The following is a 143,599-nucleotide window of genomic DNA, read 5'->3' on the forward strand; positions in this document are numbered from 1 at the left end:
TGTTTACTTTATGAAACCGATTTGAACAAGGCCGTACGTTTACTAAAGTAAGATGCAAATTCTATCCAAATAGTCAGCCAGCAGAATAGGTCACAGCTCGGTTATGTTTGCAACTCCACATTTTATTACACAAGAGGATGGGATGTTGTCAAGTTAGATAAGTAAACAGAACACCCTTCAATTCGCCACTGTGTTTTCTTGACTTTTTCTATTTTTGTTTGGCTTGCAGCCAGGTATATTCACGCTCCACAGTGTGTAGACGTTGCTTTTCTTGGAGCCCACTTTAATGCCGTCCAAGATTGCCCCGAGTGACCCGCCCGGGCTACAGCTGGGAATATCCTTTAAGCCCCCGAGTATGTGCACCATGCTGTGCCAGCCATAACAAAACCATTGTTCTCCATTGAGTGGAAATGATTGCATCTGATAGTTCACAGCACATAATCGTAACTTATTACTGTACTTTTGAAATTGTTCACAACTTTTCTCACAGGTAAACTAAAAACATTCTAGAAGGAGAAGTAGCAGCCGGATTCAAATAATAATAAAAAGATGTTTATATCTGAATGGAACAATACTGTGGCACTTTCAGCTTTATTTACATTACAGCATCTGAGTTTGACAAGGCATGAATGGGGGAAGCCTAATTACTGGTCACTAATTTGCCTTACTAAGTATTTTTAAAGACTTTCCTAAGAAATGTGAATGCATCTTTCATGAAGTTAGCCCAGATTCTCTAAGTAAAACATCATTATGTAACCTTTGCCGGTGATAAGTTATCTTCAATGTGCAGCCAGGCAGACAGTTCAAGTCCTTTTCTGGTGGATTAATGGCTAATCTCCTTCAATGAGGATTTTAAGTGGATCCTGCAGAGAGAACGCACAGTAACCAGTACAAGAGTGACTAATGTTTAGCACTTCAGAGACAAACGGGACAGGCAAGTTCTTATGTAGACCTTAGAAGCATGCATATTATTTTAATCTTAAGAGTTATGTTTGAGGCACAGAGAAGTGCTCACTATTGCCCAATATTTCTGTCTGTATTTCCCGTCTACTCACAATGCCTCCCCCGTCCGAGCAATTATTTCCACCCCATTCACTCACACAGTCACACAGGCAAAGAGGCAAAGTGGAGTGTGAACCTGCTGAAAAACCACAGACTTCTGGATATGGACGAACTCTCTTCACACATGTACTTTTCAAAAACAATAAGAAAATAGCACTATGTTTATTTCTACTTGTACTTTCAAAATAATCCAAGGAATGACATGGAATTTAAAGGAATAGGCCACCGTTCTTCCATCCTGAGATGTTCTTACCTGAGCTTAGACGAGTTGATGTGTACCTGTTTGCTCTTTGTGCATGCGCTTAGTCCCACAAAAAGACCAAAGATGTTGTTAGCCTTTAGCCTCTCCTCTATGGACCCAAACGGGGGTGAAGTTAGAAGCGGCCAAGCTCTTACACGTTTTCCCTATTTAAATACGGTTACGTGACTGGTTACACGAGATCCAAGTGTAGTCACTCAAAATTAAACATGTCGATTTTCTCAGCGGATAAAAGGGGTACTATATTGTAAGGCGTAATAACACCCTAGGAGCACTTTGACGTTTAATAATTTCGTATTAATATTTCCGATTAATGGATTGAGCGAGGTTTTAATTAATGGGTTTATTTTGTTGATATATTTGTCACAAAGACAATTTCAGTTGTACAATGACAATTAAAGCACAAATAAAGCACTTACTTTGTCAGGGGGGATTTTGGATATCTCGGTTAGGAGAAAAATATGTAAAGTAAAAAAATAATATATATGTATTCATAAGGGAATCAATCAGGTTAGGAATTTAATATTTAAAATAATTCCTCTGAAAATAAAAACATCAAAAATATTGGAAATCTGTAGGTCTGAAAGATAGAGATAATGTCACCACAATCTGAAAAAAATGCATTTGAAATTAAGATTTCCCATACATATCTATGGTAAAAATAAATAAATAAATATGAACATGAAAATACATTTTTTGTTTGTTTGTTTCCAGGTGAAAGTTTATATGTCAGATCAAATTAGTCCAAAGCCTGAAAACTGAAAATATGGGTGTGGTGCAAAGGAGCAATATAACAAAGTGGCTGTAACAGGATGGTTTATATCACTAACTTTTCTTTTTAACTACACAAGAGAACATTATTGAGAGCTCTTCGATATAGAATTTACAGTATATGTGAATATCAGTGTAAAATAAATGCTATATGTTTGCACTATAAGGTTGTGAAAGAGCACACACGGCTACACATAATTTGTAAACTATGATGGATAAACGCTGAATGTGCAATGAAGCAATGACAAGTTGACATCCATCCATTTATTGCTAAGCTGCTTACTCTCCATGGTCAAAGAGGTCCACAGCAGCGTGTCCCATGTAATGTAGTCACAGCAGGTTCACATCGGGAAGATAAACAATCCAAAGTCAAACCATTTTACACAGGAAATCATTTTAAAATTTAAAAAGCACTTTTTTTTTCTTCTTGTAACTGCGCCTGCAAACCTTTGGTGACCATTCTTACTGCCCTCTCTTATTTTTTGCAAGCTCTTAAGTCAACGAGGAGTTTTCCATTGCAGTTTAGGTTTACAAAGTAATCAACTGGACTTAGATCACAATCACATGAGCAAGAAAAGGCCTCTGAGAAGAGAATTGAAACGAACAAGTTGATTTTCAAAAGTACTACGATTTTTGGGGGGTAATTATTTTAATGTATTATCTACGTCAGCAAACAATTTTCGTTTCTCTGTAAAAGCGAATTCTGAATTGTGTGTGTGTGTGTGCCTTTAAGAGGTGTTTTGACTCCGCACGTGCTTTCCTTATATGGAGCGCCAACAAAGGGATGACCGCTAGTTACCTCTGCCTCTCTTCTCTGCTCGCTCCGCGCTGAGGCGCACTATAAAACCCTGGCCAAGGAAAAAAAGACCGTTTTACCAGACGCTGAGACGTAAAACTTATCAGGACCACAACAGGAGATATTTTACCATTAACGCATTGGGTTTTTGTTTATTAATGAAAACAGGAGTGGAAATTACAGGGCGATCTGGAACAAGCTCGGTGAGTTTAGACTGTTTTTCTAATTTTTTGCGAAGATTTGTTTGTTTCTTTGTTGATAGATAAAAAAAAAAAAAAGCCGTTTCTTTCTGCGGCGGGATGTTATGATGAAAGATACTTGGTACAGAGCTTCTTTTGCACATCTTTGCTTTGGATAATCTTCTTAAAGTCGTATCAAAATATTTCTTTCTCATATCCTTTGTGTGACTTGGGGGTCGTGAAGTTTGACTTGTCAAGTTGTGCCCTGAATGGGAAAGGTGTGTTGAAGATCAGTTTAATTGTTAGACAAAACGTTTGTAACATTTTCTGTTGATATTTGTCTGATTTGCCGTGTTTTTATTCTCCCGTTGACCGTATGCTTTTTGTAAATAAAACTAGCTATACCCGTTGCAGTTAAGAGCAACTTCCTGTTTGAGCATTACAAAGTAAAAGCCTAGTATTGCGTACACTTAATTCTTACTACAAGGTTTGTTGTTTAATGCTTTAAACATTGTTGCATATGAGTTATTTATATTCATAATGCCTTGTTTTGAATATTCCCAAGTATCAAAAGCAGCATATTGACAGTGACATACTTTCTTTCGATGTGCATTTTCTAGACAGATTCTGGTACTTTTATATTGAAGGCATGGTTGTTTTCCGGTTGCAACGTAGCTTCGTGTGCTTTGACGTGGCTTCGGTTGAGCGTCGAAAAACTCGATGACCGACAGTGGTTCTAGGGAACAATGAACACAAGAGTAGAAGTCATTGGAAAGATGAAGATCTTGGTTTTGTTGTCTGGCAAAAGCGTTGTTCCATCCCCCTACATGGCATAGTATTTGGGGGATAAGAATCGATATAGTAAGATGCGCCACGGCTCTCAATCGCTCTAAAAAACAAACAAAGAAACAAGTCTACAAAAGTGTGCGATTGAGACATTTAGACAATTTGGCTCTTTTCTTAGAGTCTTCAATGGCGTAATGATTTCATTGTTTTCTGCAAGCATTCTCTCGTTTCGAAGGAAAAGGGGGGGGGGGGGGGGGGAATAGGCAGATGTGATCTAACACGTGATTCAGAAATGATGGTAAACAAGTATAAAATGATGGTGTTTCTGTCGGCCGCTAGAGGCGCACTGGCTCTGCACCATTCGCCACAGAAAACATTCAACCTGAGAGCTGCTTTTATCTCTGGAGATCTTAAAGCCATGATAAAGAAGCTGTATTTTCCCAGCGATGATTAAATTATTTGACACGTGTGAAAACACACATCGCGCGAAAAGGGAGAATCTGGTCAAACATCTGGTTCTGAACGGAACATGTTAAAGCAAAACGAGCTGTTGACTCAAAATGGAGGCGCTGGTGGCAACTTGTTTGTGTTCATGAATAATACGGAGAAAAGCTTGGGAAATGAAGGGGAAAAGCCAAGAAAATGAAGGAGAAAAAGACAAGAAAATGAAGGGAAGGAAGTCCGCACAAGCAAGCCGTTCTGTGACTTTCTGGTGTGGAGTTACAGAGAACAGTGATAAGCGTTTTATTTACTTTCAGGCTACTTTTTGTTTTTTCGTGGTGAGAATACACGTTATCGAATTCACACCAGGAATTTTGTTTTAACTTTTATTGCCTGAAATAAATGTGAATGTTGTGGCAGTGACAGTAGAACAAACATTGACATTTGTTCAGAAAAACAACCACAACGGAGGGTCAGTTTGTTGATCTCAAAGTATCTGCTAATGCCATTGCACCATTTTTTATCAATCCCAGTGTGCTTACTAATGTTACACAGTGCAGATAAACTGTGTGGACAAGGTCGTTCTCCCAAATAGAGAGTTGGCAACAATATAGGAATATTTTTGAAACAATAGTGTAGAATGTATGCAGCTTGTGTCCTTGATAAAGATGCTGTCATGTCCTCAAGGAGCCAAAGGTGCTAAAGCGCTACAAATGTTAAGTTCTGTTCTGTAAGTTCCTATTAAATGTATGAACTATTTGTCTTTACCTGGAGGATTAAAAGAATTGCAAAAAAACAACAACCTGCAACTCAAAAACCTCTTGCCTCATTCACAAACTTACCACTGACCACTCAGCCGTCATCATGGTCAGATGACCTTTGGACTGATGGGTACATATTAAGTAAATCTCAGGCAGACCCCTCACTTCGCTTTAGCGGGGGTGCAGGCTGCTGTTTTAATACTGCTGTTTGTCAGGTGGGTCCTGATGCTACATTATTCTGTTAAACTCACTTTCTCATTGGTAGTTTGATCATGTGGTTTTACTTGAACTACATTAATAGCCTAAAACTTGGCTTGCTATTTTTAGGGCTATTTGAGCACAGTTTTAGCAGCTATATAATATACTTTTATTTTGAAAAGTCCACATATTTCTGTAGTTTTATTTGACAGTAGATCTTTGCTAAGGTTGAAAGACTGTAAGTTTGCAAAAGTAACAACGTCACTGTCCCACTATCTAACGGTTAGATAGTGGCACTACACTTACTGGGAATTTGGTTTAAGTTAGCAGAAGTCAAAGTTATTTGAATAATTAACTTCTACGAACATCCAGTCCTCACATTTTGTTTCCTTATTATTATTTCTACTACATTTTGTACTTTAGTCCGCACCGCTACCCTCACTGTTTGCGCTGACTGACATTTTCGTCTGTCTTCTGTAGTGAGGAGCTGGAGTGGGCTCAGTGAGGAGGACAGCACGATGGCCGTCTCCACTCAGCTGGGCTTACTGCTATGGAAAAACTTCACTTATCGACGGAGACAGACGGTAAGCACGGGGCCATTACTGTTCACCTGTGACTCAGTGCATTCCAGCGTCTCGGTGGTTTATTGGAGTGTTTTAAAATACGTCTGTAGCCCTTAGAATTGTTACGTTAAATTCAAGTACTATAATCAAGGGTTATTCTCTGAGCACACGAAGCGATTGGTCGAGAGTCAAGCCGTTTCAGGAAAGCTTGTCCGGCTACACATTAGCTGGACATGCTTTGTACAGGAGGCAATATGAGTGCTAAAATGTTCAAAACTAGTCCGGTGAAGCTTTCTGGTTGCTACACCAGGCGCAGCAGGAATAGCTAAAAAGTAGTTCTCATAAATAGGGCCCTTCAATGCGCTGACTATGGAGATCATAATGTTGTGGCTTCTCTCCACTGTATCATTATTTATGTATTCCGTGTGTAGGAAGGGGAACAGTGGACTTTGAGCTAAACACTGAAAAGAGAGTAGTTTGACTCAAAGACATGGTGGTGACACATTTCCTTGCGAGTTTTATTACCAAGCACCCATTTTGTTCTGGCTGATGCCCACACAGTCACAGAAATGTAAGTCAAAACCACTTCTGGGCTCTGACATACCGCTCCTTTCTGCTTGAGTGGCCCATCTTATCTACATACAATTAGGTCATTTGTCCATCAGATGAAGACGGTGGCTGTGGTAATGTGACTTCCAGGCCACTTGTTCGCAACAAAGACATGCGGGACATGAGACACTGTCCTTATTCTTTATCCTCGCCGCGCTGCAGTTAATTCTCTGAGCAGGCACAGAGACCATATGGAGCAGATGGAGTGGCCCATACAGTCTTGTAAAGCCCGGACTCCTCTGTATGTCTCCCCTTATTAACCCATATACTCTCCCAGATCCGGGGTGGGATTACTGTTTACACAGGCAAACAGCAAACAGGCCCTAACACACACACAAATGCAAACACAAGTTAACATCAACTGAAGTTAAACTGACCTCAAATGACCTCAATACAAACTTACTCTGTCCTGATTAACTCAAGTGTCTTTGATTGAACTTTCCGTGTCTTCCCACAGGTCCAGCTCTTGATTGAGATCATCTGGCCACTGTTTATCTTCTTCATCTTGATTTCGGTTAGAATACATTACCCCCCCTACGAGCAACATCAATGTAAGTATTGCTCAAGTGACATTACCACATTTCTGATAATTTCATCATATTGTACTTTATGTCCTCTTGGAACATCCAAGCTGTTAAAGATTTCCCTGTAGTGCCCCAGAAAACGCTGTGGGAATTGCGTCAATATTTGTTTTAGTGGTGAATGTTGCTGTGGACAGAAAATAAAGAAAATGACATTAATGATAAAGCTAGATTTATTCGCATCTTTACAGCTTCAACTCAATGCATACATAGTTTTCTTAAGCTATGTCAAATGCACACTTGTATCTTCTATTTTGTGAATACAGTAAATAAAATCAGTCAAAATCTTATCTTATGGTAGGGGTTATTGTAATCTTGTTAACCTCAATGATTTACAGCAGTAGCAAACATATCAGCTGATAAGAGTTCATCATAAAGTGAAGACCGAAATATGACAGGCTGTAAGATCAATTGTGTATGTCTGTAGTTTACATAGTCTCTCAAAAGACATTGGCCTTGTGTTGTCCTAAAGTCTTATTGAAATAAATAATAATAATAAAATAATAATAATAATAAAAAGTTGATTTTTCTCCCTCCCCTTTAACATTTCAGGTCATTTTCCAAACAAGGCCATGCCCTCAGCTGGTACCCTGCCGTGGGTACAGGGCATCATTTGCAACGCCAACAACCCCTGCTTCCGCTCCCCTACACCTGGAGAGAGTCCCGGGATGGTCGGAAACTTCAACGATTCTATGTAAGTCCAAATACTGATTTTTCGATGTGTTTAAAATACAAAAAAATCAAACTAATTTTGAGATAACTAAACGTTTCAGTTAAATGTATTCAGAAAAGAGAGCACTTTATGGTTTTAATATTTGCTGTGGTGCACATCCTCAGAATTTCCCGCCTCATCACTGACGCCAAGAAGATCCTGCTGTACAGCCAGAACGACAAGAGCTACGAGGGCTACAAGGGTCTGGTCCGAGCACTCAGGAAGCTGCAGAAGAACACAGCCCGTAAGACCCTCTTATATCTTCTCTTAATTAAACTCCCAGCATTTTTACATTTTGACAAAAACCAAGTGAAATCCTCCTAGACACGTGCTGATATAACTTTCACATGTAATACACTATTAAATCCATTTTGCCTCAGTTTTGGGATGTTCACCATGTTAAATGTTAATAGTTTATTCAAAATGTAGGTTTTGTTCACATACTCATCATCATAGGCTTCTTGGTGGAACACTGTAATGTAGTGTAAGTGAGGACTGGGGCGCATACCCTCTGCTTCTCTTATCAGTGCCCGCCAGCCGCATGATCTTCCAAAAGTTAAGACAGTTTGCTCCTCCTAGAAGGGCCCCCTTGGAGAACTGTGGAGGAATAAATGCTATGTGGTCCTTTATGAGTTCATGTTACATTAAAAATGTTCTGTACAGTTAAGAACGTAATTTAAACTTTTTCAACCATCCCAAAGTTGCATTTCATCCATAACAATAACAGTACATTACTTAAACACACTACCACCTCACTTAGCACATCTAATTTGGACAAAGGAAGCATAAAATCCTCATTGAATAAACCCAGATTTTTTGAATTACGGTTTTGTTCTGCATTAGTTACGTTGTCCTGGCCCCTTCTCAGCACATTGCTCTTGGGCTTTTGTCAAATATAAGGGTCTTGTTGTTTCGGTTTCCAATATGCTCGCCGAGAGGTACATCTATTCATGTAATAGACGTTCACGTGCCTTCAAATGGCTGGAGACAACCCATTAGCAAACGATGAAAAGAAAATATTGACACTTATCATAAATCCCCGTGGCCTACGCATGAAGTGGAGTCATTCATCATGACTTCGTGGTCAGTCAGTTTTGTTTTCCTTGGCTGGAAACACGTTTGCTTCAGCTGTGTTCTTTATCATAATAATAATGAAATGTACAGGCGTGTTTTGTTTTGAGGCCACGTGAGACACTGTTCGATACAGGCGACAGTGATGGAGGGATACATAAGGGAGGGCAGCGCTATAGCGGGCTGCAGAGGGAGGAGACTCACGTGCAGCTTAATAATTCAGCCAGAGGTCAGGGAAGAGATTTGTACTGATAAAGCGTTAAGGGGTCACCCAGAGAGGTCAGCATTTTTACTGTATAGACCGCGACAGCTGGTTTAGTCCCATAAGACACAATGTTTCATGTCGAATTTTGCCTTTGCTAAACAGTGGCTTATTTGGGGGTATGACGTAGAGATAGTTAAAAAAAAATCTTTGTCAGTGTTCATAATGTCTTTCAGGGCTAAGGCCACAGCTGTGACACTGGTCCTATCTGGCTATTTATTGTCCGGACTTGGGGGTTTTTCTAAGCACCAAAAGGCCTTCAAACTCTTTCACAAAAAATATTCTAAAACTAATTTATGAAGTGAAAATAAAAAGTCTGTCATCCTTATCTCAAAGAGATAAATAGTTCTTACAACACACCTGTTTTTACACCAAAAGGAATGATTTGTTCTGGCACATTGCTGACATTTCCGGAAATTTTGTGACAGCATTTTTATTTTTTTTCACACTTGAAGCGTTTGCACAGAGGATCCAAAATGCAGCAGAAGTTGATTGTACGTAGGCCGTTGTGAATATGTCCATCTAAACCTGCATGTTAGCTAATGGTAAGGCCTTTAAGGGCTCGTTTGGCCACGGAGGGAACTATCTAAGTTTGTCTTGTGTTTGAATTCGTGTTTGCTTTGAAAAGAGACACGCAACACCCAGAGCATGTATGCACTTGAATCCGATGAAAGAGGGATTGCCCTTGTTTAAAATCCTGCTTAAGCCCAAGTCCAAACAATGACAGATAATAACTGTTACTTGTGTTGCTTGTACTACACAGTCTCTATGTCTCTGGATAATATGTAAAGATCGAGCGCACTCAGTTGTCCAAACAAAGATATTTCAAATGGCTACATGTGTCTTTGCTGACTCTGTTTTTCTACCAAAGTGAATCAGCACGGTCGGTCCCCAAAGCCACTGCCACACACGGGAGTGTTTCTGCTGGGACTCTAATTAGACCTTATTAGCACTCCCTTACCGTTTGCCCTTGAGATTTGTGGTTGAAAAGTTAGCTCAAAAAAGCTTTCATGGAGGTTGTGCCTTGTCTCTCATCGTCAATGAAAAGGAATCAGTTGCTATTTGTTAGTAATAGTTAGGACATTCATTATGAATGCTCAACAATAGCACGACTTTTAGAGCAATGGATCTGCCCTTGTTGTATAGGACAGGAGTTCTCAAAGATTATTGCAAGGAATTATTTTTTTGCAAAAGCCTATTTAAGTAAATTGCATCAAATAAAAAAACACAGCTGCGATAACTTTAGTGTCACAAACTAAACAAGAGCGGACTGAGAGCTTTCTAAACTCACCGCAAATGGACACAAGACATGCTGACTTCCTTACTCACACTGATAGGCAAATGCATGAGAAAAATAAAATTTGTGCAAGCTCAACAGAGACTGTTCTCTTTCATTTCCTCTCCTGGGAGCGCAAAGTGGTTCCTGCTTGCCTGTGTCTTGCGAAATTTTAAGAACGCAAAAGATAAAAGATTTACTGGAGATGAGCTAATCTGTAAGGAAAAAGCTGACTCTGGCATTTGAAGATTTGGCATGACCTATTTCATTATGCGACGTGATTAGCAGGATGCAAAAGGCATAACATAAAAGCTACACTTATATAACAAACAGAGACTGCTTTGTTTGTTATCATAATAACAGGCAGTACACCAGTCGCCTGTGGGCCCATTTCGTCTGGGTGAGCTTTTTCTTAACCTACTTTCATTTGGGCTTTTGTTGGAATAAGTAAATCTGTTCCCAGATTTGTTAAAAGATGGAGGGAAAAGTTAGTGCTATTTAGAGCGTTGTAGAATGACCGGGAGTAACCTCCTCTGCGTGAGGGCCGGAGTCTTGAGCTCATAAACTGACTCCAGCCAGTTTCATAAATGCTTTGACGTCTGAGAAATGCAGCAAAGGAACAAAACGTCCTCACACAGGCAGCATCTTCAGTAAAGCCCACTTATTAAGTAAGACCTCAGCTGGTGTTGTTCGAGATGAAAAGTGAAGACAATTAACCAGCATTGTCTCACCATGAAAGTATACAAGAAATGCAATTGTCCAGATGAAAAGTGGAAAACAGTATGAGTCACTCCGTCACTGTTTACAGTAACAGTGCTGAAGTGATAGTTATTCATCAGAGCTGGATTTTTCGAAGTAAAAAAACTACAGGCCTAGCGCACTTAAGTTATGATTAACACTGCCCTTTTTTCATTCTACTCTTGATTTTTTACAGGGTTCAAATTGAAGGACTTTTTGAAGGATAATGAGACACTATCCCATTTCCTCCATCACAACGCCTCTCTTCCTCGTCACGCTCTGAAGCAGATTGTGGAGGCTGATGTCAACCTGGAAAAGGTGAGATATCTTAAGACATTTGAATAAAACATACACCTCGCATGCTGTGTGTTATAAAAAGCAACACGACGTCGTACAGCATTCAGCATTGTAGGGACCTTGTCTTTGACGGCGCCTGTTGTGGCACAGCTAAGCCTTTAATACCGAGCTGAAATTCACCCTTGGTGGGGGCATCGTTGAGCTGATGGGCATCCCTTGCTTTTGAACACTTGCCCTCTTCAAGTCCTGCTTTTTTACATTGTTCGAGTGCAAATCACCGTCTTAGCCTCCAAAGATCCCCAACAGAGCACACCTCCGCTACAGTATGTGCCATAAGAGACACACATGGCAGGCACACGGTTTTACTTTGAGCTTGATGCATTTTCATCGTCGTCTATCACATTGTTGCGGCAGCTCTATGGATAACAACATCCCCTCTGCGCAGTTGGTGGGCTGCAGTCACATGACCTGCTCCTCCCCCGCTCCTCTTCTCAGAAGCACGTGCACGCTCTGTCCAAATGTCTGGCACATTTCATCTCTGCCAAAGACGCCCATTGATCAGAGAAAGTCATTAGGTCTGCAGTGGTCGCAGGATTTCACGTTCGATTGTTTCCTTTGAAGAATTCATTAAGCAGTGTGGAAAAGGATGCTGCTCACTATGATCTGTCGTCATCTATATAGGATGAATGTTGATTGATAATAATGCACAGTATATTGTTCTAAGCTCCTATGTTATTCAGTATAAAGGGATTAGTTGCTCGGTGTGCATGTATGTAGCTAGATAAACATGATACGACGGCACACACTGGTCAAGGACGTTTGGTTGTTTTCTGACTCCTACACAAGTGCGCAACATCTTGCCCCGTTGTGGGAACAAACACAGAAATCCTGCTTTGTCTAGTTCTTTCTCATATCACCGAAACAAACATTTTGTAACCACTGACATCGGTGTTTACTCATCACTCAACTTTGGATCTAAAATCCGGTATCGTTTTCAACTGGCATCGAAATTTCAATGATAACAAACACAAAGTCAACACAAAATCGGGACAAATGTGCGATACCCATTTGCTCACTTTACCAACTAAAAGTCAAAATTTTAAAACAATTCCAACTTTTTTGTCTTCTTTTTAGGTGCTCACAAAGGGTTTCGGATTCCACCTCAGAGATCTCTGCAACACGACACCCATCGAAGAGTTTGTTCACATTGCCGACCACAACGTCTCCCGTTTGACGCAAGAAATCATCTGCAATTCGCCCAGTGAATGGCTGAACAAAGCACAGAGCCACTTCCTCTCCAATCTAGACTTCCTCAAACCGATTCGAGTAAGTTATGCAGAAATGTTTAAGGTTTATTTTAGTCAGGTGTAACACAAAACTCCATTTTTCAGTTAGGAGCTCTGACAGCTTTCCCCCTTTCTCTTTCACCTTTTCCTCACTTTCCTTACGCCCACCTCCTCTTCCTGGCATTGAGTAAAAGGCCACAGACCGTACTTTGTTTCCCAATCCCTGCTTGTTCTATTGCAATACTAAAAACACCATTGGGTAAAGCCTTCCTGTTTTCTCCCCTATTGACAAATATGGTAAAGTTTATATCCAGCGCTGGTATGTCCTCGCGACACCTGTGCTTTATCTAATGTCACACGTTCCTGCAGCTGATACTTGAGAGCCACAGCACTGACTGCAGTCCACGTCCACACAGGAAGAGGGACAGACAAACAGCCGCAAAACACAAGTGGTCAGACTGAGGGGAACACGTGAGGGTCAAACATCACATGGAGGGGTTATTCTGTCGTGGTCATTCTGAACTTTGACCTATAGAACTTCTTCTTTCAGTGTGCTAATGAGAAATGAGCTCAATTTCAGTGATTAAAGACCACCCCTGAATTATAACACCGAACCTCTTTTCTGTGTTAGTCAAAGCCATATTATTTTTGTGCTGATTCACAATTATTATACTCCATTAAAACAATTACTGAATCACTGATTAATAAAGCTTTTTTGTTCCGCTTTGCTTTATTAGTCAGTGAAACAATTTTGACTTCATTAGTGTTTAATAATGGGGAGCTGTTTCATACTTTTTTCATAGCATCTTTTCACAGGGAAATCAATCACCTTATCCTCAATACTTAATCTTGTAATAACAATGGCCTCTTTCTGATTTCCCCCGTAACAGAAAGATGTAAAGACGGATCCCAAAGTGGTTCAGGAAGTCTCCGCTGCGACGGACGGTCTCTTGGAAAGTCTGGGAGCTCTGGCCGTGGAGGTAAATACAAAACCCACCTCATGTTTCAACATACATCGGACCACCAGGAGACAATGTTTGATGCCGAAGTTCAAGTTCAATTGTAATATTTGCCCGCTCGATCAATGGCTTCTAAGAATACATCAGTGTTTACAATTGAATGGACCCAAAGTGTTTCAAAGTAGGAAACACAAATAGTGCTTATTTTTTAAATTTGTTGCATGTTACATTTTTTGGACTTGTGTAGCAGTTATTGCACTTTTGACACATGGTAAAATAGTTTAGGTTGTGATATTGTGCGCAAACATAATACATACAGATTCTCAAACTGCCACTGGTGCTCAGGGTCATCTGCAATTTTAGACTTAATTTCATTTAGTAATGTATTTAATGTGGGTGTTTTATGGTTTAGACATGTTTTACTCCCAGTTTAGAGATCATTCAAACCACTTTAGACCGAGTTAATCCTGGTTTGATCTTGATCTAGGCCTGGTGATACTCGGAAAGTCAAACATTTTATGAGGTGATACTTTGTGTGAAAGGTTTGAGAATCTCCGGTGTATCGGCAGCTGGGCTTTACCCTCATACAAAACTTTAGGCCCTGTTTAGTTTTCATATCAATGTACACATTTCGTGATATGCAGTTTGAGGATTATCTGTAATGTCTTTGTTCTACATTTAAGGATTTTAGTCAAAACTGTAAAATCGATGAATAGCTTGCAAATTACTGTAGTGCACTGTTTGTGTGAACTTTATTTGACAATTAAGCGTTTCAAGAGCCTGGTGCTGTTTCACCATAATGAATACTAGCGCATTGGGAGCTTATTTTTTAAAGAGATTATCAGCGTTTGCTTCACATTCATTACAGGAAAATATCAGGCTGAGTGCAGAAATACACTCAGGTAATCTTAGGTAATGGATGGGTCTGTAAGTGAGGACATTGTTTAAAAAGAAAAAAAACTGTAGGATGTCCTTGCTGAAATTGTTCTTCAGTTTTGCAGATGCTTTCTCTTCATTGATCCACCAAATCCTGAGATCGCCAAATCAGTTTAATTTAAATTCTTCAAATCTGCCTTTTCTTTCAAAAGACAAATATGAGAGACTTCTATATAGACTCTTTTGTTACCTGGTGTTTTCGAGCAACTGTTTCATTAAATAGCTAGAAAAAATGTAGAAAATCCTTTTGCGGTAGTCTAGAGTTCACCAAATTGATTAATTCCAGACATATTCCCATAACATCTATTTGTTATCAGTGCTAGAGACCTGACAGTGAGTTTACTTCAATGCATATCCCTATGCATTGGACACACTATGGTCTCTATAAAAGCTGGTCTGGCCTAAAAGGCTGAATGAACTCTAGTAACCTCTCACAGCCTGCTCTATGAGGTTACACAAGGGTGTTCTTAAGCTTTCCTGTCAGCTATTTACTGGTGTCTCTACGGATGTATGTGCGAGTGACTGTGTTCGTCACCTCGATCCTCTTGTTAGCGCTGACATCGTTTCATCAGCTCATGGCTCATATCCATCGGAATAGCCTTTAGCACTAGCAGATGACACACCACACACCTGACGCACAGTCTTCATCACACTTAAAATGTAAAATATAGATTGAGTAAATGCTATATAACAGGTTTAAGCAGTCATCTATTATGTGTGCCTTCTTTCCAAAGATTTACATTTGCCTTAACATGCAGCACTTATCCTCTTTAGACACGAAGCATGTGATTACTGAGTTGACACTGCCAGGTAACCACAGTGTGGTTTTTCTGTGTGCAGCTGGTGATCTGAGAAGTCTCACTTTCTCTTTGTGAGAAACCAGACCTAAGTTAACGCTATTTGACAGGTACGAATTACAGGCAGAATAGTGTGAGATGCCTGTTTGGAGCAGTCGACGGGAATGTGATTTATTCTGAGCGCCCCCTGTTTTGGCTCCATCAGCGTAAATATTTCCCTTTGTTTGGAAATGATCGGCTTCAGTTTTTGAATATAATAGGGCTGTACTTGTGGAGGCTGCTTATTAGGAGAATGGCCGTTAGTAACCTCTCTTTGTTCTGGAAGCTTCTGGTAGCACCTCTTTCTCTCTCTCTCTCTCTCTCTGTGTGTGAGTGTGTGTTCTGCATCCTGTCTCTCAACACAGAGTGGTTTTCTTTTTTTAAATCGTATGTATCTTTATATAAAAGGAACATACTTGATTTCAAAAGCCTATCCCAGTCCAAACCCATCTTATTTATACAGATGTATTTCTGTCACATGATATTTTTCTGGGTGCCATTTTGAGGAAAAAGGTACATAGAAATAAAATAGCCTTGGTGAATGTAATAGATATAAAAACATGTATACGACAATAGGGTTGATAAAAACAAAGAAATTAACAAACTAAATCCCTTCGTCAGATCTTCCTCTTCTGTGTGCTGGCAACATACAATCCTTTCATTTTCATTTCCATTAAATTCGGGATCATGAGTTCGTGACATGACTCTCGGCCAGTTTTGAGACATTATTGGGGACTTGTACGGACTTGTTTGATGACCGATGTTAACCTCCTTATGATTCACAGTGAACTCCCTCAGCTGCAACACAATGTCACCAAACGATTACAATCAACAGTACTTTGTCTGTTTGAGAATAAATTGCCCCACTGTGTATGTTAACTTTATGTAACGCTCCTATTAATAATTCTTATGCAACAATAACACATTCGCAACACAAGGTTATCGTGACCTAAAATAAAATTCACACTTCGTATTCATGGCAAGTTGAGATAGCATTCTGGCACAACCTAAACTGATCACTTGAAAAGTATCACCCCAGACCTAGCCGATGTCGGACTCGGCGAATAGGACTGTGAAACTCAAACCCCTCGCCATGTCCACTTCCACATAGTTTAAATATCCTGTCTGTGTTGTGATAGGTGATACCCACACAAATTAAAGTGTAGCTTGCATTTTGTGTAACTTAAGCTTGTTCGACGGTATATCCGTCATAGCTATGTTAGGTACAGTACAGTGATATCTTACTCTGGAAGTCTGTGTCTCTCCCTTATTCAGCAGAATGCCCTTATTTTTAATATATTGAACCGTCACCATTCTGGGCAAATTATATAACTCAATGTTGACAGTCATTATTTGTGTGCGTGTATGTGTGTGTGTGTGTGTGTGTGTGTGTGTGTCTGCGTGTGAGTGCAGTGATTCACTCATTTTCCTGCATAATACACCTGATGCTTTTCCCTGACACATGAAATTTGTTGCTGTAGGATCTGACTCTGACTGGTTACCGAGTTGAAAGCAATTTTGGGCCTACTTGATTTGACAATTTCACGAGAAGAAGTGAAATGCTAATCCAGCTTGTTTAAAAATACCCGTAACATTTTCTTGTCCTCGTCTTTCCCCTCAGCTCGCCAGCCTCGACAGTTGGAAGGACATGCGGAGAGAGATCCTGTATCTGACTGGAAACGCCACAGGCTCACCGAACCAGATGTACCAGGCCGTGTCCCGGATCGTGTGTGGGCACCCTGAAGGCGGCGGCCTCAAGATCAAGTCCCTGAACTGGTATGAGGACAACAACTACAAGGCCCTGTTTGGAAACCATGGCAACGACAGTGACCTTGAAACTGCCTCTGTGTACGACAACTCTTCAAGTGAGTAAACCTGGAACATATTTTAATGTTATTTTGTATCCATATCATAACTGTTAGAGTTGCACAATTCATAAGATATAATAAATGTTTTGAACTATGTGTTCAAAATATGCCCTACAGGTATTAGCACTCATATAATAATTGAAAGATTCCCTTTAGGATCAGGATTTTAGTGGTTCCTCTACTCTTTCTGGCCACTGGAGATTGGAAAACATGTCAAAATGGAACATTGAAAATCCGCTATGTTGGAAGTGACATCCTTAATAAGACTATAAATAGACAATGTCATTTGTATTGATTTTTCAGCTCCCTATTGCAACAACCTTATGCGGAGCCTGGAGTCCAGTCCGATTTCCCGTATGATCTGGAGAGCCTTGAAGCCGCTGCTGATGGGCAAAATCCTGTATACACCAGACACTCCGGCGACGCAAAGAATTATCCATGAGGTACAATTGGAACATGTTTAAATAAAAAAAATCAAACTAAATTAAAAATGTTCAATTGTGATCATAAATAAACTTCAATCATGTCGTCACTTTGCAGGTTAATAAGACCTTCCAGGAGTTCGGCGTATTCCGGGACCTCGGCGGTATGTGGGAGGAAATGCGCCCGAAAATCTGGAGCTTCATGGAAAGCAGCGACGAGATGGACTTAGTCAGGGTGGGTCCACTGAACTGACATTATACGCAGTAGCGGCTTGTCTAATTTGTTTTCCTGTTTACTGTTATCATCGTATCTATAACGTCTGAACTATAATCGGGCCTTTCAAGTGACCGTCAAAGAAAAGTGACCGCCCAAAATGCCCCATGGATTTTACTCACAGTTCACCCGTGTCTTGAGATCAACCTTAATCTCAGAAGAGTAGACTGTGTGGAGCCTCTATTTAGCATAAACATGTATCAGACCAGCGTTAGATACTTAGTATATTGACAGCAAAGCACGAAAAGTAATAGAAAGTTATAGTTTGTACCAAAATTTGTAACGAACTTGATACAACATGTTTATGCAGTATACAAACACAAGGTTGAGTGTGACAAACAGAACAATAGCAAGTCACTACTTCCATAATCTAGACTTCCACCTAGTGGCCAAAGCAGGTATTGTTTCTCGACGTCCAAAAACATGTTGAGACAAGTTTAAGAACAAAGCCAAACCATTGCTACATTTCTTGTATATTATTAATACTGACATGAATCTTTTTTGTCATATTTTCAGACTCTGCTGCAGAACAACGCCAGTGCCTCTTTCTTCAGCTCGTATCTCAGCGACACAGAGTGGAAAGTGTCCGATGTGGTGCGGTTTTTGTCCAAAGCTTCGGAGAGCATGCAGTCTGTTGGGGCAGCGTACACCTGGAGAGAGGTTTTCAATGAGACCGACCAGGCCATACAGACCATCTCTCGCTTCATGGAGGTCAGTTACCAGGTTTAAATAACGTGCAAAATCTGATTCAAATCTGTGCGTGAAAATGTGAAAGGTTTGACAGAAAATAAGAAATATAGGGCATAGTTTATGGTTTGACTCCATGTATGCTTTGGTTGCACAAGAGTTTAGGTCACGGTGTCACAGAGACACCACATGATGACCCAGGCTAAATGCAAATTGGCTCTTTAGGTCAGGACATTACAACATTTCATCAGGCTTTAATACATGCTTTTTTTTTACCCAATAAATGTATTAACTGGCAGAACGGCGATTACTGTAAATGCCCTCAAGTCACATGTTCCTTTGTAGAGATCCCCCGTCATATTGAATCAATGAAGTGACCAGCGTATCACAGTTAAGTCTTTGTGGGTCAGTGTGCTAGCAACAAGCTCTACCCACAAACACCTGACAGCTATTTAAGGCCTGCCAAGTGCTAATCAATTATCTTGCTCACTTGAGTAAAGGATTTAAGTGACCTATATTTAAAGAATGGATGAAAAAAAAAGTCTATGTCATGATGTTGCATAATCGCATCTATTATTAATAATGCCCTTTTTACAGTATTGGATTAATTATAATAGAGTTAAAGATGCAGTACATACTAATATACCTTGACTGTCTCTGAAAAGCAACCTACTGACCTACTCATGGTTATCTCCTATAAATGTGCTAAAGGTTTCTCCCTCCAGAAACTATGTCAGGACCATATAGAGCCATAAAAGTCACGCTTGTTGAGTCACTGGTGTGTTTATTGTGAATTCCTTGAGCAATAACACTGCAGGGTCATCTCATGCCAACTAAGATTGTGCACTTTAGCCATTGATGCAAAAACTTTTTTTTTCTTCTTGAAAATATGTCAAATTATATTCATAATTATACATTATATTCCTGAAATACTGTTCTTTGTCCATTAGTGTGTGAATCTGGACAAGCTCGAGCCGGTTGCCAACGAGGAGCGGCTGGTGAACAAGTCCATGGGTCTTCTTGACAACCAAAAGTTCTGGGCAGGAATTGTGTTTCCGGACATCTCCCATAGCAGCAGCAGCGCCGACCTGCCTCCCAATGTTAACTACAAAATCCGAATGGACATCGACAACGTGGAGAGAACAAACAAGATCAAAGACGCGTAAGAAGCCCTTATGCAGCCTACGAATATTCCAGTTTATTTGTGGTTGTTGCATAAAGTGATGGATTTTTTATTTGTTTTTTTATGGCAGATATTGGGATCCAGGCCCCAGAGCAGATCCCTTTGAGGATCTGAGGTATGTTTGGGGTGGATTTACCTACTTGCAAGACGTCATCGAGCATGGAATAATCCGCGCTATCACCGGAACCAAGGAGAGGACTGGAATCTACATTCAGCAGATGCCCTACCCGTGTTACGTTGATGACATGTAAGATTAACGTTTTTGTATCGACCATTTATCAGGCCTGCAGAATCCACTGACAAACAAACCAAAGGTGCAATTTTAAGGGTTACAATTAGCAAATAGATTTTTTTTAAAGGGACTAGATGCAAGTTGGTCATTTTTACACTCACTACTGCCACCTCAGTTTGTATGTGTAACTGCAGTTTCTATATTAAGCTCACGCATGACGGCACTTAGGACGCGAATGAACACCTTTTTGAATGACAGTGCAGCATTTTAGAGGTTGTTGTGGTGAATAGGTCTGGGCTCATTCTACACATTAGGACATTGCTGGATCATTTAGGGGGAGGAAAATACATCATTTTAACATTTTTAAACTCTGCAGTCCCTTTAAGGCGGAACAATATGAGATGTTCTGAAAAACATCTAATTCTTTTACTAGTTTAGAAGATGCTAATGCTTTCAAAATGCTTCTGTCATGTGAATGTGAGAATATTCCAATTTTATGCATCCCATCAGTTATAATTTGCTGCTGTATAATTTTCTTATGCTCTTTTTCAGTTTCCTTCGTGTCATGAGCCGCTCCATGCCCCTCTTCATGACCTTGGCGTGGATGTACTCTGTTTCCATCATTATCAAAGGAGTGGTTTATGAGAAGGAGGCCCGGCTGAAGGAGACCATGCGGATCATGGGACTGAACAACGGCATCCTGTGGCTGAGTTGGTTCATCAGCAGCCTTATACCTCTGCTCATCAGCGCTGGCCTGCTGGTGATGTTGCTCAAGGTTTGTGTTGGAAACATGCTGCTCAAACATTAGTTCAGTGCTTAAGAATGTTGTGCTAAAGCTACTGAATTAGGCTTGTTATTAAGTTCGCTGTCACGCATCATTGTCTGACCATTTTATTTGCAAACAAAGGATGTCACCATATTGCTCTTACCAGAAAAATATTCAACAACTCTTCTTTGTTTTTTTAGATGGGAAACCTGCTGCCCTACAGTGACTCAGGCGTGGTGTTCTTATTTTTGGGGTCCTTTGGCGTGGTCACAATAATGCAATGTTTCCTGATCAGCACACTGTTTTCACGGGCTAACCTGGCTGCAGCGTGTGGCGGCATTATCTATTTCACCCTGTACCTTCCATACGTGCTTTGCGTGGCCTGGCAAGACTATGTGGGATTCGGAGCCAAAATTGTTGTGGTATGTTCACGTTTTGTTCACAAAAACAGTACTTTGATCAAGAGGGAGTGATATGTCCATTATAAACATTGTTCGACATATGGAAAACTATAAAGCATGTTAGGCACTTTTTTGTTTTTGCAAATGATATCCTATTTAGTCTAAAACAGGCTTTTCATTAATTTCCTTTCAGAGTCTGCTGTCTCCCGTGGCTTTTGGTTTTGGCTGTGAGTACTTCGCCCTATTCGAAGAGCAAGGCGTGGGGATCCAGTGGTCCAACTTGCTGGCCAGTCCCCTGGAGGGGGACAGCTACAACCTGACAACGTCCATCTGCCTCATGTTGTTCGATGCCGTGCTGTACGGAATAATGACCTGGTACATTGAGTCTGTGTTCCCGGGACAGTACGGCATTCCTAGACCGTGGTACTTTCCCTTCACGCGGACATATTGGTGCGGAGAGAAGGAAAACAAAAATCTCTCAAGTGCCCAGTCGAAGAAAGGCAATGCTGAAGGTACTTACTGTAGTGACAACCAAGTTATAACTTCCATCAGCGCTTACGACATAACTAACTTTTCCCTTTTATAGCTCTGTGCACCGAGGAGGAGCCCAGCCACATCGAACCTGGTGTATACATTGAAAATCTGGTGAAAGTGTACAGCCATGGGAACAAACTGGCCGTTGATGGACTGAGTTTAAGATTTTACGAAGGACAGATCACCTCTTTCCTTGGTCACAACGGAGCTGGCAAGACTACAACTATGTAAGCCTCATGATAGATTTGGCATTATGAATATACAGCATAGAACGTTTCAATATGTTTTGTCCTGTGTTGTCACTGATAGGTCCATCCTGACTGGGTTGTTCCCCCCAACCTCTGGTACAGCCTATATCCTCGGAAAAGACATCCGGAATGAACTGAGCACCATCCGGCAAAATCTAGGAGTGTGCCCTCAACACAATGTACTTTTTAGCATGTAAGTATCAGTCTTCCCAAGCTTTTTAAAAAAAAATATTTTAGATCAAATCAGGACATCTTGCTAACTTAACGGTTTTCTCTATCTCAGGCTGACAGTGGAGGAGCACATCTGGTTCTACGGTCGCCTCAAAGGTTTGCCCGAGGAGAAGGTGAAGGCAGAAATGGAGCAGATTGTTAATGATGTCGGGCTTCCCCACAAACGAGCATCCCGGACGAACACTCTGTCCGGTCAGTTATATAAGCGTGCTTTGTTCATAACTAACTAGTTGAAGTTGGCGTGTTTTAAACTTTTGTCGCGTTATAATCTCAGGAGGCATGCAGAGGAAGCTGTCTGTCGCCCTTGCCTTTGTCGGGGGCTCAAAGGTTGTGATCTTGGATGAGCCCACTGCCGGTGTCGATCCGTACGCTCGCAGAGGCATTTGGGATCTCCTGCTCAAATACAGACAAGGTAAAGATCAACACATTCAAGTTCTGCACGAGAAACAGGCCTGGCCCCGACATCCATAATAGTTGGTTCTAGCTATGTCACATGATGAACACAACCCTCAGTATAATATTATTTCTTTCTTATGTTACATTGCTTAGGTCGAACGGTGATCCTGTCCACCCACCACATGGACGAGGCGGATATCCTGGGCGACCGTATTGCTATTATTTCTCATGGAAAGCTGTGCTGCGTCGGCTCTTCCCTCTTCCTCAAAACTCAGCTGGGAACCGGTTACTACCTGACCCTGGTCAAACGAGACTACGACTTGACCCTTCAGTCCTGCAGGAATTCAGCCAGCACCGTGTCCTATACCAAGAAAACAGAAAAGGTGCTGTACTCGTGAATCGTGTGCCTTAAAATTGTGATGTGAAATTGCGACGTATTTTCCTCAATTCTGGTCTTTTTTTTCTTATTCTTCAGGAGGACAGTGTGTCAGAGAGCAGTTCGGACGCAGGATTGGGCAGTGAACCGGAGAGCGAAACGACCACTATTGGTGAGAAAAGGACATTTTAAAGCAAATAGCAATGTCATAAATAAAAGGAATAAAAGAAAAGAACAGAAGGTGCTGTTGATCTGCTTGTAAAGGGGCAGATGTATCTTAACCTTCTTTTTCCTCTTGGCCCCACAGATGTGTCCCTGATTTCCAATGTGATTTTCAAGCATGTCCCTGACGCCCGGATGGTGGAGGATCTCGGACATGAACTGACCTATGTGCTGCCCTACCAATCGGCCAAAGATGGAGCTTTTGTTGAGCTTTTCCATGAGCTGGATGACCGTCTGACGGATCTGGGTATCTCAAGCTACGGAATATCCGACACAACACTGGAAGAGGTAAGGATTGTGAACATGAATATTCATTTCACCCTTCATGAATATGTATTTAGGTCTTCTAAGTCTGTGTGCTTTCCACTTCAGATCTTCTTAAAAGTGGCTGAAGATAGTGGCGTGGATGCTGTTGAGCTTTCAGGTGAGTGGTTTATGTATTTGAATTTGTATGCACAGTTTCATGCCATGTCCCACATAAAGAGGAACTGACTGCAAGGATTGTTTATTGACAGTTTATTGTTTTCCTACAGATGGAGTTGTGCCGACCAGGACCCGGCGCCGCCATGCTTTCGGAGACCACCAGAGCTGCCTGAAACCCTTTACTGAGGATGACTTTGATTTCAACGACTCTGAAGGTGAGCCAGATAGAACTGCACTACCCAATCTGCAGTGCAATGATAGCTAACCTGTTATTAGCTAGCATTAATCATTTCGCTCACATGTCCCTAACCTCTGTCCCTCTTCCCAGAATCTCGTGAGACGGACTGGCTCAGTGGAACAGATGGTAAAGGCTCATTCCAGGTCAAAGGCTGGAGCCTGAAGAGACAGCAGTTTGTGGCTTTGCTGTGGAAACGCTTTCTCTACGCCCGCCGCTCCAGGAAGGGATTTTTTGCTCAGGTATATTCAAAGCCATGGTACATTTTTGCAGTGCTACGTTCAAATGAGCATACCTGAATGTGTGTTGCTTTTATTAACTTATTTTTATTTATCCCCTCCAGATTGTTCTTCCAGCAGTTTTTGTTTGCATCGCCCTAGTGTTTAGTCTGATTGTGCCACCTTTTGGAAAGTACCCCAGCCTTGCTCTGCACCCCAGCATGTATGGAGAACAGTTCTCCTTCATCAGGTAAGATTCATTTTAATCTCTTTTACGATTAAGCGGCAAAAGAACCCAAAAAAAAATCATTTGTCAACTTATGCCTGATCATTGTAGCAATGACATGCCAGAGGATCCACATATCAACAAGCTACAGCGAGCGCTGACAGAGAAACCGGGATTTGGGTCGCAATGTATGGAAGGAGAGCCCATACCGTGAGTCCTCTTTCTTCATTGTAATATGAAAAGTGAAGTCGAGACCATTTGATCAAGTGTTTATCTGTTGGCTTATTAGGAACACTCCTTGTACTGCCGTTGAAGACGAGTGGTCAGCCCCTGAAGTGCCACGGAGTGTGACCGAGATGTTTGACAGGGGAAACTGGTCAATGGAGAACCCCTCTCCTTTGTGTGAGTGCAGCTGCGGGGGGCGCAAAAGGATGTTGCCGGAATGTCCTGCAGGTGCCGGGGGTCTTCCTCCTCCACAGGTTAGAGGACGTCAAAAATTAACACGATTTTAAAACTCGCTTTGTATTAAAAAATAATGATTGTTTTTTTTTCTAGACAAAGATCAGTGACACAGACACGCTTATGAATTTGACTGGCAGAAACGTTTCAGACTATCTGGTGAAAACCTACGCCCAAATCATTGGAAAGAGGTAAACTACTGCTCCTAGTAAATAGAAATTTTTTTTTTTCCTTTTACATTATTATGGTGATTTATTATGATTATGGCATTCATCACATTTGTTTGTGTTACAGCCTGAAGAACAAGATTTGGGTGAATGAGTTCAGGTACATTATCCTCCATCTCCCTTTGAAACTTGCTTGTATATAGATTTACTTAGGTAGTGAAATCTAATGCGTCCTTCATTGCTATTTTTACAGATACGGCGGATTTTCATTGGGTGCCAGGAATTCTCATCTTCTGTCACAAGGAGATGAAATCGATGTAGCTATTGCTCAGCTAAGGAGGCGCTTCCGTCTGGAGAGGGTAAGAAAAACAATATAATTACATTATCCAACACATTTGCGATAGATTTTACTCCAGCTCACTGCTCTGTTCTGCTGTAGCCTCAGATTACCAAGACTGGATGAATTTGCACTGGATAATCAGCTTGTCCTCAAATGTTCTCTTGTTCCCACTTCTCTCTCCAGGGAACAGCAGCAGACCGCTTCTTTCACAGTCTCTCCACTTTTATCGGAGGTTTGGACACCAAGAATAACGTCAAGGTTAGCGCGCTGTAATTTACTATCAGGATGCTTCCCTGCTTAATGGAGCCACAAATGATTAAATTAAAAAACATACTCTTAAATTTGTTAATTAATGTAATAACATTTGAACATGTTTCTTTTTGTCTCTCTGTAGATCTGGTTCAACAACAAGGGATGGCACAGCATTGCTTCATTTCTGAACGTGATGAACAATGGCGTCCTCAGGGCAAGTCTGCCAGCTGGCAAAGATCCCACTAAGTTTGGCATGACCGCCCACAATCACCCCCTCAATCTCACCAAAGAGCAGCTGTCCCAAGTTGCACTGTGAGTGTAGTGAGAAAAGTAAAAGGACAATACGAATATGTTTTTTTTATTTCACACCATTTTTCACTTTTTCCTGCAGCATGACAACTTCAGTGGATGTGCTGGTGTCCATCTGCGTCATATTCGCCATGTCCTTCGTCCCGGCTAGTTTTGTGGTCTTCCTCATCCAGGAGCGAGTCAACAAAGCCAAACACCTGCAGTTTATCAGCGGAGTACAGCCCTTGCTCTACTGGCTGGCCAACTTTGTGTGGGATATGGTGAGGAAAAAACTCAGTGTACAGTCGTATATCAATGAAATATCTATTTATATGTATAGACAATATCCGGAATAATCATGAGTCAGTTTATGTTGACACTGATAATGAGACACTTTTTGTCTTTTCTATTTTCACAGTGCAACTACATCGTCCCAGCCACTCTGGTTATCATCATTTTTGTGTGTTTCCAACAAGACGCTTATGTCTCCTCCACCAATCTCCCTGTGCTGGCTCTTCTGCTGCTGCTCTATGGGTCAGTGCGTGTGGCCAAACATGCTTAACCTCTTACCCCCCAGCCTGAACTGAGCACATTTTCTCCAGTTCGGCTTCACCCAAATCTAAAACCTGACTGGAGCTAAAACTGACTAAACTGATTGTGACTTTTTGCTGCCTTGTTACTGCGTTTTTGTCACACTTTTGAAGCATTTTTGTCGTGTTTTCGTCTCTTTTCCCTTGATTACTTTTCATTAGCATTAGCTTCCGCTAGCTTTAGCATACTGATGTTAACCACGGTATTTTGCGTGGCGTTTAAGGCGTTAAGAGCCAAAACTGGTATCGGTTCAGTAGCCGATACCCAATATCATATTTTTTCCAGTATCGGATCAGTGCTCCTAGTTTTTGTCTTGTTTGTCACGTTTCGAGTCATTTTTGTCGTGTTTTTGTCTCTTTATTGTCGTGTTTTCATAGTTTTTTGTCTTGTTTCTGTAGATTTTTGTTGCTTTCTTCATCGCTTTTTACCCTTGCTTTTTGACTCTTGTGCTTTTGTCATGTTTTTGTCACTTTCACATTGTGTTATTGTTGCTTTTTGGGCATATTTTTGTCACCCTTTGGTGCCTTTTCATCACTTTCTTATTGTGTTTTTGTTGCTTATTGATTGTGTTTTTGAAGCTATTTTGTTACATTTTGTATTTTCATCTTCGTTTTTGTTGTCGCTATAAGATTTTAAATTTGGGTAATGACAAACAGGAGAAAATGTGCTCAGTTCAGGTGGGGGTTATGAGGTTAATGTGTTTTATTTATTTAGTTAAATGATCTTTGTTCAGTCTAAAGCGAATGGTTGGCTTTCATGCAGGTGGTCGATCACACCTCTGATGTACCCAGCCTCATTCTTCTTCAAGATCCCGAGCACAGCCTATGTGGTTCTGACGAGTGTCAACATACTCATCGGAATCAACGGCAGCGTCTCCACTTTTGTCTTGGAGCTATTTGGAAGCAACGTAAATAATAATTAGAATTGCTTCACATCTTCACAGTTTATACGGGCTTGAATTAAACTAAATAATGTGTTTTCTTCTTGCAGGAAATTGGAGGCATTAATGACATCCTGAAGAATGTTTTCCTCATCTTCCCTCACTTCTGTTTGGGGAGAGGATTGATCGACATGGTGAAGAATCAGGCGATGGCTGATGCTTTGGAGCGCTTTGGTGAGAACAGCTCTTTTGGCAGTAATAGTAATAGTAATAATAGTAATAATTCAGTATTTAATTGACTTTCTTTTAACACCAACAGGAGAAAACCGTTTCCGCTCCCCTCTGGCCTGGGACATGGTGGGAAAGAACCTGTTTGCGATGGCTATAGAGGGTGTTATTTTCTTCGTTATTACTGTCCTGATTCAGTACCGCTTCTGCATCAAAGCAAGGTACCCGGCACTGCCATCTATTTCAACATTTTGCACACTTTTTTTTTTCATTTTTTCACTTTTATGACCAGTATTTCGCTTTTCAGATAATATACATTTTCTAAAATAAATCTTTTCATTTCCTTAACCATTTCCTTTCTATTAAAAAAGGTCATCTACTAGTCACCTGAAGCCCATTGGGGAGGAGGATGAGGATGTTGCCAGAGAGCGCCAGAGGATCCTGGGTGGAGGCGGACAGACAGACATCCTTGAACTCCGGCAACTCACAAAGATTTACAAGAGAAAACAGAAGCCTGCGGTGGACAGGCTGTGTGTCGGGATCCCACCGGGAGAGGTACTGCTCTGGCTATTTTGATTAACTTTCCCACTTTTAATAATGACACACAATGGTTTTAAGAAAGAGTATTGCTAACTCCCTGTCTTTTCCACAGTGCTTTGGTTTGCTGGGCGTGAATGGAGCAGGAAAGACGAGTACATTTAAAATGCTCACAGGAGACTCAGTGGTCACCGGGGGAGAGGCCTACCTGGCTGGAAAGAGGTAAGAAATGATTATGTACTGTGTGTGTGTGTCAGGTTGTGCTTACAGTATCACTGTATTTGAGTTGTATCCAAACTAATGAAATGTTTGTTTCTGTATCTCAGTGTCACATCAGAAATAGACGAGGTGCACCAGAACATGGGCTACTGTCCTCAGTTCGATGCCATAAACGATCTCTTGACTGGCAGAGAGCACCTTGAGTTTTATGCCATCCTGAGAGGAGTGCCAGAGAAGGAAGTTTGTGAGGTGAGCATTATAACATGGGAAACAGCAAGACAGCACAAATATAATATTGACACTAAAAGTTATCGCTTCATGTAAAGGTTGCAGAATGGGGCATTCGGAAGTTGGGCTTAGTCAAATATGTGGATAAAGCCGCCGGCAGCTACAGCGGAGGAAATATGAGAAAACTTTCAACAGCCATTGCTCTGATTGGAGGACCTCCTGTTGTGTTTCTGGTAAATGATTAGTCTTTGAATGAAGCAGTATTACTGCCTCGACTTCACACACTTTTGGACAATGAGGTTCAGTAGTAATAACAAAAATGTTCTTTCATAGGATGAACCAACAACAGGGATGGACCCTAAAGCCCGTCGGGCTCTGTGGAATGCCATTCTTAGTATCATCAAAGAAGGACGATCAGTCGTCCTGACCTCACATAGGTAAGACATTTATTGTTTGTTATAAACGACGACAACAACAATGATGATGATGATAGCGATGGTAACAATGATAACAACACTTTTGTTTTTGACAGTATGGAAGAGTGTGAAGCACTTTGCACCAGAATGGCCATCATGGTCAACGGCAGGTTCCGCTGTCTGGGCAGTGTGCAACACCTTAAAAATAAGTAAGCAAAATCTAATTCTGACTTGTTATACTGTCTTCATGTGTGCAGAAGAGAAAACTTCATGTTGCTGTATCTGTTTTAGATTTGGTGACGGTTACACCATTATCCTACGTGTGGCGGGGCCGGACCCCGACCTGAGGCCAGTGATGGAGTTCATTGAGCGAGAACTTCCAGGAAGTAATTTGAAGGAGAAGCACCGCAACATGCTGCAATACCAGCTCCCCACCTCCCTCACCTCGCTCGCTCGCATCTTTTCCTTGCTCTCTGAGAACAAGGAGACACTCAGCATCGAGGACTACTCTGTGTCCCAGACAACATTAGACCAAGTAAGGCATCATGGTCCTACTGCTTACTCAGTTTCCCTGTAGTTTACTTGAATTATGCTAATTCTTCCTCTCGTCTCTCCTGAAGGTTTTTGTTAATTTTGCCAAGGACCAAAGTGAGGAGGACCATGTTCACCTGAGTAAGCGAGATGCTGTGGTAGTAGACATTTCACCGCTAAACTCCTTCCTCATGGACAGTAAGACGAGGGAGAGCTGTGTGTGAAGCTCCCAGCACTACAGACAGTGTGGGCCTCGGACTGAGGAGGAAACCAACTATGTTCCTTTTATATTTTTAGTCTTTTTTAATTGTAATTTCTCAGTGGACCTGCACAAGGGCACGACCTCTCGATACATGTGAGGCAAAGACTGCAGGTGCTTTGACTGACACTGAAACAATGCAAATCAATGCAAGAATATATTTAAATAAGAAGATGTGTGAAAGCAGAAGACTGGTGCTTCTTCTTCACAAGAAAAAAAAAGAGAAAGAAGAATGGAGTTACTAAAAGAAACAGCAGACCTGAATTCTGCTTTGAATGGAAAGTTTGGAGCACCCACTGATTGAAAAACGAAACTGGGATTGATTTGAAGGAAGATTTTGATATTTCAGAAGCTTTTGTCAGTGGGACTTTGTTTGTGCTAATTAATATCAAAAGAGACAAGGTTCAGATAATTCACTGCCAACTTTACATTACAGACAATTCAAGATCAAACCTCTCTTTTTACATTACATACTCAACAATCTATTATACAATCCATCAGATTTCTGACAGCATAGCTTTTTGTTCAGATTTTTTTTTTAGATTGTTAAATTCTTCTCTTAAGAGTTGTGGTTTTCCTTTTATTATAAGAAATTAAGTATTTTTATTAGTTCTGTCTTCTGCCCATTTTCAGCACAGTGCCTATACTGACATGGAGAGATTAGTTTCCAGCACTCCATAAAACAACAATGTATGTACGCTGCCAAGGAATGTATTTACACCAACCTGTGTCCAACCACACAACGCTTTTGGTAAACAATTTGTACTCTTGATGTCCAGATCTTTTTGTTATTGTGAATAAGAAGAAATAGGGCTTGTGCTGCTCCTCTGGCCACACCACAGCCGCCTGGACAAAATGAAAGACACGTTTTTGGATGCATTTTGGGAATATATTGCATGCACCCAATGGGCACACACAGACTTGCCCGAACGTGACCTGTGTGTTTGAAAGAGGACGAGAGTGGGCTGATTTCTGGATTTGTTACCCAGCTTGTTACGCGTAAGAGCACGTTGAGAAAAGAGCAAACCTTCTTTCGTGAATAAATGTTGCTGTAGGTAAAGCTTTTCTCTCCCTTTACCACAATAATGCAACATTGATGTCCAGGCAAATGCTCTGTATAGCTCACCATCATGTCAGGAGCATTGTGACCTGAGCCAGATGTTGGATGTTATAGTATCGTAGCAAATTTGTGTTGTCAATTATATAAAAAATTGAACCAGTGGAGTGAACAAATAGTACCTGTGCCAAATGAAGCTCACCGTGTATCTACCAGCATTTTCATGAGGAGGTGTTTTATAAATACAATTAATGCTTTCATTCTGTTTTCACTAACAGATGATCTAGCCTCCTAGTTTAATTTTGAATATTTAAAAAAAAAAAAAAAAAAGCACAACATTGTCAATTTGTGTTACATTTTCTTATCCTTCATTTAAATTTACATGTTTTATTAATTCGCAGCGGTTTTGTTGGTAAAAGCTGAACATTTCCAGGGCTAACCAAGACTAACTTCCTTAGGGACCACATGAGAGTTGCTTGTACCACTTTATATTTAAAAACAAAAATCCTTTCAGGTTTAAAACGAATGACTAATTGATGTCATTTCAGGTGCTCGTATCTTTAAATATCTGTTGAGCATTTCCGTTCTATCTGCTGTGAGGTTTTGACTTGGCTCAGTTTGGCATCTGTAAGAGCCATGACCACAGTCTCTCAACCTCATCTGCTAAATTTGAGCACTTTATAGGCCTATGCCTTGTTGGAGTAGATATTTAAGTTTAGTGTCAAACTCTGCACTGGAACACAGTCAATCAGATCTGTCGGAAACTTGAAACTGACGAATTCAACGTGGCCAAAACCTGAAACGCAGAGACAATAGTGGCAAAAAGAGAGTTCAGGCGTGGTGTTCTTTTTCCTCATGCTCTGTTTTTTAAATGTCATTTTCATTGTTTGTTTACATTGATAAGTATTAAACAGCTGTTAAAGTCTGTTACCAATTCTGTACAGTTTCTCTTTACTTTAATAAATAAAAGTTCAGACGTTTTGTGATTAATGTTCTCATCTGACTTCTTCTTCCGATAAAACACGTAAACTCTAACAAATACTTTGGCTTGTACAAACAGGCTATTCACCTGAAAAGGACAAATAAAGTTAAATTAGTGGAGAAAATGAGTTGAGATTAAAACTAAAAGCTGAAAGTGCAGTGGTATGGATAAATATTGGCCTCCCTTTCACTTTTTGACATTTTGCCATGTTATGGACCATAAACATAAATAAATTTAATTAAAATTTTATGTGGAAGACACTCACTAAGTGAGACAATCATGAAGTGAAATGAAATGTATACATGAGTTTTTGTTTTTTATAAATAAAAAACTGAAAAGTGGGTATTTGTGCAGTCATACACTGCATGTAATGTATATAATATAGAAACACATTTTTTGTATCTGTTTTTCAAATTCAGTTTTATCTACTGCAATTTACGGCATTGAAGTGGTCATTTTATGAATCAAGGTTGACAAAGTTGTAATTTATGTTCAAGAACATTATTGACTGAATAAGAAAAGATTGCACTGAACTCTGACTCACTTAGGGCCTGTTGGTACAGGATGGTTGGAGGATAACAGGTGTGAAAGTTGTTCTTCTGCCCAAGAATCAACAATAAACAACACTGGAATAAAATGTCCGTCGACTCTGACATCTACAACGTTATGAGCTAAACATTGCCCTCTGGCGGTAAAACCTGTACTGCAGATGGAAAAACTGCAACAACAACAAAAAGAGTTCCTTCCCCTGCATTGTGATTGGCTGTGAGGAACAAACGATAAACTTAACGGATGTATGATTAAGAGTCACTTGTCAAATGTGATGCATATTTTTTTACGGTCTATGGATGCAACAGAGAGTGTAAGTTTAAGTTTGACGTGTTCTTATGTTTGTAGATTAAGCATTAAAGCCATGGCCGTATCTACCATTGAGGTCACCGAGGTCCGGACCTCGGTAAAATTTTAGCTTTTTTTTTTTTTTTTTTTACACATTGAATCCTGCGCAAATGAATGCTGTAAACACGCGCTAATACAGGCGGAAGAGCCTCTAGTTCAGACGTGGATGAGCTTGTTCTGAACCTAAATGTGTCCAGTGTCCACTCTAAAACCGAACCTCATGAGCTGCTTTGGACCCGAGTGCGTAAAACTCCGCGGGGGCGCGGCTGTGCGTCAGCCTCACTACAACAGCAGCGCATGAACCGCGCCAAAGTTTGATTGAGATGCAATTTCTTTGCTCTCTGTCATAAAGAGAGAGGAGCCAGTGCGCGCGCCGTCACGGTGACCTCGATTTACAACAGGAGTTTTCCTCTTTCTGATCTGAGGAGCGAGAGGAGGAGAAGCGTCCGTGCCTCATCATCGCTCCTCCTCTGCTGCTCACTTTGTTTCTGTCTCATGCAAAGATTGTCCTGCGTATAAATGATCTTCGCTTTAATGAGAGCTTAAACCAGCGCATTCACCTTTGGAACTACCAGTGGTTTGAGTGAGGGCGACGCAGAGGGGGCGGGGCCAGAGCGCAGAGTCTGATGTTCAGAACGAGCCAAAGCAAAACCCTCAGCTTTACCCATTCACACCCACAGCCTCGTTTTCAAAACAATTAAAAACGGACATTTTAATTTAATATTATTAGTACTTACTTTGGTCAAGACATTCTTATTGCCTCTCACTCAGGCGAGCAAAACTGTTTGGAAAACCTGCTTCACAGTAATAATGGATGAAATAGATGTTAAATAGATATTTTGTTTTGTGATATTCATCATGTCAAAGTAGGGGGTTCGTGACTCGTGCACGGCTTAACCCACTGCCCTGGGGCAGACTGATGGAGCGAGGCCAGTCTGCACCATCTGCATGTCCGACCACCATCCACTCACTCACTACATTCACTCAGGTTCCTGGGCCCAAACGGTGCAACAAAAAGCAATTTTTGAAAACAGCTCAAGGATGAGACAAAAGTGTTTTTGATCACTTAAAATACAGGAAATTACATCTGAATCTTTAAAAAATTCCTGGGGGAGGACCCCCAGACCCCCCGGTTTAAAGAATTATCCGGACCTCACTGTTTTTTACATCCTGGCTACGGCCCTGATTAAAGCTAAATAAAAACAACAACAAAAAACACCTTCGGGTGAAATGGTTATATTCGCCTACGTTGGTAAAATATAAATATAAACAGTGACTATCAAAAGAAATATCTCTCACGCCTCTGGCCTTTGATTTAACATTCTGAATTATTGCTTGTCAATAACATCCATCAACTTAAAATGTAGGCCTATTTCAAAATACATGTGGTAAGTCAGGTGGTGGTGCTTATTTAGCACGAAGTGAATCTTTTATTCATCTTTTCTAACTGGCTTAAAAACGCACTGAATTATGTCTAAACTAGGATACAATCATTTTGTTTTTATTTTTTTATTTAAAAAAACAAAACCGTTTTTATCTCTCTGTGAAGCACTTCTTGGTGTCCTTGTAAAGTGCTATACGAACTTTGATTGATTGATTGATTGATTGATTGATTGATTGATTGATTGATTGATTGATTGATTGATTGATTGATTGATTGATTGATTGATTGATTGATTGATTGATTGATTGAGCCCATAATACCTCTCAAGCCTAGAGGAAACTGTGCCAGGATTCGAGGAAAAAGGGTCTAGCGCACACAAGCAATAATCTACTTCCTCTAAAAGTCGCTTATGCGTCACTGATGTTGAGAAGCCGATTTCTCAAACTTACAGGAATTTGAGCATTTGAAAAAATGACCAACTTATGGGGTTACAGGAAATAGATTGGAGCAGCCTCCCATTAAAAAAAAAAACAAAAAGAAGAAGCTCCATCATTATAAAACAGTGTAGAGAAGCACAGTAATTTATTATTTTTTATTTTTTATTTATTTTCAACACAGGTGACCAGGATTTAAGCAGCCCCTTGAAAAATGGACTTCATGCCAGATGTGTAAGTACTGAGCCTGCATGTGGTAGGTAGGTTTTGGTTTGCAAATGTAAATAAGAAAATCTAGTGATCATTTGCAGGCAAGGCATTCTGCCATGGGAAAATCTCATGATAGAAAGATTGTAACATGGGATCTTTGTACATTTATGTATTATAAAAAATGATCAACCATGTTCCAACAGGCATAAATCAAGCTGATGCTCAGGGCGGGGCAAAACCTAGAACAATGCAACAGATTTGATCCATTCCATTAGGTCACTGCCCTCGTACCGTTCCCAGAAGTAGACCTGAGGAAGCTCAGAAAGGAAACTCAGCTTGTGCAACTATACCCTTGCTGCCCCCTCCCACCCAACTGACGAAAAATACAGAAATAGGAACTTGCAAAATAAAGAAACAAAACATGTTACGGAAACATTAATTCTATCTTAGTAACTGAACTCTTACTTGAGTAAAGCAGTCAGTTAATCTTTCCACTGACAGAGTAAATCTGTAAGTGATAAAAGCATCACAGATAGAAATGGGTCAAAGTGTAATTAATCTTATCTTGTAATTATGTTGACAGTTAATTTTCATCTCATTGTTTTACTTTTACAGGGAATCCAATGTCACTGTTCCGAGTTGTGACAATGCAGTCTCAATGGACATTTGTCTGCACTTTTCTCTCATACCTGCTGTAAGTCTTGGCCATTCATGGTGCATGAGATAACTTTTAAAGTGTCTTTACATGTTGGCCGTGTTGTTTAATGTTTTCAAACTTATAATGTAATGTATATGTGTGGAAAACAGATCATAAATTGAGGCACAGCCCTATGAGCATATAAAGGGCCTTAACTCACCATTATGATGAGTCTGATGAAGATGTCGCCTCACCTAATGACATCAGTTTGTGAAGTGCAAGTGTTTAGAGGTCTTGAGGAGGTGGAATGTGCAAAAGAAACATTGGCTGTCTTCCAGGTGCTCATTGTGGGAGTGCTTTCATTCCTTCAAAGAAGAAAGATGCAGCACACGATTGAACAGAGATTCCCTTTACTACAAGGACGTTTTGCCATTGTTATGTGAGAGTTCTGTATATGAGAAGACTTTTACAATGTTCTATGACAATTTGTGCTTGTTGATTTTACATGAGACTATGTGTTTGCCAACAGTCCTATGGATGCTATGAGCTTCAGTAATCGCTGGTCATATGGTTTTGCATTTGGGGCAATTTCCTACAGTGTGTTGGAGCTCTTCCGTAAACAGTATATCCCAAAAGTGTTTCCTTCTTGGGCAAAGGGTGGGTTGTAAATTTACATCACAAACTGCAATTCAACAAGCATCACATGGTTAAGCTTTTGCAGTAGCATCAGTAATTTCATCATACTCTTTATATTTGTTTCTCAGCTATAGCATACTTGATTGGATCCTTCGAGGTGGGCCTGGCATACTTCCCTTTCTTTGCCTGTCTGTCAACACCATTTAGGGCAGCTGGTGCTGTGATGGGAATACTCTACTCCATATGCTGGTAAATATACAGTGTTTAACACGTTTCAAGTGCAAAGCTGTCAGAAAATGGTACAGTAATGGCAGTTTAATATTGAATTGTAAATTACACAATGTATGAAAAATTAGAAGATATATATAGAAGATGATTTTGGTATCTTAGCATAGCATAAAAAGGCTCTATATTATTTAATGGCTATTTTGTTGTTTTCTTTTTCTATTAAAAAATGCTATATATTGCTCTACCAGTTTCGTGTATTTCTTTGTGTGTGTGTAATTCTGCTGTGAGGGAGGTTAATTCCTGTATCTTCATTGTTGCAGGATTATCATCATTGCTTGGGATTGGTTTTCCTGTCCTGGTGGTGAGGTACGATAACACGTTTTTACTTATTTTTGAATCATCCAGGAATTGTCTCCCTATGTCATAATGTACTTCTTGATAATTTATTGCAATTCTGGCTCTCCTCAACAATCAGCGCTCCATCGCTGCTTATCAGAGCTCAGTCACCTGACACTTTGAACGCCGCATCAGAGACCTTCATAAACGCTACATGTTCTCCGTACACTCAGTGCTCTCCATGTTGTCCCTCATCTTCTGCTGCTGCATCATTCAATCCATTCTGCTGTACTGCTCCCCCTGTTTTACAACATGCTGTCAGTCTCCCATAAAAAAAACAAGCAAATTCACTCACAGCATTACCGCCACCTCCCGGAATGGAGTTTGGGTCGGGAGCGCCCCCCTGAACTCAGTCTTCCCACACTAAATGAGCTTTATTCTAGTTCAGGACAATGACTAAATCTACTATCTGTATTGTTATTGTTTTGACTTACAGGTTTTGTAATAGTCCGGCTTGTACAGTTTATGGCTGCCCTAATACTTGCATTTGGAGTACTTGCAATGAAGCATGAAGACGGCTGGGTCCTATTCGAAGAACTGGCAACACTATTGTAAGACTGTTTGCATCTGTTCGGTATTTTGATGCTGTAACAGAAAATATAAATGAAACTAACATTTGTTTGCTCTTTTGTTAATCAGTGTTGATACTGTTGTATCAGTCTTTCTTCCTCCAGAATAGAATGTCTGACAATGACAAGGAAAAACCTCTCGCCTTAAACAACAGGTCGGTGTCCTCGAATACACTTCTCTGCAATTTAGCTCAAAGATAAGGAAGGCAACGAGCAAAAGCAGTTGTGATTGTCTAATTGTGGCACCTTATGTTTTGACCTCACTGAGGTCATTGTAAAATACATTTTGCTTAATCTGATTCATGCTATGTTAATGTTACAGGAATGCATTTAACTGCTTCAACTACTTCTTCTTCTTCTACAATGTGGTGATGGGAGTGACAGGCTGTGTCATTCGAATGATGATCAGCTTCATGTTGGGAACGTGGCTGGTGTCTCGCATCGACCGAACCATAATGCAGAAAGGATATGCAGCATTGGATAGAGGTATGTTGTGCTAGCAGATGTACTGGGACATACTGTAACTGTACCACATTAATTGTTAACATCACTGAAGTATTCCTGCATTTTGTCTTTATTTTAAAGTAATATTGCCTGCATGTTTTGCTTTTTCTTGTACCTAATTCAGGTTATCGTACATGGATTGGAATGATCTTTACTGACCATTACCACAACAACCCAGTGATGGTGTGCTTCTGTCAGCTGCTGCTTTCTCACTCCTGGCAGAAACAAAATGGCTTTGATTACTCTCTACTCAACAACACACCCTGCGGTAAGTGCTGTGATGCAATTCATAATATATTTACTGGGCTTCGTATGGACTCCCTTTGTTGTATCTTGTCCTATGTTTAAAGTAGACTTTTCCCTATGAAGACACTTTGTGCTTAAGCTTAAGAAAGACTTTGGTTCTAATCTTCTGCCTACTGCAACAACAGTGTTCGTGCAGACGAGAGTGGCATCTTGCGTGCAAACAAAAAGTGCGTCAGTGCTTGCAGAGGGGGAAATCATGGCAGATTTACAGACTCGCACCATTAGCTCTAATGCTAACGGCCTGTCAATCAATGTCCGGCCCTCATTAATATACGAGGTTTCTAAAATCTTCTCACGAAAGCCAGCCTGGTTTCTTTTATTGAAACTAACTCAGCATTTTCACAGGAGGAATATATAGCTGTAGAAAGTTTAGAACAATTTGAAACCAGGCTTTAAAGTAGTTTCTAACATGTCTAAAGTGCAATGCTTTCTGATGGGAGACTAGCGGCTATATGGCGGTACAACAGTAGTGGCGGACCAATGGCGGCCTCTAGTGTCGCGGTAAAGAAGCAGAGCAGCCAGCAGCCATTGGTGGAAGCTTTTTTCTCTTGTAAGGAACAGGCTTTGTAGGAGGAGATTGAGCAGCCATGTTAACTTCACAGACCACTAGGGACCATTACAATGAATGTGGCGCTGAATAGATAATCATCAACCTATTGTATAACTATGGGGTGGTGTGCTGCAACCATAGACTGTAAAATTAGGAATGGACCAATTGTGGCCTACTTTTTTCTGAAACTGTAACTGGTCGCTGGCTCCATAGGTAGATAACATCATCATTCGCCTTTGGTGTCTGTGTTTTAGAAACACAAGATTGGGCCGTTTGTGGGGGTTTTTTGCTTTTGTATTTGCTTTTCCACATATACATTTCTGAGACACTTGCTTTGACTTTGTACTTTGATTTGGTGTCTCTCACCCCATGCTGGCAATTTGATGAATAGTGCTAGTTGAAATATCTAAGATTTAGCTGCATGGCTCTTTGTAACATCAAATTGAACTGTGCTGAAGTTCGATGGGGTTGATGTCATTCTGTCTCATTGTATTTTTTTTGGAGTAAACCTATGGAATTTATTGATTAAGCTTTTAGCTAATAATAATAGATAGTTTAAGGTAATTCATATTTAATTCATATTTAAGTCAATCACACCTTCCTTTCCTGAGGTGAGTACATTCCTCACAAAGTTTTGCCATGTAGTCGGTGCTCTCTGCTGTGTAAAAGAAAAACTGAAAAAAAAAAGAAATTTAAAAAGTGGTTAGAAAGTTTTCAGTTGAAGACCAAGTATAATTTAATGTATAAAGAGTATAATGAAATCAATGGTTTTGTGTAGCCCAATATCACAACATGAGTTTCCTCGCAGGGCTGCACCAAACATTAAGGCAATAAAGCAGAACAGAAAATAAGACAATGTAAAGTTCAGGCAAATTAAGTATCCAGGCAAACGTAGTCCTAATAAGTGTCAGCAGCAGGTGGTAATGAGCTGCGTGGGTGGGCAAGGAGAATCTCAAAAACCCAGTGGGAGAAAAGAGAAACCTTGGGGAGAACCATAGAAGGAGAGATCCACGCCCATAGACGGACAGGCTATAAAGTATGTTCCATATTATTATTCTAATTGTATTTCACTGTCAAGGTAAAAAAAAAGAAAAGCTTTTTCAATGAAGATGGAAGATGGTATTGTGTTTCAGGGTTCTTTGAATCACCGACATCAATCTCAGATGTCTGGGATGATTAGTTGTCAGGTTAAATCCAGTTAAGGAAAAAACTACTGAAGAAGGACGTTCCACATTGTTAAGCAGACCTCCATTTTCAAGCAATATGGGAAAGAAAAAAGTTTTTTTTATTTCAAGAAAGATTAAACGTAATCTGTTAAGAGATTTGTGGCAGATTCAGAGCACACATGGGTTTATACAGTGCAGATAAAGGCACGATGTGGTTGGTTTCTGCCAGACAAATATATCAGATTAAGAGAACAGCTGCTACAAAGCAGCAAACATGTATTAGAAGCTGCTGGTGCCTCTGGAGTCTCCCGAACATCAAGGTGTAGGACCCTCCAGAGGCTTGCAGTTGTGTATAAACCTTCTATCCGGCCTCCCCTAAAATGTTTATTGAATATATCAGAAACACATGAGGACTCATTTTCAAACAGCAGCTCTGGGAGGCTATTCTGACATCCTGCAAAGAAACCCAAGCAGAAACTATCCAAAAACTCACAAGTTTAATGGATGCAAGAATTTTGAAAGTGCTATCAAATAAGAGGTCCTATGTTAAAATGTAACTTGATGTTTTTGATTGAAATAGCTTTTAATTTCAGAAAACATGACCTCCTAATGCTGCAAATTCAATAAATGACCATTTTCAGTTCTTAACAACCTATACATTGTATTATTATGCTGGAACAGTACATTTTGAGTTGTTTATTCTATTTATTAAAATATATATATATCATTAGGAGTTTTTTTCCAATCACAATTAATGATCCTCTAACAGTTCAAGACTTGAAAATTATGCTGACTATCATTTGAGTTGACAATTTAGAAAATCTGAGAAAAATATCATTTACATAATAATTTGGAACATACTTTAGAGACCCAGGGCTGATGGGAGGCCCTCAGCAGACGGGCCAAGATCATCCAGTCCTTGTTGGAGCTTCAGTTGTTCTTGTCCAATCCCTGAAGGCGGGTTTCCTCCGTTCGATCTAAAATGTAAAATACAATTACCATATAGTACGAATACAGATCCATTCCATTGCTAATTGTTGTTTTTGATATTTGTAGTTTAGGTAGGTGAAACCATGTAAATCCTCAACAACTCATTCAACATGATAGCATTGGAATAGAGTGACATGAAAACTTTCTGAACGCTAACATGAGCACAAGAAATCCATTTGGCTGCATTGTGCATTGTGGCCCTTGACTTAAGTCTATTTTTTTTAACAACAACTGTATTTTACTGTATTTGTCTTAATTCCAGTCTCTACAAGCCGTCGGGTCAGGAAGCGCTGGAGGCTGTTCTACACTTGACTGAAGAACCCTCATCTGATCCCACTCAGAAAGCAAAACCTCTGTGCCAAAGTGCCTATGACGGTATCGCCGTCTCCTCAGGTGGACATTGTGGTGCGGGCCTGGCTGATGCGCTCTCAAGCTGCAACGGACATGATGACCACAGAGCAATGCAAACAACTAGGTAACCCCTAAAACCTGGTTTACGAAGAAATTTTACTGTAAAAAAGAGGGGAAACAGTCACGAACAAATCAAGCCACGAGTCAACTTAAAAACCCAGAATACTGTTCTGCACATTATTTTAGGAGTTTCATGTTTGTGCTCATCTTCTTGCTGGTGGAAATCTGAGCACTTTAAAGTTATTGGGGAAACGGTGCGTGTTGATGGTGCCATAGTGATATTACAATCTGTGTGTGTTTATAAGGGAATTGCATTTGATCATTTTATGCAAAAACATGATTTTGTACACATTTATTTTGAAACTACTGCTAAGAAGAACGTTGTTTTTTATTCTAGTGCAAATTCCCTGAATGTTGTTTTTCACTAACGATAGACCTACATGGGCTAAGAAAATGTTAGACCCTAAAGACACACAAAGACTCACTTTAGGTTGAGGAAAATTAAATTATAGAAATTGTTGTAAAATTCAGGAATAAAAGGCCAACTGATTGTTTTAACATTGATATGATGATAATAAAAGAAATTATTCATTATGTGGTAAAACCATTGACATACATTTGCAATCAGTCCTTTCTCAATTTTATTAACAAATACAATTTGTTAGTGAACACATCTGTTTCTGTAGTGTGCTTGATTAAACAAGACAGTCACTAAAAACATGTACAATAGGCCAGGATGAATGAGAGTGTGTTTGAAAGTGCGAATTGGAGACGACGGATGGAAATAAGCCCAAGGTTAAAATCCGGTGTGGCGTGCTTACATGCATGAGACCCATGTAATGTAGTAAATAAAAACATGATACATGTCTGCGTTTATAAATGGAAAATGTGTTGACATGTATTCATAATTTCTTTATACAATATTACGATGTACAATATTTACAAATCATTTAGTATGGAAATGTTTTGTTATGAAGTCGTGTCCTAGACTGGTCTTAATGTGGTGTAGTGGTAAAGAATGGAATTACTGAAAGAAACAGCAGACCTGAATTCTGCTTTGAATGGAAAGTTTGGAGCACCCACTGATTGAAAAACGAAACTGGGATTGATTTGAAGGAAGATTTTGATATTTCAGAGGCTTTTGTCAGTGGGACTTTGTGCTAATTAATATCAAAAGAGACAAGGTTCAGATAATTCACTGCCAACTTTACATTACAGACAATTCAAGATCAAACCTCTCTTTTTACATTACATACTCACCAATCTATCCATCAGATTTCTGACAGCATAGCTTTTTGTTCATCTTTTTTTTAGATTGTTAAATTCTTCTCTTAAGAGTTGTGGTTTTCCTTTTATTATAAGAAATTAAGTATATTTTTATTAGTTCTGTCTTCTGCCCATTTTCAGCACAGTGCCTATACTGACATGGAGAGATTAGCTTCCAGCACATATAAACTTCGTAATGTTCATTGTGTACTCGTGTTACAGTATCACTTTTTGGGTTCATTTTGTCAGACACTAGGGTTAGAGATGTTGAAATCTTTTTAACTTTACATGTTTCAGCCGCCATCTGCAGGCCGTCATCATAAGTATCACCGGCGTGCGGTGACAGGGGGCGTAATCATTGGATGAGAGTGTCCCAGGTGTGGGACAGGAGGAACGCTCCCTCATCACGGTTGATGGTGTCGGTGCTCCGTTTCCTGATTTCTATAGCTTCTTTTATTCAGCGCTTGAATTAGTTTGTTTCAGATCCAATTACCCGTGCCTCGTCCCAGTCCATGATGTGATTGTTTCTTTTGCAGTGGTCTGAGATAGCTGGTTTTGAAGTCTCCTGTTCTGCCTTTTCTTATTTTGTTCGTGTGAGTCGTGCCCTTGTTTCTTTTTCACATTCTGTTTGATGTTTGTGGATGTTGTGGCTAACAAAAATGCTAAGAAAAATGCTAAAAGCAAAGCAGTTCTTAGGGCCTTTATTAGCACAAGATGACAGCGTGGTGACAGTCGCAGAGAGTCTGCAGGTTTAACAAAACACCAAGCTTTTATACCAAAGGGGCTGATTTACCACAAAGCATTCTTTACCAGGACACTAAAATAGATGTCTTCAAACAGATGTCGTAAATACAACTGTAACAACAATTGAACAACTGCAATCTAACTTTATTGCATGGTCAGCAGGAAGGCCAACTTAGGTCAACAGGAGGTCACAGGAGATACCAGAGAAACAACTGTTATCTCACTTTAAGCTAAGAACAATTTATATTTAGAAAACTGCAAACAAGAAGACACATATTTCCACAATTCCTCCCTTTGATCACATTTAAACACATGTGATCACACAAAGCAAAACATTATCAAAACACAGAACAACTTATTTAGGGACAAAGATAGAACCCCAAACCATTGAATATGACACCATTGTGACACCGTTGGACACTTTTTGTAATCCAGCACAGAACACAGAACAAGCTAAAGCCACAATATTCAGATGTAATCTACACTCAACCCATGAGTGATATTCATGTCTTAGACCTAAATTACACCATTTAACTTTTGTTTTCTTATCATTTCATTATTTTGATCAAAAAGAGTCATCATTATTTCTATAGAGAACATGAACTCTCATTTTTTGGCCTCTCCTTTTCAACAATTGCAAACAATTCCGTGTGCACCCAGAATGGCAGCAATTGTCGAAAATTGGGAAATATAAATTTATTTGCATCTATACAAGTGGGCAAGTTTAACCATTAATTGGTGCATGTTAACATTATATCTGTTCCACCGTACGATACATATGAAAATGGCAGTGGTGTGATAACTTAGACTTAATTTTTTAGGGAGTGTCTAAAATTCCACTCAAGGAGTTCCATGTGAATTAACCAACTTTAAAGTATCACTATCAAATATTTTTAGATTTTCTAGAGTATTCATTACAGAGTCACTACAGAGTCAAAACTATGACTTGAGGTCTGTTTAACAATGATGATAGATAATCAAATTTACTTTATTACAGTAGGTATTTTGTTTCTCAGTTGAGTACAAACCTATATACTTCTTCTTGCTCTGTGTTCCAAACCTGTTACATTATTTGAGCTTCAAGAAAAGCAAGGACAGTAGCATTTTGTGAGCTTGGTTCGGAGTCCTTTCTTGGCAGTTAATGGTGTCCAATGGGTCCAATGAATTTCAAAATTCCATAGGGCTAAAAACACAAAATGGAACATATTGTGAGTACATATAGACTTAACAAAATTTGAAAAAATAATTGACCAAAATGAACATTACTCCCCCTTTTTCTTTTGGGTCCTCCCTTTGGAGTCACAGATGTAGGACCAGCCTCCTTCATCAGAGTGAGGGTGGGGGAAGAGCCATATGAGTTAGGTCAGGGAGTTCACCTTCCCAATGGCCTTGTGTATGAAACTGTTCTTCAGTCAGCTGGACCTGAACCGTAGATTCCTTAGTCTCCTCCCTTAGGGCATTACCTTGAAGAGACTGCATGATGGTTGCTTATGGTCCCTGACAATTTTTACAGCTTTACGGGTGAGACACATGGAGTACATATCCTAATTATAGGGGTGAGGGGCTCTGCAGATCTTCTTCGCTGCTTTTGTGATGCACTTGAGGCTCCTTCGGCAAGAGGTAGTACTAGCGCCGATAGTTCTTTGTTTCAATGTGAATAAGGGCTGTATGAAGCACAGTGGAGATGGCATCTTCAGTTGAGAGATTGGACCGATAAGCAGACTGGTTTGGGTCCAGTGTGTCAGGGAGATCAGACTTAATGTGGTCCATGACGAGCCGCTCAAAGCACTTCATAAGAACTGGAGTGAGTGCTACTGTGCGGTAGTCCTTAAAACATAAGGGTGGTGACTTCTTTGGCACTGGAATCATGGTTGTTGCTTTAAGACCCCTTGGAACCACAACCTGCTGCAGATATGTGTTAAGAATGTCTGTGAAGACTTCAGTGAGTTTGTTGACTACTCACATAGGCATGGTTGTCGTGGTGCCATTTCTGAGTCTCCATCTACAAGTAATTCCTTTGAGACACAGAATTGAACTTCTTGACAGCTGATCTCGATGACTGGACAACCTCAATAAGTTGTCTGCTCAGTTCTTCATGCTTGATTGAAGATCTATCTCCAAGTTTAAAGTCATTTCTATTCCAGCCGGCGATGACCAGTATACCAGCATTATGCTGAATCAGAGTGGCTTCATAAAGTTGTAAAGCAGCTGTTATTACAGTAAACTGAGCCGATACATGAGTCAGTTGTTGAGCTTCCAGCACTTGAAGTTGATCAAGAAATAACTGTTGAACCACTGCATATGAGGATATTATGGTATGTCCATCTTGTGCTCAGTAAGAGCAGCCATCACAGTATAAAGTCAAATTTGGATTTGTAAAGAGCGTTGTCTGCAAGTCTGTTCTCACATTTAGTTTCAGTCTTCTGTTGTAATAGTAAGACTTCCCAAGAACTCCACTTCCTCAAGAGTGAATGGCTGGTATGCCATTTGATGATTTTACGTCATTCTCCATGGGCAAACAGCTGCAGTGCTTAGTCCTTGTTGCTCTTACTCTCCCCCATCTTGGAGTGTGACTTTATTGTTGTTACTGCCGCTTTGGGTGTCATCTGAGATGCCGAGGATGGTCTAGGAGAGGATACTCAAGATACAGGAACTCCCTGATATTGAGGAGATTTGTCAGGGATGTCATCAAGGCTTTGTCATTTGCATATGGTTCCTTTCAAGCAACTGTGCAACTAGTACAACGGACATGTTCACATTCTCCAATTATTTAGGCTAGTTTTTATTTTCTTCCAGTCAGAACAGAGGTTTTGTACATGATCTGCCCTTAGTGATAGTCCATATCTTTCTTCCATTGTTTCTTTAGATGTAGGTACAGATTTTCTACAAAAACTCTCTTCTATATTTTAGCGTGGTGAATAGGGACATTGTTGTCGTTTGTCCTGCAGTTTATCTAAAATGCATTTGGTTAGTTTTTTTCTCTTCATCTCATCCAGTTGAGTCGGACAGTTACTAAACTCAAAAATAAAAAGGTTAATGCACAACACAATTATCAGGTGAATCAATATTACAATACAGTCTATGTTTATGCTGACTATATAGGCTTATGTCAAAACATGAGCAACATGTTTAATTTCAGTGGGATTTTCCAAATTAAAAGATCAAAAAGTTTCTTATTAATTAGTACTAATTTCTTGTAATTTTTTACATTTCTTCTTTTTAGATCTTACATGTAATTAGTAACCAATAGTTTAACATAAAAATTCAATACAAGTTTTCCATGGTCAAAAAAGTGAAAAGAAAAATAGTAACAAAGTATCAAATTAAAGATGGCCCAGATGCGCCAGCCAAAATCAACAAAAAGACATGTTCACTGGCCAACTGCTATGCAGTCGTAGAAGCAGATCCCACGTCCAAACTAATGGCCAAAAAATTCCACAACTAAACCCAAAACAAAAGAAAAGCGAAAATGAGACAACCAGTCACACCTGGGCAAAACTTTAACTAATGGTTATCAAAAAGCTACTACAGAGAATGGTGTGGCCTACACCTTCTCAAATGACAACTTATACAAACTGACATTGCCTTGTAACATTTCATACACCTGACATATCAATGGTGAAAATGGGACTAATCATGCAAATGGAAGATATAAGCAGCACTAGCTCAAGTTTTTTCTTTTACTATTTTAACCAAAATCACTAATTTGTTTGTTTTTGCTTTTTATCCATCTATGCATTTATGACTAAAAAATGAGAACAGTAAAAAGTCATATTTAGGTATTTAACAATTTGGGTAAAATGATTATGCAAGCTGAACAAAGTAGACGGTAAAAGTTAATCTATTTTTATGAATTCTAAAGGCTAAAGGGTCATAAACTACAGATTCAAGACATACTTCAAACAATTGTAATTCTTTTTAGCGACATTTAAGACCTTAATTTTAGGACAATTCTTTCAGTGAATCAAACAAGTAGTGGATAATTTGTCATCCTCTACATAAAACGAACTTTAAAAATGGGACATTTATCAAAATATGCAGCACAGACAGACAAAGGTCTAAACAGCTGTGGTCTCCAGGAACAAGTGGTCACTCTAACAGCCAGTCATACAAAACACTTCTTCAGAATTACATTTTTTGTCACTTAGATATGGGTAGACAAAAACAATTTCCCATTCATTTAAATTTTAGGCTTGTTTGCTTAACATTTGACACTTAATATCAACATTATCATTTCATCAAGTCCAAATGCAAGACATTGTGGCACATTTACAATTGTTGCCAAATTTAAATTTACAAATAATGTGTAATTCCAAAAGCAACTAAAAGAAAGAAGATCCAGTATCCAATCATTTCTCTATCATCTTTTCCCATTTTCTTTTTTACTCCTTTATTTCAGTTGCTGGTAAATTTAGGTATCACACTTAATGATAATTTGGTAAGGGGAAAACGGCCAATCTTTTTGGTTTAAGAATAGATAAACTTTACTTTGTTTTATACTAAAAGTCAATATACTATTATTTAAGCCAAACACATGCACACATTATGTCAATAGGAAATACATTTCAGGTAGAAATGGATCATCATATTTACATACTATATACTGTGCTTTCTGTGCCACTGCCTGAGATAAATAAAACATGAAAAAATAAATGAATAGGACTATGTGATTTGACCAAAAATAAAATCTCAATTTCGTTTAGATGAATGATTTGTATGAACAATACCAGTGAAGCTAATTTCTTTGACGATAGACTTACAAGAGGTTGCTGATCTTAAAACTACTCAGAGTACATTTATTTTTTAGATACATTACTCAATTATCTAGAATTGTTGTTTCTGTTTTTAAATATGCCTTATCTACTCTTACAAACTTGATTGTAAGCTAGGAAGTTTTCAACAGTGTTTTACAGGCTCACACTCTGCTGTGATTGACGACCATCAACAAAGGGAAAGGGGCGGAGTTAAGCATATCTCTCAGCTCAAGGGGAGAAGAAAGAGAATCGGGCCAGAGTAAAAACAAACGTAGCACAACACACAGCCCTAATAAAATAGGAGATACTCAGGAAATTGCTGATTCTCTATTGTTTTTTTTGTTTTTTTCAGATTTTCTGCCAATTTTACAGCCTTAATATAATTTCAGTAATTTATGCAAGTTATAGGTTATAGGCTACTTACACAAGTTATCAGTTATGCGTATGTTATAGGACTAATAGAATAGGACTTAATCCATTTCTGCAGCTTCTGCAATTTCAGCAGTTCAGCAAGTAAATCATTTTCAACATTTACACTGTGAATTCCACAGTCATTCGCAATGGCTTCGTGATTACAACAGTTTCCAGTTTATTTTTGTATTTTCCCACTTTTTCTAGCTAGCTTTCCTTATATCACTAATACATATACAGTTTTTACACACTTCTAAATCTTTTATACTTTCTCTATTCTACTTTTTTCAGAACGCATAAAACTAACTAAACATAAAATTCCATTAATTCACCTCAAACACCGACACAGTCACAGTAGATATTGAATAAAACAAAACAAAACAATACAAAAAGCAACAATAGCTCAAGACTAAAACAAGACAGGACAAGACAAAGACAAATAGACAATGAGACAAGACATACAAGTCCTTGTACTAAAATATCAATTTCCCCACATTTTAGAAAACCCTTCTTAGTGTCCTTATAACTCCCACTTTTTTTTCTTTCGTAAAAAGGATAAAAACGTGCCCTACTTACATTTTTCTGTTGTTTTCTTATTTTCTTATTTTTGTTATTCCAGAAACTTATAAAACAAGTTTATACTATCTGGTTGTCATTGTGGGCAAACCAATTCCCCCACATAATATAAAATATCATAGTTTAGTTCACTAAATATAAATTAAAGTACCGTCATAACGTCGGATTTTCTAAGTGTCTACTTTATTTTGACAAAAAAAGCGTAAAAAACGTGAAATGGCTACTTTTTTACTAAAAAAGCGTAAAAAGTGTTTGTCTACTTTTTTTCCTAAAAAAGCGTAAAAACGTGAAATGTCTACCTTGTTTTACCAAAAAAAGCGCGACAAAAAAAATGAATGCCCACAAAATTTAAAGGAAATAGTGTGGTTGTCTGTAATGTCCAGTTCGTGTGAGAGAAAGACCCTAACAACATTTTTTTTTAAAATGTCTACTTTATTTTTAATGAAAAAGCGTAAAAAACATCTACTTTATTTTGACGAAAAAGCGTAAAAAACGAGAAAGTCTACTTTATTTTTAATGAAAAAGCGTAAAAAACATCTACTTTATTTTTAATGAAAAAGCGTAAAAAACATCTCAACACAATCAAAACACCTGTAGGCCTACCATAACTTAACATGAGCAGCATTTCATATGCCCTCTGGATCCTTATTTCAACACATCACTTATTTCACTGCGCATATAACTTATTTCCTTTAAAATATACTGTTTCCATAAATAAACAAACAAAAACAAAACAAACACAAAACACAAAAACATAGAGCACGGCCAATCATTCAAAAACTATTTTAGATTAATCCAATTTGCAGATATTCTATAAAAAAGGTTTCTGCATTACCTGTTAGAGGAGAGCTCTCTCTTTTGAATGAAGGTCGAAAAGGCTCTATGGAGACTCCCTGCGATGGTGTCACTTGTCAGGCCTGAAATCAATCGTCGATGGTTTTCTCAAAAAAGATTTCATTTTGCTGTTTTTTCCCGGCCAATGCACCAAATTGTGGATGTTGTGGCTAACAAAAATGCTAAGAAAAATGCTAAAAGCAAAGCAGTTCTTAGGGCCTTTATTAGCACAAGATGACAGCGTGGTGACAGTCGCAGAGAGTCTGCAGGTTTAACAAAACACCAAGCTTTTATACCAAAGGGGCTGATTTACCACAAAGCATTCTTTACCAGGACACTAAAATAGATGTCTTCAAACAGATGTCGTAAATACAACTGTAACAACAATTGAACAACTGCAATCTAACTTTATTGCATGGTCAGCAGGAAGGCCAACTTAGGTCAACAGGAGGTCACAGGAGATACCAGAGAAACAACTGTTATCTCACTTTAAGCTAAGAACAATTTATATTTAGAAAACTGCAAACAAGAAGACACATATTTCCACATGTTCCTTTTTCCTTATGTGAAAAGGTCGCCCTGTTTCGCCTATGTATGATTTTTTGCATGATTTGCAGGGACTCTCATAAATTGCGTCGCATTTCTCCTCCTGTAGTATTCTGTCTTTTGGATGTACTAAAAGCGGCCTCAGTTTGGTGTGTGAAACATGTAAAGGTAAAAAGATTTCAACATCTCTAACCCTAGTGTCTGACAAAATGAGCCCAAAAAGTGATGGTTTCCAGCACTCCATAAAACAACAATGTATGTACGCTGCCAAGGAATGTATTTACACCAACCTGTGTCCAACCACACAACGCTTTTGCTAAACAATTTGTACTCTTGATGTCCAGATCTTTTTGTTACTGTGAATAAGAAGAAATAGGGCTTGTGCTGCCCCTCTGGCCACACCACAGCCGCCTGGACAAAATGAAAGACACGGTTTTTGGATGCATTTTGGGAATATATTGCATGCACCCAATGGGCACACACAGACTTGCCTGAATGTGTCTGTGTGTTTGAAAGTGGACGAGAGTGGGCTGATTTCTGGGTTTGTCATTTGATTGAACAAGAAAAGATTGCACTGAACTCTGACTTGGTACAGTATGGTTGGAGGATAACAGGTGTGGAAGTTGTCCTTGTGCCCAAGGATTAATTATAAACGACACTGGAATAAAATGTCTGTACTCTGACATCTAGAAAGTTACGTGCCAAACATTGCCCTCTGGTGGTGGTTAAAACCTGTACTACACATGGAAAAACTACACAAAAAAGTATGATCAAGTCACATTTGTCAAACGCGATGAAACAGAAAGGGTAAGTTACTTTTGTTTGACGTGCATTAAACCCAATTCATGCACAATTTGTATATTTCTTATGTTTGTAGGTTACGCATTAAAGCTTAACAACAACAACAAAAACCTCGGGGGAAATTTTATATTCGCATATGTTGGTAAAATAGGTAGTAAAAGGCGTATTTTACTCTCTGAATTATATTTGCCAATAACAACCATCAATTTATAGCGTATTTTAAAATGTATAAGTCAGTTTTGTCGGTGACTTCATTTTAGTTGTGGTTATTATTTTTTTTCGAAATTACAGGTACGTAGTCGTTACAGTCTATGGAATAAGCCCTTAATAGCGCCCCCTCACGTGGTGCGTAATGCTCAAGCCCAGAGGCAACTGTGCAAAGATTTGGGGAAGAAGGGGCGCGCGGCACAAGCAACAAAATCTACTTCCTCTCTTCCAATGATGAGAAGCAGATTTCTTTAAGTGTGTTTAAACCACTTCCAGGAATTCGAGCAATTGAGAAAGTGATTGTTGGGCTACTGTACAAAACAACAGGGGCAAATGGGGTTACAGGAAATAGATTGTTGCAGCCTCCCATTCAAGGGAGGAAGAGGGAGGTCTAAACTAAAAACGAGACGGAAAACAGTGTAGAGACCATATCTTGCTGGCACTGTAATTCTTTTTTATTTTCAACACAGATAACCAGGATTTAAGCAGCCCCTTGAAAAATGGACTTCATGCCAGATGCGTAAGTACTGCTCCTGTGAACGTGGTTTGAAAGTATGTTTTGATGAGGCTCTTTCAGACTGTCAATATAAGTTTGGATGATTTTAGTCTCTTCTTTTCATTTTTATTTAGTCTTATTTTAGTCGACTATTAACACTGTTATAAAGGTTGAGTACATGTTGTATTTATTCCCATGAATCACAAAATTACATTCTGCCATGGGAAAATCTTATGAAAGTTTATAACCTGGAATCTTTGTACATTTAGGTATTGTAAAAAGTGCTCAACCGTGTTCCAACAGGCAGAAATCAAGCTGATGCTCAGGGCGGGGCAAAACCTTGGACAATGCTGCACATTTGATCCACACTTACATTCCATTAAGTACCTGCCCTCGGACCGTTTCATGCCTCAGAAACGAAACTTAGCGAGCTTGTGTATCTATGCTCTTGCTGCCCTCTCCCACCCAGCTGGTTATGAAATACAACAATAGGAAGGTGCAAAATATAGAAACAAAACATGTTACGGAAAACGGCTAATTCTATTTTAATAACTGAACTCTTACTTGAGTAAAGCAGTCAGTTACTCTTTCCACTGACTGAGTAAATCTGTAAGTGATAAAAGCTTCACAGATAGAAATGGATCAAAGTGTAATTAATTCAAGGTTTGACTAATCTTCTTGTGATTATCTTAAATTTACATTGACAGTTCATTTTCATGTCACTGTTTTTCGTTTTCAGGGAACCCACTGTCACTGTTCCGAGTTGTAACGATGCAGTCTCAATGGACATTTGTCTGCACTTTTCCCTCATACCTGCTGTAAGTCTTGGCCATTCATGGTGTATGAGATAACTTTTAAAGTGTCTTTACATGTTGGCAGTGTTGTTCAATGTTTTAAAACTTATAATGTATACAGCGGGAACCACATGTTTACATACACTTTATAAAAAGACACATTTCCGAATGTCGAACCATCATACAGATAAGAAAGAAGGCGGGTTCTGTGTCCCAGAGATAAACATGCTGTGGTCTGAAATGTGAATATCAACCCAAGAACAAATGCAAAAGTCCTGGGGAAGATACTGAAACTGGTCAGAGTTTGTCATTATCTAGAGTGTTCCCGTTGCATGTGTGGAAAACTGATTATAAGTTGAGGCACAGCCCTATGTGCATATAAAACACCTTAACTCACTATTATGATGAGTCTGATGAAGATGTCGCTTCACCTAATGACATCAGTTAGTGAAGAGCAAGTGTTAAGAGGTCATGAGGAGTTGGAATATGCAAAAGAAACATTGATGAATAAAACCAGACACAGTTTCACATAACTGAAACACAATGTCATTATTTAAAGGGGGGGTATTATGCAAAATCGACTTTTTCAAGCTTTACATCATGTCATTAAAAACATGCCTGAAGTGTTGCCTTGGCACATTCACGTATTTTTGAGTAATCTGTAAAAACTCTGATGGCAGCCATTTTAGGGATAGGTTTGCCTGAGTCCTCCTAGGAACGCCCCCCCCCCTCCTGGAGACGCCTCCGAGCTTTCGTCACCAGCCGAGTAACCAACCACTGCTCCTCAGCAGAACCCCCTCCCCACTGAAGCCACAGACAGCGTGTGGAGGGGGCGTGTCTGAAAGGGTCAGAGGTTCTTAAAGAGACAGAGGCCTATTTCAAGACATTCGCTACAGCCATTTTGAGAGAGCAATTTTATACAAGGCAGTTATTCTAATTTACTGCATTTACAGACCAACAGAAGGTTTGGTCATCATTGTAGTGTGTTATAGACTGGTGCTATGTGATTGAAAAAAGCATAATAGCTCCTCTTTAAGTAAAAAAAAAAATAGCTCAAATGTCTGTTTAATGTAATATGAGCTCTTTAACAGTAGCACTTCTTAAACTCAACAAAGTGCACTTCAGCCTTTCTTATGTCTGGTGTATCGGTTTTCCATTATGTTCATTTGCAAACCATTGGCTGTCTTCCAGGTGCTCATTGTGGGAGTGCTTTCATTCCTCCAAAGAAGAAAGATACAGTACACGATTGAACAGAGATTCCCTTTACTACAAGGACGTTTCGCCATTGTTATGTGAGAGTTCTGTATTTGAGAAGACTTTTACAATGTTCTATGACAATTTGTGTTCCTTGATTGTTGAAAATATCTTACATGAGACTGTGTGTTTGCCAACAGTCCTATGGATGCTATGAGCTTCAGTAATCGCTGGTCATATGGTTTTGCGTTTGGGGCAATTTCCTACAGTGTGTTGGAGCTCTTCCATGAACAGCATGTGCCAAAAGGGTTTCCTTCTTGGGCAAAGGGTGGGTTGTAAATGTACATCACAAACTGCAATTCAACAAGCATCACATGGTTGAGCTTTTGCAGTAGCATCAGTAATTTCATCATACTCTTTATATTTGCTTCTCAGCTATAGCATACTTGATTGGATCCTTCGAGGTGGGCCTGGCATACTTCCCTTTCTTTGCCTGTCTGTCAACACCATTTAGGGCAGCTGGTGGTGTGATGGGAACACTCTACTCCATATGCTGGTAAATATACAGTGTTTAACACGTTTCAAGGGCAAAGCTGTCAGAAAATGCTACAGTAACGGCAGTTTAATATTGAATTGTAATTTCCAAAATGTATTAAAAATGATCAATATACAGGATGATTTTGGTATCTTAGCAGAGAATAAAACGGCTCTATATTATTTAATGGCTTTGTTTTAGTTTTTTTCTATTCATAAAATCTGCTTGCTATACCAGTTTCGTGTATTTCTTTTTTGTGTGTAATTTTGCTGTGAGGGAGGTTAATTTCTGTATCTTCATTGTTGCAGGATTATCATCGTCGCTTGGGATTGTTTTTCCTGTCCTGATGGTGAGGTACGATAACACATTTGTTGTTGTTGTTTTTTTTACTGATTTTTGAATAATCCAGGCATTGTCTCCCTCAAACGGTTGTCATGTACTTAATTAATTAATAATTTACTGCAATTCTGGCTCTCCTCAACAATCAGCGCTCCATCGATGCTTATCAGAGCTCAGTCACCTGACACTTTGAACGCCGCATCAGAGACCTTCATAAACACTATATGTTCTCCATACACTCAGTGCTCTCCATCATTCAATCCATTCTGCTGTACTGCTCCCCCTGTTTTACACCATGCTGTCAGTCTCCCATAAAAAAAACAAGCAAATTCACTCACACAGCATCCAATATCATCCGCTCCCCCGCACCCAACATCTTAAAGCTCAATAGAGGTTGCTCAACACTGAGCACCCTCCATAACCCCTTTCAGCTCCTCCACTCTGGACACCTCAATACAGCCTGTTTTAATTTGTCATACCTTGCTTAATATTATTTTTGTTGTCTGTTGTGCACTTTTTATGTTGCACATGATGGTCTGTAGAAACAAATTTCACACATGGGACAATAAAGAATCCAATCTTGTTCTGTCAGGAGTGGGGCCACTACCAGAAGCTGATTTACCAGTGGCCTTGGATGCTCTCTCTCATCTTCCTCTTGGGGCGTTTCATTTTCCTGCTGGTCAAAGCTGTGCTCCAACAGAGCAAAGCTGAGCACGAGGTAAACTACTGCCCCCTATGCTACGATTGTGCTCAAAATATTACATACCCTCAGAATTTTTCATTCTTTTTTTCAAGGAATATGAAAGATAACACAAAAGTTTTTTTTTCACTCATAGTTGTGTGAAGCCACTGAAACAACTGAGTTTGCTATTTTTAAATCATTATGAAAAAAGAGTGGTTCAATGATATTGAGGTCAGGAGACTGAGATGGCCATGATAGTCAGGGACCCAAACTCTCAAAAGCTCTTTAAATTGGGTTGAACCTGACACCGTCTGATATATGCTTTATTTGTGTTTTTTCGGTTAACTTTGACCCTAAGGACCAATAATTGGAGGGTCTGCTCTGCTGGAAATATCGCGAAAAAAAATTGTGGCCATTTTAGTGTATGTACCCTGTATTTTTATCAGAAAAATGTGAAAAACGACTTTTTTCCCTCAAATCCTCAGTGGGTTGAGTAGGCTGTCAATAAATGCATTCCAGATACACAGAACACATGTGCTGAGAACATCCACTGAAAAAATCGCTCTAAAAACACATTTCTACACATTTTTGCATCAATTTAATACAAAAAAATGTGGCGTTTTCTCACTTTTTTTTCCAATATTTGTATCTTTACTTCATTGGCAATCAACTATTCCACCCAGTTATGGCATCAGTCAATATGCCATTATTTTAAACAGACTGTAGACACATTCCACAGAAAAAATGATCAAAATCCAACAAACATTATTGGATCTGTGATGATTTAAAGACCAATAAGTGACCGACAGACTCAGAACCTCGGAACTGTCAAAAGTCACTTTTGACACTGGTCCATATTTTGGTTTAGGCCATTTCCAGCCCATTAGATAATGATTTACACCAAAGTATTTGGTATCATTGGAAAGAAGACATTGTCATGTTTCATTTGAGCCCAAAGGTACTACTCTGTAACAATTGCCGTGGTAACCATAGCTCCTCAGACTCAAATGTGAGAACATTTTTTCACAATTTTCACAAAAAAATGTTTTACTACATTTAATGCTGTTTCTTCCAGGAACATCACAGACACACATCTCTGATACTGGGCAACTCTCTAGACTCTGAGGATTCAGGAAATGTATAACATGTCAGAACTTTCTCAGCTTAAGGCCTCACTGTGAGCCATGAAGTAAAAGAATGTCCACCTCATATGAGCCTCTCCCATAGAAATAAGCCTATATCTGCCAGGTTGGAACAGCTGGTGGGACTTTCTGACCAGGACAGGCCCAACGTAACTTGAAATTACATTTATTAAAATTATAATTATTCTGTATCATATAAGCTGTATCTTAAATTGTAAAAGAAAAAATATATATCCGTATTCTGTAGCCTTTAACAGTACAGGTGAAACTCGGAAAATTAGAATATCGTTCAAAAGTTCATTTATTTCTGTAATTCAAGTTAAAATGTGAAACTAATATATGATATAGACTCATGACAAAGTTGCATATGTCAAGCTTTTGTTTGTTATCATGATTATGGCATTTTCAAAATATTCTAATTTTAGGATTTTTAATTTGTGTTTTTTACAAGCTGGGCCATAATCATCCAAAGTATAATGAATAAAGGCCATACATGTCTCACTTTGCATGTAATGAGTCTATCATATATTAGTTTCACAGTTTACCGTGTGTTTCGCCCCATTAGGCGCACCTGATTATAAGGCGCGTTATCACTGATAATGGTTATTTTCATAAATAAGGCGCACCGGAATACAAGGCACACTAATTAATGCTGGTTTACCTGTAAACCTGTAGGTGTGTAAACACAGCCAGAAGTTGATACAAAGAGCGCACCAGGACATAAGGCGCACTGTTAAAATTAAAGGCTTTCATGTGCGCCTTATAGTGCGAAAAATACAGTAAGTTGAATAGCAGAAATGAATGCACTTTTTAACGTTGTTCTAAAAGAAGCTACACTCCACAGGATATAAGTATAAGTAAGTGCTTTGTCAGTGTATAATTGTACACAGTCAGTGTATAATTGTACACTGACATTGTGTTCAGGTGTTGGGTTAGCCCTGAGTCGCTGCGACTGAGCGTGCTGCCTGACCAGCATGTTTTTGGAGATCAGGAGTACCCAGAGGAAACCTGGCAGCCTGCTCTCAGTGCTGTTCTGAAAACAGTGCATCGCCTCCTGGGTTTGTCCCTGTGTCAGAGCATGGTGTCCTGCACTGGTCAGCTCCTCTTCCTCCTGTATTAATATATTCAGGCCAGTGCTAACAAACTTGGTGCAACTCAGAAACATCCACAGTGACCTTCCTGGAGTCATTGTGCACTTTGGGTCTTTCTACATCATACTCTCATATCCAGACGACCCAGTCGAGGTGATCAAGTCCTGCCTTGTGTGGTTCAAATTTTCAGCCTCACTTGATCCACAACTTTTTACAATGTCTGAAATGTTCTTGATGGCATTTGTCTTTATATTAATAATATTTAATAATAATATTTTCAATGCTCTTTGGAGTCCAGTTTAGTATTTAATGTATTCATAGACTCCCAAATTTACCCTCTGCATTTGACTCATCCTTCAAGCTTCAGAGAAACCTGCAGGAGCAGAGCCATCACGCTGCCTGTGGAGCTATCTCTAGATTTTGAGCCAGAAGCTAGGTTAGAAGTACTGAGGTGTTTTAGAGTACTGAAACAGGATTCTACTGGATTCTCGTCTGTGCAAAGCCCTTTGACCCAGGTTTGCACCCATCCATCCATTTTCTCACAATTTACCCACGGTCTGGTCATGGATGCAGCAGTCAAAGCAGAGATTCCCAGATATCACTCTTCACGAACACTAACTCCAGCCCTTCTGAAGGGATCCCGAGGCATTCCCTGTCCACAGAGAGGTATAGTCCATCCAATGTGTCCCCAAGCCACCTCATCTGGCCGCTCCTGACAGGAAGGAGCAGTGGTTCTACTCCGAGCTCCTCCCATGTAACTGCCTTACCCCAAGCCATCTTGTGAAGGTAACTAATTTCGTCCGCTTCACACTCGGCTGCAAACCAGAGCAGCTGAAGGTCCAACAGAACATCATCATCTGCAAACAGCAGAGATGAGATCCTGAGGTTCCCAAACCAGCAACCCTCCTGCCCCTGGCTGCGCCTAGAAACTCTGGTCATAAAAGTTACTTTTTATTTAATCATTCATAAAGCACATTTCTTGTGGGTTTCTTACACAACATTAAAGGGGCTATATCATGCAAAATCGACTTTGTTGTGCTATTTCCTAGTCAAAAACACCCCCAGAGTGTTTTTTGGCTTCATTCTCACAGTTCTCAGCAATCCTCCTGAATCCTGCTCTGAGCAGCTCCGCCCTCTGCTGGAAAACCCGATTTTAATTTGTAAAAAAAAGTTAATTAATTTTTAAAAAAGAAAGAAAAGGAAGTGCCTGACACGTCCGCACTGCCCCTGCGGAGAAAACAAACGCACCCCTGAGCGTCTGAACAGACGTCATGCTTGCACTGAAGGATGTGAAAAAGGAACTCTTTCTAACCTACTCTGGACACGCCTGTTCTTTTTTCTGACCTAACGATAATGTCAGGCAGATGTCAAGTCCTTATAACTGCATTATGAAGTAACTTGCTGTGATATTTATATTTATTTTACTGCTAATGTTGCATGAGCGCAGAGAGGGGGCGGAGTTAATTGAGTCCAAGTGTCTTGTCTTCCGGGTTGGAAATATAACCCCCGAAAATACTTATATAATATATATATATATATAATATTTCTCACAAATAGAGATACAATATATCATATAAATGTTTATAGTTTACTTTGGAATGAGTAAAATAGCATGATGCAGGTCCTTTATAACCAAAACTGAAATACATGAATATATATCTTTTTTAAAAGTGTGACAATTTTAACATGTACAAAGAACTTAAACAACTTCAGAAAAGCGAAGAGAAATGGTTTATTCCAGTATGGACTGTTTTGTTCAGACGACTGCCACTGTGATTTAGTCCTGGACTAAGCTTTAGTTTTGTGGTGACTCGTCGTGCATTAGTAATGTAATAAACCAACTTTAGTGAACGGACTACATCAAATTATTTACTTTATTAATTTACTAAACAGTAAAAAGGCTGTGGTTCATTGTAAGCATGTGGTTTAGGGATAATCCAGCTTCAGAGCAGTTTTCCTCAGCAAATACATTACCAACCACATTACTATCTAATGTATCACAAATGTGTAGTATTTTAGCCATAACCATGTGGTGTCTACAAAGACACACTGTTGGAATTATCTTGGATTCTTGAGGATTTTTTTTTACAGATTTAAAGGGATGTATATTGGAGTGAAATCAACAGATGTATATTGTGTATATGGCATAGTAAAGGATAGATAAAGAGTTACATAATATAAAAAATAGATGAACAACTTTATGTAAAAATACAGAACTGTTGTTCTCCATAAATGTTATTTCAAGTTACGTTGGGCCTGTCCTGAACAGAAAGTCTCACCAGCTGTTCCAACCTGGCAGATATAGGCTTATTTCTATGGGAGAGGCTCATATGAGGTGGACATTCTTTTACTTCATGGCTCACAGTGAGGCCTTAAGCTGAGAAAGTTCTGACATGTTATACATTTCCTGAACCCTCAGAGTCTAGAGAGTTGCCCAGTATCAGAGATTTGTGTCTGTGATGTTCCTGGAAGAAACAGCGTTAAACGTAGTAAAACATTTTTTTGTGAAAATTGTGAAAGAATGTACTCACATTTGAGTCTGAGGAGCTATGGTTACCACGGTAATTGTTACAGAGTAGTACCTTTGGGCTCAAATGAAACATGACAATGTCTTCTTTCCAATGATACCAAATACATTGGTGTAAATCATTATCTAATGGGCAGGAAATGGCCTAAACCAAAATATGGACCAGTGTCAAAAGTGACTTTTGACAGTTCTGAGGTTCTGAGTCTGTCGGTCACTTATTGGTCTTTAAATCATCACAGATCCAATAATGTTGGTTGGATTTTGATCATTTTTTCTGTGGAATGTGTCTACAGTCTGTTTAAAATAATGGCATATTGACTGATGCCATAATTGGGTGGAATAGTTGATTGCCAATGAAGTAAAGATACAAATATTGGAAAAAAGTGAGAAAACGCCACTTTTTTTTGTATTAAATTGATGCAAAAATGTGTAGAAATGTGTTTTTAGAGCGATTTTTTCAGTGGATGTTCTCAGCACATGTGTTCTGTGTATCTGGAATGCATTTATTGACAGCCTACTCAACCCACTGAGGATTTGAGGGAAAAAAGTCGTTTTTCACATTTTTCTGATAAAAATACAGGGTACATACACTAAAATGGCCACAATTTTTTTTCGCGATATTTCCAGCAGAGCAGACCCTCCAATTATTGGTCCTTAGGGTCAAAGTTAACCGAAAAAACACAAATAAAGCATATATCAGACGGTGTCAGGTTCAACCCAGTTTTGAGAGTTTGGGTCCCTGACTATGACCAGAACCTTCACTTTATTCTTCTGGAGCCAGTGACATCAGCGAACCACCTCCATATTTCAGTAGGCATGGTGCACTTTTCACCATAGGCCATCATTGACCTCGTTTATAACAAAAAAGTGCACCATACCTACTGTGTAATATGGAGGTGGTTCGCTGATGCCACTGGTTCCAGTAGAAAAAAGTGACGGTCCTGTTCGTGGCCATCTCAGTCTCCTGATCTCAATATCATTGAACCACTCTTTTTCATAAATGGCTTCACACAACCACTAACTATGAGTGAAAAATAACTTTTTGTGTTTTCTTTCATATTTCTTGAAAAATAAATTAAAAAATTCTGCCAGGGTATGTAAACTGTATATACACGTCACTAGTTCGTATTTAATTAATAGTGTACTTCTGTGCTAGGACTGTGAGAGGGTCCTTCACCTTCACCAGCTTGAACATGTAAAGAGACTGCTGAGGAGAACTCCGCACAGGTAAATTGTGTAAAATTATATACTCAATACTTTCTGGTTACAGTGGTGTGATAGCAATTTTTTCTGTAGTAAACCACTGAGCTGGTTTGAGAGGCACATCTATGAGTGGGACCCCCACTTCAAGTTTCCCAACAGACTCATTGGGACAGCCATCATCTCACTTTTAGCCCTGTACAAAGTAAGACAGAGATTTATTATTCAGTAGTTTTACTTATTAACAAATCAGAAACAAAAATCTCTAAACTGTCATATTTTTAAACAGTTGACACTGACAGACCTTGGCATCAATGCTATGCTATTAAAAACTCTGGAGAATTATATCATCCCAACAACTCCCTCTTACCGCTCAACTAAAGGAATATCAAATGACGAATTGCTGTATGCTGCAAAGTGTAAGATACTGATTTTGATCATTCTTCTGTGTTACTTTGTAATGTCACAAACAATATAATTTGAAGCACTATGTTTTCACAGGGTGTGTGTATTTTACTCTGGCATCGGCGAGTCTCAACATGGTCGTCTACATCTGTCACGTGCTCATCTGCTACAGGTGAGGCTTTCAAAAGATTTGGGATACGCATGTTGTTTTTACCAAGGATATTCCCCTACAGAAAACAGATAAAGAGACTGTGGAAAGGACAAAAGGATTTTCTGCCAAAGAAGTTACAAAACCCAAGTTCTGACGTTTGTGTGGTATGTCATAGTTTCTGACAGTTTCATAGTCAGTGAAAAATACTTTTACTGCTACATACATGCCCACAATAGCAAAAACACTGATTACTCAGTTTATCACATTTGAAATTATTATGTAATTCTTAAAACAAAACTATGTTATTTCCAGGCATCCATTGCAAAATACTCTGGCTGGCAAATAGCTTTCACTCTTTGGGGTAAGTTTATTGTAGACTGTGTCTCTATTTAAGTTCCATATTTAGAAAAAGCTCATATTCCAAATAAGCCATTTACGCAAGTAGCAATTGGAATGTTCTGCTTTACTTGGTTACTCAAAAGCATATTCTGATTAAAGCAGTACTAAGTAACTCCTGCCCCTAGAGGCCGTAAGGGCCACTGCAGGTGTCGTAGCATGTTACGTTTTTTTACTCATTAATTGTTCGTGATAGTAAATACTACGCTGACAGAAAAGACAAAGGCAGAGAGGGATATTGTACATCCGATTTCACAATGAAGGTCATTTTTTCACTCAAACTTGGCTGTAAATACTGTTTTAAGTGGCGCTAGCCCTTAAAAGCTTTGCATATTAGCCTGTTAGCTTCTTCGTGATTCCATTAGTGTGTATTGCGCCTCTGACCCGGTGCAGGAAAGCTGCAAGTGTGGTTTTCTGGCCAGAGACACCAGGGGGAGATGAAAGACCCCCCCAATCATCCCATTAACACTTGTATTATCCCCAGAGGGGCTACGGAAGGGATTTCTTAAGGTAAACAACAAAGGTAAAGGTAAAGTAGTACAAAGTACTGCTTTAAGGCAGGTTTTTTATTGTGTTATTTTATATGTAGATTTTTAAGATGACAGTACAGCCTAAACCAGTGGTTCTCAACTGGGTTCTCGTGCTACACATGACAGACCCTGTTCTGTCCACAGTGGGTTCAAGTCCAGATGCTGACAATTTGCTTAATTCACTCCTTTTCACCCTGTGATTTAGTCAAATAAAGCCTACAAGCTGTAAATCCTTTGCAAAAAGTATAGATTCCCCTGTATTAAGGCTTATTCTGAATATGAGCTTTATTCTAATTCAGGACAATGACTAAATCTAATGTCTGTATTGTTATTGTTTTGAATTAGGTTTTGTAATAGTCCGGATCGTACAGGTTTTGACTGCCTTAATACTTGCATTTGGAATACTTGTAATAAAGTATGATGAAGGCTGGGTCATATTTAAAGAACTGGCAACACTATTGTAAGTTACTGTTTGCATCTGTTCTGTATTTTGATGCTGCAACAGAAAAGTATTAATGACTAACATTTGTTTTCTCTTTTGTTAATCAGTGTAACAGTAGCTTTGGTGTTTGGACTCTTCAAACTTCAGGAGCTGTTGGTTCAGTATTTTTTCCTCCAGGACAAAATGTCTGACAATGACAAGGAAAAACCTCTCGCCTTAAATAACAGGTCGGTGTCCTCGAATAGTTGCACACTTCTCTGTAATTTAGCTCAAAGATAAAGAAGGCAGTGAGCAAAAGCAGGAGAGCTAATGAGTTGGTATTGTCTAATTGTGGCACCTTATGTCACTGAGGTCATGCCTGAGTAAATGTAAAATACATTTTGCTTAATCTGATTCATACTATGTTAATGTTACAGGAATGCATTTAACTGCTTCAACTACTTCTTCTTCTTCTACAATGTGGTGATGGGAGTGACAGGCTGTGTCATTCGAATGATGATCAGCTTCATGTTGGGAACGTGGCTGGTGTCTCGCATCGATCGAACCATAATGCCGAAAGGATATGAAGCATTGGATAGAGGTATGTTGTGCTAGCAGATGTACTGGGACATAACTGTACCACATTGATTGTTAACATCACTGAAGTATTCCCACATTTTGTCTTTATTTTTAAATAATATTGCTTGTATGCATTGCTTTTTCTTGTACCTAATTCAGGTTATCGTACATGGGTTGGAATGATCTTTGCTGACCATTACCACAACAACCCAGTGATGGTGTGCTTCTGTCAGCTGCTGCTTTCTCACTCCAGGCAGAAACAACATGGCTTTGATTACTCTCTACTCAACAACACACCCTGCGGTAAGTGCTGCATCACCACCAAAGGATGCAATGGTGAAAAAGTAGTAATAGCAATTTGCACTTATGTTTGCATTTTTTTTAGGCAATTTATAATATACTGCTCAAAAAATAAAGGGAACACTTGAACAACACAATATAACTCGTGTTCCCTTTATTTTTTTGAGCAGTGTTTACTAGGCTTATATTGACTGCCTTTGTTGTATCTTGACCTATGTTTAAAATTGACTTTTCCCTCTTATAGAACTATGAAGACCCTTCATTCTTTATGTTTTGAAAGCTTAAGACAGGCTTTGGGTATGCCTGCCGCAACAACATTGTTTGTGCAGACGAGAGTGGCATCTTGCGTGCAAACAAACTGCAAACAAAGTGCTTCCATGGTCAGGGGGCGGGGGCGTGGCTTAAACAGAGGGGGTCGACTGAGGCGTGGTGTGCTGCAACTAGGGATGCACCGATCCGATACTGGTATCGGTTATCGGAGCCGTTACTGGAGAAAATATGATCAGGTATCGGCTACAAATATCCGATACTGAGTATAGGACAAGGATAATTAGTGTAGAAAAGTCCAGTGATCCTTGTTTAATGTTCATCCATTAGTTTATCAATAGATATAATTTATAATTGATCTGTAATATATGACTTTATTGATCTTAAAATGGAGAAAAGAATCAATTGAATTTTTCACTCAGAGAAAGCCACTAGTAAGAAAGTCTCTTCGGTAAATATCGGATATTGGTAGATACTCAAACCCCAGTATCGGAAGCAAAAAAGCTGGATCACCATAACTTTTCTCTGAAACTATAACTGGTGGCTGGCCCCAGAGGTCTACAGCTCCTATAGACTTGGCATTAAAACTTTTAACTCTCTTTAAGTCATTATTGAAGACAGGCTTGTCATTCCTGCCTCCACGTGGTTGTCATAACATGCAAAACATCGTCCCAATTTTATCCTTTCACTATTTTTATTTTCTCCCTATTCTAAAATAATGGAGCTGGCCCACAAAACCCACGCTGAATGCAATGGGGGCTACATGCACCCTCATTCTATTCTTCATTTTACTGTCTATGACTGCAACGAGTGCTAGTTGCTTCTTCCGATTCTCTCTCCTCATCTTTACAATTCAGTACTTCATACAGCATTTAGGCTCCATCATTTTCAAGTTCTTACAGGACATATGACAAACTTTATTTCAGTGTAATTAAACATTGGCCCTGTAAAATAAAAAGGGGTACTATATTGTGAGGCGTAATGATACGAGGAGCACAACGTCCGCGCAGTAACTCCTAAAGGTTATTGACGGAAGTGAGCGGGGGAAGTCTTTAGGAGTTACTGCGCGGACGTTTTGCTCCTCGTATCATTACGCCTCACAATATAGTGCCCCTTTTTATCTGCTTATAAAATCGACATGTTACATTTCTGTGTAAATATACTTCGCATGAAAACACGTAACTTTATTTAAATAGGGAACACGTGGAAGAGCTTGGTAGCTTCTATCGTGAGCTTTTTTGGAGCTATATGACATGTGGGAGAGGCTGCGTATGTGCTCCGTTTGCGTGACAGAGCGCACGGACAAAGACCAGACGGGTATATATTAACTCATCTAAGGTTAGGTAAGAACATATCTCAGTATGTAAAAACGGTGGCCTATTCCTTTAACATCTGATGGGACTGAACAACTTTGGCCCTTTGAAGAAGCGAATTGGATGATTTTCGAAGCGTCGGGCAACTATGTATATAAATGTCCAGTTGAAATGTTTTAACTTTCAGGGCCAGATCTTGTGGTTCATAGCGCAGGCTGTGGAGAAGACGAGTACGCAGACGGGTCGCGCTCCTTGCAATCTTCAGTGTCATACCTGGCGCAAAAAGTGGACAGGACAGGAGGGGGGACAGACTCGCATTGCGATGTTGTGGTGCCGCCCCCTCCCCATGCTTTCCCCAAACCTGCGGAAGGCGGTGGGTTGCGAGGGGGGGCTTCTCTTGTACACGCGTAACATGCATGATGCAGCGCGCAATGTTTAATAACGATTAAAGAAATAAAACTGTCCCTCCACTGCTGCAGCCACTCGCTGCAGATCCAAGGTGAGCGGACGGGGAAAGAGAGGCAGCAGCCTCACGTTGGAGACCGTTCGAATGCGCAAAGTTACGAAATGTACAGGATTTAATTGATCAGAAACTGTCATATCGGCTGCGGAGGAGTTGCAGAGTTATGCAGTAGTTGCAAGATAACTGTAGCGTATTGGAACATTTGGGCAACAGATGCAGGATTCTTGGAGCAGCTGAATTGAAAAAAAAAAAAGTTGCTATGCACCCTGTAAAATGCGCTTCTTTCTTTTGGACTGAGCTGTGGCTACGCAAGGAGCATCATCAGGAGGAAAAGACTGACACACGATGGAAATGTCACCTTAAAACGCAGATTAGACGTGGTGTTGTGGCACTTGAAGGCATGTGTGGTTTATTTATGGAAAACTGTTGTTGTTTTGGGGTTAGGGGTGTGTGCATTGATCTATCAAAGCAAGCCTGTGCATAACCGACGCTCAAACAGACTTTTCAAGGCAATTTCGCTTTTGTTTTCAATTGTGCTGCTTGTTTTGAACCACGCCTCAGCCTCTTTTTCTTAAATAACGTCCTCTCCCTAGACGCCACTACCGGCATTATATTTATTGGTAAAAATTATATGCTCATTGATTGTTATATAATACATTAAAATATAAAAAAAATGAAATTTAAAAAGTGATGAAAAAGTTTTCATTTGAAGAAAGGGTATAATGTTAAAGACAATGACCCTATAGCACAAATACAGACCCATTCCACTGCCAATTGTTGTTTTTGATCATTAAAGTTTCGGTACAGGAGACCATGTAAATCCTCAAGATAAGATAAGATAAGATAAACTTCTACAGCATCAAGACTCACTCAACATAATACCATTGGAATAGAGGGGCAGGAATAATTTCTGAACCCACTGTATGTGAATTATAACCAGGAATCCTGTTGGGTGCATTGTGACCCTTGACATTGTGGCCTATTTTTATTTTATTTTTTACAATAACTTTTTTTTTTGTCTTAATTCCAGTCTCTACAAGCTGTCGGGTCAGGAAGCGCTGGAGGCTGTTCTACACTTTACTGAAGAACCCTCATCTGATCCCACTCAGAAAGCACCACCTCTGTGCCAAAGTGCCTATGACGGTATCGCCTTCTCCTCAGGCGGACATTGTGGTGCGGGCCTGGCTGATGCGCTCTCAAGCTGCAACGGAGATGATGACCACAGAGCAATGCTAAGGCTGTGAGACGACCAGGTAACCCCCAAAACCTGGTTTGCAAACAAATGTTACGGTAAAAAAGGGTGAAACAGTCAGGGACAAATCAAGCCACGAGTCAACTTAAAAAAACAGAATGTTGTTCTGCACTTAATTTAAAGGGATATTTCAGGATTTTTGTCATAGGGCCTCATTTCCTAGTTATTCAGAGTGTTGCTGGTACCTGGAGATATTTCTTTTGTAATTTATGCAGTTCTTTTGTTTGAAGAGTTTCGTGGCGCTAGGCTAATGCAAGGCTTGCGCATTTCTACGATATCAGCGAGCCTGCATTAAAAACAGTCTTACACACTCCCAGTGCACCTGAGGCAAATCACTTATAACACCAGACTAACCATATAAATGTCTGTGTCGATAGAATAATTTTTGGAATATAACTGACCTTGCATCACATGAATCGCATTTTGAGGGACTATTTTCTAGCAGATCACTCCGCCACTATGTAGCTTATACAAACACGAAGCAGATGCTTCTCAAATATAAGGTATTTTAATGGTTAAAATGATTCTATTATTATTATTATTATTAAAATGTATGTTCCTCATCTTGCTGGTGGAAATCCAAGCACTTTAGGGCTATTGGGAAAATAGTACGTGTTGATGGTGCCATAGTGATGTTATAATCTGTGGTTGTTTATAAGAGAATTTTACCCATTTATTTTGAAACTTCTGCAAGAAAAAAGTTGTTGTTTTTTATTCTTGTGCATTTGTTGTTGTTGTTTTTTCTTCACATTTGGAATTTTCAAGGAGAAAAATGATAAAATGTTGATGCACAAATTAATGTTTTTTTTACTTGTTATTTTTTCTACAGTTCAGAGATGTTATTTGCACTGAAATTTAATTTGGAATAAAGAGTTTTATTGACTGTTGATGTTGTGAGTGTGCACATTTGTATTTAGCAAATATAAATAAATGGGCGACGGTGGCGCAGATGGTAGAGCAGGTCGTCTCATGATCGGAAGGTCAGGGGTTCGATTCCCACCTCCTGAAAGTGCACACTGTCGTTGTGTCCTTGGGCAAGACACTTCACCCACATTGCCCCCAGTGTCTGCGTACATTGGTGTTTGAATGAGAGTATGAATGGGTGAGTGGATCCTTGCTGTAAAGCGCTTTGAGTGCCTAATGTAGGTGGAAAAGCGCTATATAAGTTGAGACCATTTACCATTTACCAAATACAGGTCTTTGACGACACAAACAGGCCCAGTTCATCAGTGGAAAAAAGTGCTTTTACAAAAACTTTGGAATAGGAATAAAAAAAATCTGTATGTGTGTGTGCGTGTGTGCGTGTGTGCGTGTGTGCGTGTGTGTGTGTGTGTGTGGTTTTATTGCATCTGCCTATTTCCCACAGTTTTATTGCTGATAACAGCTGCACAGTTTCTGTCACTGGGTTATTCATCCACCACCACCATGTCTTGGAAGGTTGTTTTTCTGGGACTTCTGCTCGTCTGTGTGGCTGCAGGTATATTGTCAATGGATATGAAAATAGTTATAATAATTAATGTTAATAGGTTACTGGAAATTGATATCTGTAGAAAGTATAGATCGCAAATGTCTGTAACAAAACTGATTGAGCAACATCACGACTGAAATTTGAATCTTTTTATCAGCAGATGACGCAGAGAAGATCGGCCAAATGAGAAAGGTCATTTTAATGAAAGCTGAACAATTGCCAAATAACTAAAGTAGATCTGAACTGTGAATTTAATAGTATAATGGTAATAATGTTGATTTTGTTCTTTAGCCCTCCTGCCCTGACATAGAGGAGATCATGGCGTGTCCTATGAACCTTGCCCCTGTGTGTGGCAGCGATGGGAAAACCTATGCCAATGAGTGTGCCCTGTGTGTTGAAAAACAGTGAGTAAAAATCGCTATGATGATACTTATCCAGAGGAGAGAATATCCATAGGAGTATGAATAAAATATGGCGCCATCTAGGGGCAAAATAGTGCTCTCTGATACTCGGCCGATAATATGCCTATTTTTAATCAAATAAAATACATCAAATCCAGCCAACCTTGTAATAAGAATCTGTTCTTGGGATAAAGGATTAAATAAAATAAATATGTTCATTACGATTCAGTATCCAAAAAGTCTATCTATAGTACTGAGAAGTTACACACCTTTCTTACTGAAGGTGAAACATATGAAAGTCTAATGTCAAAGTCTAAATCAAGGGTGCTCTAACTTTTATGCCTCAGTTTGCCAAGATGGAAACAAAGCAGGTCGAGGGTGAAACACAATGGTTTGTAGGGGTTTGTTCCCTGTAGAGAGTTTATATGCAAAAAAATATATAATGAAAATCGTTTAATGTGGTATTTAGGACAGGCTAAATAGGTCTTCCTAACTACTGGCAGTCTCCTCAGTCTACAACTGAACTGAATTAAAGTGTACACCTTTCACAAATCTCAGCATCCCTTCGCGGGCTAAATAAAAACCTTGCAGGGCAAAGTTTGGCCTGTGGCTCCACTTTGGGTAACTTGGCAAAAGCCAGATTGAAATTACAGGGCAAATATCAACCAGCGTATGGCGCCAGTTTAAACATTTGTGAAGAGGATGGACTTTTATTGAGATATTTACTTCTGATTTCTGATTGGATCGAGCGCACCTCGTTTTAGCCAATCACAAAACGTAGGTCTAAATTGTTAAAATCATAATATGCTTGAATCTATTTTTCCTTAATGTTTTTTAATCTACAGTAGGTATTCACGTAGATACATAAACCACAAAACCTCGCCCCTTTAATTAAGAAATGTCGAGTTGTCTCAGTTTATCAGACTTTATTTATGTGTTAACTTTTAAATGCAACACAATTTATGTTCTCTTCTTTCAGAATAACGAAACAGGAAATACTGGTTGCTAAGGAGGAGAGCTGCTGCGGTAAATTAGAGTGCAATTAATCTGAGAAGAAAAGGATCACCAATGAGGCAAAATAAATAACAGTCTAGTCACATGTTTTTTGTCATATTTTCATTCAAATGGATGTGTTTAACAAAACGTGGGCAAGAATTTAAACTGTTTCACACTACCAGATGAAAAAATTAAAGAAACAGTACGAGGATTTTGCTAAGGAACTCTCACTACATCATTACATCATCATCAATAAGTATCTGCCAAAAGAAAGATATCGGCAGACTCCTGAATATTCTACCACGCTACTGACTCAATGTTTTTTTCTTCCCTGGTGGTATGAACATCAACACAATGGTGCAAGGATTCCCTTTCAATCTTTTGTAATACTGTATTTTATTAGCTAAAGATGATAATAACAATAGGAACAGCCTACTAGTGTTTAAAGTTACATTTTACACTAACATTACAAATGCCTTATTTCTTGTAATGTACCAAATGTGTCAAGACGTTGCAATAACAAGATCGCACAGATAAAGGTAAATTTGTAATGTGAGCCTACCGTAAAAACATTAACGTGATCATATGACTGAGGGAAACAGTTGAAGGTGAATGCACTGTGGGTTATCTCACACTGAAATGTTTGCACTACATACTCAGTAACGTGTGGTCAATGGCACATGCCTGTATCACTGTGTAATCCAGAGAAACGCTGCACTCATAACTTGGGGAAGTGAAATATAGCTGCGCAGCAAATCGCACACAGTATGAAAATATAGAGTCGAGGATCAAAGTTCACTTCAGGACTAGGAAATGAGTCTGTCTACAGTAGCACAAGAGCCTCAACTGCACACACTCCACACTGCAGCTCTCATGCACTTGAACTAATAATCCATCACAATGAAGAAAGGAGAAGAGTTTGTGTAAGTACAGCTTTTGATATATTTACTTTGTCTCTATTTCTGTAATGTAATGTAATGTAATGTAATGTAATGTAACGCCCCAGAAGCTAGAAGTAAAAAGTTTGCAGTAAGTTGTAATTGTTGACCAAAATGTCCATGTGTCGATGAATATTTTCACATTATGGTTTGGTTAATTGTCTACAGGCGAGATATTAGTCGTAATACATAGAAATTACGGAGTCCCATGAAGTGGCATTCACAGTATAAACCTAATCAATATAATGTTGTGTGTCCTGTTGCTGTAATAGAATGGAGGACTGCCAAAGCAAGATTTCTATGCAGCTATTCCTTCATATTTCTCTTTTACCTGCGGTGAGTGTCATTAAGGGCTACACATGTGTCTCGTTTGATTGCTAAACGCAAGCGTGTATGTGTGTTTACAGTTGGTGATCATAGGAGTACTGTCTTTTCTCCAGAGACGAGCCCAAAAACTGGCCATTGACCGCAAACTTCCCTTTCTGGATGGACGTTTTGGGATTGTAGTGTGAGTAAGCATAAGTTTGACGCATAAACAGAGATTCAGTTTGCATTCTAATATTGTTTGTTTATAATAGGCCTTTAGACACGATTGGCAGCTTCAGTAACCGGTGGTCTTATGGTTTTGCCTTTGGCACCGTGTCCTCGAGTGTCCTCCTGCTCTTCTCTGAGCAGTACATCCCCTTCACTGTCCCAAACTGGGCCAAAGGTAGGATAAACACTTTATCCACTCATTACACCGTTGCTTATAGCTTACCAGATTTCAAAGATCTAATGTACCGACAAGTTACAAGCATTTTTGAGTTCAATGTCAAGGTTATGCAGATTTTGACCCACGTTGTCATTCCCAACAGCTCTAGTGTACTTGATTGGTGCCTTGGAAGTGGGTTTGGCCTATTTTCCTTTCTTTGCCTGTTTATCTACAACCTTCAGGGCTGTTGGAGCTGCACTGGGAATACTCTACTCACTTTGCTGGTAAATCACAACATGTATTTACTTGTGTGTCTCATTATAGTGGAATTAGTGTTTTTATGTGCATGTTTTAGGATTATTGTCACGGTTTGGGATACCTTCACTTGTCCTGATGGGAAGGTAGGTCGGTAAAGCAATCTTTAAATGTCTCTATGCAACAACGTATTGATCGTATGTGTTTTTTTGGTGTTAGATTTTGGGAAAATATCAAAAGCTGATAATCCAGTGGCCATGTATCCTTTCCCTCATCTTCCTGTTGGGACGATTTGTTTATATTCTGGTGAAAGCCATTCGGATACATCTTCAGCTGGAACAGGTAAATTAACAACTATCGATACAGATGTTGCTTATTTTTTTCACAATGAGTTGTACAGATGTTTTTTTTTGTAGACATAAAGCAATTAATGATCTTTATATATTGAGTAGGAGGAGTTTAATTCTAATGCACAAAAAGAGGATGTACCAACACAGGGAAAGCACTGGCGGCCCTCATTCAGCAGTTCATCTTAAAGGCACCAACCAATCCAGTAATGACAGTGAGGTTAGAATTTGAGTTAAAGGAAGTAAATGGTTTGAGAGGGGGGTGAAAGAAGCCATTTTTGTGGGGATGAGTTATCCTTCTCTCAGGGCAGTTTACACCCAACTTCAAAGGCGGGGTCAGGTTACTGAGTCTGAGACAAAGCCCAAGTCAGATCAATAGACAGTAAACTATAACTACCAGCTCAGGGTAAAGTTTTTGATACTGACGCTCACTAAACAACTTTTTTTTTTAACACACACGCAAAAATACCCTCTGAAATAGTCTTTCTATCTACTAAGTCACAAAATATTCCCATAAATAATAATAACAAGTGAAACCCATCTTATTGGATCAGTGTGTGTGGAGCCTTCTGACAAATAAAGATTGTTCGTTGCTGACAAAGCTTCTCGGATGAGAGCCGAACTTTGTCACCAATAAATTATAAGGTTGCATTCTACAGCACGACGGAATCTATATCAGTCCAAAATTTTAAATGCAATGTAATTACTGGGGTTCCCAAACTTTTCTGACAGGGACCCTAAAAATTGACACGTTAACAACTCGGGACCCCCGTTGTAATAAGTCATTTTAAAATCAAGTGAATATGTAACAGTTTGTTTGAAATATTTGAATGGATTTCACTAATTATAGGCTGATTCACACCCAAAAATATACAAAAAACAGTAGCATTTTTCTTTTCATTTCATCTTGAAATCATCCGGGGACCCCCACCCAAGGTCTCCCAACCCCCACTTTGGGAACCACTGACTTAGACAATGTAAATGCTGTCTCCCAGTATCTCCATTGGGATTTATAATATGTATAAACTTGCTAACCTTGCAGTTTTGATTTATGTTGTGCATGTGATTCCTGCGTTTGCATCGCAGTTTCTTATCATCAGTCTCCCTTGTGCTAGCAGGATGCAGAGGAGTTGATGCACCTTCACCAAATGCAGCATGTTAAGAGGCTGCTAAGAAAACCACCTGCACAGAGGTAAACAAAAGGCTTTAATGTGAAGCAAAAATATGACAAACAAAACTGGCATTGTGCTTTTTTTTCTTTTTTTCCTTTTTATATATTGCAGTGAACCACTTAGTTGGTTTCAGAGGAAGGTCTATGAGTGGGACCCCCATTTCAAGTTTCCCAACAGACTCATCGGGACTGCCATTATTTCACTTATTGGCCTGTACACGGTAATATCAAGTCATAGATGATGATAGGTTTACCTTCTTTAATTCACTGTATTTTTCTTTATTTCTTCAGGTGACATTAGCAGACTATAGCCTCAGCAATGTGGCATTTAGGCAAATCGACACGTGGAAAGAAACACTGAAGCATTTGGCAAGTTCATGTAATGAGACTGAATCGTTTGGTGCTATGATACCACGTCTGGAGGAACTGATTAACGTTTCAAGAAGTGAGTTATAGTATAATAAAACATAGGACTGCACAATATGTCGCCAAATTATTGTTATTGCAATATATTAGATGAGACAATATCCATATCGCAGGAAACCGCAATACCTGGTAAAATTAGGTTTTCTGACAGAGTTTTACACATTCTTTGCAAAAACCTCCTAAAAATGTGCAAATGATCTTGTAGTTCAAATGTAGTTCAATTTTGGCCTTATTTTGGTTCTAATTTTAAGCATCTAAGTTTAGTTTATATTAATAGAACATATTTTGTTTAAAGCATTGCCCTCTCACACGGTATCGTGCTAGTAGCCTTAGCAGTTGTGCTATATCGCAAAGATATTAAACTCGTATTGTTTTTGATGCAGAGTGCTGGCTTGCAACCACTATCTTTGCAAGTATCAACTCAGTGGCCTACACCTGCCATGTACTTGTATGTTACAGGTGGAGAAATTTATATTTTAATGTTGTGTCCAAAATAGAGGACTTTTATACATGAATACTTATAGTGACTTGATTGTTTTCCTTTACAGGAAACAAATGAGGAGACTGTGGAAAGGACAGAAGAATTTTTTGCCTGAAAAACTTCACAATCCCAGTTCAGCTGTTACTGTGGTAAGAATTGCATGCATTTTTGGCTACTTACCATTTTACTTTCGCTAGCCACTTTGGACAACATTAAACATGGCACACCTGCTCCAGGTCTAGTTTTACAGTACCATGCCCATGCTACCCTCTATGTCTCATTTATATACATATTTTTTATGCTTGTTGCTCTCAGACAAAGTTCAGAATCACAATGACACTGCTGTCAGAAGCTGAGATCTTTTGGATTAGTGGGCAAACACTATGGCTGCTCCTGCTGTTTTATATTTGTAAAAAATGAAGTAGCAAGCAACATTTGAAAAAGACTACAGTGGCCAGTGAGCACAAAACATTTGTCCCATTGACAGAAGAAACTACAGTGGCACCTCATAGGACAATGTTCACCCTCCTAAAGACAAGGGGGATAAAAAACAAATCTAACAAATCATACTTTTTCTTTGGTATATAAAACTATAAAAGTATTATATTCTAGATTGAATATAAAAAAGACAATAAGTGAGATTCCCACTCCAATTGTGATACAATAAAATTATGTAAATTTGGATTACTATCTGTTATAGTGTTTATCTTCAGTAATTCTCAAACCTCTGATCTGTGCAGGCTTCGATTGCCAGGTACTCGGGATGGCAGATCGCGTTTACACTTTGGGGTACATCAATTTCAGTCTTATCTGTAAAACATTTATCATCTAATACATACTTAATAATATTATGTGCTGTTTTAGGCTACCTGATTGTTCATTTTGTCCACTTCCTGTTTGCCCTGACGTTAGTTTACGTCTTTGTTCTGCCCATTCAACATGGACAAATCCTGGCCATGTTGCATAACATTGGAATTATAGTGTAAGTATGGGCTTCCTTAAAAATCTAGTCCTTTAAAATCTGAACATTATTGTAATTCATTATTCTGTCTTTTTCATGTCATCCAGGCTCACAATTGGTCTCGTTGTCTTCCTTGTGATCGTTCAAGTGGTGCTGGTGCAAATATTTTTTCTCCAAGATAAAATGTCTCCTGCTGATAAACAGAAACCCATTGCACTAAACAACAGGTTGGTACATTTAATTTCAAATGTACTATGCATAATTCTGGCTTTTTAAAAAACTGTGCTTCTTGGCACCTTCCTATCGGTATTTAATATCTTTTCACTTTAAGCCATACAGCGTAACAATTCATCCAATAATGTACAGGTGTTACTCAGGGTCACTTTCAGGCATTATTCATTTTAATCAGAGATAATGTATTTTATGATTTAGTAATACATTTAAGCAAAGTATTATTCTGATTTTGACATTGGGAAATATACAGTTTAGATGCCAATTAGTCACATTTTTGTCTGTTTTAGATCACTACCAAAAAACTGATTTAATACTGATTTGATCTTTATCTAGGCCTCGCGGTCATGTATTTAATGAGGTGATACTAGATGTGTAAAGTTTGTGAACTACTGGAATAAAATACAAACACTGATATCACTATAACCATTTTTATGGGTGAAAAATACTTGAAAAAAACAAAAAAATATGTGTCTTTAAAGTTAGAGACACTTTTTGAGAAAGCAAATATGCATGGATGAAATTACAGTGTAGAGAGGGTTTTTTTTATGAGGGAACAACATCATGTCAGTATTTAAAACAAAGGGGAATAAAAGTCAGTTCAGCAAAGTATAGACCTTTATATAATTTATTGCAATTTGTTCCTTTTTTTTTTTCAGGAAGGCCTTTCACTGCTTCAACTATTTCTTTTTCTTCTACAACGTGGTGATGGGAGTCAGTAACTGTATCATCAGGTTGTTGAGTAGTGTGGTGGTGGGGACGTGGCTGGTGTCCCGTATTGACCGGACCATCATGCAGAGGGGATATGAACACATGGATCCAGGTACCAAGCGAATTTTCTATACTTGATTTTTCTGACTGCGATTGCGATTTTATGTGCGGTTTATTTTCTGAAATCAAGATCCATAACATAAAGTTCTGGGTTAAATTCCTGGACAGTTTCCTCTGGGTGATCTGGCTTCCCCTTTCAACCCAAAGCATCCATAATAGGACAATCCTCCAGCTCAGTGCTTGATTACTAAATTAGTCGTTTCAGGAACATTTTTGGATTGACGTGATGATTCAGGGAACAGGCCAAAACAGTAGCCTGGTCATTACATCATCTCAAATGTTTGCCAGATCCTCCAAAATAGTTCCTGGATCCGTTACCCTGTAAAACTAAATGGTGGGGGACTGTGTTCTCCCAGACATGGGATCAAATTGAGCACTAGTCCAGCTCGATGATTCTGGCCATGATTGATGCCTTTATGATTTGCTGTCATGTAACCATCGCAATTTGAATACAGTTGTAATAATAATTGTCAATTTGCCATTTTAGGTTATGCCACTTGGGTTGGAATGATCATAGCTGACCACTACCACACCAACCCAGTGATGGTGTGCTTCTGCCAGCTGTTGATTTCCAACATAGTGGAGAGGCAAGGCTTGTCGGCATACTCCACATTCAGCAACACACCATCTGGTCAGTACAAGCCATGTCTGATATCGTTACACATGCGGTTCTACCTGTCTATGTAGCTATAAGCCAATCTCCACTTCCCCACCAGATCGTTCAATGAACAACAGGAACCGGAGACGATGGGCTTTATATTGTACTTTATTGAGAAACCCTCACCTGATTATGCGGAGAAAACACAACCTCTCCACGGCCTCGTCTTCCAGCTCAAGTCCTGCAGTGCAGGCTTTGGTCCTGGCCTGTCAAACCCAGAGGAGTGGAGCTGAAATACAGACATGTTCTGAGAGAGACACAGTCACAGCTACAGATAAAGACTCTACACCTGAAAAATGTTATTAAAGTCACTAACTGGTTATTTTTCTTGGCCAATTTTAACATTTATACATCCAATACAATAAATAACTAAATGACTGAATGAATATATATATATATATATATATATATATATATATATATATATATATATATATATATATATATATATATATATATATACACTGCTCACAAAAACTTAGGGCACACTCAAAAAACACATCCTAGATGTCAATCATTTCAATTTTTCGGATGAAAATCTTTATTCATAGTGTAGGGCAATGTGTTGAGAACAAAATAACATAAGAAAGATAAATGGAAATCAAATTCTCAGCCCCTGGAGGTCTGGATCCAAAATTATAGTCAAAATCAAAGTGACAAATCAGGTCACTGGTTGATCCAAATTCTGTAGAAATTCCTCAAAACGAGTCTGTATCATCCTCAGTAGTGTGTGTGGCCTCCACGTGCCTGAATGCACTCCCTACAACGCCTGGGCATGCTCCTCATGAGACCACGGATGTCCTCCTGAGGGATCTCCTCCCAGACCTGGATTAGAGCATCAGTCAGCTCCTGGACAGTGATGGACAGTGGCGTTGATGGATGGACTGAGACATGATGTCCCAGATGTGCTCTATTGGATTTAAGTCTGGGGAACGGGCAGGCCAGTCCATAACATCAATACCTTCATCATGCAGGAACTGCTGACACACTCTTGCCACATGTGGCCTGGCATTATCAGGCATCAGAAGGAACCCAGGGCCCACAGCACCAGCATATGGTCTTACAATAGGTCTGAGGATCTCATCCCGGTACCCAATGCCAGTCAGGGAACCTCTGGCTCGCACATGGAGGGCTGTGCGGCCCTCCAATGAAATGCCTCCCCAGACCATCACTGACCCCACCACCAAACCGGTCATGCTGGATGATGTTGCAGCAGCAGAATGTTCTCCAGGGCGTCTCCAGACTCTGTCACGTCTGTCACATGTGCTCAGGGTGAACCTGCTCTCATCCGTGAAGAGCACAGGGCACCATTGGCCAATCTGCCAATCGCTGTGTTCTCGGGCAAATGCCAATCGGGCTGCACGGTGTGGGGCAGTAAGCACCAGCCCAACCTGTGGACGTCGGGCCCTCATACCACCCTCATGGAGTCGGTTTCTGACCGTTTGAGGACCAACATGCACATTTGTGGCCCTCTGGAGGTCATTTTGTAGGGCTCGGGCAGTGCTTCTCCTGTTTCTCCGTGCACAAATGAGCAGATAGCGGTCCTGCTGCTGGGTTGTTGACCTCGGTCGGCCCCCCCCAGGTCTCCTGGTGTACTGGCCTGTCTCCCGGTATCTCCTCCATGCTCTGGACACTGCGCTGGGAGACACAGCAAACCTTCTTGCCACAGCACGACTGGACGTGCCATTTTGGATGAGCATCACTCCCTGAGCGACTTCTGTGGGTTGTAGATGCTCCTCATGATACCTCTAGTGGTGAGAACACTGGACAAATGCAAAAGTGTTCCAAAAATACGGTACAACGGATGAAGACAGGGAAATGGTCTGTGGTCACCACCTGCAAAACCATTCCTCTTTTGGAGTGATCTTGCTAATTGCCTCTCATTTCCACCTGTTGTCTGTTTAATTTCCACAACACCAAGTGAAATTGATTCACAATAAGCGTGGCTTCCCAACTGGACAGTCTGATATCCCAGAAATTTGACTGACTTGGAGTTACATTGTGTTTTTGTGAGCAGTATATATATATATATATATATATATATATATATATATATATATATATATATATATATATATATATATATATATATATATATATATATATATACATTTATTTAAATTTTATTATTAATTAGCTAGGCCGTGTATACTATCTCATGCCATAAGTGTGTAGAAATTCTTACCTTCCAATTGTTTTTACTTGAAGATGAGAACATTTGGTTTAAAAAGATGTTGATGTTTGTGACCGTGGCCTGAGTGACCACGTGAACTTAAAGGTTGTAACTCTCGCGTGACGCCTTCATCTCTGCCCACTGCCTCACACATCTACAGCGCCCAGTGCAGCACATTTTAAAGACGGTTATAAACTTCGAGGTAAGAAATAGTTTTGTTGTCGTTATACATTTTGGTGGAATGCGTTACGTATTTTTCAAGTGTTTCTATAATTACATAAAACTGAAAATATCACATTTTGAAGGTGCTGAGATACCGTGTGAAGTACCGCGTGGTGGGCTAAAGTTAGCTTTAGCAAAAGCTAAACGTTAAGCTGTGAAATGGCACGCGTGTCAAACTACTGTTATTTTAAAGACTGCTGTGCCTGAACACGGCAGATTTGAAAAGCTGTGTTCAGCCACATTACTGAACATTTCTTAGATCAGTCATGGTTATCAAACAGAATTGATTAGCCTATTTACAGCGACAGCTGTAACTTGTATCTGTAGTCAATAATTTGATAGGGGAATAATCTATTAACATTTTCTCCTTTTTTGTTTATCATTTTAAGAGAAATATTTCTAACATGGCGGACAGCGAGTCCATTAAAAAAATGCTACGATCAGTGCTTCAAGCGAGCAAGAATGGCGTCGCCCTTACCCGCCTGCAGGCGGAGTACAGGGCGTTGTGTGGCGAGACCATACCTGTGAAGAGACTGGGGTTCTCCAACCTGGAGGACTACCTCCACAGCATCCCATCTGTGGTCCGCCTGGAGTGTCGTCTGGGCTCAGTGAGTTGCCTTTATCTAGCTTCTTTAAATTAAAATATATTCATGCAATTGTTGGTTAGTTTTTAATATCTGTTCATGTATAGAAAGTAATATATATTTCTTGTAGCTTGTATGTTTTGCTGCTGTATGCAAAGAGACCGCACATATTGCTGAATTGGTGGCACGGCAGAAAAGTGCAAAGAAAGCTGGACGACCTCAGGTTGTCAACTGCACGATGAGATTTAAACCTTCAAACCCTTATGCCCTGAATGGTAGGGTGTCTGCTTCTTAAATGTTTGTTTTGCATTATGTTTGTGTTGTGCCTTGTATCTTAGTAGTGTAGGGATGTGCAATAGGCCTACAATCTTTTTTACTTTTGATTTGTCATCTATCAATTCCAATGATTTTATGGGCGATTCTCACTGTTACTGCCATTACTTTATTTCTGAGTAATGGGTTATAATTTTAAAAGTCAGTGTTACTTGTAACGGGTATTGAAAGTATAGATTCTTTTGTATTGTTTCACACATCCCCAATTCAGTAGCTTAAAGTAGAACATTAATAGAACCTGTAGCCCTAACCAGACACATTGTTTTTAGTGAAACCAAAGACGTCTCTGCGGCAGCCGTCCGACTGGATGAACTGGACCACTTACCGACGTCCAGCTCACGGCTATGGGGGTTTCAGTGCCTCAGGAGATGTCCGGTTGAGTGGATTTTTAATTTTTAGATAATATTTTATATAATGCTACAGGACATGACAAACTTCAGTCCTTTAAAGCTGCTCTCTGCTACTCCATTTTGCACGACCCGGAATTGCTGCATTTCATCATTACATTGTTGGATGCGCTACTTTCGAAATGGTGAGCTAGCTTTTTCCTGCAGAAGCAGAGACAAGCGCCTCGCTGGCTTCTCACGATGCACTCCCAACACACCTGACCTTGCAGCATGTCAATGCAAACGCATACGGGGACCGCAAATGTTTGAAGCAGCAGAAGGACTTAGCTGAGACTTAGCAGAGGGCAGCTTAAAGGACAACAAACAGTTATAAAGTATAACTGTCAGTTTTTTTCATAATTTATTAATATTTGAAATTGTCTGTTGTGCTTCCTATATATCTATTTTCTCTACATATGGCAGACAACTGAACCTGAAGAGTCCGTTCATCCCCGTGCATCATAGACCTCCACCTGCCCAACAAGCAACCAAACCCAACTATGTGATTAAGTAAGTGCATAAGATTATTAGAGATGCACGATAATGGAAATCTGGAGGGGAAAATACAATAATAAAATAACCAAAAAATAATATGAAATAAAATTAATAAAGCAGAAAATTAAACGGAAAGCATGTTCTGAATGTTAAACAACGCTTTTTTTTTACATTTTTGCTGTGAAAATGTGTGAAAAGTGGTAAAATGTTTGGCAAGTTCATTTGTAGAGCACAATTCATACACACGGTTCTTCAGTTAAGTAAGATTAGAACAAAGCAAATATGTTGGAGCTCTTTCACAGAACATCTACACAGTTTTGTTTTGCAGAAATACTGTTTTATGCTGAAACGGTGCAGAAGTCACGGGGCGTATGTATCTGCTGTTGTGACCGTGGTCGTGAATTTGCAGCTGCTCCAGGCTGCTGTAGGGGCGGAGCCTTGGAGGGAACTGCAGATTCAATGCAATTTGGTCTAAAAGTCAATGTCAAAAATTCATCTATTGCACATCTTTATTAAAAATTAAGCAGCTTTTGATATTGAATACACTGGTCTGTGTAATCAAAATGTTTTCTTTTCCCCACAGTAAAGAAAAGAGCTTCCAAGTAAACCAAAGCCTCCCAGGTAGTACTTTAATACGTAATTGTTGGTATGATTTTATTTTTTTTATTGGACCTTAGTTTTTTACAATTTTCGCTGCATTTTTTTTCTTCAAGACAATCGGAGTCCAACTAAAACGCCTAAGCCTCCAGCACAAGTCAACAAAGATGTAAGAATGAACTTAACACCTATTTATTCTTTATTATAATCCCTGGATACTCTTTATGCAGCCAATAGATTTTAACTTAGAGCTGGAGCAGACCAGACTCCGTGAAGTCTTGTCGGTCTACAGCAGTGGACTCTGGGTGTCCAAATTACAAGCCGTTTTTAATAAAATGTTTAATCAGCAAGCCCATCCACATACCCTCCGAGAGCTGGAAAAGTGGACACACATCTGTTCAGTAAGTCTGCAATACATAAACTACTTGTCTCAATTTCAATCCAATTAATTCTACATTTTCTTTACTTAGCTGGAAAAACCTTCAATGACCAACAGAGCTGATCGCTTGATCTACCCGCCACTTCCTACTACATCACAAACAGCCTACAGAAATATCAATGGCCCAAGCACTTCACCCTCCAGTCCAGTTTCCACACCACTTTCCTCCCGACCATCAACTCCAGAGAAACCTCCAGCCAATGCTCAAGCTCCTGTTCCCAAACCAAGAGGAATTCCCAAAAATCCAGTGGCTAAACCCACTTTTGTTTTCCCTCCCGGGGCCATGGGTGATGATGTGAATTCGGTCAGTTTCCGTAGTCCTGCCCCAAATCCAGCGTTGGAGCCCAAATTTATGAAAGGGGATTTCGGAGATGGTCTTAGCTGTTCAGCAACAAATGCTGGTCAAATCTCAAAGTCTCGACCAACGCCTCCCTTTATATCACAGCCTGGTCCTGATGTTCTCTCGCTCTTGAAACTTTCAAGAGTGACTGAATGTCAGGACCAGGCTTTCAACTTGAAAGCTACTTTTAACAGAGAAATAGTTGAGCCGCCTGAGAAAAATGTATTGCCAGAAGATGTGAGGTACAGAATAAAGGAACTTCTGTCCAAGTACAGAAGTGGTGTGTGGGCACAGGCTTTGCCTAAACTTTTCAAAGACACTTTCAAAATACCTCTTCCTGAACATGCTCTTGAGGATTTGTCTCATTGGCCAGACATCTGCAGTATAGAGTACCCGCTGCCAAAGGACAAGAGTAAGGTATGATCCAAAATGATCTCAATGTTGCATGTTTTCTGAGTTCAGATTTTTTTTTTTTTTTTTAGGCAATCCTATACTACTCATGCAGAGATGAATTTGTGACCACAGAAGAAGCAGCCCACCTGCTCCCCTCTGGCCTGGAGGTGATTGGATCCATAGTACCCCCACGTCTGACTCTTCCCTCAGAGCAGTACCCTTCAGTTTTGATTACTGATGCCAAGAGCAGCAATGCTGTTACTGTCAGGTAAAAGTAATTATAGGAATCAATTTGGACTGAATTTAACTTGGGTTTATTCACTTAATTTCTACATGTAAGACTGAAACAAGCGATACACACCAACTTCCCTTTAACCTTGGTTTATGAGGAATCTTGGTTGAATTATTAAATACAATGTTGCCATTTTTAAATAAATGATTGCTGAAAGCTCTATTCTCAGTGCTATTTGTAATAGGCTTTTTAAGATGAAATGTCCTTCACAGGTACGTTGGCAAAAACTATTCAAATGCACAAGAGGCCATGGAGGAGGCAATGCGAGTATTTTATGCTGAGAGGTCGTCAAGTTTGAGTCAAATCACAATAGGCCAGCTTGTTTCTGCGAAAGGGGAGGAAGATGATGATATGGCCAGAGCACAGGTTATGGAGGTTGTAAGTCCACAAAAGGTTAAGGTAAGTTCAGCAGGGGTAAGGTTTGATGTAATTATGTAGACTTACATCAACGCAGTTGTTTCTTTGATTTTAAGGTATATTATTTGGACTATGGCTGCACAGCAGAGGTTCCTACACGCAATCTGCAAGAGTTACACCAGAACTTTCTCTTGCTTCCTTTCCAGGCGGTTAATGTTAAATTGGCAGGTACAGGTCCCTTTAATGCGGAACTACCTTTTAAAAAGAACACTGCTACAATGGGTTCCTTTTTTCCCAGGCCTGGAGCATTGCTACTCCCACCCCTCAGTGCTTTCGTGCCTGGAGAAAGAGGCAGTGGGAAAGATTCTGTTAATGGAGACACTGGAGCCTTGTCAGCAAAATGATGTTCCACTTGCTGTGTTGTACGACACTTCACAAGATGAAGACGTCAACATAAACTCGAGCTGTATGAAAGCACTACAGGATGAGACGATGAACAACCCTCTCACTGTTGGTATCCCATGCAACATCAAAGTTGTATTTTGGCTGAAACAAGTATTTTTGTCCCCAGATAAATGTCACTTACCAGGATGTACGTGTTACAAGTGTATGTGCCAATGGCCTCATCTACTGCCAATTGCCATCCAGAGGAATGGCACGACTCTGCAAGTTATTGGAGGAATCAGAAGCCTTTTTTAAAACTCAGGTAGATGAGTTGTTTAAAGGCTTGTCCTTTGCTCTTATAATTTATCATTGTCTTTTCAGGTCACACCAGAATTGCTGGTTTCGAGACCCTTCAGTGGGAAGTTGTGCCTTGCATGCTACCAAGGAAAATGGTCAAGGGTCGAGGTATGCGTTTTTGGCATTCAGTATAAACTACAAGTCCATAACCTCTGTTTTTAGGAGTTGGCTGACATTTCTCTGAATGTCTTTAAGGTCATCAATATTTATGGAAACAGAGTGCTAGAGATTCTGCTCATAGACTATGGACAAACCGTGACAATAGAGGTGACTGAGCTTCGAGAGATCCCACCACCCTTCCTTAAAGACTTGATCATCATCCCACCTCAGGTTTGTTGAAGGGCATGTTCTTTTGTTTCTGAGGTTAGGAACACACCAGCATAGAGTAACTAATGGGTTGTTCCTTATTCCTGGTCTGCACTGGCCACAAAAAACTAAACTACTTTGTGCAACTTCTCAATACACACTATACCACTCGTGTATCACTCCATTATTGAGCTTCTCAAAAGCTAGGTGACAGAAGCTGAAATTCACGAGACGAAATTCTGTCAAATACCCCAGAATTAAGGCGTCTGTGTGAGAGGTCGGATAGGACAGAGTTTTGGTAGTGCTTATCTCCTTGCGGTACTGTGTTTACATAGCTATGGATTGGAGATCCTGCTTGTCCACCAACCTGGAGAATCTTAAATGTGGCCCCACAGAGCTGTGTGAAGTACAGGCTCTTGCAGGGCTTAAAGGAAGTCCTTCACTTTCTCGATGTGTATTATGTCTAAACATTTTAGATGTCACATTGCACGACGACGGGATGGGAAAATCGTGAGCTGCACTTGTCTTGACTGTGCGATGGTTCAAAGAGAAGGTTTTGTTGGTAGCAGTTTCAGGCTTCAGAAGGTTTGTGTTTAGCTGAGGCAAGTGCCGCATGTTAACGGGGTTTATTTTACGGAAAAGTGCAGGGACAGTCCTGTAAAATGCAGAGTGTGACCCGCTTATGCCTTGGTGGCATGCGGTGTTGATGGGACACTGACAGAGATCCTCTGCAGCGAGAGTATGTCTCACTCTTCAACTAGCCTTCTAAAACATCAGCCTCGTAGCTCGTTTTTGGTCGTATGACAGTTCTATTTTAAATCTGTTCTTGTCTTACTCTACCTCTACGATCTTTTTATTTATTCCCCCCACCCCCCCAATCTAGCTTTAGTGTGTCCCTACCATCATGGACTGCTAATATCGTTTAGGCTACTTGAAATGTTGGTGTTAAAATAAATGACATTTATTTCCTCTTTAGGCTGTCAGATGTAACCTTGAGGGTGTCCAAGTGCCCGAGGGAGGCTGGAGTCCCGAGGCTGTGAAATGGGTAAAGGAAGTGGTCCTTGGTTCTGAAGCCGCTAAAATGAAGGTAGGGTTATAGTTAATGTATTATGGAAGTAAGCTTGTATCATTTTTCCTTATTTTGTTTAGATTCTGAAATTGGGACAACATAAGGGGAACAAACTTGTGTATATGCACCTGTTCATTGACACCGACGGTCTGGAGGTTGAAGACAGCATTAACCATCATCTCACCCAGTCAGAGCTCTGGCAGAAGCTTGTGACCGAACACATCTCCAACAGCAATACAGACAAAGGTGATGTTTTAATGAAAATGTGTCTCTTTGATGGTGCTGGGACCGCTGTGTTTTTAATTTAATGACATGCCATAACCAACTAAGCTCACTGTTCTAGAATATGAACATAAAATATTTATGTGTAAACCCTGGGATTAGCTGGTTACTGTCCAGGTGTACTCCAATAACCTGAAGTTACTGGGAAGGGCTCTAGTCGTATGCAACTCTTAAAAGCAGAAGAAAATGGGCATATTTATGTATTAGTGGTACAGAAATTTGTAAATGGAAGTAATGGAGTCAGACTACAGGAGAATGCATCCATCAATTAAGCTTTTTGTAATACCTCCAGGACTCAGTGCACTTGTGGAGAGGCTGTCTCTTAAAAATGTGTCTACCTGTGCTGATGTCAACCGTAGAACAAAAGCTATTTCAGAACTGATAACTTCCAAAACTGATGCAGAAATGATAACCTCCAAAACTGATGCCGAGTCACCGTCAATGCCCCCCCTTTTAGACCTTCCCCAGGTATCATATTATATTTGAAGATCATAATTTGTTTGTTTGTTTATACAGATACTGTCTAAATTTGATCTTTTTCAGCCTGGTCAAAACGTGGATGTGTTTGTGCCTGTGGCCTGCCATCCTGGATACTTTGTGCTCCAGCCGTGGCAGGACCTGCATAAACTTGTCGTGCTAATGGGCGAAATGGTTTTATACTACAATAAAACATCTAAGACCAAGCAACAGACAGAAATAAAGAAAGGAGATATATATGCAGCTAACGTGGACAAAAAGTAAGTTTGAATTATTCAGTCAAATATTGCAGAAAAACATTAAAGCCTTCTTGTTTCCTAAAAGCTGGCACCGAGTGCTTGTGAAAGGAATTTTGTCGAACGGCCTGATTTCAGTTTACGAATTAGACCACGGTAAACATGAGTTGGTGAGGAGTGTTGACCTCCAACCACTCATTGAAGAATTCAGGCAACTTCCTTTTCAAGCCATCATTGCTCAAATGGCAGGTGAGTTTATCCAAAGTGAATCATTTGTTTCCTTGTCTTGCCATGTTTTTAAACTTCGCTGAGGTGACAATCCCATTCTATTTTCACAAGTTACAATATGTTCTTCACCTGTTCCTTTATTTTCTTCAGGGTATACGCGGGGTCTTAAAAAGTCTCAAATTCAAGAATCCAAATTTATGGCCTTAAAAAGTCTAAAATTCGGCCTATTTGGTCTTAAATCCATGGTAAACTGGTCTTAAAAGTTAACGTTCAACAATCCAATTATTTGCGCACAATTTAGTTTAAAAAGTAGACAAATAAATGCACAGAAGCACCGATGAGTAGCCGCCCGGTGCCGCTCATTTACATGGTCCGAGAGGGCGAAGCGACACCTGAAGGCGACGCGTGAAAAATTAAGTTCTTACATTTGTACATACCACTGTGATATCAAAAACAACAGTTTGACACTTGGATTTTTGTGACAGTGATTTTCTTTACAGTCCATTTATATATTGCGTGGTCTTAAAAAGGTCCTAAAAAGTCTTAAATTTGACTTGTCCAACTCTGCAGATACCCTGTTTCTTTTTTGTTCCAGGGCTATCGCGGATTCAGTGGACTGAAGAGGCGTCCCTGGTATTCAGAAATCATGTGGAGAAACGCGCACTGGTCGCTCAGGTGGACTGTGTGAAGGAGGCACCCGACGTCAGAAGTGCACCATGGGAGCGCAGACTCACCGTGTACTTGGTGGATACTGCTATGGAGGACAGGGACTTGTGGATTCACACAGTGATGGGAGACATGGGTGGTGAACTATCTTCTGCAGCTTAGACTTTATGTTCCATAGACTTTGCTCAGCTATTATGTATAGCTTGGAATTACTTTTATGACTTGTGTAAATATTGCATGTTTTCTCACCTTTTGTTTTGTTGCTTTGTTTGGTCAATTGCTTTTTGTTTGGCAATTTTGGACTAGATTGTTGTGTGTAAATATGTAAAAAAAAAAAAAAAAGGTTGTTGTGCTTTTGGCCAATTAAAATATTTATCAAGTTCAAGCTCATTGTAATAGTGTTTTGTTTTGGCCGCTGTTCTGTCACTCGCCATGTGCTCCCCTCCTCTCGTTGGTCCAGCCGATGACATCAGCAGAGTGACAGGGCAGCCGCGCGAGGGGCAGGAGGAGGATCTTCCCGTACGTAAAAGTTAGTTTGCCCTTAGAGGGAGATGAGGTTCAGCCAGTGTGATCTCAACAAGAGCGGGTCTGGTCCGGAGGATGAAAATGGCCGCTATCTACTGATTAAACGGCAACATTTCGGTCTGGATCTGGTCACTTGTTGCGGATTCTTGCGACCCGGCTTCGTCCGCTTGCCGTAGAGCTGCTTTGACGTCTGGACCCTTCTGCTCTGGGGGAAACCATATCTGGTCAAAGTATTCGTCCTGTCACCCGGCGGGACGCACAACTATAAATAGAGCTGGAGGAGGTACGGAAATGCATGCAAGACCTACAATGCAGTCTAATAAAACAAACTGGCTTTTGCGCATGTTGTCTACTGTTCGAGTGTTGGAAAAGTTGCTCGTAACTTTAGCTCGGGGCCAAAGTTTGCATCTGAGCGCCGGTTCCTTTGGCGTAGTTAAAAAGATGGAGCGCATGTTCTGTTTGCGAGCGCTCTGTCAAGTCCACTTAGGTCTATAAAAGAAATATCTGCAGGCATTTTGTCTTAGGGCGCTGAGGTCTAAAGATCACCTCAATGTGCAGTTGGCCAAGTCTGTTAACATTACACGGGCTCGATAATTGGCAAATAAAGGTTGACAAATCTACGTTACAACTCAAAAGTGGCTATATTGTTGCAGTCCGCCACTGTATAATCTCTACACACCTGCGTGTTCTTGTGTACTTCAAACATCTTACCATATTAGTGCATGATAACACTTAAATGTAACCTCAATCACACACAGCAGCAGTAACTTGAATAATTTGCGCTTGCTATTCTTGGAGACCCGAAGAGCAAACCGGCCTTGAGAGCTGAGGGTCAGGCTAAGTGTGCCATGATCTTTGGTGACCCATGGACACAGATTGCTGCAGCTTGTGTAAATGTTGCGGGTCTGTTGGGCTTCATCACAGCGGATCAGTTTCTTCCAGAAGACTTGCTGTGCTATTTGGCAGTCAGCCTGCCTCTTCATCTTTAGGTTTGTCTTCTTGTGAAGCCAAGACAAAGCAGAGCAAAGCAACAGGACGAAAAGGCAGCCAGTTCAGTGGCTATGCAGCGGCTTTAAGTTAAGAAGTTGTGTAAGTTATGTCAAATATTGTGGGGGAAGGTCGAATATTGACCCATGCAAAAGTAGCCTACTTCAAAAATAATGTTCATTAGCTACTAATAATAAAAGGTGAAACCTTTTTTATCATTTTATCAGCTTCTTAAAGTTTGATAAACTTTACTAATGATAAACCACCACTGAATTCTACTTTTAAATTTGATATTCAAAACAATGGGTTGTTTTGAAGGACACTGTAAGCCCTTGTTTAGCTTTGATCTGTCAGCAGCAACTCTCAACACTTCACTGACCCAGAGTGTGAAAAAGTAGGTCTCACTGAGGACAGTACTCTTCATAATTGCTCAGCATTTGGTGCTCTGACCCACAAATGTTTGAACAAAGATTTTCAGTCAGAACAGACATCTAATCTGCCCTCACCACCAGCTGAGAATCTGGGACGGGGAAAGTATGCAATTGAACCAGATCTTTGGTTTATCTTTGGTTGACTTTTAAGCGCCGGGAGAAAATAAGCAGACACAACTTGAGATGGTTTCACCGCGAAAGGGGTCAGTGAGAGGATACACAGAGAACACAGTGTTAGTTTATTGAGGCAAAAGGACATGTTAGCTTAGTGCGGCCGGCGCCTGTCATATTTGGTGAAAGATTAGGCTCATTATAATGTAAATTAATACAAATAGAATGGATGGACGTGTCACTAATACAGCCACAGAGAAGATGATGCAGCATGATTCTTGCGACGATTGTGACTCAGTTTTATATAAAGTTAAGTTAAAGTTAATATAAAGCTACAATCTGAGTTTACACTTTACTGTGATTGGTTGAATTCACCTGTCGCTCAATCGGAGAATGATGCAGGCTGACCAGTAGGAGGAGGGGAGCCGCATGTATCTGTGTTTGGACATAGAGCTGTGGTGAAGACCCGAATCACTTAATACAGACGAGCAGATCATCATAGAGTAATCTCACAGTTTGATACATTGCAACATTGCCCACTCCAAGTATGTTTGCAGCCATAGGTGAAATTGACCATTTTGTGCAATAGTTACTGCCCCTGCCTGTCATGAGAGTCCTTTGTCCCAAAATAAAAGCGGTATACCTGGTATTCTGTTGTGACAATCCTTGAATGAAATGGCGCAGCCAGAAAGGATTGTCTCCACATGTGACTAGAAATATTTACCACAGGAAGTTTAAGTCTGTGAACTTAAATGCATGAATCCCTACTGAGTAAACGTTATGTTTTTATTCTGTTTTTAAGAGCTTCTGGGCCTTGCTGCCTTGTTTGGTACGACCGGACTGGGGTGAGTCCTGTCCTGCATTTTTATACTGTATTTCAGTTAGTGTTTTCCTTGACGCCAAATTTGATTTAAGTTTTTCTTCCCTTTTAGATATCACAGTGGGTGTCTTAAGGTCCATATATCTGTAGTATTCGCCTCAGTGTGGGTTATTAAGGTAAGGCACGTCAGTGTCTTGGTGGTCTCTGTATGCGCAGTGTACTCGATCCAGATTCCACTTGTTTGCTTAACCTTGTGCTTCCAGGTGCAAACTCTATCATGTCGGTGATGAGGAAGGAGATGGAAAAGTATCGTGACATTGATGAGGACGAGCTTCTGAAGAAACTGTCGGAAGAGGAGCTGCAGAGACTAGAGGATGAGCTGGAGGAGCTGGATCCAGACGTGAGTTAAACATGGTTAAAGGCTCTGTATTATGTTTTATACTTTTATACATATTTTGAGACACCGTGGTTAATTTCATGCTTTGTACATTAAAATAATGTGTATCTACTAAAAAACTGGTGCAAGTATCAGTAGTGGCTAGTACTCAGTTTTTACTGAAGTGCATGTATTTAAAACAGTAACAATCAAACATTTATACAGTAACCATGTAGTATTATATTAGGAGTAGTAGTGGTAGTAGTAGTATATCTAGTCTTAGATTAATGGCTTAATTAATTGGCTAAATTGACATGTTTTTACCTGAGCTTAGACGAGTTGATGCATACCTGTTGGGTCTTTACGCGTGCGCTCAGTCACACAATAAGACCAAAGATGCTAGCATGTAGCCTCTCCTCCTCTATGGACCCAAACGGAGGTGAAGTTAGAAGCGACTAAGCTCTTCCACGTTTTCCCTATTTAAATACGGTTACGTGAGCGTTTACACAATTCAAGTATAGTTACAAAAAATTAAAACATGTGGATTTTCTAAGCGGTACTATATTTTAAGGTTTAATAACACCTTAGGAGCACTTCGACATTACTGCGCAGACGTTGAAGTGCTCCTAAGGTGTTATTACGCCTCACAAAATAGCACCCCTTTTTATCCACTTAGAAAATCTACATGTTTAATTTTGTGTGACTATCGTGTAACTGCTCGTGTAACCGTATTTAAATAGGGGAAAATGTGGAAGAGCTTAGTCGCTTCTAACTTCACCCCCGTAAAGGAGCGGAGGAGAGGCTGAATGCTAACAACATAATAATAATATTATATATAATAATATAATAATAATAACTTATTTGAAGTTAAAAACACAGTGAGCCACCACACTATTACATCGGCGGACATCACTTATTGTGTTAAGGGCTTGGTGCTGTTTCCCCCCCACCCGCGATACTGGTACATTAACGATACTTGGTTCACAAAACCGATTCCTGAACGAGACTATACTAAAATATTGATCATTTATAACCAGAAAACAGAACAATGATGTCAATTTAGTCCATAAAACACAATTTATATCATTTATTTGAGCTGAAACAACCAAATAAGTTCCTTTAATGCTGTAATGCAGGGGTCCTCAGACTTTTTTCTTTGGGGGCCACATTATTGTTCCTGACTTTGATGGGGGGCCGGACTGGGTTGGCTATAACACAGGCATGACTGCCTGACTCAGACCAAAATGCCTCATTGTGAAGTAGAGCACAGTCGTCCCCACGACTATATCCACAAGATCAACACTTGATTCAGGCAAATATTTGTTTCACTGTAGTGGTTTGCAAAAATAGTAATCAAGTCTTCATACTTTGTTTTAATTTCCATTTATTTGTATTTCAAATAAAACATCATTATGTAATGTGACCAAAGTAATAACTTCTTACACTTGTATTGTGCTTTACAAGCCTGTGTCACAAGTTTCTCAAAGTACTGTCCTCATTATTCATTCTCTCCACACTCTGTGGTGGTTAAGCTTCATTTACCACGTGGCTATAATGTGTTTATATTCTGATCTCTTATGTAAGTGCCCTCTGCTGGACACCTGTGGAATTATGTTTTACTTATTCAAATTGCCCCCTAGTGGCTGGAATGAGTAAACTGGTTATTTAGTTAAAATATCCTAACTCCGCACAGGAATGGGCTAGAGACTTACTTTTTTTTTGGACATAATCAGGGATTTGTGCTCTACAAATCAGGGGCCGGATTAAATCACCTGCGGGCCAAATCCGGCCCGCGGGCCGTAGTTTAAGGACCCCTGCTGTAATGCATTAAAGGACCTCGAAATGCTTTTTTAAATATCATACTGGTATCGTTTAACAGCACCCAGCCCTAATTGTGATCATTTCAAAGCTTAAATTGCCTTAACATCAAATCTGTTATTTTGTTTAAAATGAATAGCAAGGTCATAACAAATTCACGTATGTTTTTAATGAGAGAACAACACGGTTAAGATGGTTGAAAGCTAAAGGCAATGATAATTGTAAGGTTGGCCCTTTAGAAGCAATACAATCCTACCACAACATCACAGTGTGCAGTGAGAGCTTTTTTTTAAGTATATGGGGAGCTGGCTATCCTATTTTAAGCCAGTCAAATTGTGTCAGAGAGAAGCTGTTTTAATTCCCCTAAATCCTCCTAATAATGAATGGCAGTGACGTAAATAGTTTCTGTACTGTTTAAGTAGTGGCAGCTGATGGGACGTCATGAACGCAATTCCCTTCCGTAAGACCTACTAGGACAAAATACAAACTAAAAATCTGCCATGTGTTATCATTGGTAATGGACAACTTGGGAACATTATGTACGGGCAATTTTGTGACTAGATTTGCAAGTGCACGTTTTAAACACGTCCAGGAGCATCGAAGACTGAAGAATGAGCTGCTAAACATAATAAAAGATTCACATGCATTTTAGGACTTGTTTGTAGAGGTCAACATTCCTGGGTTAGCAGGTTTAATGCGTGATAAGATCCCATGGAGACACTATATTTTGATGCTTAATTGATTTCAGTCTTCGCACTTTGCTCAGACGGAAAATCTGATTTGCCCATCTTTCCATTTACTGCAGCAAAACTTGTAATTTCCGTGCTATTTACCAGCAGTCACGAGATGCACATTGGTTTCAGTGCTCATAACCGGTGGTAGAGTCAGCGGCAGTAATTTCTTTTGTTTGGATGCCCGGTGGCTCATAAAGAAGCTGGAATCCCCCCACAATGCCAGGAGGCTGAGTGAGAAAGAGCAGGACAAGCGTGTGTGTTAGCTCATAACGTTATTGCGGCTGATGCCAACAGTGAGTGGGACGTGCGCACCACAAACTTAGCCAGCTGTGCCTGTTTGTGTCTGTGTATGAGTTAGGCTTACTGTATTTCACAACAGCTAAGTGCCCATTTGCTACGGTGCATAGTGAACCTTTTCTGGCAGAGCGGCCCATATCACTTCCAGTAAGCCTCAGAAAAAGCCCAGTCATTTGGACAGCACACTCAGCTGCTGTTGTTTAGGATGGTTTCAGTGTCCATCTGTACGTACGTCACTAGATTGTAGCGCCACCCTCTTTGGTTGTTCGTAAAGCTTTGCACTGTATAAACACATAAGCCCAGCACCCTACTTGAAGAACTTGATGTTAGAGTTAAAGCTTGACTGGTATATCTACACCTTTTATGTGCCTTATCATGGTCTCTGTTATTATGAATATCTCTCCAGTTTGAATTTTGTTTTTGTTTCAAGTCTATCTAAATGAATTCTCAAATGTACTTAAGTGCACCCTGGTTATGTAAATTGTTTTTACCTGCAATGCTCTGCAGAACATAGTGTCTCACATTGTTAAAAACAAAAACAAATCAAAGTGGAAGCAGCAGAGATAAGAGCAACTACCGTATGTGACATGAAACATGACATGCTGACATGGCTTTGCTTACAATAACACTGACACAAAGCTGCAAATAACAAAAGTATTCATTTAGCTTCCTAAAATAGGAGTTTGCAATCATGTGAAACATTAAAGTATACCAAACACAATTGACAGTGATGTAAAAAGTGTTGGGAGTCTCGGGAGTGCTGAGTGAGCAGATAAGATATGGAGCTATAACTGGCTCCCTTTGAATGTTGTTAAAGGCTAAAGATAGAACACACAGAAAAGGACAAGAGTCATATGCAGAGATTCGTTGAATTTGATGTATGTAAAGCATGATTTTAAGCAACAATAATAATTGTTCATCAACTTCTATATGAGAAAAGTAAATAACAATGTCGTTTTGTTATTTACCCCTCAGAATGCCTTGTTGCCAGCTGGAATGCGGCAAAAAGACCAGACGAAGAAAGCGCCGACTGGAACGTTTCAAAGAGATAATCTTTTGGCCCATCTGGAGAAACAGGCCCAAGAGCACCCAGACAGAGAGGACCTAGTGCCATTCACTGGAGAGAAAAGAGGTGAGACCTGCGAAAGTGGCTGCTTTTCACAAAGAATTATTTAAACCAAGATCACGTTGTTCTGCAATTTTGCACATTCTACATTTGTGTCCCAACCACATTTTCTGCCAAATCTACAAATTGAGACTGTAATAGTGAGGGGGGGAAAGGATCTCACTTTTATAATGAATTCACACAATACCACGAGAAAAAGAGCTCATTTGATTAATGCCATTCCACAGTGTCACCTCCTGGATGTTAACAGGATGTGAATGTGGGAAAGACTGATTGATGGTGCTCTAAAAATACATTTGTTGAATTTCAGTTGCAAAATACAGTCTTACCACAAAGCTACTGCATTGGTTTAAGAAAAATATTTATAATCCATCGGCATGATATCCACAGGAGTTTGCTGATTAGCCGACTAGAACTCGTATTAAAATAAAGTATCCACAACTTGAGTATTCATGCCTATCCTTCACCACTGTCTGTCTGTGTCTATTCTAAATATATCACACAATATCTCTGCCTGACATGTTAGTAGCTCCCTGATACACACGTAGCCATTCTGTCAATGCCGTCACCATTAGGATTCAAATGTTGGAAGACCTGAATCCCGGCAACTCTTATATAGCTGGGGGCTTTACTGGCTGGAGCTCATGTTTTTCTAGGTTTTCCCATGTGTGTCTGCAGTATATGCTGACCAGCGTTGTAATACTGCTTGTGTTTTAATGGGTTAAACAGGTAAAGCTTGGATTCCAAAGAAAAGAGCCGACCCCATCATAGAGTCTGTGGAGCTGGAGCCCGAGCTTGAAGAGGCCCTTGCAAGTGCTACTGATGCAGAACTATGTGACATTGCAGGTAAATAACTTAGGCCTTTCTTTGGTCAGGGTTGATGGCTCGAGACAAAGTTTGTCTCCCCTCTTCAATTGGCTCCTTAGATCGCAGGAGCAGCAGGGCTCTGTTAAGACCTGTATGACTGTGGGCATCACTCTAGCTCAGAGCTAAAGCTATTTTAATGAGCGATACAGGCTGATTGTGAACAAGAGAGAGGTGGAGCTATGCCAGTCCTGACTCTCCTCAGAGTTGTGTGTGTGTTACTCAGTCTAAATGTTTGACTTATGTGCGAGAAGAAGCCTCGGAGGAGAGGTGAAACATGCTCAACTCAAGTCCAGTTGACAATATTTGAAAACTTGTACTACAATGATTTGTTTTGCCTAAATTCACACTAAAAATCTGTTCCAGAACACTCATTGTCCACATGTTGAAATAAATATAGTGATTTTTGTTTTATTATTATAGTTTTGTTTTATTTAAGTAAAAGGCTCTATGCCCTTTGAAGGACTAGGCCATATTTACCACCTATTGCCCACGGTGTCCCTCATCTTGTTGAAAGTAACCTCTCCATTTTATCTAACCTCCACCAGCTTCACCTCCACCCTGCATCACTGCTCCACTCTCTGTCTCCATCCTCTCTCTCCTCAGCACTTCTCTGGTATCTCAGCGCTGCATATCAACTGCTCTACTGCATGCAATGGTCATCCTACCAGCTGCTTGCCACAAAAACATGCATGTGATTCACACATTTGGTAGGAATTCATATTATCGTATAATAATTGCAAATAATCACAGTCAAATAGTTGCGACGAGCAAATTGCTGGCACTGCAGTTTTGTTTTGTTGCTTTGTAATAAAACATAGTTAGTGTAAAACCTGACAGTCCTGTAGTTTAAACCTCTGCAGCCATGTTCTGTTTTAAAGTCATTATTTTGTGTTGTTTTAGCAGCTCATTTTTCATACATGTCTCAAATGGATTGTTTAAAATGTGAATTAAACTGAGTAATGATTTTAAAAGCCTAAACTGCAAATACAATACTCTCCAAAAAGTATCCCTAATTGAAGCAATGCCATCTTGTTTGTGCATGAAGAAACATTTGAGATATAAAAGTGTTTTATTTATTTATTTATTTTTGTAGCATGCTGGCTGTAGAAGATGGAGTTCTCTGCCTGTTTACCACTTTGTAAAGACAATGTTTCTAACCAATGAATCCCTTTTATTGCTGTTGCGCAGACAAAAAACATATGCATTTTGGAAAAGAAATGATTTATTTTTATACCCAGAAAATTATTATTTAAAATTGTTGTGCTTGCTGAAATGCTTTGATGCTGGTGGTCTTTCTTTGCACAGTGGCTTTTCTTTTCATTAATTATGGATTATGGCTCACTGCATTGTAATTTTCTTTTCTTTTTTTTGCAGCCATCCTGGGCATGCACACTCTTATGAGTAATCAGCAGTACTATGAAGCCTTGGCCAGCAGCACCATAGTGAACAAGCAAGGACTGAACAGTATGTAACACATACACACTGCTAAAGGCTCGGCTTTTTCCTTATGTGGCCATTGTAAATCATTGGCCTCCTATAGTATCCACTTAATGCGGCCTTGGGAATGACGCAAAGATTATACTGGGTTTGTGATCTCAAGCTACCAGTGAAGCGTTTATTTATTATCTAAAACATTTTGCTTAGTCCGATAGCACTGTTTTATTAAATGATCCCAATCTCACACATCACTCTCTAATGACCCACTGGTTTACAGAGCACAGCGGCTCGTGCTATAGGACGAGCCCGAGGTCTAAACATAGGCACAGATGAACCCATTCATGTAAACAGTGGCAGTCACAAAACAAGACGGTGACGTTAACAGACACACCGATGTACAGAACACTGTGTAAAAAGTGTTTAGACAATCCAGACAGGTTTATCCAGGGATTGTTTGTGCTCTGTTTTACAAGTACACTACTAAAGTACGCTCATATTAATGTGGAGTCAAAATGCGTTGCTACAAGATCACGTCAGATATGTGTATATGGCTATATATCTTATTTTATCTGATTTTAATTTACTCAACTTGATGCAAAAATAAATATTTGTAAAGGTTTTAAATAAAGGTTTTTCCATCTTTTCTCGTCATATCTTTTCTAGCCATTCAGAATGATGCACAGATAGAATATGATATAAAACTAATATAAATGACTGTCTGTAGGTGTGATCCAGTGCGCTCAGTATAAACCTGTCCCGGACGAGGCGCCCAACTCGACTGACGTGGAGGAGACTCTGATGAGAGTGAAGAGGAACGATCCCGATTTAGTGGAAGTCAACCTGAACAACATCAGGGTAAGCGCTGCATTTGACACCGCACTAGTTACAATGAATACACAGACCTTCTTTAACATGTTCTTGTGCTATTTCCTTTACCCAGAATATCCCCATCCCGACTCTGAAGGCCTACGCTGAAGCACTGATGAAGAACACTGTGGTTGAGAGGTTCAGCATCATAGGCACCAGGAGTAATGACCCAGTCGCATTTGTAAGCACTGATTCATGCTAACTAGGACTTCACAACTTTGGAAAAATATCTTAGTAGTTTGTTTGTTTTGGCCTGCTCTAGCCGATTTGGAGTGTTTTAACCCCCGCTACCCCCATCTTCCACCTCATGGTCATTGTCAAGAGAACATGGGAACAGCAGCAACCACAAGGAATTATGGGACTTGTTATAACAGTAAAACAATTATTATAATGAACAATTCAATGTCCAGTTAGGGCCCCCCTCCACTAGATGGCGCCCTATGCAACTACCTTGGTCACTTATTTATAGAGCCAGGATCCATGGAGAGAAGATATACAGTGGGGAAAAAAAGTATTTGGCCAAAATCCAATACAATGTCTATGTGAAACTGACCAAATACTTTTTTTCCCCACTGTAAGTGTCAAGGTGGCAGAGCGGCGAGTACTCTTGTCTCACAGCAAGAAGGTCTTGGGTTCGATACCTGGACCATGCAGAATGTGCATGTTCTCCCCCTGCCTGCCAAGACATCCTCTTCTAAAAACATGTACACCAATGCTCGTGTGTCACAGCGTTTAGATCCTGGGTTCACTTTCTGGGCCTTTCTGTGTGGAGTTTGCATGTCCCCGTGTCTGTGCAGGTGTCCTCTAGGTGCTCCGGTTTCCCCTACCCCTAAAAACATGTACAATACCCTTGAAGGCCAGGTCTCCCCTGAAAAAGAGATACTTAATCTTAGTGGGACTTTCCTGATGAAATAAGGCGGGAACCTCTTGACCTCCACCTGAACCGAGCACATTTTCTCTCTACCCAAATCTAATAGCTTCTGGAACAAAGTGTCAAAGTAGCGACAATAACAAGACAAAAAAAGCCACAAAAGAGGACCAAAAAATCAACAAAAGGGCAACAAAAAAGTGACAAAAATGAGACGGAAACAAGAGAAAAAACGAGGATGAAACGCAACAAAAGAGCGACAAAAATGTGACCAAAAAAGCGACGAAAAATGAGACGAAAGTGAGGATGAAAATGCAGCAGAAGAGTAACAAATAAGTGACAACTACGTGATGAAAAATTGGCAAAATGCAATGGGAAAAAAAACTTCAAAAGCGGCAACAACGCAAGGTTATAGATCCGTTTAGATCAGTTTTGTAGGTCTTAGCTTTCCAGCCAAGAAGTTTTTAGATTTGGGTAAACCTGAACTGGAGGAAAAGCGCTGGGTTAAAGCGGGGGTTAAGAGGTTAACATGCATTGTTACGACCAAATAAGACTAAATGAAATACTTTGTTGGTTGCAGAGGATATTGTGCTCCTCAAGGTTATGCAGTCTCTATTATTTTGTGATACATCTAATCAAACTGATTTTGATTCGAATTAGTCCAGTTCTTTCTAAATTGTGTTTTCATCCTGTATATCCAGGCACTTGCATTAATGCTGAGAGTAAACACTACCCTTAAAAGCCTCAACGTTGAGTCCAATTTCATCACGGGTGCCGGGATTATGGCGCTTGTCGAATCACTGCAGTTCAATACAACACTACTAGAGCTCAAGATTGACAATCAGGTAAGCATTACTTCACTTTAACTTTCAGGAGTGTCCACAAAGCATAAACTGCATCCTCTCTTTGTCCTAATCTTTCAACTATTTTTGTTGTCCTGTTGCCAGCTCAAAAGCATTTACATCCTTTTGTCATATTCACTATTCCTTCTCTGCACATGTTCAAAGCCATTACAATCTTTGCCGTCCCAAAGACAACCTAAAGATCTCCATTTATGCCTTTGTCCTTTCTATACTGTATGAAGCTAATCACTTTATTCTTGTTCATTTCTGGAGTATAGACCCATTTATGTGCATTGCATTTTCAAACTACTCCTTCGCGTTATGTAATAGGTCATCCTTCTTTTCTGTTTCCCCCGCACCAGAGCCAACCATTAGGTAACACAGTGGAGATGGAGATTGCCGCCATGTTGGAGAAAAACACTACTTTGTTAAAGTTTGGCTACCACTTCACTCAGCAGGGCCCTCGCCTCAGAGGATCCAACGCTATGATGAACAACAATGACTTGGGTAGGTGATGTTGATTAGAACTCTCTGTCATAGTATGCTCAATGTACTGTATGGTTGTTCACTTCAGATATCCATATTTAGTATTGTTAGTTATGTGTAAGGCATTGGAGTCTATTAAGTTGGACACTCAATCTTCACTAGATCTTGTTGAGTGAGAATCAACAGTGATATCACCGACTTGTAATTCGAGTTTTGAGCCAGAAAACTAAGCCAAATACTACACAACATTTATGACATCAGCAGCACTCGAAGTGAACTAATGTGATTTTGTTATGCATCTTAACTTCTCCCCCGTCGTTTCAAGCCCGGGTCGTCAGGTCAGAGACAGACGGCTCCTTCACGTTCACTCTGTCTGTACCTGAGCTGGAGAAAGCCTTCGGGAAAAAGTTCAAGTCTAAAACTAAGTAAAAAACAAAACAAAAACCTCTTCTTGTCCATCTGCCAGCATCTTGCGCTGGATCTGCTGCCACCTTCAGTCTTTGCAGATTACTGTTTCTCCTCACAGCACAATGATTGCAATTTTTTTTTTTTTCTTTGCTTCTTTCCACCATCTGTCAGCTCTGTGCCTTTTGTGCCAGGGGGGAAAAAAGTTTAATCATCATAACCATGCAGTAGTCACAATGCAATTAAGACGACATCAGGAAAACAGGAAACAAGTCATACTGAAGAGTAAACATGAAACATACACCGAGTATATTACCATTTGAAACAATGATTGATGAAGTACAGAAACATGTTAAAAATGGATTTGATTATGAATCCATTAGTTGGCTTATTTGTAAAAAAAAAAAAGAAAAAGAAAAAATAATCTTTACATTAAACGGTTTAAATATAGAGCTAAAATGACAAAGGTCAGTAAAGGGAAAGATGACTTAGAATGAGACTTCTTCTAGTAATTGCACTTTTCTTCAAAGCTTCACTTATAGTTTTATAGATCGTTTCACATTTCTATGTTCTACAATTTCATTATCCTGTCTTCTTTTAAACTGAAATCTCAACAATATCTGCAATATTGATTTTATTATTGATCCAAGTTATTTTTTGCTTTTACAGTAAGAAAGAGAAGGCTTGAGGGTGGACCCATTTTCCCCAAATGCCGGACGAATGTGTAAAAATCAGGACTGCAAACCGGTGTCACCTCGACTTTCAACATTTTTCCAAACTTTTCTCCAGGATTCTGGTGACTTACCAACTGTGCCTTTAACATAGTCTCTAAGTGTAGCAGTCAGAACTGTTGTATTTGTGTATTGGGGAGTGTTTGTTTGATTAATAGAAGAGTTGTTGTTATTTTAGTTGTTTCGTTGAGCTAAAACTTGACTTTTAGCACCTGACGTTATATTTAAACAGTTCTTATTGTCCATACATGAATCAAAAAATCCACTCTCTGTCAACCAGGTTCAATGCATTAAACTAATTATCAATATTCAAACTGTTCAGCAGTGTCATAAGCAACCAATTTTATTAATTTTGACAGGTAGTTCTTTACAAACTGAAAGCACTGCATAATGAAAATGTACTTTGAAATGTACAGACTGTCTCGGTCCCACAGAGGTTTCGTCACGTGTAAGCTGCGTTTATTTCCTTTTAGTATTTTATATCAGTATCAACGGTGAGTGTAGGTATGAACTTAAACTTAAAACCGGTTTGTGTTTATTTACTGGAGCTAAATGTTGTGTGTAATATGGAAAGGCTGCTTTAGTTGTTACCAAAGACCCGCTGCCATCACCTCAGTGCATGTTTGGAACTGTGGATCTAAATACACCATTTGTGTATCTAACTGTGGCCTTTAAGGTTGGTGTGTCACAACGGTAAAACAGATTCATTTGTGAATGTACTTACACTCTACATCTGAGTTACCTACTTTGACTGTTTGCACAAGTAAAAACGTAATCCTGCACCACGTAGGTGTTTGGTCTTAAGCTGACCGAACATCTCAGATCTGGAGACGGTCCCCGGCCGCTGCACTGTGGTCAGCCGCTGCTCTGGACCTGTCGCCCACTGAAGGAAGGTCCACTTAAGCATCATTTTGAAGGTTTTATTTGAGTAAAAGAACCACTTTGTTCTGGGAAAACAGACATTTCAGAGGTATGATTGAGGTTTTAAAAATCTAAATCCTTGATTTATTGTCACTGCTTGTGTTTTTCATGTGTTTTTTTGTGGATGTAAACATTTGTAAGCAATAAAAGACCGTTTGCTTTAAGTGTTTTGACATTATTTTTGCATGAGTTTGGTGAATATGAAATAGTGACGCTCTCTGGTTAGAACTGGGTATTGCAACAAATTGTCAACGAGGTGCAGTCTGTAAAAGAAATTAAACCGACCGTCTGTATCTTACAAAAAATTACTTGGGAATTGTGCAGCCAGTAGTGGTTGAAGTGCATATGACAGGTTTTAATGCTTTTGAAAATATGACTTATTTAGAAGGATGACATCTGTTAAGTATCATTTTATTTCAGTGAAGCAGCAACTTTAATGAAGAAATGTTGGGCAGAAAAGTTATTTTTATTGTAATTTTTTAGCCACTGACAGAAAGTGAAATAGATAAAGTTCCATAGCAGTTGGACTCATTTCCCATTGACTTCACATGGTCGGCACGGCAACAGTTTAAAATTGTTTGCCTTCATCTATGTCACTTCCTGTCAGTGTCCGATAAGGAAGTGAAACCATAAACGTCACAAACATGGTCATCCTAATGAAAGCTGGGTACAATCTTAGCAAAATCTTAAATATAATTCATAGTATAATAGTTCATTATGTTTGTGTGTATAATGTGTCGCATGCACTTTAAGGCTGCTGCACATATGGCATAACATTGTTGTCTTGAGTGTCGCGGGTTATATTTTTAAATTTATTTTAACAATAACTACAGAAATCTGTGTGATGGAGACGTGACAGAAACCCCAACGTTTGAGGCCTGGCTCAGACAATTAGCTGAATGTCTCTCCCCACTCTTCATCTCCTTTCATCCTGAACTTGCACATCCTATATTTTAGTGTGAAACTTAAGCAGAGTAAAGCACACAAATGAAAGCCATACTTTGTGAACAAAATTGTATCTTTATTGATTCTCAGGCAAAAACAAAAGGTAACCCTTTATTGCTTGTGGCATTTTTATTTTGTAACATGTGGCTCTCCTATCCAACCGGTGTACAGTATCTTGTTTATTATTGTGTGTGACAAAGAGGCTTCTATCTCAACCTTTACATACAGTACACAGGTTACATCTTAACATGTCCCTTTTACATTAGAACCTTCTGCATTTGACAAACTTTGAGGATATTGTGAGTTTATGGCTGAAAGCAGTAGGCTGTGCTGTTGTGTGCAGCAGTGTACTTCCTTATTTAACCAACAAAACCCTGCACTTCTATGAATATGATACGCATACATATTTTAATCCTTGTTCCTCTACGCACATCGACTGTGGAAACACACTCAAAAACTCAAAGCGTTATTGCCTTATATTTTGCATGATACAAAACGATATTGGGACAAAGAGTGACTTTACATACTCACACAACAGACATGTCAAGACACATGGCATGCAAGACACTGAAGGTGGAGTAGAAAGTACTATTAAACTACACACCACTACATGAGGGCTCCAGACAGTGTACAAGGGGGGACCGACAACACTATATACAGTACGACAAAGAAAGGGGTACTGCGTGTGCAAAACCTCAACAACATCAGACACGACCAAACACAAACGGTTACTTTGACTTTTAAAATATGGCTTATCAAGTTATCACATTTCTTTTGTTATTTTAGACACACATTTAGTAGTATATATGTAATAGTAAATGATTGTTTGCCCTGCTTGAGGCATATTAGCTATATTTATGTACAAACCAAGTGAACAGCATAATTATCATATTTTTATGCATTTAGTAGCTGTGCAGCAATCGAGAGGGTAAAGAGTTTAAATATCTCAGGCTACAACTTGTATTTAGTCCCCTCCGCTTGCTGTTAGCACTGAGCTAACACCTACCTGGCTCCTGAGTTAGCCCGACTAACCTAATATAATGGTTATTATTATTCACACTACTGGCTCAATTCTGTCTCATATATGGCCCTTTAATGATCTCTGATTGGTTACTGCCCTTGGAAACATTGATGTCTCCACCCCTCGGTAAGACAAATATGGTGCATGAAATAAATAATATCATTATTCTTGTCAATCTGCAAATATATGAACCATGAAAAAGAAAAAAAAGGTCATTAAATCATGTGCTATGTAATAAATAGACTCTAATATGACTAAATAAAGAAAAATAATTAACTGATTTTCAAATGTTTTAACACCTGTGAGTTTGTTAAACCAAGAGGGGAAGATCAGTGTCGAACAGCCGGCCCTCGTTTAGACAGATGTGAACATACTAATAATGTTATCTGTCGCAACACGCAAATAAAAAACTCATTTGAGCCACCCGGTGACTTTTTCCTGCAGCGGGCCGGGTAGGTACTTGACAACGGTGTCCATGATGCTCTCCTCCTCCTCCTCGTCGCCGCAGCCCTTGGGAACCGCCTGTTTGGGTCGAGTCAAGCTCCCGGCGGCCGGCTCCTCCGCGGCCGCTGCTGCCTCTGCCTCGGCCACCTCTCGCTTTTTCAAACCGTACTGCGGAGGCGAGTGGGGAAGGGGGGGTGGAATTAGTGCTATTTCAGGCTTTTCAAAATACCGTGGAGATTATGTGAACTACAATATGAAATCAGTGTGCACAGAGTTATTTCCTGAAATACCGATCACGAATCCGAGTTAAAGTTGGTTTTCTTCTCCCATAAACAATGAACTGCACCACACTGTGGATTGGCCATATGTATTAATACAAATGGCTTTGTACTGATGAATGCAAATCTATTCAAAGCATACTTAATATGATGATCAGGGTGGTCAGCATAATAAATGATAGTTAGCAACCATCCCCCACCTTTTAAATTAGTTATTTGTTCCTCAAGGCTAAGGCTGTATTATCAAGAGGCGAACTGAAATGGTGTGCCTATTTTTAGCCGGTTTGATGATGTTTTATACCGGAGACAGGGCATGTTTCATATCCACTAAAATGAGCCAACACTTCGGACCGTGCACTCTTAGAATTTTGGCCGAGGTTGTTCATTGTGCTTTGTTTGTTTGCAGCTCTTGTAGTTGTTTGTGTACCTTGTCTCTGATGCCTTGCCTCATGGACTCTCTCTCAGCCTCCATCTTAGCGTATTTGGCCTTCCTCTCCTCCTCCTGCTGCCTCAGCGCCTCCTGCCTCTCCTCCTCTTTCTTGGCTGCGTCGGGATCCTCTTCTTTCTCCTCACCTCCCAGCATCTTGCCCACATCAGGAGGCCCACCTTGAAGGAAAGGTCATGTGAGCACTTGCACATGAAAAACGCAGTAGAAAGCACAATGAAAGTGAAGGGCTACCAGTACACCTATCATTTAAATTGTTTATAATACCGGCATCAGAACCAGATTTTTTGGAGCATATGCTGTATTAATTATCAATAACTAGGGCTGCTCAATTATTGAAAAAAACAATAATAATCACAATTATTTTAGTCATAATTGAAATCACGATTATTAAAACGAATATTTGTCTATCTTTATTTTATTTATTTATTCATAAAAAAACTATGCTGACTATTTTTCATAAAAGTACAAACGATACCACGTATGCCTCGATTGAGGAAAGGTCTCTGTTTCACACCTGCCCCCTGCTGGCCTGCCCTCACACCTGCACAAGTAAACTGAGCAGCACGGCCTGATGACATCATCACACAGCGCTGTTTGTTTTTATGTCAGGCAAAAGCATGAGCCATGACACTTGAAATGCAAAGAGAAAATAACACTAGCGGTCTGAAATAATGCAAGTTTGCTTTGCTTCGTGAGATCGCTTCGAATCCACAAGCAGGAGGGCATCCTTAATGACATTAAGAACATTCTCATCATCAACCATTTTTATTGTTTTAATCCTGCCTTGGTGTTCGCTCGTCAAATGTATTGTTTGTCTTTCTCTTTGGGTCTAACCATAATCATGATCTGAACAATGATGTTGATCTCATGACATGATCTCTGCTTTTATTATGAACGATTGATAAGGAATGGTTTGTAAATTATATATAAATAATGATTTCATAGTCTTAATAGTGTGCAGTTATTGAAAAGTGTTTCTATGAGCTGTGCTGTGTTTATTGTTTTTTTTTTTTTAAAGCAAAGGACCCACCGGACATTCTTTTCTTTCTTCTTTTTGGGTTACTCTTGCACTCGCCAGCCCTGATTATGATGACCACCAACAATTGATGATCAAGACAGATTATTTGTTCATCTGTTTGTGGGTGGAATACATTAAGCAGCAAGTGAACAGTTTGTACTGAAAGTTGTTGACGTGTTTGTGAATTTGATATGAGCCGAATGGCGACCCAGTGGGAGCGTCTTCCAAACTGCAGCTCTTGGGCATTGTCCACAAGTTGCGGTGATCAATATCTGTGAACTGGAGGCAGGTGTAATGTGTGGGGTGACAAGAAAATTACTAGCAATCAAACAGAAATCGGAATTCTGCTCGCAATGGCAATTATATTTGTCAGTAGATTATCTGCAAAACACAAAATATCCATGTGAAGCTGGTTTATTGCAAACCCTGAAGTCTAGACCTCTGCAAACTTGTTCTGAGTTGCGCGTATTCATATTTCAGTCTTCAGTGAAATGTTAATGATCCTTGCCCTGTATCTAATAATCCACCCCACAAAAATCAATTAAATCGTGCTACCCTAGTGCAAAGAGAGATTTGAGGCATGAGGCAGCATTTTCAGCAGTAGTTGTGGAAAATAATACTGTATTGGATTGTGTGGAGTTATAATAACATATAAATATTATAACCATAGATGCATACACAAAAAACGGACATAGATTTAGACAATAATACAACAAATAGCGTGATAAAGATCCCATCAAAACTGTCCCAAACGATCAGAGTGAGTCTAATTATGGTAGTTCCTCTTAGCGCTGCTACGCAGAGGACGAGGGGAGGATGGGGAGATGAAAGACAGTGACAAATTATGAGGAAGATACTACACATCCATAAAATTCAGTCTGACGGAACGAGGGATGACAACAGAGAAAAATGAAGCGAAGCAGCGGAGGATGGGGGGGCGTGTGAGGGGATACGCAAACAGCCCACAAAAGACGGAGTATGGCTCTGGAGTCTGCAGCAGCCTGTGGTCCTGTTAGTGTTTCCACTTATCAGCATAATGCCAAGTAAGTGCTACAAAATGCTGAGGACTGGAAGAGGAGATGAGAAGAAGCGCCGATTAAATGAGAAGGTATAATTACAAAAGCATAAAGGTGCATGGGGACTATCTGAAGTTTTATTTTCAACACAAAACAACTCTGAAGAAGTTTGAACTAAGCAAAACTTTGTGGAAGACGCATACAAGTTAGAGAGATCCATTAAAAATAACACATATTACACTTTATAATATGCAATCTGTACAGAAGCATATTGGAATGTTTGTGTCAGCCCCAAACTTCAGAAACTTCAAAAACCACACTTCCAAGTAATGGATTCCAAGGGCTGGTCTACAGACACACGGCGAAAAGCCATCAAGAAATACGTTGAAAGAAGTAAATTTGAGAAGCTAATCTTAAGAAATCTGCCTGCTATTACCAAGACAATACTGTTTTCCATATAATTACCATTACTGCTGTGTTATTACACTTTTATCTCCCAGACTATCACCATTATCGATTACCATGCTATTCCTGCAACGTAAAGAAAGTGTGGCCAATTGTAGTTTTGAACGGACACTTATTTCTGCCCTGTGGAGATTTACGGTGGGGGGGTGTAGGACGCCCAATTTCCCGAGTGTGCTTCACAAGATGACAAAAGGAGTGCGTCCCTGTAAAACACAGGACTGCACTTTCAGCATTTAGAGCCCCGACACAGCATAACTGTCTGAGAGTGATTCAGCACACATGTCATTGCTTACACAGAAAAAAAAAACAAAAAACAATAAATGTGTTCTTGCATAAAAATAATTATGTCATCAAAGCATTTTTTAGACTTTTCCAAACTAGAGGGAAGGCTGGTGCTTCTTTTCACCAACAACGACGATAGGACTAGTTCCCACTTGGGAAATGGTATTAGGTAAGATTCAAATTTCCTGTATTGATTTATGGTTCGGTTTTGCTTGAGTAAGACATAACATTTGGTCCCGTCTTGATTTAGACCGTGCTTACACCCATCCTTTGTTCTGAATCGTAAATACAGTCTGGGATGGGGACACAAACCACTTATGTATCCTTTGACAGGACACTTGACCCACCTTGCTTCTCGTGTCTTTGCTCATTGATGAAGATGTATGTTTACTTCCCAGGCGAGGCGGAGAAGCGCTATGAGTGTGAATATACGTTAAAATTGACTTTTCATACAAAAAGTCTTTGCTCTGTGTTATACATTGTGTAGCTTATTAGCAATGCACTGGGGGATTTGCTGTCTCCGAAAATGTTAACAAGACTACTGTCAGAATACGATTTATTCCTTTACCTATTAAAGTTGTTGCATTCTTACTGAGGCTGTATTCTTGCACGCAAAGCTCTATCTGATGCAAGAGTTCAGGTTTGCATAATTTATTCTTCCAAGCTTACTGTCAAACATTTATGTCCTCTACAACCTCTCGCTCTTGAGGAGGAGCTGAAGGTCGTGCGGTGAAGTGAATTTGATTTGCGCTTGTCTCGGGCCCGTCAGTGTCCATTGAGGCGATGCAGACCAGGGCACTTTGTCAATCATATTATTCTGCTCTTCAATGAGATTACAGCCACTTACGGAAAATGAAGCAAGATGGAGTGTTTATCTCAAAATCGTGTGCTTTTGTAGCTAAGGAACAAAATGCGTTTATCGTATTGTTGAATATTGAAAAGACAAGACACAATGTTGGAGCTGCAGTGAACTACATGAAAATTTGAATACGTTTTGTTTCACTGCGGGTCTGTCACAAAGCTTTACACGGGACTAGTCGCTTGTTACTATGATCTATTTTAGGCTTAGCAGCATTGCAGCTTCTTTCATTTTAGCTTTTCCCTTCTGGGGTCACTGCAGAAAACAATTTATGCCCCAGTGTGCATTGATTTACATATTGATCTAGAAGGATTTAGACGTCCATAGGATTTAGGCAATATTTTGTTTTCATTAATTCTGTATTAAAGGGACTATACGGAGTTTCAAAATGTTAAAATTAAGTATTTTCCTCCCCCTACAATGTTTCAACAATGTCCTAAGGCGTAGAATGAGCCCAGACCTGTTCACCACAGCTGCCTTTAAAATCCTGCTCACTCAAAAAGGTGTCTTTTCGGGTCCGAAGTGCCGTCATGCACGAGCTTAATATAGAAGGTGCAGTTACACGTATGACCTGAGGTGGCAGTAGTGAGTATAAAATGGCTAACTTGCATCTAGCCCCTTTAAGGAATGCTTATTGATAATCCAACAACCATATTTTCCATAATTCTATACTAGACACAGCTGTCACAAAACAATAGCCACCGTTGTATGAACAAGTTTTCAACAATAATGTCTTGATTTTACGATTGTGCAGGGCTAAAGAGAACACCAAATTTGGTCGTAAACGCAAGCAAAAAATGTGTACGTGCAGCAAATTAGTTTTTCTTGCACCAGTGCATCAGCCGGATCCTCATCACTATTAGTGAACTAAGCATTTAGAGATATTTAATATCCCTGCTTTATATGTGAGCAACTCTAATTACACTTTATTATGTGCAATAAGTGGCCATAGGAGATGAGTTGAAATAGCAAGCAGCATAAATAATATCAAGCTGCATATTTATTCACTGTTGAGCCTTGTTTGAGAACCCTTTTGTGTATTTCTAAAGTAATGCGCCTTAATAATGTTCTGCCACACCTATAAGTGAAAACCTTAGGTGCACCAGTGCAGTGGTCTGAAGCCCAGGACCAATAGGGCTGCATTATTCAAAAGGTAAACATTTACATTTTCATGAAGGTGAACCTACAGGGTTAGCAGGTTTTATACAGCTAGAGACACCATTGTGTTAATAGCAGAGCATACCTAAATATATGTGATTTGAACATTGTGACTATTCAAATGATTCGATTGCATTCATCTTAGATCTTTGAGGTTTTCATAGCTCACTAAATAAAGCATTTACACCAAAACAATACCTGCTAGCGCCTCCGTAGAAGTGCTCTGGCTTCATTAAAAGTGTGTGGACGTCCTCACTGACAGACTGGTGCCTGATTTTGCTGATGCCGTCATGGTTCTACTGCCGCCTTGGGCCTGTGCAGCTTGACGGAGCTCCTCACCTTCAGAATACGGTGTGCGTCACTTAACAATGCCATTTTCTGTCAAACTATTTCAGCGCTTACAAAATTGGGAAGTGCTGAGTTAGCGCTAAAGCTTTCAAGAGGAAAAGCAATCAGTGCTGGGAGAAAGTTTTATGGCCCTGAAATTTAAAGTCTGTTGGAAACAAAAGCAGCAAACTATTTAAATAGCGACATCCCATTAACATAGTCAAGAAGGTGAGGGGGACCGAGCGCGTCTGTGAAAAGCAAATTACATAATTATATTGATTGAGGATAAATTATTCTTTCGAGAAATGTTCTTCTCTAATTTTGTCTCAGTGAATCAGTTGCCCCCAAGCGAGCAGTGATTTGCATTTTGATTTGGCAAAGGTTTTACACCAGATGCTCTTTCTGACGCAACCTTTTCAACTTGGGACTCGAGAGCACTGGCTTGATGTCTTGTGTTGACTAAAACACATTATCTCTTTTTTTTTGCTTTTTGCTTTAATACAAATACATACAAAATAAATTGCCATTGTGGCTCAAAAAGCAATATTTTGAAAGACAGTGGTTGCCTGTCTTAGATCTTTGATTTGATTGTAGCTCTGTGCAATCTGACCCCAGACAGAGAAGAAGCGAGATGGAAAGAATAATGGACAACTGTAAAAGCCTTTTAAGAAGCATATAGTCGCCAGATCTTTAAAATGGCTATCATAAATCAATTTGTCTTTCGAAGTGTGTGTAAACAGGAAGTGACCTAGTGCTCGCGTGACCACTGCAGAACTGGCCGACATCAGACCACTGGCCGACCTGCTGAATCATTGCTGGTAAACATCTCTATCCATTTTTTTCGTCCCCCTTAAACGTCCGAAACTTAATAAGCCTTTGAGGATTAGCTAATGCACTGGCAGCATCCACTCCTCTCTCATTCGGACACTTTCGAGCAGACACTCAGCAAAAAGGCAGTGCCACTCGATGAAACCCAATCTTCTTGTATTATGTTCCTACACACTCCCAAACGTATTGGACCAAGCTGCATATCTCCTGCTACCATTTCAATTTGGATCGTAGCGCTTGTTCATGGATTTTAAGGCTAATTCTACATGTCTGCTGAAATAAACAATATAAATGGATTGTATTGGTTTGTTGCTGTAGCCCCAAAACAGAGCCAGGAGAAAATATTGATGTGCTTATTGACAGCTTCTTCTTACAGCCAGATTGATGACTTCAGCGATTGATTATTTAGGTAATTCTTTCGTTTTTAATTATAGATATTTCTCACCACTTCAGGAATCCAATGTACTGTCAGCATTTTGTAGGCTTTCCAGTGTAAATGGTCCTCCAGGCACCAAACCAAAAGCATCTTACTGTGGTGGATACATTAACTTCTTCCTTTTTATTGTCTTTTAGTGATGAACAACCTGGCCCTATAGGTTCCCCTGGCCCCATGCTACCTCCATAATGAATCCCCCTCTCCCCCATTTGTCCAGTATACACTATCGATAAAACAATGCTGCTTACGCCTCCCGCACACACACACAGGCACACACAAACACGAAACGCCCCCGCTCTCCGATGAATTCCCAAAGTCCACAGTTGTGTTGAGTTGTGCAGTGTGATGCGGTAGAGAGTTGATTTAAGAATTCACAGCGCAGACACGAGCCCCGGCCGCTATGCAGAGCGAAGCAATGCTGCCATCCCCTGCATCCCAATGAGGCGCTCTGACGGGGCTCTGCTTGAGCACTACAGCACAAGTGTAACTGCAAAGGACTCCTCCATCCGGGGTCCATGCGGGAGACCGGTGTGCAGGTGCCTGTGCTGCATTAGTGGAGATATATGTGACTACTTCCCTCTCCTTTTCTGCCCCAGAGCTCGAAGCAAGAAGGATATGTTTCAAAGCTATTATAGGCACTAATTAGAGGGCCAAAGATTACGATAACGGCTGGCTTTAAAGGCTCAAAAGTCTTTGTGCTGGGCTCTCTCGCCGTAAATCTCCTTTCTTTTCAGCTTTTTTTTTGGTTCTGTGGTTGTCATAGAAACCCATCTGGCCCATTTAGGGCAGATGCCCTTCCTGACACAAACCTCATCAAGACTTGGGATGGTGCACTGGCTAGTGGTCCCGAGTCGTTGGTTTGCTCCTGACTCAAAACCAGTACCAAATGACCCGATGGATGCATTTAAACCGACAAATTATTCCAACTAATATGGAAAAAATCAATATACTCATTGGAAGTTAAAAGGTCTGCGTGATATATGCTGCTTTATAGCGTCCTTTGGGCACAGCAGCGGTTTAGTCGTCCCTAAAGACTTCAATACATCAAAAAGCACTTGAATTGCCGCCTCAAAAAGGATGAAATGGCAATGTCTTTGTTGCACGGGCTTATCTCAGTCCACAGAACAACGACAGCAGTGTGAATGCGCGTGTTGTACGGCTGCTCCCCTTTAAATCCCGTACACTGCAGTGCTGTTAAATCAACCTCCAGCCCGGGTGGACCACTCACCTCCCATCGCAGCTTTCATTACAAAATTCATGATGAAGCAGTTCTGTGCACTCCTCCTTCGCCTTCGGTCACGTTACCAGGGGCAGACCTATACGGAAGGGGGACAACACACAAAAGCATTGACCGCAACAGTGAGGATGTCATTTAATCTCTGTTTGTTTCATTTTGCCACACACGAAATGCGCTGATTCGACAAGTTTAAACATCAAAATCACCGGGAATGGGATGAACAGATCCGAAGCGCTGCAAGTTTCATATAGTCATGTTAAAAGTGGGTTAGGTGTGGATTCTGCACTGTCCTGTGACAAGGCACCTGCGCCCTTGATATACAACTACAGTCCACCTTGCAGCGCTTTTTTTTAATTATTTTTTTTGCTGACACTGCCCACCTGCTTCATTAAAATAACTTGTGAAAATGAATGAACAAAAGGGGGGGAATATTGTGTGTGATAAATTGAGGCAATGGATTTCTTTTTTTTCTTTTTTTTCTTTACAACATTGACATCAGGTCCAAGGACAGTTGGGATTTTAGAAGTTGAGAGTTGAGAATGTAACATAATCATGAAATGTTGGTTCATCCGTATATGACATTGCAGAATGATGACAATATTACATTCCCTGTTTATACACGTGTAGCCTAAATAAAACATATATCCTGGAATGTGTCCCCATTATAATATCCAGCATAGTAGGACCAATTCGCCTCACATGAACCCACACCGTTACTTTATCCGGTGCAGCATATTCTAGCGCTCAACTCTGTCATACACCTACGCATCACTTACTAAGATACACAAAAAAATAACAGCGAAGAAAGCCTAGAGCGATGGGTAATCATATGCACGCATCAAAAGTGCACCAAACCACCCCGTCCCGTTCAGTAGCATTAGCCGCAGTTCTATCTCGCTCGTCCCGTGTGTTTTTACCTCGTCCGGACGTTCCGCCAAGTCCTTATTCCAACCAAAAAGCGCTTTGTCGCAGTGTTCCCGACACCCTCCTTGTTCTCATTCAGTGCGGAGAGAGAGAAAGCTGTAAGTTGTGTGAGTCTGCGAGGCGCTGCTGCGTGCTTGTGCGTGTCAGTGCGCAGACATGCCGCTAGTGTCAAGAGCGCGGGCTGCAGCGGCGTGCGCGGGGAGGAGAGAGTGTTCCTACAGGACGAGCCGAGAAAGTGCACCACAAGGGAGGAGGGCGGGGAGGGGGAGGGATGCACTCCGAGGGAAGAGGGGCCATCTTTTAAATGTCAATAAACCAAGGACTGTAAACAGCACGGGCGCTTGAATGAGAGGGGGGAACGTGACTGTGACAAAGTGTTTCATTAACACTTAGGCATTTGGGAACCATCTAAACTTAGCCTTACTTTGAGATTTGAAATGGGCTGCATTTGTAAATCAGCATTTCCAAGCTTTCACATTGCATGACCTCCACCAAGGCATTGGTCCCATGCATGTAGGTTCTTTCCAATGGCCTTTCAGTTGCATTGCTCCAACAACACTTCCCCAAACATTTTTGATACCATGCAGGCTATGACTTTCAACGTTATGGGGGTCATTGATCAAGACAAGAGCTAAATAGCAAGAGCAAGCTGTAAAACTGGATACAGCTATTTGTGGACGCGCCGCACCATTTGAAATTGCATGTGTGACAGCATTGGAGCCCTGAATCTGATATGTAAATGAGAGAATGCTTGTGCGAGTGAAAAATGCGTTTCAATGACTCAGCTGCCGATCCACTTTTGCACGTGCTACTCGTTTTGGCACACGAGCGAACGCTTGGTAAACACAAACAGTACAAAGTAACTGCTCCCATTTCAGTGATTGCAACATATTAAACAGCTTCCCTTTAAATTCAACCGGAGCCACATCTGCAGCTTAATCAAAGCACTCTTCACATGGGCCACTTCAGCCGGAGTCTCTATCATCCAAAGTCCTTGTTCTAAAATAGGCCTGTGTTCCCAGTGTCCGCACTTAAACGTCCTTGGTATTTTTCAAAGCAACATTGCCACATTGTGTTTTGTGGCAGGAGAGCAAGACTAGCACGGAGCACACAGTGGACCGTGGGGAGCTTAAGCTGCTGTATACCCCATCAATTAATCACGACATGGGAGGCAATGTCCAGTCAACACTCTCACACACTGCATCTGTCTCACTGTTTGTAGCCCAGAGACACTCGAGGAGGGCACTTACACTTTGGCTTTTCCGCAGTCTTCACGTTGTTTACTCCTCAAAAGTGTTAACCCCAAGTATTAAACTTCGTAGATTTGTGAACTCATGGAGTATGAACAGCCAATTTTACATTCACGCCCTTTTAGTTTGATATCTATTCATGAATGTCCTGTTTTACTAGACACATTGGTTATCACATAAAGATGATCTTGCTGTAATAGCCACATGTGCTGCAGCTTGGTGAGTTAATAATAGCCTATAGGAGTCAGATGGCCCGCATGGACACTATACACACAGAGAAGCCTTTTCTGGCCCCGGGTCTTTCCATTCTGTCCTCATTCAAGCACCCGTAGAGTTTTTACACCGTGTCCTGTGATTGATTCTTTAATGTGGTACAAGGTCACAGTGGGAGCTAAGTTAGTTCCTTTCTTTGCCCTTGACCCATATGCACGTATGAGGATAATGGCAAGTTCTAAGTGTAAAATCAATTCAAATGAAAATCCCAAATGATTGTTGGTCTTTATTCCATTAAAATGTGTCTAGTGAAAACAACACATTTGCATTTTTCTTCCGATTAGTAATGTTTGAGCTGTGAAGGGACCAATCAAAACAGAACAAATTAACATAGCATTAGAGACATGAAAACAGAGCTATGATGTCTTTTTCAATATTTCTTGCACATTTGGCAACTTCAAACAGGGCCTCCATTTGAAGTGCAGTGTTCAGAGGCTTTACAGTTTCAGCCAGTGACATATTCTGCTTTTCAGAGAAAGAATATCCAGCGCTTACAACAATATAACATATGTCAGAGCTCGACACACATGTAGCTACATGCTGTTGTCTTACAATAGAGTAGAGTATACTCCAAACGTGTGTGTATTAGTAGATTTAAGGTGGTCTGGAGTTCCTGCTCTATTTTTAGAGATCTTTAGGTGCTTAGATTTGTGATCCGTTTTGTGCAATCATACTTCTCGAAATCCTCCATGGGGCCAGAGAGTATCTGTCATCCCCAGAGATTGACATTGCCTACACCTGCAGTAGTAGCTATTTATAGTATAGTGGGCCTATATTTAGCCTTCTATTTAGAAGAAGAAGAAGTAGATGCTTTAGTTTGCCTTTCACAGACATGGTCACAAAGCACTTTACATCAGACAATTTTGCTATTCACATAGCTTCAGTTTCCCCTGGGTGAGACTGACAGAAGTGCTGTTGCGACTGCACACATCTGCACCAACGGCCCCTCTGAAGACCATCATTCATTCACACACAGACATCATTCATACATGCCTATTGTACATGTTTTTAGTGGTAGGGGAATCAGAATTGTTTTATTATAATTTTTTGTGGTTCGATCGTGCAACATGAAACATAAACTATATAACACATAAGTAACATAAATAATAATCAAAATAAATTACATTTAAACTATGATAAAGACAACAATAATTTGACATAGAACAACAGCGCGAGCGTATTCACAGATGTACGGGTGCATTGAGTGTTAGCAGCAGATATGAGTGCGGACATACTATAGTGCAGAAGAGCAGTGCAAGTGGCTGGACAGGGATGTTACATACATGAGTCTGGTACAGAGTGATTGTTAATCGTTCATGAGTCTATTGGCGGCGTGGAAAAACTGTTCATGTGGCCTCTGGCCGTAACCGCTGGCCTGAGGGGAGGGGGTGAATAGTCCGTGTCCAGGATGAGAAGGGTCAGCAGTGATCCGACCTACACACCTCCGGGTCCTGGAGGCACAATGCACTGCAGTCGATGCTTGTCCCGGTCTGTAGCATCGGGGTACCACGCGGTGATGAAGAGGTGAGGATGGACTTGATGATGGCCGTGTAGAAATGCACCAGCATCTGTGTCTTTCCTGAAGTCCACGATCATCTCCACTGTCTTCTGGTCGTGCAGCTCCAGGTTGTTGTGACTGCACCAGAACGCCGGTCGGTCCACCTCTCTCCTGTAGGCGGACTCATCACCGTCCGAGCTGAGCCCGATGAGGGTGGTGGTGTCCCCAAACTTGATCAATTTTATGGACTGGTGACTGGAGGTGCAGCAGTTTGTGTACAGGGAGAAGAGCCAAGGGGAAAGTACACAGCTCTGAGGAGTTCCAGTGTCTGTAGTCCGAGTGTCCGAGACGATCTTCCCCAGTCGCACGTGCTGTCTCCGGTATGTCAGGAAGTTAGTGATCCACCTGCAGACGGAGTCGGGCACACTGAGCTTATAATTCCTCCAGGTACGACAGACACAAGTGGCTTTCTCTACTGATGAATTTATTTTCTTCATCTTAATAAACACACCGTGAAAACTATAAAACACAAACAAGACAATAATTAGCTTCAAGAAAAATAAAGACAATTGGCAAATCAAAATACTTATTAAAAATAAAACAGACAAAATACCTCGTTGGCTGAGTACCGAGAGTTAGAGGAATTAGCTTCAGGTTTCTTCTTTCTTCTTGTTTTGGTCGTTTCTTGTTAAACGTTTACCTTTTGTTTTTCTTAAACATCTTGCTTCTTTTTCTCGTGAGAGATCGCTTCTTCTACGATAATTAACCTCTACTCTGCAGACGGAAACTGACTTTAGCGCCACAGCGCCCTCTGGTGGCACTCAACCATAATAACATAAAAATACACAAAAAACAAAGTGAAATGAAAGTGTGGCAGTTACACTCCCACCAAATCTCACCACTCTTGCTGTGGGATTTCTATTAATTAACTCTAACTGACAGTCTGAACATGAAAACAACTGTAAGCATTAGTCTGCTTCAATCAAAACAATAACCTTATGTATAGGTCTTTCTAGTGAAACGGTTTTAGTCTTAAGTTTGTTTTGTTTGTCATACGTCCTTTCACTAACCAAAAGTCGAATCTTTCTCACTTTGTTATCAGGTCCAGGATATACGTCTGTGACTTTGGCTAGCTTCCATTCATTGCGTGGTGCAAGATCTTCTTGTAGAAGCACTACATCGTTAATCTTCAGATCTCTTCTGTGTGCATTCCACTTCTGTCTTGGTTGCAAGTTGAGTAAATATTCTTTCCTCCAACGAATCCAAAACTCGTTAGCCAAATATTGTACTCTTCTCCAACGTTTTTGAAGGTATAAGTCTTCTTTCATGAACTCTCCTGGTGGAGGCTGAATAATGGTTGACTTCATTGTTAGGATGTGGTTAGGCGTTAGCGGTTCCGGGCCAGTTGGATCGTTCAAATGTTCAACTGAGAGTGGCCTGCTGTTGATTATCGCCATGACTTCGTACAACAAGGTTCTTAAAGATGTACTGTCGAGTCTCTTCGCTGAATGGTCAAGGATAGCTGAAAGAACACTACGGATGGTCCTTATCTGCCTTTCCCACACTCCGCCCATGTGGCTTGCCGATGGGGGATTCATGAGAAATTCACATCCAAGTACTTTCACTTTCTCTTGGTCCAAATCTTTCATGAGTTTTGCAAATTCTCTCTGGGCACCAACGAAATTGGTTCCCTTGTCACATCTTAGTTGACGAACATTCCCTCTGATTGCAATAAACGCTCGCAAAGCATTGAGGAATGCGTCTGTACTTAGATCGTCCACAACTTCGATATGTATGGCTCGTGAGCATAGACAGGTGAGTATGAGTCCATATCTCTTGAGTTCTTTACGTCCGTCTTTGACGTATATCGGTCCGAAACAATCCATTCCGACATAAGTAAAGGGTGGAGTAGGTTCTGTCCGGTCTATTGGTAAATCTCCCATACTTTGATTTTCTGTCTTCCTTCTGTACTTGCGACACTTGACACATTTGAAGATGTATGATGAAACTGCACGGCTGCTTCCAAGGATCCACCAACCATTAGCTCGCAGTTCATTCATAGTCATTCCACGACCTTGGTGTTGAACTTTCAAGTGAAAATGTCTGATTAACAAAGTTGAGACATGACTGTCCTTGGGGAGTATGGCTGGATGCTTTACGTGTGGGTGTAGCACAGCTTGACTCAAACGTCCGCCAACTCTAAGGATTCCTTCATCATCCAGAAACGGACTCAGTTTGTACAGTTTTCTATCTTTGGTCTTAGAAACAGTTTTCTTTGATTTCAGATTCTTTATTTCTTCTGCGAAAGCTTTCTCCTGAACTAGTTTAATGACAAACAGTTCAGTGTCCTTTCGCTCTTCCAAACTTGTACTTTCTTTAGTCTTTGTTATTTCACCTTTGTGTTCCTTGACTTTCCTTCTCAAGATTGTAAGTGCTCTTATCAATCTTGTCCATTCTGAGAACTTCTCAAATCTGTCGAGAATAGTTCGCTCTTCTTTTGCCTTGGAGGTACACACAAAAGCTTTTCGAAGCTCTGGATCATTTTCTTTGATCTCTCCCACCTTGACATCTCTAACAGGCAGGTTCCTTTCCCAGAGAAACGCTGGTCCTTTAAACCAATCTGAGGACTTGAGTTGTTCTGCAGTTAAGCCTCGAGAAGTGTAGTCCGCAGGGTTGTGCTCTGACGCAACATATGCCCATTGCTCTGGTCTTGTGCTTGACTTGATTCTTTGTATGCGATTAGCTACGAATACTTGAAACCTCCTGGCATCATTATTTATGTAGCCGAGAACGACGGTAGAGTCTGTCCAGAAGAACTCTTGCATGTCTGGGATTTCAAGCTCTGTTCTGAGAAGATCACCGACTCTAACTGCAACAACTGCTGCTGAGAGCTCGAGTCTAGGGATAGTCGTGACGCTAGTGGGTGTGACTCTTGACTTGGCCATTACTAAACAGCAATGGACTTGATCTGAATGGTTAATGACTCGCAGGTAAGTACATGCGCCATATCCGTTGACACTGGCGTCTGCGAAGTGATGAAGCTCGTAGCTTTTGACTTGTCCGAAATCTTGAATGAAACATCTTGAAATTTGCACGTTGGCTAAACTTGGTAGGTCTTTGATCCATGATTCCCACTGTGGCTTCAGATGTTCTGGAAGCTCTTGATCCCAATCAACCTTATCTCTGCACATTTGCTGGAGAATCTGCTTGCCAAGGAGGACAAACGGTGCGATAAAGCCAAGGGGGTCATAAATAGAGGCTACGGTGGAAAGTACACCTCTTCTTGTCAGTGGGTTTGACTTGACTTGAACTCTGAACTTGAAAGTGTCTGATGTTACGCACCATTCCACTCCAAGAGCTCTTTCAATGCGTGGTAAACTTAAAGACATGTCCAGGTCTTTAACTGTAGCACACTCTTCTTCAGGAATAGTGGACATAACACTTTCACTGTTGGACACAAACTTGTGGAGTCTTAACTTTCCGGTAGCGCATAGTTCTCTTGAGTCTCTGATAAGTTGAATAGCCTCACTCTCCGTATGAACGCTTGTCAAGCCGTCATCGACATAAAAGTTTCTTTGTATGAAACATATGGCGTTCTCTTGAAATGTACCTTGTCCTTGTGCTGCGAGGTGTTTCAGACCAAAGTTGGCGCAGCCTGGAGACGACGCTGCTCCAAATAGATGGACTTTCATCCGAAAGACTGATGGTGTTGCTTCCAAGTCTCCTTTCTCCCACCAAAGAAACCTTAAGTAATCCTGATCTTCCTTTGTGACGTGGAATTGGTGAAACATTCGCTCTATATCACACATGAATGCGACAGAACTTTTGCGAAAACGACAAAGAACGCCCACCAAAGCATTCGTCAGGTCAGGACCAGTCAAGAGATGGTCGTTGAGAGAGGTATCTTGGTACTTGGCAGAGGCATCAAATACTACTCTGATCTTTCCTGGTTTGTGCGGGTGATAGACCCCATGGTGTGGGATATACCACGCAGGAGTGTTGTCTAATTCTTCATCAGGGACCTTTTCTGCGTCACCTCTTGAGATGATGTCATCCATAAAGTTTTTGTAATCGCTGTAGTATGTTTTGTCTTTCTTGAATCTCTTCTCCAAACACTTCAAGCGATGCATTGCACATATTTTATTGTTTGGTAACTTGGGTCTTTCATCACGAAATGGTAATGGCATCTCATAGTGGCCTCTTTCATTTTGTTTGATGTTCTCTTTAAGTTTTGCAAGGAACTTCAAGTCTTCTTGAGACACCGGATTGTCATCAATGGCCTTTTCAGAGAAGTCTGCTTCGAGCGCCTTGACGATGTCTGAAGGAGTGACGTCTCTTATTTTTGTCCTATTTACATAGTGGACCTTGTTCTGAAGCTTCACAGATGGCTCGATCTCTGGAATTACTTTCTTGACAATAATGCGATGACTGATTCCAATTGCATCTCCATAGTTTAGACAGGGATTACTTTGTCCAACAATGCTCCAACCAAGATCTGTGCGTTGAGCATACGGCTGTTCTTCTTTGCCTGACACGACCTCTCTTGGGAGGAGAGCTTGTGAGCAGTTGTATCCGATCAACAATCCTACTTCACAGTCTTGCAAAGGTGTGATTTCGGACTGAAGGTGTTCCAAATGTGGCCAAGCTTTAGCTGTCTCATTAGTTGGTATGTGAGCTTTATTGGCAGGAATAAACTCTCGAGTATATGTAGGAGGTAGAGTGATTTTCTTGCTTGAATTAAAGCCACGAACTTGAAGATCTTGTAGTCTGTGAGACTGAACAACTGTTGTCTGGGAAGACATGGTAGACAGTTCTAGTTTGACAGGTTCTTGCTTCGTCTCAAGCGAGTCTGCAACTTCACAGAGAACAAAGGTGGTGTCACTCTGCGTGTCCAGTAACGCATATACGAGGACTTCTTTGGGTTTTGCAGGAGACGAAAGCCACACAGGAATGATTGCGGCTGTTTGTGTGTTACTTTCTTGACTTACAACTCTGTTTGTTGTAGCTGTGGCATTAACTTGTTCTTGAGCTTGGTCGTTGTGGCTTGGTCTTTCGTTACTTGGGTTTGGCTTATCTGGTAGTTGTTGTTTTTGTTCTTCTTTATCTTTGACTCTATCTTCGTGAAGACAGGTAGGATGTTTTTTATTGCACTTCTCACAAACATTGCGACTTGTACAGTTCTTCGAATGGTGACCTGGTTTGAGACAACCGAAACAGAGCTTTTCCGACTGAATGAACTTGATTCTGTCTGACACTGCTTTGTCCAAAAAACTTCTGCATTTGTGTAGACTATGCTTGGGCTTCTTGCAGAATATGCATGTCAGTTGCGGCCTTTCTTGTGAAGTAGTTGTCAGAGTATTAGCTCCAATTTGTCTCTGTCTTGTGGGTTTCAGCCTTTCTGATTTGTCAATATCACCTTGCTTCAGCGACTGCAGCGACGTAACAGGGTTACAAGCAATCTTGGCTTCTCTTGTTAGAAATGCAACAAACTGGCTGAAAGTGGGAAACTGATTTGTTTGTTCTTCGATTTCAATTACCTTGCGGTTCCAGCTAGCTGCGAGCCAGTCTGGTAACTTGGAAAGAATCTTTCTGTTCTCATTGCAGTCATTCAGTATCTCTAATGACTTGAGGTGAACCATTGCTGCTTCACAACTGCGCAAGAAATCTGCAAAGTCTCTTAACTCAAAACTGTCCTTAGAAGTCATTTTGGGCCATGCTTGTAGTTTGTCTCTGTAAGCTTTAGCGATTGTGAATGGGTTTCCGTACCTTTCATCGAGAATCTTCCATGCAGAAACGTATGCAGATTCTGTTCCAAGTAGGAAGTATCCATCAAGGGCACTCTTAGCTTGTCCACTCACATATCTCCGAAGGTAGAATATTTTCTCCTTTTCCGGGATGTTCTTTTGGTCAATCAGTGTTTTAAATGAAAGTTTCCAGTCACTGTATCCTAAAGGATCCCCACTAAACGCAGCAGGTTCAGGAACCGGGATGCGGCTTGCACTTAGTGCACTTGCAAGCACTTTCACAAGATCTGATGTACCATCACTTGTAGGGGTGGCTGCAACTTGGGTTTCAGCTTGTTCAAGCAGAGAAGGGAAGTGTACATGCTTGTCGTCTTTAACTTTTATATTGATCTTTGTCAAATCAACTTGGCGCTCCCCTGTAACACTCGCTTGGTCATACACTTGCATCCTTGCTTGTGCTGCCTTGAGATCTTTAACTTTATCCAGATGCTGTACCTTTCTTTTCTTCTCATCAAGAGTTCTTTGCAGTACTGCATACTCTTCTTCTTGTTGAGCCTTTAACTTTGCTTCATCAGCTTCTCTTAGCATTCTCAATTTGATTTCCTCTGCCTCTCTTTCTAAGCGCATTTGCTTTACTAATGCTTCTCGCTCTGCAACCTTTTTCCTAACTTCAGCTTCAAGCATAGCAATTTCTTGCTGTTCTTTCTCTTGTTCTTGTAACACGGTGAGAACAGCTTGACTTGCAGCTGCTTCTGCTGCAGCTTCTTGATGCTTTACAGAGGATCTACTTGAATGCTCAGATGTGTTCTTAGTTGTGTTAAAGGAGCTTGACTTACTGCTTGTTGTCTTAAAGAGGGAGCCTGCATCTGGCCAATCTTGTTCCTCTTCCTCTTTCCCATCCAATCGATTAGTTGCTCGATCCACAATGAAGTTTGAGATCTCCACAGATTTATCTACTTTGCGACGGGTCTCATGATCTGGTGGGGTGAGCTTGCGTAACTCACCATAGACTTTCGTGACATCTGCACACAAACCTGTAACATCACCAATAATATCTTTAAGTAAGTCTTCACTTAATGGGTCAGATTGAGAGAGGGGTTGCTTAGATGATTTAGCACGTGTTCTCCACTTTTCATAATTGTAGTTAAATCTTTGTTGGAGTCCCTTAATTCTTTCATCTTGCATTTCTTTTCCTTTCTCTGTGAGTGTTTTCACTCTCTCACTTCTTCTTGGTTCTGCTAGCTCTTGTTGCTTGCTAGAATCAGTAACTTGTTCTTGAAACAGCGCTCGGAGTTCTGCACTGACCTCAGTTTCAACTGGGAGGTCACTTGGCTCTGTCATGGTAACGTTCTGTCACTCAAATGGTTGTTAAAACGTCTTATGTAAACTTAGTCTCTTTTACACAGAAGGTACTTGAAAATATACACTTCTTAAATATTCTTGAAATCAAAGGCAAAATACAATAGAATGTAACTTGGTATAAATGTAACTTAGCTCTTAGTTCAAAATTCTCAAAATATAAAAATGCCCTTTAACTTTTCAAATAAAATACAGCATTGACTTGGCTGTAAACAATGTCCCAATAAAATAAAATAGATACTGGTTCTTAACTTGTGAACCTTTTAAACTTATAAACTTGAGGTAGCCGTCACCTTATGAACAGAAAACCTGGGAGGGCTAGGACGTTGCTTTCTTCACAGTTCACTTAGACAACCTTTAAGCTCGCCTTCTTCTTATGGCCTTATCTTAAAGCATTGCTCCTCAGACTGCGTGCTTTTGGTCCTTGCGCACTCCTGGCTCCACTGTCCCTTCACAGCTCCGCTCCGTGCATGTGCTGATCACGCCCGACGAGACCGCTGCACCTTAGATCATGCCGCCTCGTCATGTGCTCTCCACTCGCGCAGATCAGTCCGAGTTTTCACTATAATTCCTCCAGGTACGACAGACACAAGTGGCTTTCTCTACTGATGAATTTATTTTCTTCATCTTAATAAACACACCGTGAAAACTATAAAACACAAACAAGACAATAATTAGCTTCAAGAAAAATAAAGACAATTGGCAAATCAAAATACTTATTAAAAATAAAACAGACAAAATACCTCGTTGGCTGAGTACCGAGAGTTAGAGGAATTAGCTTCAGGTTTCTTCTTTCTTCTTGTTTTGGTCGTTTCTTGTTAAACGTTTACCTTTTGTTTTTCTTAAACATCTTGCTTCTTTTTCTCGTGAGAGATCGCTTCTTCTACGATAATTAACCTCTACTCTGCAGACGGAAACTGACTTTAGCGCCACAGCGCCCTCTGGTGGCACTCAACCATAATAACATAAAAATACACAAAAAACAAAGTGAAATGAAAGTGTGGCAGTTACAGAGCTGGTAGAGCTTTTCTCATAGCAGTCCAGGGAGGATGGTGTTGAAGGCAGAGCTTAAGTCCACAAACAGGATCCTGGCGTAGGTTCCTGAGGAGTCCAGATGCTCCAGGATGAAGTGGAGGGCCAGATTGACTGTGTCGTCCACAGACCTGTTGGCTTTGTAGGCCACAGGTACCGGAGGAAACCTACGCAGACAAAGGGAGAACATGCAAACTCCACACAGAAAGGCTGCGTCCTGGTGGGAATTGAACTTGGGCCCTTCTTGCTGTGGAGCAAGAGCGCTAACCACTTCACTACCGTGCCGCCTATATTTTTTATGTATGACATGTGTTTCAGTCATGTGACTTTCTTGTTACAGACAACATTTTAAATTCAAAATGAATTCTTAATTGTCTTCATATTTCGTCACTGTGGACACATGGATACAACCATTTAACCAGAAGTCCAATTTAGATTCTGACTAATGTAGTACTGTAGTGTACTAGCATTATTTAGTAAATGTATACACTTTTTATTTATTTGGCACAATCACTTACAGATTGTTGGAAAAATATGCATTAATTAACAAATCCTCCTTTGTTTTGATCTGTACCAGCAGGTTTATACAAACAACAGGCCACACACAACAGCCAATACATTTTGTTATGTGCAATTCACCTGAAAGACACCACGGTGCTCTCTAGCTTATGATCTCTGAAGTCTAACTGCAGATGCGCAAAATGGGAGCATTCTCAAATCCTATTCTTTGTGATAATATGGAGGCAGCAGAATGTCAACTGAAAGCTACTGGGACACAGTCACTTTGAAGCTGTGAACTGACACACACAGTGCAAGATTATTCATAGGCTGTGCCAGGTATGCAGCCCCTCAGGTTGAGGGCGCTTCATTAAACACAATGGCGCAAAAGCAGCTTAAATATTAGGCTTTCATTTTGCTATTGTATTCTAGCTTAATTCTTTTTCCTTTCAAAGGTATTCCCCAGGTTTTCTATTTTTCTGTTTAAGTGACATCGCATTGGATTGAATTATATTTACTGTGGAAAAAAATGCCACATATTTATACAAATATTGAGTAAATAAATAAAGGTATATGAAGCATGTTGTTAGTTTCGGGCAACATAAGGTGTAAAATGTTATATTTTTTTAAAATAATAAATATTTTGGACAATCTGTGAAGTTCACTAGAGTTTAAAATGTTCTATCGAAAATGAAATGTTTCCAATTGTATGTTTCCTCCAGTGTGGTTTTACGTTGAGTCTATCTTTTATTTTCTCTCTGCAGATTTATTTCTTCCATTCTTCCCATGTCGTGCTGTATTTGTCACCATGAAGGCCTTGTGACAGCTTGTTGCGTAGAGTCGAAATGGAGGGAGGAGAGAGTGGTTAGCTTTGGATATTAGTCTTCTGTCCATCACCCCTGCTCCTCCACAGGGGTCCCAGGAGAGAGGCAGGGGAGCGGAGAGGGCAGAGAGGGGGAGTGGCAAGTTGTTTTGAGTGTCTGTGTGCGTGCACTGGTGTGTGCGCGCGCCCATCAACCAGGAAAGCACCTCTGAAGTCCCAGACTGAGGGGGGCGTGGACTGCTGCAATGCGTAAAGGCATCATGGCTGTGAAGACGGAAGAGAGAGAGGCTGTGAGTGATGGACGAGCCGACTGCCCCGGGGTTAATGCTATAGTTATTGACTCATGAAATACAAAACCCATTCAGAAGAAGACGGGGCACTGTGTTGGTCGCAAATAAACGAGAAAGTGCCATCATATATTTTATAAAACCCACATTTCCTTACAAATGAACAAAAGTGTTTATTATGGCATTTCACATTTCATATAGCTCATTCTGGTGTTGATGGAAGTAACAAATCTCAAACCAAAAGTTGGTCTCAGTCGTCATCGTCATCATCATCATGTTCATCATTTAAATGTCCATAAGGTCTCTATTCAGGGTTGGACGTGCGATGGCTCTTCTCCATTGTCAAAATGTATCCATTCGATCATTTTACATTATTCCATAACTGCAATACCAAGCAGATTGTTGATATAATCCAACCTCAAGGGCTCCCTAATGCATTGCACCTGGTAAAGTCATATAAAACAAAAATGTATGACAAACTATTTTAAGCTTTATTCAAGCAAGAAAGGCCCTGAGACTTCAGAATCTCACCCCAGAGGGGAACCTTGCACATTAGGTTGCCCTATAGTGCATATTTTATTACCATTGTTGAAAAACCCTTACTGTTTATGAGCTTGTGATTCAATGAAATGAAAATGCCAAAAATGGTGCTTCATTTTTGTGCTGGCCATGTATGATGAGATACATCATACAATTGGTTTCTATTTTCCTCTGGGGGATCCTTGTTTGCCAGTGGGAATTCTCTGGGAAATCCTTTACCGCACAGCTAAATGAGCACAAGTAATTAAAAACCAGCAGCACGGCAGAGCAGAGGAAAAGCTAGAGTTTGGGGTTATTGGTTGTGTGGAACATCGATTCCACTGCGTGCAGGGTTTGAGCTTGATGTTTAATCTCATTTCAAAAGAGAGTTGTTGCTAAGTGAGTGGGAGGATCCCGAAATGACGTCATAAATAAGCATATTGTGGGGTCAAAAGGGTGTTCATCGCCCGAGGGCCAAGTAGCAGGATGAAGGTGTGGTGCAGGAAGCATCTCAGTGGGACAACTGGACAGCCTCCAGACTGTAGAGACAGTCACGAAGACACATGCTCCTTTATGTGTCTAGGGAAAGGACGAGACATTGATGGGTGCCTCCTGTCGCCTCCTGTCTCCTCAATGCAACACTAACATGCAAAAAAACAGCTACAGTGTCATCCTTCTAGTAAGTGTTTTCACCCAAATCACATCGCTCCTCTTAGAATACAATCTTTTATTGTAGGTTCTGCACATTTATTCTTGTATTTTGCATAACACAGAGGAATGGAATGCTTCAATAAAACGGGAACAGCAGGTTATACTTGGAAAATAAAGAATTAGACAGGGGGGGAAAAAGAGAAACACTTGGAAGTGATCCAAAACTGCGCGCATCCTGCCCCAGAAAGCCAGTGCAGTAGAACTGTCACGGAGCATTGCAGGCGAGAGAGGAGCGTGATGGCACAGTGGGGGCTGGAAGCACACCCACTCAAATCTGCCTAAAGGTGAAAAAGAGAAACAGCTCATTTACCTGGATATATTCACAAGAAATCAGCCTTCAGTTGTGTAAAAATTCCCCTCCTCTTTATACAAGTGATTTGAATCAATTCACAATGTCCTCAAATCATTTGCCTCCCAGTCGTTCAGTACATCTTATAAACCAACCAAATTATCCAATCCAGGGACAGAACCAAATAACGCACTGTCTGAGATCCTGGACTAATGTACCGCCTCCTGGGCAACCTCTTTTCCGGGGGTAAAATTGCCTGACATAAATATTACCTTTTGTGACTGTATTTGACTGGTCCATAAGCTGCAAGTCCCTAAATTAGCTGATTGTAATAACAATATGGCTGACAAAGGCTAAACAGACAAATACAGGGAGTTTAGAGTTGTGTCATGTTCACCTGAGGAGGCAAAATGCACTAGAGGCACTTTTCTTCTCAGCACCTGTGTCAGGACCTTCTGTCTGAGCACAACCCCCGGAGGCAAACACCGGCACAGAAGAAGTGTCAAATACTGCAGCACAATCACAAAATACAATGTTGATATAAGAGAATGACCATAATGTAGTTAATGACTTAGCCATTGAAGTTTGAAGAAAACTACACAATCTACTAATCCACCTTTTTAGTAACTATCTATTGTAAATATTGACGATATTTGTCATTTATAAATTTCATCGATATTTGTCTCTGGAGAAGTGTCTCTGAAGCTTCTTCTTCTGAGAGCAGCAAAATCTCACTGCACACAACTGTATCAAATACCACAAATAGCTTGTGCTTGTATAGTTAGTGACTTTGTGAGGACCTGTCATCTCGCTGCTAACCAAATCACCGAAATGCCTTTCCCATTCACACACCTAGGCAACACATTTCATCTCTTCAGCCATAAAAAAGTCCTGACAGAGCAGTCCTCTTGTAACTACCCATTGGCTCATGTCCAGGGGGAACGCTGTGTATAGATATTCAATCATCTGATTCCGTGATGGAGAAGACAGCATGCTAAAAGGCTCTTTGTTTCTTGACAAGAAAGAAGAAAAAAAGTGGTGTTTCTTCCTATGGTTGCTATATTGTTACAGGCTCATTTAATCAGCCACCATAATATCAGAAGAATTTACTATTCAGACACTATAGATGCACATGTCAAAGGACCAATACTTGACTTTCTTTGTTCACAATGGAAAAAGGTGTTCGCTGTGGACCAAACTCAACTTCCCAGGTGCATTTCTGATAACCTATTTGTTCTCAAAGATAAGTTTTTATGTATGCTGTCAGAGTAGCAAACCGCTATCTGCCAGTTCACAATGATATATAAATAAAATGATCACAAAATGTCAGATTTTTACAACACTCTAAAGGACAAAATACATTTAATTTCACTGATAGAAGAGAAATTGGGTATACAGTAATCTTTCTGTAGGGTGTCCATTACGCCTTCAGCAACCTTTGAATTGCCTTTGTAACAAACTTTGTGTCATGTTTCTTTTGTTTTTAAATCTTAACCAATTGTTACCTAAAGTGATTTTTTTTATGACACTTCTCAGTTAACAGAAAGATGCACGAGAACACATCGCAGAGTCTCTTTAGAAAACCATTCAAGTTATTCCCACAGCAAATTTTTCACATGGGAAAATGTTCAAGCTGCCTCCCACTACATCCCCTGGTGTTGTCTTGTAACTCTTTGTAAAACGACTCTTCTTCTAAAGGATTGCGAATCAGTGTTTATTGATCATCCTATCTGCCCCCTCCGCACACGCGCATGCACACACGCGAGTGAAAGTGCTGATGGCAAGATTTCCCAAGCAACAGGGATCTGTGAATACATTAGACGTACACTCAGAGGTCCATGCATATTTAATGGATATAAAAAGGTAAGGCCGGGAGAGTTTTGACGCATGATCACATAACTTTCTGCTCTACATTTCACTATCACTATTCTGAATGAATGAAGGTATTATGCTATATTTTGTCATTTACAAATAAGCTCGATGATGCTCGCGTTTCATTTAAATGTGTGAAAGAAAAAAAAGGGACATGCATCAGTTTCAAAAGGCTAAACTAAAGGCATGTTGTTTTGTTTTCCACAACATAACAGCCATGCTCCCCTCAGTGGTACATGTGACTTTGCAGATATGATGTGTGCCCTTGAAAGAGACCTTGGTCTACAGTGCAGTCATGATGTTGGCAACAAGCTCTGCATTCAGTTGAGACTGCTGCCCCCTGGTGGACAAAGCGCGAAAGTGCATCGAGAAAGACTGGGACAATTTTTTTTTTAAATAAATCTTCATATTCCTCCATAATATAACTTGTAGCTTTCTAATCCAATGTTTACAATAACTTGCTTTTATGAGGGTGATTAGAGAGAGAATTTTTGGGCAACTTGGACAATTCGTCTGTGAGGCAATTAGTCTAAGTCTATGTCTTTGTTTTTTTTACTTGGACTATCATGTGACTTTCGCTTTTAATTTCTTGTGTTTTGTGAAAAGGCAGCTGTGAATACGCTGGCTTTAATTAATCACATTAATGGAGAAAAAACGTTTAGAGATGTTGGTGGTAAGGGCATAAAATACGTGGGGCCCATTCCTCCTCGGTCATACTTTTGGCACTGATTGGCCTTTCTTAATGATTTTTTTGCAGGTGATCGTGCGAGGTGAGTACAGTAAGATTTAATCCTCTGTGCACGTCCTGCTGCGTCATTTGTGTTGTTTTGAGATCCACTCCCAGATAGGCTTACGAACACTTCACCGCACGTGCTTTCACGCCAATACCGTGAGAAATGTAGAGCAAACACATCCCTGAAGAGTTTATAGAGATGAACCAAGCAGCACTACTGCCATGGACTGATTTGAGAATATTAGATGTATAGGCTACATGTTTTAAATATATATCAATTAGGACAAATATACACATGATCAGAGTGCTTGCCACTTTCATACGCTGTAGTGCGTCGTTGTGGTACATTCAAAAGGAAGCACGAGGTTGAGATCAGATGTTTTTTTTTTAACGAATTAGCATGTTTTCTCCCAGATAGGTGTAGCTGCGCTGCAGACGTGGACAGGATGTTTTGTTCTGAAAGTTTCGTACTAAACATCCGGCCATACTTTTGCACGCTCCACTCCGATCGTGTGGCTGAGACAAGCACCCGCTACACTGCAGAAAACTCGAAGCAGAACTGAAACAAGTGCAGTATCAGTTTAGGACACCTTTACTTAAAAAATGGCCTTTTCAGAGTGAATACGGGCTTAACATTTCCACAGTTAAACACTCCATACTGCGCATCGAAGGGATTGTTTGTTTTCACATTGGCTTCGGATGGATTAGCTCTGCGTCCCCTACATCCTTTATTCCTCAATGATGTCAGGAGGGCGACACCTTGATCCGAGAAGCACTTAAGAGAATGTCCGCTATGTTTATTCCAAGGAAAATGTTAGGGATGGCCGTCTTGAACAACGGGATTCATGGCGCATGCGTTTCAAAACACAGTTCAAAACGCACATGTCACGTGACTCAGACTGAAGCGTTTCATGAAACGCGGCTATTTAAAAACACGTCACTAGGGGGCGCCTGTGTCGAACCTTGGTCGAACTACAGGGCTTTGCAAGACCTTCTCCATGTTTGTATAGCGTTGTAGTTCTTTGCGTTAGTGCGCTCAGATGGTGTAGTCGATCTGCTGCTCTCGTCTGAGTAACGTCGGTACGAATCCCAGCTCTGACAGTACGGATTTAAAACAAAATAAGAGAAAGAATTTAAAAAAAGAATAAAATAGGACATTTGTTATCAACAAGGCTAATAATAATAATAATAATAACTAGAAATGCAATGGCTGCGCCATTGCGATTGACTGCGGAATTGCGGGAAGCGAATGCAGAAATTGCATAAACTGTTCAAATTGCATAAATTGCTTAATTTGCATAAAGTGGTAAAATGCATGAATGGGTTAATTTGCATAAATTATGTAAATTGCATGAACTCTTTCAAATTCAAAAGTCCTAAATAGCATAAACTCGTCAGTTGCATAAACGCTTTAAAATGCATAAACTGGTTAAATCCCATAAAGTGGTTACTTTGCATAAATTATTAATATTGCATAAACTTTTTAAATTCCATAAACTGGTCAAACTGTTGAAAGTGATTGATTGGCAGAAGCTGCACAAATGGCTGAAAGGCCTGGAGTCTCCCCATTGGCTGGATTCCCCCCATACACACCAATGCAAAAATTTCAAACTCTCGTATAAAAAACTGGAAAACTGCAGAAGGCCAATTTTTTCTCAAAACCCACAAGTTGCAGAAGCTGAACATGCACAAAGTGCAGAAATTGCATAAAATGCAGAAAAAAGTGCAGAAAAGCATGGATTTGCGGCAGCCCCATTATAAGTCAATGGGAAAAATCTCCGACATTTTGGCCGATTGCGGAAAAACCGTAAGTTGCAGAAGTCCCAAAAGTAATAGCACCCTTCTCCTCAACATGCGGAACGTTTTGATGCATAACTTGCATAAATTGCACAAAGCATGAAGGTGCTGAAAGCTGGAGAAAATCAGGAAAAAGATGGAAGAGGAATAATCTATTATAGAAAACGCTATCTCAATGGCCGCCGCCTGGGCGCCGCCATTTTTATTTCCCATACCGACTTTGAAGCTAAGCAGGGACGGGCCTGGTTAGGACTGGGATGGGAGACCGTTTGGGAACCTGGCGACAGTAGTGAGTGTGTGCGTGGTTGGTGGTGGGGGCTGATGTGCGCAGTGGACTGAATGAATACTGCAACAAATTGTACACCGACGAGCGTCTGGAAAAGCGCTATATAAGACTTGCCATGTTCATTCCCCAAAATTCCGCGGGCGGCCCCACGTCACCGTCCCACCGGCCGCGGGCATTGGTCACGGGTCCTATGGACCGCGGTGCTGCTGTCCGAGGACAACCCGCCGTCACAACAACGCGAGTGCACGAGATCTGACTGCCGTGCGTGTGTGTGTGTATGTCTGCGTGCGCGCGTCCAAACAGGGCGATGTGTGTCATCGTCACTCACCCTAAACTGCAGCTGCAGACGCTCCGCAGGTACAGGTACATCCTCCAAAACACATCTACGCGTCTTTGTTTAAGTCTCTCCTGCAGTGACCGAGGCACGTGGTTCATTACAGATCCAGTGCTGTCATGTCAGAAGCTCAGACACATGCGTAAGATCCAATCCTGGTCATATTCCGTCTCCAAAGTTTTGTCTCCGAAAAAAAGTACACGCAGAATCACGAGCTTCAAATGAAACGCGCTGCTCTGAGAGCTTCAGCCTCCGTGTGCGGAAAGCGAAAGTGAAACCACTTAACGAGCGCATGGCCTGCACTGTTGCTTTTTTTTTTTTTCTGTTTTTTTTTACTTTGCTGCTGTACCATTTCTTTTCTATTTCTTCTTTACATTCTATAAATCGGCTTTGAAAGCATTGCCAATTGTATTATAAGGATATAAATACTGTCTAATAAAAAACAACTTCTTATTTTTTAGATTGCACCAAACCACGGGTCCTGCACCGTGAACCGAACCGTTAGAGCTGAACCGCTAATATTTCTCCATAAATATTCCACTGTTTCTTGAATTCTATTCCCTGAGTTTTGCAACATATTGTCGATGTAGTTTATACGAAAGGAATACGGGTGCAAACACTCCAATTGCAGTTTGTTTGAAATTATTTTTAGCATTCATTATTTTACACATTTGGAGTGGCCATAGTTTTAGGAATGGGTTGGGAACCACTGGTCTGCTTACTGTGGGTCTACAGCTGTACTGAGTGACGGGTTATAGGGACTATACTGGACATTTCTTTGTAATAACTCATAATCTCTGAATATCAAATGTGGAGACTAGCGAGGCCCGGCCAAAGGCCGGGTCTCAGCTAGTAATAAAGAACATGAAAACCAATAATTGACTGCGGAAGAATTCCGCAGTCAATCAATATCTTCAAAATCGAAAAATCCAAAAATAAGCACCACCACCTCGTCTCAGATGGACGTTCACAAAGCTTATTTTCTTTGCATTGGACTGTCATCATGAGTTGATTATTTGAACAGATCTGAGTGTAATTATTGTGAATACACGATATAAATGATACAGTCCAGCATTATTACATCATTTATACTGTAATAACGCTGTAAGAAAAAAAAAAAAAAAGGGAAAATATAACACAGTAGCCTATATAGGCCTTTGTTTTGATTATTATTATTATTTATTTATTTATTTATTTATTTATTTTGTCCACTTAAAGCACTGTGAATATGTATTTACTATTTACTCACAATGATGATAAGAAAGTGAAATGAAAGTGAAATGTCCCTCGTCAGTTTAGAATTCTAAATAAGAATATGCATCTTTGATTGTAAATTGCTCAAGTTCAATTTTATTATTCAACAGCTATGGACATCATGTCAGAATTTCCTATTAGTTGGATCATAATCATGATAAGTATATCCTTTGAAAGCTTTATTTAAGTATTTGTCCGTAATGTTTAATTCTCCAATCGTTAAGTTTGAAAGTTTGATTTGGACAAAAGTGATGTGACCTACAGTATGTTTTTTATCAGCTGTATCAAAACCACAGGGGTATATTTCTTACATATTTTCCTGTGTTCTTTCTTTGAGAGAACATTGAATATTACATTTGTTTTGCCTAAAATGTCACCGTTTATATCTAAAATGCCATGTGCAAAGATTGCCTTGGTGAAACCAAAGCTGGTTAAACAAAGACTTTCTGTTTGATACAAGTATTTTATTATTCCACAAGGTGGCACAATGAGGGGTAAAGTTATGGGTAAATACCACCTTCCAATGATGCAAAACTCAGATGATTTAAAGGCAGACAGAGATTTAGTCCCTCCTAACGTGCCTGTGTGAGTTATGGTGTTACACCACAAGGGGGACCCCTCCCCTCATCGTTGCAAGCTTTTGGCAGAATGTGCGGGAAACCCCAGTCTCGGCATGTGGACAGGTGAACGTTGCGGGTCCGTGTACTTTACATATGCAAAATCAAAAATTGAGTTTTAACATATTGTGTACTGTTGCATTATATTAAAAAACTGACTATGGAAGGGAGGAGGGAACGGTTTCGGAAAGGCCCTCGGTGTGCCCGGACAATAGGTTCGTTGGAGATGCGGTTGCGGCTCGCCTGGATGATCGGCGAGAGTAGCCGACGCAACGGGGTGGAGAAAAAAGTCCTAGGACCATCCGACTGCTCCACATGCAGAGAACAGCGAGAGCGTCTGTTCAGATATCGCGTTCATTTCAAGTATCCTAAATAAAAGTAATTTACCTCCTGCTCTGTTTCCTTTACTCCAGTGACATCATTCTTGATAAAACTTTCACATTTGTTTGTTTGTTCAAGTCTGTGAGATAAAATATTTCCTTTTAAATCATGAGCTTTTCTGTAGGCTAAAAGCATCAAACGCTCTATTTAGGAGGCGATGCATAGCCTAACTTTAATAGTTCCAGTCATAGTTTATTTGTTCTCATCTAAAGAGGAGAGAGGAGGGGGTGAGGAGCACGTTTCTGATCACAGCAGACTCGTATCCAATCATCCAGTTGGGCGTTTTCCCGTCATGCAGGTGCGTAAAGATGAAGGTAGGCTACTATCCAAAGCCAGCAGTGGCTGGTGGAGTGTTTGTTCTGTACCTGTTGTTCATTCACGCCTACCTGCGCTGTCCAGCCTGCTGATGCAATAGGTTCGTTCGAGACGCGGTTGCGGCTCGCCTGGATGATCGGCAGAGTAGCCGAAGCAACGGGGCGGAGAAAAAAAGTCAGAAGACCATCCGGCCGATCCACATGCAGAGAACCACGAGAGTGGCCTCAGATCACGCAGCGTGTTTAGAAATCACGTTAATTTCAAGTTTATCCTAAATAAAAGTAATTTACCTCCGGTTTCCTTTCCTCCAGCGACATCATTCTTCATCAGAGAAAACTTTCCCATTTGTTTGTTTGTTCAAGTTTGTGAGATAAAATATGTCCTTTTTAAATCATGAGTTATTCTGTAAGAGCATCAAACATGAGCTCTATTTTAGGAGGCGATACATAGTTTCAGTCATAGTTTATTTGTTCAGATCTAAAGTGGGGAGAGAGAGACATCAGGGCCTGTCTGGAGCAAGTAGGGCAGGAATCTATCCAGCATGCACCATGCGTCCTTTCCGAAACCGTCCCCTCCTACCTTCCCCTACACCCTTCATTGAGGGCACCTTCAGAGGTTCACTCATCAGAGAAATTCGAGCTGTGACTTTTAGACGCACTCTCCCTCGCCCCCACGAACTGCACAGCCCATAATGTTGCCAAAATCACAAGAGGCTCACAAGAGGTCCCTATGTGGCTATGATAGTTACCATTGAGGCTTCTTTCCCTAACTACTTCCTAACTGACAGACCAATTTGGACGCTTCTTGTCATGGCGGACGCTGATGCACATCCGGTTTGGCGCAAGACCTCTTACCAATTTACTGGTTTCGGACGGGGCCTTGAACATTGGAACAGCATCATGTATTTGACATCAACTCACGAGGTCTGTGATATTCTTGCAGAGGTTTGAATTGGTGCCATTTGTAGTTAGGGTACTTTGTATAAAAGTTTGAGAACTTTAACTCAAAAATTCTGTGAGTTACAGGTGCTGAAGCAAAAAGTGTTACAACCAAACCCGGTCTCCCCTGATATAGGGAAATGTTTCTATATTGCAACAGTGCAGAATATGTAAAAATCAATTCTCGATTTTGCATTTTCCTTTTAAAATCGAAAATATAATGAACGCAAAAGTACATGGACCGGGTCGGATTCAAATAACTCCAAACTTTATCCTCCCCGGGAGATTTTTTTATTTGACAGCAAAAGAAAACTTAAGATGAAACTCCCACATGCAGAACATGTTGAGGAAAAGTATCTGTGCCGAGAGCTAACGTTACAAACTTGCAGGTACACCCCTCTGAGAGACAGCCACCTGCATTGTTTGCGAAGCTAGAGAGAGACAAACATAGCATAACATGAAACCTGAATTAAACATGCTTCAGTCAGAGGCCTTCCCAACGTTTGTCATCTTTGCGTACCAGGCAGCAAAGTTGATTAATGAGATGCCAGCTACAGCACCGAATGGCTCCACTGTATTATACGTTTTTTTGTTCTGAAATAATAAACCAACGTGCTGGTGACACAACTTAAACCTTGATGTTTTTAATGGTCTGTGGTTCTTCTGTGTTCATAAAGGGCTGTGTTATAAAACCAGCAACAATTACTTTATCTCGATTGTGACTGAAAAGATCAGCTTATTTTCGTTCTATACTACTGCAAAACATGGATGAGGTTTGTTGGACTTTTAGTTACATTATCTCTTAGCCTTCTAGTCGTGTATTACCCGTCTCCAACAATTCATCCGGTTCTTTTGAATCATACCGTTGATAAATAAAGACATTAAACAGATATAAGAATCATCAATTATTATTGAGAATTGGTATCACACGTAAATACAAACAATAGTTACGCTTCACAAGCAGTAGGTCGCTCCACGTTGAGACAACACAGCGCTGCGGCCCCATGTGAGAGATCTCTGCCACTGCTTTGTCTCTTACACTTTATATAAACTCCCTGACACCTCCCATGCAAGGGGGCATCTGTTTCTGTGAGTCTGCAGAGTTCATCTCGAATTGCCCAAGGTCGGTTCGAGCTGTTCTCCACATTGTGACAATGTATGTGCAGCGAGCGTGTTTAGGCATGCAAGCGCTAACTTTCTCCTTTCTCATCGCTTTCTGTAACTTCAAAGTTACCATTTTCGTACTCCCTGTACTTTCTCTGTTATCATATTTACTTGTTATTGTCTTCCTTGCATTCCAGTTAGTGCTATGGCAGATATAATTTCCTAACAATCCCCCTGTTGACCTGTGGCATCTTCTACAGGTCACAAACATGTCTTTAAACTAAAAGTCAAAGTTTGACCCTCCCCCTGTTGACCTGGAACACTTGTTTTCAGGTCATTCCTAAACCTCGCTCCCAAGTGTGTATGTTTCTTGTGGTTTTTGTCTGAACTGAAGTTCAGGCATTGTCGTCATGCTCATGAGGTGGACCAGGCCTCCTGAGAGCCATCAGAGCTCCCGGCATATTTCGCCTTTCCCCTCAGATTCCTCCTTTAAAGAGTGTGCGTTACAACTTTGGTTCTGTATGTGTCTTATAGTTACTTCTAGGTGGTACAGCGGTAATTAGCTTGTACATGTCCTAAACCCATTTCCCCTTGATTCTTAATGTAGCGCTGTAGCAAAGTGCAAAACCTTTGCTACTCTTTGTGTAAGTATAGACTTCTGTACAGGGTTACCAATCAAGGCCCGCCGGTCAATCATTCAGATGCTCTCACTTGCGTGATCGCACAGTTACTTTATACCTCTGCGTTGTGAGTAAGGCTAGTGTAACGTAGATTACATTTGTGTTCTGATAGTAATTGGCACAGCTCACTGGGCCTTGATTGGTATTGATATCATTTAGTTGTCTCTCTGTGGAAAAATCTGGACTACAAAGTAGTATGGGCTCAATGGGGAAAAGATGCTTATCATTAGTTCATAATCATGCGTTTCAAAGAGGAATGTGTGAAGAGTGTTGTGATGCGCTTGCTGGAGCACTTAGTTTTCTGATCTTGGCCTGATGAGAGCATCTTTACAACCAAAACAAGACAAACTGTGTTTTCTGGTAGCGGCCTGTTACATTACAATATCCCAGGCGCTTCATTTTCATATTTAAACTATGTGAAAGTGACCCCTACAGGTTTGAGTTGAATTTGTTTAAATAGTACTATACTTGTATATCCTATACTTTATTAGGTCTCACTCAATATGACATTTATAGCAGACGATGAAGATTATTATTTTGTTAGTCAATCCCCATAATTTCTGTAATTTCTGCAAGTTTCAATGAAATTTTTTAAACCAGAGGCAAATATCGTGATAATAATGATAATTTGCCTATAAAATTACTGTTGAGAAATTGGATCTTCTGCTAAACATTTGCTTCTGTTTCTCTGTGCTTAATTTGTACATTTCTAATTACATCTTTCTCAAATACTTTCCAAACCCACCAAAATACTACCTCAGGTCAATAAAAGAGAGAGACTGGCTTTTCAACTAAAGCAGGTTGGGTGGGAATGTTGAGTTTCGGGGTGTGGCTTGTCTAGTTAGACGGGTTGAGTGCTATCTCTCATAGAGAAGGTTTGAGTACCATCCAAAAACCAGCGCCCAATTTCTCTTGAATGGACGTCCTTGTTTTAACGAAGTGACTAACTCTGTGGTTTCTAATGTAAAGAGAAACAAGTGTGACCACACATAGTGGTGGTGTGTATCAACCTGTGACAACATGCACACGCCTGTGCATGGTCGGTCACTTATGCACTCACCTTCACCACACCCCGGTTTTCTCCCCTGTCCCTTCGCCCATTCGCTCTCCCCGTTCCCGCCGCCGGTCAAACCTCCTCGGCCTGCTCTGGTAAAATGGCATACCTCTGCAAGACGTGAGAGCAGCAGCATCGGACCCTGGGTCAGAGCAGAGCGTTAATATTTGTGCTCCTAACAAGGTTGTACAATCCCTCACGTAGTGCTTGTCATTTGCTGCAAATAGCGTTTAAATACAATAATCCACCCGCAGAACCCAGACCTACCGCTTATATTATTATTTATTTTTTTAATTTAGAATATAAAAAAAACATAGTTAACAGACATTATGAAACAGAAATTAAACAAAAAAAACAACAACATGAGGCGTACATGCATAATCAGTTGAACAGGTTCATTGTACATTCTATTTCGTCGGTGCATGTAAGCTGAGGCATAGGGAGCTATACAAGTCCTGATACAAAGAGATTTATTTTGATTTTTTCCTTCACATGCGCATATGGATCCCGACCGTGGATTCCGCACGCACATGATACAGGGATTAAGTAGAGAAGCATGAAATATATAGCCATATAACCGTGTAGCCTAATCATAACATCTTGAAAGTAAACAGCAATTGGAGGCACACCTACCGCTTCCTGGTAGCTGTATTACGTCAGTGACCTATGCCTTTGCCTTTGCCAGATTATAAGGCAGTCTCTATTAAAATTAATCTTAGCCCAGATAATGCAATTTCCCAAAACTTCACTTACTGGAAGTTAAATAATTCCTTGTTATATCACAAATATGTCTTAACTAGGCAAATGAATAGTTATTGGGACAGTGCACAGAGTGAGAACATATACGTAAAAAACTGAGAACTTTTGAAATATAAAATTGGGAAATATATTAGAAAATACGGTAGTGAATTAGCCAAGTCTAGGCGTAAAGAAGAAGAAAATCTTATTTCTGAGATTTCCCTTCTGTCTCTTTCCTCACCTGAGTTAATGTAAAGTGATGGATCTTCAAAATAAACTTAATGATATCTATAAGCTTAAAGCCAATGGTGCTGACGTTAGGTCTAGGCAAAAATGGCTGGAAGAAGGAGAAAAAATGACATCATACTTTTTCAAATTGGAATGATCACGGGCCAAATACAATTCTTTACTTGAGCTCAACATTAATGGAGCCGTTACCAACAAAAAGAAAAAAAAAAATCTGATATCTGCTATCGCTATTTTTGTTCTCTGTACAAATCAAAATGTTCATAAAATCTACCCGGCAAAGCACTTCATGACAAAGTTAAAAAAAGACATTGATACGTCCTTATCCTTTTGCTCTGCTCTGCTTGAAACAGTCCCCCATGTCTTTTGGCACTGTCACTACACGAAAATCTTTTGGAAAAATTCATATCCAACAAACATCTTAACCTAAATCTATTGTACAACCATATCATCTTTGGATGCAATAGAATACAAGATAAAGACAAAGAGTTTCTTTTACTATTGCTTGCAAAATTTCATATTCACAAATCCAAATTCTCTGGAAGTAAGCCTATATTCACCGTGTCTCAAAAGAATCTGACAGTATATTTACATTCTCTGGCCCCGATAGAACAATTGAAGGCGATCAAAACTAAAAATGTGTGCGAAAAGTTTAACATAAGTAAATAGTACGGCTCGTCATGATCAGACACTATCACAATACCGTAAACAATGTGTATAATAAAAAAAAAGAGTCATGTGTTCAAGGTTGGTGAACCAAATACCCCATGACTTGTTGAAGTGTTAAGACTGAAAAGTGCATTAGCATAACATGTAACAAAATGCTGCATAACTGTTATGCTGTTTCTTGTTTCTGTACTGTATTTAGTTTTGTCGTGTGTACCCCTGGCTATGTTGTTTTTTTCCTTATAAAAAAAAGTATGTATATAATACTGTAATAATTATACTAATAATACATTTTTTCACGCACACACGTACAGGTCTGCTTGGACACTGGATTGTCCTTGAGTTTCCTTTCTTTGTGCCTTTATCTAATGTATTATTCTGTGCTTTTGCTGTTGTGTCGAACCTTGATGAAAGTATGCTAAAATAATATTCAAAATGTTTATTGTAGATCGCTTTGGTGCGGGCTAGACCGCACTTCCGCATTCCGCTGTGTGACGTAATTTGGTGCTCTTGTTGTACGTGCAAGTTAATGCGTTTGTATATATTATTGAAAAGGAAATGTTGAAAATGAAAAATGAAGCCAACCACAGTTTTTGCTTCTGGCTCCTCTGGACTTCCTTTTCCTTGGACAATTTTGAGTGGGGATTTATTTTGTGTATGGGGGGCTGACTATATAAATCTATACATCACCATTTATCCTATACGTCAGGAGGGAAACCTGACTGGCACCCCCAGAATTGAACCAATACAACAATAATACAACAATAATAATCTAAAATAATAATAATAATGAATAAAATAATAACAACAACAAGACCAACTGTCAATCTGTCACAAATCTTTTAACAGGTTGTGTGTTAGGGCCGCACAATGACTCAAAATTTAATTTAAAAAAAGAGGAGGTGACAGACTTAAAAGTCTCCTGCAGAGGGAGTCCTTCTGGATCTACACTCTTAAAGCAACAGATTATCTAGGTCTCAATGGGGAACTGGACTTGACCCCTTTTCTTCTAATGCTTTTGTAAATATGACTGTAAAAAATGTATTAGATATTTGTACATTATCTTGATATGTATTTTTGTGTTTTATATGGCTTTTCTTGGTCTTGAGAAAAGCCAAGAAAAGCTTTATTGTCCCTGTAGGGAAATTTGTCCTCTGCATTTAACCCATCCTTCGATGCCGCTGGGGCAACCCGTAAGGAGCAGTGGTCGACGGCCGTGCCGCGCCCGGGGACCCATCTCCATGATGTGGAGCCAGGCTGATGGTCAGAATCACCTGGCTGGAGGATTCACCTATTGCACATGTTTTTAGTGGTAGGGGAAACCTACGCAGACACGGGGAGAACATGCAAACTCCACACAGAAAGGCCCCGTCCTGGTGGGAATTGAACCCGGGACCTTCTAGCTGTGAAGCCGAGGCGCTAACCGCTGTGCTACCGTGCCACCTATAGAAGTTCCAGCCCCTATGGGTCTTGTGACCACTTAATATAGTTTAAAAGCTGCATCCTTACATCACTCGAGTACTGCCCTGACGAAGGCCTACTACGGCTGAAACGCGTAGGCAATATTTTAATCTAATGGCCATGCTGCAATAAAGGCCTTTTACCAATGCTTTTCTTTGAGTGCCTCAGTTTTGTATCAAAATTGTATATTTTTTCTGTTTGTCCTATTACATTGAACAGACTAGAGCAAAATTAATTGAAGTAACTTTCTGTTATTTGAGAAAAAGTTAGTCACGTTGGCATCCTGGCAGCAGTGTCAATTTCGTCGACTAAAATATGTAGTCTTAATTTTAGTCAAAGTGTTATTTCTGACGATTAAAATTGGACTAAATAAAAATGAAAGGGAGAGACTAAAATCATCCAAACTTCTATTGACAGTCTGAAAAAGCCTTATATCATGTAAATTCACTGTCAAATGAACAGGTCTGAGCTTTGTTCATGAGGAGCAGCTCCATGAAGCAGAGGAACAAGATTAAATATGATTAGAATGAATATTATAAATGCAAAGTCGACTAAATTCGTCTTAAATTTAGTCGACTAAATTTACTTGCAATTTTAGTCGACTAAAACTAGACTAAAACTGAAGATATTTTTTTGACTAAAACTAGACTAAAATCGAATTACATTTTCGTCAAAAGAGTAAGACTAAAACTAAATTAAAATATGTTGTCAAAATTAACACTGCCTGGCAGCACGGTGGTGAATC

At 40.2% G+C, this 143,599-nt stretch overlaps 9 protein-coding genes across 10 annotated transcripts; 8 read left to right on the plus strand and 1 right to left on the minus strand.

Moving 5' to 3' along the window:
* The first annotated feature begins 2,934 nt into the window (after nt 1-2,934).
* LOC306961255 (phospholipid-transporting ATPase ABCA1-like) lies at nt 2,935-31,757 on the plus strand. The gene is made up of 48 exons (XM_079553926.1): nt 2,935-3,091; nt 5,734-5,837; nt 6,883-6,976; nt 7,559-7,700; nt 7,844-7,962; nt 11,262-11,383; nt 12,497-12,688; nt 13,539-13,628; nt 17,001-17,244; nt 17,551-17,690; nt 17,788-17,904; nt 18,460-18,654; nt 19,581-19,792; nt 19,884-20,060; nt 20,598-20,820; nt 21,012-21,233; nt 21,406-21,724; nt 21,799-21,973; nt 22,056-22,187; nt 22,278-22,417; nt 22,500-22,637; nt 22,775-23,004; nt 23,097-23,169; nt 23,305-23,507; nt 23,592-23,643; nt 23,753-23,857; nt 23,971-24,119; nt 24,221-24,345; nt 24,433-24,531; nt 24,611-24,800; nt 24,877-24,971; nt 25,075-25,107; nt 25,201-25,306; nt 25,471-25,545; nt 25,682-25,851; nt 25,931-26,108; nt 26,246-26,361; nt 27,181-27,325; nt 27,409-27,532; nt 27,618-27,747; nt 27,898-28,081; nt 28,179-28,285; nt 28,390-28,531; nt 28,609-28,743; nt 28,844-28,947; nt 29,043-29,135; nt 29,218-29,461; nt 29,547-31,757. The coding sequence occupies exons 2-48, from the start codon at nt 5,772-5,774 to the stop codon at nt 29,679-29,681; spliced, it is 6,801 nt and encodes a 2,266-aa protein (XP_079410052.1). The 5' UTR covers nt 2,935-3,091; nt 5,734-5,771; the 3' UTR covers nt 29,682-31,757.
* A 2,873-nt stretch (nt 31,758-34,630) lies between these two features.
* Nucleotides 34,631-67,397, plus strand: LOC306961234 (stimulated by retinoic acid gene 6 protein-like). The gene is made up of 18 exons (XM_079553898.1): nt 34,631-34,704; nt 35,296-35,374; nt 35,656-35,756; nt 35,847-35,974; nt 36,082-36,202; nt 36,502-36,547; nt 55,163-55,288; nt 61,169-61,239; nt 61,309-61,417; nt 61,502-61,631; nt 61,714-61,789; nt 61,851-61,932; nt 62,081-62,129; nt 63,040-63,154; nt 63,244-63,363; nt 63,553-63,716; nt 63,854-63,997; nt 67,068-67,397. The coding sequence occupies exons 1-18, from the start codon at nt 34,685-34,687 to the stop codon at nt 67,271-67,273; spliced, it is 1,887 nt and encodes a 628-aa protein (XP_079410024.1). The 5' UTR covers nt 34,631-34,684; the 3' UTR covers nt 67,274-67,397.
* On the plus strand, nt 37,233-41,148 carry LOC306960485 (stimulated by retinoic acid gene 6 protein-like; the record flags this gene model as incomplete). The annotated part of the gene is made up of 5 exons (XM_079552915.1): nt 37,233-37,301; nt 37,469-37,632; nt 37,775-37,918; nt 40,925-40,941; nt 41,056-41,148. The coding sequence occupies exons 1-5, from the start codon at nt 37,258-37,260 to the stop codon at nt 41,146-41,148; spliced, it is 462 nt and encodes a 153-aa protein (XP_079409041.1). The 5' UTR covers nt 37,233-37,257.
* LOC306960486 (stimulated by retinoic acid gene 6 protein-like) lies at nt 51,634-54,594 on the plus strand (the record flags this gene model as incomplete). Its single annotated transcript, XM_079552916.1, has 6 exons — nt 51,634-51,732; nt 52,448-52,526; nt 53,694-53,794; nt 53,897-54,024; nt 54,132-54,252; nt 54,540-54,594. Exons 1-6 carry the CDS (start codon nt 51,713-51,715, stop codon nt 54,592-54,594), a joined length of 504 nt encoding a protein of 167 aa, XP_079409042.1. The 5' UTR covers nt 51,634-51,712.
* A 1,301-nt stretch (nt 67,398-68,698) lies between the features above and the next one.
* Nucleotides 68,699-70,248, plus strand: spink4 (serine peptidase inhibitor, Kazal type 4). Its single transcript, XM_079553141.1, has 4 exons — nt 68,699-68,766; nt 68,918-68,949; nt 69,049-69,161; nt 70,138-70,248. Exons 1-4 carry the CDS (start codon nt 68,715-68,717, stop codon nt 70,202-70,204), a joined length of 264 nt encoding a protein of 87 aa, XP_079409267.1. The 5' UTR covers nt 68,699-68,714; the 3' UTR covers nt 70,205-70,248.
* A 699-nt stretch (nt 70,249-70,947) lies between these two features.
* On the plus strand, nt 70,948-77,450 carry stra6l (STRA6-like; the record flags this gene model as incomplete). The annotated part of the gene is made up of 18 exons (XM_079553672.1): nt 70,948-71,077; nt 71,365-71,428; nt 71,500-71,600; nt 71,671-71,801; nt 71,947-72,067; nt 72,139-72,184; nt 72,258-72,380; nt 73,504-73,577; nt 73,669-73,777; nt 73,848-74,001; nt 74,366-74,441; nt 74,531-74,612; nt 75,204-75,252; nt 75,328-75,445; nt 75,532-75,651; nt 76,315-76,478; nt 76,974-77,117; nt 77,203-77,450. The coding sequence occupies exons 1-18, from the start codon at nt 71,055-71,057 to the stop codon at nt 77,448-77,450; spliced, it is 1,947 nt and encodes a 648-aa protein (XP_079409798.1). The 5' UTR covers nt 70,948-71,054.
* Nucleotides 77,451-79,943: 2,493 nt separating this feature from the next.
* Nucleotides 79,944-87,999, plus strand: tdrd7a (tudor domain containing 7 a; the record flags this gene model as incomplete). Its single annotated transcript, XM_079553673.1, has 21 exons — nt 79,944-80,147; nt 80,254-80,398; nt 80,726-80,831; nt 81,266-81,352; nt 81,921-81,958; nt 82,051-82,103; nt 82,165-82,335; nt 82,405-83,130; nt 83,196-83,374; nt 83,611-83,797; nt 83,872-83,983; nt 84,054-84,265; nt 84,327-84,461; nt 84,521-84,604; nt 84,692-84,826; nt 85,779-85,889; nt 85,952-86,117; nt 86,446-86,621; nt 86,697-86,890; nt 86,955-87,115; nt 87,690-87,999. The coding sequence occupies 21 exons, from the start codon at nt 79,944-79,946 to the stop codon at nt 87,920-87,922; spliced, it is 3,615 nt and encodes a 1,204-aa protein (XP_079409799.1). The 3' UTR covers nt 87,923-87,999.
* A 298-nt stretch (nt 88,000-88,297) lies between these two features.
* Nucleotides 88,298-102,359, plus strand: tmod1 (tropomodulin 1). Of its 2 annotated transcripts, XM_079554231.1 has the most exons (13): nt 88,298-88,568; nt 90,617-90,659; nt 90,747-90,810; nt 90,898-91,034; nt 94,835-94,991; nt 95,715-95,831; nt 97,227-97,316; nt 98,014-98,144; nt 98,230-98,337; nt 99,726-99,869; nt 100,229-100,373; nt 100,678-100,777; nt 101,427-102,359. In XM_079554231.1, the coding sequence occupies exons 4-13, from the start codon at nt 90,912-90,914 to the stop codon at nt 101,443-101,445; spliced, it is 1,134 nt and encodes a 377-aa protein (XP_079410357.1). In that variant the 5' UTR covers nt 88,298-88,568; nt 90,617-90,659; nt 90,747-90,810; nt 90,898-90,911; the 3' UTR covers nt 101,446-102,359. The 2 variants fall into 2 exon arrangements, with proteins under 2 accessions (XP_079410357.1, XP_079410358.1); XM_079554232.1 differs by lacking the exon at nt 100,678-100,777.
* A 1,050-nt stretch (nt 102,360-103,409) lies between these two features.
* cplx2a (complexin 2a) lies at nt 103,410-114,285 on the minus strand. The gene is made up of 4 exons (XM_079552599.1): nt 114,089-114,285; nt 113,163-113,250; nt 105,525-105,703; nt 103,410-104,987 (listed from the first exon to the last, which is right to left on the minus strand). Exons 2-4 carry the CDS (start codon nt 113,191-113,193, stop codon nt 104,787-104,789), a joined length of 411 nt encoding a protein of 136 aa, XP_079408725.1. The 5' UTR covers nt 113,194-113,250; nt 114,089-114,285; the 3' UTR covers nt 103,410-104,786.
* Nucleotides 114,286-143,599: the final 29,314 nt, after the last annotated feature.

This window comes from Gobius niger (assembly GCF_951799975.1).
Source record: "Gobius niger genome assembly, chromosome: 3".
In the NCBI taxonomy this organism is placed as follows: Eukaryota; Metazoa; Chordata; class Actinopteri; order Gobiiformes; family Gobiidae; genus Gobius; species Gobius niger.

Coding starts and splice junctions, on each gene's coding strand:
- cplx2a (XM_079552599.1), bottom strand. CDS start 113,193: ATGAATTTTGTAATGAAAGCTGCGATGGGAG. Junction 105,704..113,162: donor AATGAAAGCTGCGATGGGAG/GTGAGTGGTCCA, acceptor CTTTCCTTCAAG/GTGGGCCTCCTGATGTGGGC. Junction 104,988..105,524: donor GGCAAGGCATCAGAGACAAG/GTACACAAACAA, acceptor TCGCCTCCGCAG/TACGGTTTGAAAAAGCGAGA.
- tmod1 (XM_079554231.1), top strand. CDS start 90,912: ATGTCGGTGATGAGGAAGGAGATGGAAAAGTATCGTGACATTGATGAG. Junction 94,992..95,714: donor ATTCACTGGAGAGAAAAGAG/GTGAGACCTGCG, acceptor TGGGTTAAACAG/GTAAAGCTTGGATTCCAAAG. Junction 95,832..97,226: donor AGAACTATGTGACATTGCAG/GTAAATAACTTA, acceptor TTTTTTTTGCAG/CCATCCTGGGCATGCACACT.
- spink4 (XM_079553141.1), top strand. CDS start 68,715: ATGTCTTGGAAGGTTGTTTTTCTGGGACTTCTGCTCGTCTGTGTGGCT. Junction 68,950..69,048: donor AGATCGGCCAAATGAGAAAG/GTCATTTTAATG, acceptor TTTGTTCTTTAG/CCCTCCTGCCCTGACATAGA. Junction 69,162..70,137: donor GCCCTGTGTGTTGAAAAACA/GTGAGTAAAAAT, acceptor CTCTTCTTTCAG/AATAACGAAACAGGAAATAC.
- LOC306961255 (XM_079553926.1), top strand. CDS start 5,772: ATGGCCGTCTCCACTCAGCTGGGCTTACTGCTATGGAAAAACTTCACT. Junction 17,905..18,459: donor ACGAGATGGACTTAGTCAGG/GTGGGTCCACTG, acceptor TCATATTTTCAG/ACTCTGCTGCAGAACAACGC. Junction 24,346..24,432: donor GAACAGTTCTCCTTCATCAG/GTAAGATTCATT, acceptor TGATCATTGTAG/CAATGACATGCCAGAGGATC.
- LOC306961234 (XM_079553898.1), top strand. CDS start 34,685: ATGGACTTCATGCCAGATGT. Junction 34,705..35,295: donor ATGGACTTCATGCCAGATGT/GTAAGTACTGAG, acceptor TTACTTTTACAG/GGAATCCAATGTCACTGTTC. Junction 62,130..63,039: donor AATAGCTTTCACTCTTTGGG/GTAAGTTTATTG, acceptor GTTTTGAATTAG/GTTTTGTAATAGTCCGGATC.